The sequence below is a fragment of the Oreochromis niloticus genome, linkage group LG23 (assembly GCF_001858045.2).
Source record: "Oreochromis niloticus isolate F11D_XX linkage group LG23, O_niloticus_UMD_NMBU, whole genome shotgun sequence".
Taxonomy (NCBI): Eukaryota; Metazoa; Chordata; class Actinopteri; order Cichliformes; family Cichlidae; genus Oreochromis; species Oreochromis niloticus.
The window spans coordinates 26,660,464-26,804,642 of record NC_031986.2 but is presented as its reverse complement, the minus strand read 5'-3'; the positions used below and the strand labels follow the sequence as shown (position 1 = coordinate 26,804,642).

The following is a 144,179-nucleotide window of genomic DNA, read 5'->3' as shown; positions in this document are numbered from 1 at the left end:
GGGGGAAATTAGTTTTAGGTGGTTTTGAAGTTGAGATACCTAGTTATTTATTTTTTCTCAGCTTGAGCTTTTCCTCTGTTTGGCCAACTAATGTGCACAGTGAAAGTGCAGAAGGCAGGAATTAAGAAGACAGGACTATCAAACTATTTAAAAACTTTTTCTTTCCATCTCCACTGCTCAGCCATCCCTCACAACCTTTTTTAGTGCAATGTGTTAAATGCTGGTCGCTTATATTTCATTATATAGTGTGTAAATTCTGAAAGAATTGACTTGGGAACTGAACTGTTTTCAAGAAGTTATGCTCAAACTGAAAACATCGTGTATGTTGTACATATTGAAAGTGTCTGTAAAGATTTTATTTTGTGTACTTGTAGTTTGTTACCAACTATAGCTCAGTACAGCTTCCAGTTACCAAGAGCTTTAAATAGTCTCAATAAACCTGTACCACTTCACATCTGCTGCCTGTTTCTTATTTATTTTTAATCAGCAACTCAGATTTAAATGCAATGATCTGAGTGAGTCATACATGGTTACAGTTACTGAGGTATATATAAAAAATACGACATTGGTTTTGTAAGGAAGTATAGAAGCAGCAACTGCTGGTGGTTTTGAATGTGTTGGATAAAATGTATCAAAACACTTGCTTGGCTAAATCTGCCTATCAAGGTTCTGGATGCGAATCAAGACTGGACCAAGACTCTGGTTGGTCACTGCTCATATCTGTCATTTACATGATGCTTAATATTAAATACATTCACATCAGTGATGAACGTTAGCACTGAATGCCAACGTGAATATCGTTCTTGTCAGTGCTGTATGCATGGAGTTGTAGTTACTGAGAGTCACCACTGGATGGCAATAAAATGAAAAAAATAAAAGAAAACGTTTCTGTAATGCGTTAATCTGAATAAAGGTCCAGTAAAAACAACATTTTGCATATCATCTGTGGACTCACCACTTGTACTGGGTGCTTTCCAGTTCTCCCAGTCACCCGAGCTTCTCATTCAACATATAGCAAAATTAAATTATATAAAAAAACGTTCTGTTTATCTGATAGATACAGTTAAGCCCAAAATTATTCATACCCCTGCCAAATTTTGACTTAAAGTTACTTTTATTCAACTAGCAAGTTATTTTTTGACTGGAAATGACACAGGCGTCTCCCAAAAGATAATAAGATGATGTACAAGACGCATCATTGTGGAAAAAAAAAAATTTCTCAGCTTTTATTTACATTTGAGCAAAAAGTATCATGTCCAGAATTATTCATACCCTTCACAAACTGTCACAGTCTCTGGGAAAATCCAAAGTTCCATACCATTCCAAATAGTCAAAGCTGTTCTAAAGCATCCTAATTACCCTGATTAATTGGAAATAGCTGTTTTAATCAACTCAACAGGTGAAAAACAGCAGCTCTCTGCAGGTGGTTTGTGGACAGTCATGGCTAAGACAAAGGAACTCAGTGAGGACCTGCAGCTGTGCATTGTGGCTGCTCACAAGTGAGGAAAGGGCTACAAGGCCATATCCAAATGTTTTCAAGTTCCAGTGGCTACAGTGCAAAGTATTATTAAAAAATACAAGATGTTCCGCACAGTGGAAAATCTCAGAGGACGTTGTCGGAAGCCAAAAGTGACACCTGTGCTGGCCAGGAGGATAGTGAGAGAGGTGAAAAAGAATCCAAGGATCACCACCAAGGCCATTCTGGTGAATCTGGGCTCTGCTGGTGGCAATGTCTCAAGGCAGACAGTCCAACGGACACTGCACACTGCTGGGTTCCACGGATGCAGACCAAGGAAAACGCCACTTCTCCAGATAAGGCACGCAAAAGCTCGTTTGGCCTTTGCAAATGCTCATCTGGACAAAGAAGAAGATTTCTGGTCTTCAGTGTTATGGTCAGATGAAACAAAAATTGAATTATTTGGTCACAATGATGTTGCCTTCATTTGGCATAAAAAAGGAGAAGCCTTCAACCCACAGAACACCATCCCCACTGTCAAACATGGTGGTGGGAACCTAATGCTTTGGGGGTGTTTTTCAGCCAATGGACCAGGGAACCTAATCACAGTAAACAGCATCATGAAAAAAGAGCAATACATGAAGATTCTCAACAACAACATCAGGCAGTCTGCAGAAAAACTTGGCCTTGGGAACCAGTGGACATTTTAGCACGACAATGACCCAAAACATACAGCAAAAGTGGTGAAGAAATGGTTAGCAGACAACAACATTAACGTTTTGCAGTGGCCTAGCCAGAGTCCTGACTTGAATCCAATTGAGAATCTGTGGAGGGAGCTAAAGATCAGGGTGATGGCAAGAAGACCCTCCAACCTGAAAGATTTGGAGCTCATTGCTAAAGATGAATGGGCAAAAATGCCTGTGGAGACATGCAAAAAGCTGGTCTGCAATTATAGGAAGCGTTTGATTGCTGTAATAGCCAATAAAGGCTTTTTTCTATTGATTATTGAGAAGGGTATGAATAATTCTGGACATGATACTTTTTGCTAAAATATAAATAAAACCTGAGAAATATTTTTTTCCACAATGATGCCTCTTGTACATCGTCTTATTATCTTTTGGGAGACACCTGTGTCATTTCTGGTCAAAAAAGAACTTCCTGGTTGAACAAAAGTAACTTTAAGTCAAAATTTGTCAGGGGTATGAATAATTATGGGCTTAACTGTATCTGACTAAATACAGCTGATGTCTCACATTAGACAATTTTTCCAAATGAGTGTTGGGTGTTATTATTAAATGAGTGTTACTGCTGACAACAGTGTTGAAACAGTTTATTATTATCATTGTTCTCATGATCAGAATGACGAAAAATAAACCTCAGGGTCAGTGTGAAAATGATTCTTGTGAACAACGTATGCAGTGTTGTGTACTGTGAGAGTGGTTTTACCCAACATGGCCAGGTCATTTAACATGGTGCACTTCATGACTGCAATAGTATTTATGAATGACAGAATAACTTTATCATCACTTTCATTTTATAGATACATACATTTTTTTTAATTTTTTTTTTTTAAAAGCCCTCTCGCCCCTGTGGGCGAGCTCGGGTCCTCTACCAGAGGCCAGGGAGCTTGAGGGTCCTGTACAGTATCTTTGCTGTTCCTAGGACTGTCCTCTGGACAGAGATCTCAGATGTTGTTCCTGGGATCTGCTGGAGCCACTCGCCTAGTTTGGGAGTCACCGCACCTAGTGCATCTATTACCTCTGGGACCACCGTTACCATCACCCTCCACATTTTCTTGAGCTCTTCTCTGAGCCCTTGGTATTTCTTCTGCTTCTTGTGTTCCTTCTTCCTGATGTTGCTGTCATTTGGAACCGCTACATCGATCACTACGGCCGTCTTCTTCTGTTTGTCTACCACCACTATGTTGGTGGTGGTAGGTTGGTAAGCCATCACCATTTTGTCCGTCTGTATCTGGAAGTCTCAAAGGATCTTAGCTTGGTCATTCTCCATCACCCTAGAGAGTGTCTCCCATTTTGACCTCAGGACTTCAAGTCCATACTCGAAACTGTTATGTGCTGGATTGTCTCATGGGCATCTTTACACAGCCTGCACCTGTGTTTTGGTACACTATATATATATAGATAGATAGATATAGATAGATATGTGTGTATATGTATATATATCTATATATCTATATATCTATATATCTATATATATATATATATATATATATATATATATATATATATATATATATGTATATATATATATATATATATATGTATATATATATATATATATATATATATATATATATATATATATATATATATATATACATATATATAAGATCCGGGCCATCAACACCTACGCCCTGCCCGGGATCAGGTACCCTGCTGGGGTAATAGGCTGGCCAAAGGAGGAGATAGAAGCCACTGACATCAAGACAAGAAAGCTCCTTACCATGCATGGAGGGTTTCACCCCAAGTCCAGCACCCTGAGGCTGTACGCTAAGCGGAAGGAAGGGGGCCGGGGACTGGTAAGTGTCAGCACTACAGTCCAGGATGAGACAACGAACATCCAAGAATACATCACGAAGATGGCCCCAACTGACCGAGTGCTCAGTGAATACCTCAGGCAGCAGAAACCCAAGAAAGAGGACGGAGACGAGAAACCATCATGGAAGGACAGGCCCCTGCACGGTATGTACCACCAGCAGATAGAGGAGGTGGCTGATATCCAGAAATCCTACCAGTGGCTGGACAAAGCTGGACTGAAAGACAGCACAGAGGCACTAATCATGGCAGCACAAGAACAAGCTCTGAGTACAAGATCCATAGAGGCTGGGGTCTATCACACCAGGCAAGACCCCAGGTGCAGGCTGTGTAAAGATGCCCCAGAGACAATCCAGCACATAACAGCAGGGTGCAAGATGCTAGCAGGCAAGGCATACATGGAACGCCATAACCAAGTGGCCGGCATAGTATACAGAAACATCTGTGCCGAGTATAACCTGGAAGTCCCAAGGTCAAAATGGGAGACGCCCCCAAGGGTGATGGAGAATGACCGAGCTAAGTTCCTGTGGGACTTCCAGATACAGACGGACAAAATGGTGTTGGCTAACCAACCGGACATAGTGGTGGTGGACAAACAGAAGAAGACGGCCGTAGTGATCGATGTAGCGGTTCCGAATGACAGCAAGATCAGGAAGAAGGAACACGAGAAGCTGGAGAAATACCAAGGGCTCAGAGAAGAGATGGAGAGCTCCATGTGGCAATCGCCACTGAAGAGCTGAAATCCTGCCAGCTGCAGTTCAGACTCCAGTATCGATCCACACAGCATTGTTTCTCTGAAGTGCAATACAGCAGAAGATCACAGGTCTCTGTTTTTCCCTATCAATAGCAGTCATCTATTTTACTCCCTAATGAGTGTACGTTGGAGAGGGATTTTCCCTGTTGTACAAAGATCCCCACTGGTGGAGATGCACTAGTGCAGCGGCTCAATGATACGTGGCAACTAGAACAACTAAGGCAGATCTTGGCTAATGACCTCAAGCGGGTTAACAATACTGCACTCCCAGGGAAACTGAAGCTCTGGTGCTTCCGGTTCGGGTTATTACCCAGACTACTGTGGCCATTGACAGTGTACGAGGTCTTGCTCAATCATGCCAATCGACTAGAGAGGCTAGTGAGCTCCTACATTAAGTTTCATCATCCGAGCGACATGCGATGTGCTGCTTTCCCCAATAAATCTGCAGCTGTGGTTCAGAAAGGACCCATCCTGGCCCCTGTGTACAGTCCCAGCTACACTTAAGCACATCTTGGTTTGTTGTAGGACTAGCCTTACTCAGGGCAGATGCACATTGAGACACAACCAGGTTCTCAGGTGTCTAGCTGAGAAAGTTGAGCGCAAAAGAAAATCCATCAACGCTCAACCTTTCACGAACCAAGAGGAGCGTCAGTTTTTATCAGCATTTGTGCGGGAAGGAGACAAGCTGATGACGAGCCCGTCAAACCCAGACCTGGGCTCGCTGAAGGTTGCCAGGGATTGGCAGATGCAAGTGGACTTGGATCAGAGGCTAATTTTTCTTGTACAAATGACAATAAACGCTTTGAATCTTGAATTAAGTCTTTAGATGTAAAAGCCTCTAAGTGCCGCCTCCATCAACATTGTATCAAATGAAAGCTTTCTGTGAGTGCTATAAGACAAACGCTTTTGCTTCAAGCCTTGCTAAATCCTACCTGAGCCTCTGAGCACCTGACCTGAGCACCAGTCAGAGAACACAAATCAGATCATGTCAAGTCTCATTTATCCATTTGTTCAGATTATCACAAAGTTGCTTCTTGCTAACTTCATGCAGTTCTGTCTTGATTTACTTGTGATGACACTCATATAGTTCTTATTCTTACTTTTTTATGTTACATTTTATATTGATTTCATGTTTATCCTTGTTTTGAGCAGCGTGTGGTGCAACTTTTGTGGATTGTCTTCTGCTTAAAATTTATTGTTTATATGGTCATTTTATTGCTGATCATTTATTCAGTGTTTTGTTTGTGAACTGTGTTTTCATTATTTGTAATGTTTCATGTTGCATCTTAAATTTGTTTGCCACTGTTTCCTATGAATTGTCTAAACTGGTGACCTTAAAGGTTTCTGCACAAAATAAAAAAAAACAAAAAATAATTTAAATTACATTTTTCAAATAAGACATTTCATTCAGTGTCAGTTTTATTTCTAGTTTTTGCATTTGAACTTTTCAAATTCTGAATTTCATGCCAGAAAAATGTTTCAATTATTTTGGGGCAGGGAAAACTACTAATTTTAATGCAATAGAGGACAAAAACGTAGCTCTATGTCACAGGATGAATAGCAACCTTGATATTCCAAATAGAGCACAGAGTGTGGGTGCTGACACTGTTGGAGATATTGTATCTCTAACATATAGCAGCTGCAGGTTAATTATTGATGGCATTAAAGTCATTTCAGTGTGAAGCTAATCTTTGACCTGTGAGCTGCAGATTAGGATTTTTTAGTGGTTTGAAGTGTTTTATTTGGCAGAAGTCTCCTGATGCAGAGGAGCAATCACAGGGAAGAAGCGGAGGATTTTCTGTTTTTCAATAGAAATCTGGTCCAGGCAGCAGAGAGCTGCAGACTGAAGTTCATGGGAACAAGCTGAGTAAGTGCAACTTTGATTCATTTGAGTCTGAGATTTCTTCTTCATCACAGAGCTGCTGCTCTTTGTTAATGTGTGTTTGTTTGGGGAACAGATTGGGACTCATTGCATCTCTGAATACATCTCTGAATAAATCAATAAAAACAATACACAAAATTCCTTTAACGAAAAAGGTTTTGATATCGAATTTAGAGCTTTTCAAACCAATCCATGTAAGAAGATCTTTTCCCCCTCACATCACGTCAGACTGACAGTTTGTGTTTTTCTTTATCGGGCAACAACAGTTTGTTAACAGCATCATGAAATGTGTCTCAGTGTGCACGTCACATCAGATCCGATCAGAGAAAGTCTGACTGTAATGTGATGTTTAGTAAGATGGACTCTGAACAAGCTCACCATCAAACTGTAAAACTATAAAAATCCTGGATTTCATGTTCATGATCAGATTGTTTTATGAAGGATCATAGTTAATTTCTGTTAAATATTCTCCATAATTCATGGAGAATATTTAACAGGAATCGCTGAGAGCCCCCTGCTGGTTCCCTCTAAGTCAGGGGTGTCAAGTATTAGGCCCAGGGACTGAATCAGCCCGGCAAAGACTAATCCTACCTGCTGGACGAGTTTGGAATATTTTGGACTTCTAACTGTGTTTTTATGCTTTACATCTTTTCCTACTGATCAACATCTCCCCATAGCAATTCATTCATTCAAGCTTTTAAATAATATCTGTTTTAAAAAGTTTAAAAACATCTGCTCGCTGGGCTGGAAGTTAGATTTCCACCACTGTCTGCTTGTGAAATTTCTCTGGTAAAACATCAGTTAAGTTTACCAATTGCAGCTCTGAGTCAGTTTCTTGATGGTGAGTATTACTGTTGTTTAGAGGTCTACATCTACACACAAATCAAATTTACTCTTTTTCTCAGACACTTCAGAATAAATAAGTTGCCCTAAATTATCTATCCTAAGTAAGCATAACTTTGTTTTTTCAAGGCAATGAGTTTGCATACTCATTACTGTACAGCTTTTCATTTTTTTTCTGATTATCCAATTAGGGGTTCAGGTGATGAGGAAGAAATTAAAATATTCAGTCAAAGTAGCTTCATGGCGCCATCTAATGGACTGATAGTAGAAGTAGAGCCGCTGATGGCAGCTTCCTCTGCCTCACACTGCTGTCTGACTGCATTCAGCTGACACTCAGATGTAGCAGAAAAGAATCAGCTGATATTTGGACAGCACAGATGATGGAAAGGAGGATTTCAGTTGATGTGCACATGCATGATTTGTGTTTCCTCTGAAGGTGAAGGTAGAAAGTGTGTGTGAGCTGACGTGAATTCAGCAGCATGGATCAGTGTGAGGACAGAGAGGAGGGAGTCCCTCCCTCTAAAACCAGTCTGTGTGGGGAACATGAGAGCCAGACCACAGCTCAGAGGTGAGATGACCATCTCTAACTGTCCATGACTCTTCTCCACGTCACAGCTCAGCACTCACATCACTGCTCCATCATTATTCACAGGAATCAACCTGGACCTGAACCCAGCTGTGTGTCCTTGAAGAGCAACTTCTCAAAAGGTATTGGTGAAGATTTTATGGGACAACATTCTCCACCAGAAAGGTAACCTGTAAATGTCTTTACTCTTCTTCACACATACATTTTTGTGTTCATGTGTTACACAGTCTGTGTTAAAGTTGGTTTTTTGGGGGGGGGTTTTTGTTGTTTTTTTTTGGGGGGGGGTGTTAATAAGAATAAGAATACCTTAGCCTTTCTTAACAAACATAAGTTGTGTTGTCTGTCCTTTCAACAGTGGCAGGACACACGTCACTCCCAGAAGCTGTAAACAACGAAACAATCAATATATTTTGACACAACACACTCAATTTTTCAAAAAGAAATAAAATCTTCCAGTTATAATGATAGTGAATAATAAATATTATAATGTTATTCAACCTTGTATATTGGAAAACATTTGTTTTCAATGATAGAGTCTTGGAGTGCAGGAGTGCCTCTCACATTGATGAATCACAGTGTAACTGCAGTAGCATTTGTAGTTCTGATGTGTGAGATGACCACCTCTGACTGTCCATAACTCTTCACCATGTCATAGCTCAGCACTCACATCACTGCTCCATCATTATTCACAGAAACCAACTTAAACTTGAGCCTTGGCCTACACCTGAACCCTGCTGTCTGTCTTTAAAAAGCAACTTCTCAAAAGGTATTGGTGAAGATTTTAGACAACAGCATTCTCCAGCAGAGAGGTAATTTTTTTCTGAATAAATGTTGAACTCTTTTTACACACATTTGAGTGAATAATAATAATAATAATAATAATAATAATAATAATAATAATAATAATACCTTAGTCTTTCTGATCAAACATAAGTAGTAATGCCTGTCCTTTCAGCTGCAGCTATGGCACACTGCTCCACTCCGCACAGCTTTAAACACCAAAACAATCACTATGGCAACTCTAATTTCACACAACACACCCACTGTTTGTTTGTTTGTTTTTAAATAATCAATCAAAAAATTATGTTAAATAATGAATTATCAGTAATAAATATTAATAATAATGTTATTGACCTTTAAATATATTTACAAGTACAGAACCTTGGAGTGCAGGAATGCATGGTGGTTTTCTGGGTGATGTGCTGTTCTAGGGGCACACAGTAAATGAACTGGAGTGTATGCAAGTCTGATGTGTCAAAGAGGTCGAGTCCCCTCATTAAACTTGAACTCTCTAAATAATGGCTTTAATATTTAGCCCTATTATAGATGATAAAGTACAGAGTTTAGAAATATACACACATGTGATTTTTTAAATTGTATTTTTTTATTCTGTATTATCATTAACCGATCTAACACAGTAACTGTTAAAACCAGGAAATCAATGTGGAGCAACAAGAGTCAAAAAAAAAAGAGTGATCTCAGTGGGAGTGGAGAGAGAACAGAGTAGATTTTGTAAAAGGAGAAGTAGTCATGGTCAAACAGCTGCCATCTCAAAAGATGATTAAGGATTTATTCTCTGCTCGCTCTGCTGCACTGGATTAAGAACATGAGGGGATCTAGGGAATCATGAATCACTACTTCCTCATCTGCTGTACATCCATCCAACGGTGCAAGAAGTCAAACTCAAAGCTAAACTCAAAGATGAGCCGTTTATTCTTAGTGGGATAAGCAGAAACTATTTCTGTGGGGTTATTACAACCACAGGGAGTCACTTGCTTCAGTGTTTTGTCAAAATATCAGTTACTACATACACTTTGAACTAATCATGATTTCTCCACAGAGTGGACACGAAGCGCTCAGTGGTTCCCAGTGTTCATTCTGCCCAGCAGAATCCAAAACACCTGGACTCCATATTTATGGTCTGTACATGTACAACAACTACTGTACTTTTACATCTATTCTGTTCACAGTCATCTACATGATGCAATTTGTAGACCAGTGCAATGTCACTGTTTCATGGCTCTTATATTGTGGTCCACAATTTCACCCCAACTGGTTCATTAATGCAACTACTGTTGTGTTCCAGCTGCTGGAGGAAAACATTATCACTTTTGTGAAGAATGAGTTGAAGAAGATCCAGGAGGTTCTGAATCCCGGTTACAGGCAAAACCTAGAGAGTCAGAAGGAGGATGAGGAGGTGTTAGACACTGAGAATCAAGAGCAGAGGAACAGCAGCAGAGAGGCATTTGTGAAAATCACACTGCACTTCCTGAGGAGAATGAAGCAGGAGGATCTGGCTGACTGTTTGCAGAGCAGTAAGAAGATTTCTCTCAATATTTAAACTGCTCCATAAATGTGATAAAGAAAGTTTGCAAAGGAATCTATGCAGTCCTGTGAAAAATGATCAAACTTATTGCTGGAGCATTCAGGTGTGTTTTAAGACGTTGCCAGAGTCTTAACAAGAGTGGATGTCCTATAAAATTTATGTTACGTAAGGCCCAAAATGGCCTCCGTGCAAGAAAGTAGTAGCTCTAATATTGACCAGTAAGGAACCACCACATGCACACTGCAATGGGGTACACAAGATATTTTTCCTCAGAGTCAAACTACTGGCTGAACACAACTCTGGCCAGGAATCCAAGGCCCAAAGCCACCACGGTCAGGGTTGTTAGCCTGGTTACCAACAGGGGAAAGGTGGTCACTTGGAAGAACAAGCAGCCAAAAATAATCAATCCTGCGTTTTCCTCAGAAAGGCTTGCCACCCACCTTTTCAGGCCTGGTGTCGTTCGAGGTTGGGTCTCCACATCAAATCCTTTGGCTTCCACTTTGGAGCTGAAACTTCCCTAAAACTTGTCCAGTTTCCTTTTCATGGGCGCAGAGAGTCTCCAATCCAGTGTTTTTTCTCCCAGCAGATCCAAAAAAATCCCAACTAAAATGAGTCCTCCCTCCAACATCCTCAGATTATTTTAAAAGCAAAACCAGGCCAGGTTAAAAATCTTTTAAAATGTGCACACTTCATTCTGGAGTCTCCGAGGCTTCCCTGCTGCAACCTCCCCCCCCCCTTCCTGATTCCTCTCCCCTTTATAGAGAAGGGCTCCAATCCTTAAGTACACTGGCTAATGATGATCATTGGGGACCAGTGAAAACACAGCTGAACATAATGAAACAGAAAGTAGAACTAATGACACTGAGACAGTTCAGGAGGGCGGCCATGGGGAAGGCAGTGGCGGCAACTGAGCAGATCCAGAGGCCGACCACGCCGGCGACAAGGTCCAGTCAGCGACCTGCAAGGTGGCCGCCAACGTTAAATCAGATGTGGGCGAGGAGGTGGCGTGGGACTCGCTGGACTAGATGAAGCATGACCAGATAGCGACAGGGCAGCTGCAGGCGACGGTGTGGGAGCTGGCGGTGCAGGGCCAGCAGGTGTGGAAACCTTTGGCTCAAGAACTGAACAAGGGGATGAATGAGTGACTAGGCCAGAGACTGGATAGGAGAGTGGGCAACGGGCGACTGAGCTACAGGAGAGTGGACTACAGACTGGACTGACTGGAATACAGGGGACTGGGCAACAGACTGAGCCACAGGTGACTGGAGGACAGGAAGAGACTGAGCTACAGGTGACTGTGCTACTCTTGGTGAGGTTAATGGCTGAGCTGATGGTTGGGTTAGAGATGGTGACAGTGCTGCAGCCTGAGATAATAAACCGGGTGCTTGAGCTGGGAATAGCTCTGTTAATTTGACCAGGGATTGAGCTACGGTGTGTAAAGCTGGATGAGGAGGTAGATGAAGTGGTAGACTGGCACGTGGAGAGGCTAGCTCTTCCGAGCCTCTAGGGAGGTCAGCCTGGATTCTGGCTGCCCTCACCCTGGGCGCTGGGACAGGCACAGAAGGTGGCTGGACACCAGTAATCCCCACCCGAGAAACAGGAACGGCTGTGGAGGTAGACTGGGTCACAGCTGCCCTCGTCTTGGGGGCTGGCACAGGATGTTACGATTTAATGTTGTCAGTGTTTTGTTTTATATTATGTTTAAGGATTTGTTCTCGTTTCCTGTTTTATTGTGAAGGTCTGCGTCTCATGTGAGTGTGTTCAGTTTTACCTCTGTCTCGTCTTGTTGATTATTCCCAGCTGTGTTCCCCACCTGTGTGCAATCTCCCTGTGTGTATTTAAGTCGCGTCCTCTGTCTTTGTTTTTTTTTTGGGGCTGGTCCGTCTGTGTATCCACTATGTTCCACTCGGGTGTCTGTTGTTAGTATCGTAGTTTTGTAAATAGTTGTAAATAGTCTTATCAAGTAGCAATCGTGTATATTGTTCACCTTGTACATATTCTTCACTGCAGCAGCCTAGTAGGCGTGAGAAGCCATTTTTGTTTAAGTTTTCTCCTGTTTTTCGGTTAGAAAGTTAGGTAAGTGGATTGTCTTTTGGTTGGTTTTTATTTTGTGTAGGAAAGCACAGGGACCAGGGGCCTGTTCTTCGTACCTCGCTTACTACATCCAAGATCAAATGACACATCCAAGATCAAATCATCGCGCTAACTTTGAGCTCGCTAATCCGGTTCTCCGAACGCACCTGTTGTTGACGATTAGTATAGCTGGATGAAGTAATCTGAGATCACTGGGTGGCTTAAAAGGGGCTACGCATCGATAGTAGAAACATTGATCGGCAACCCTGTGATTGGTCGGCGAAGATGTCGAAGGAGCGCGCGCAGTATCTCACGGCAGCAGAGCAAGAACTCTTGATTGAGGGATAGCAGGAGTTTCAGAGTTTAATTAAAACGCAGGGGAACACTGCAAAGGCTGCAAAAGCAAGGAGAGAGGGCTGGCAGAAAGTTGCTGACAAATTAAACTCGTAAGTGATCCATGATATTACATTATATCATGTGATATTATATTATACTACATTATATTATATTACATCATATCCTCTTTCACATTAGAGCCACAACAGGACCCACTAGAACATGGGAAAAAGTAAAAGTGAAATATAAGAATATTCCACAGAATGGTAATATTTATCACTTATATTGCTTTTAGTCTATGACAAGAGACCCTGGAATAATCTGTTTGTTTATAACAGCAACCAAGAAAAGGGCAGAGCAAATAAAGACAGGTGGTGGTCCTGCACCCCCTCGTCACACCCCTTTTTGTACTGTGACATTTATTGACATTGTGGGTTTTTATGTGTGTAGTTTGAATAACACTCCATCACTTTTACCTGTTCCCATGCAAGGGGTGACTGAAGCATGCACAGTAAGTCGGGAGTAAGTATATACAGTACAGTAAGTCATCCATACATACATACATACATACATACATATATATCTATATCTATATATAGATATAGATATATATCGAGGGAGAGAGAGAGAGAGAGAAAGGGGGAGGAAGAAAGTAAATAATACCCTCACGGGAGAATCGATATCTTTCTATGAGCACACCGTCGCGCTGAGCTAAAGGATCCTGTCTATCCCGCAATATACGCTAAATTCTGTAAACTCTCCTTATCAATCTTGCACCTTCCTTGCTCGCGTACAAACGGACAGGACATGGCTGCGACAGACTTCCCAAATCCACCTTCGCTTTTATAGTCGTGGTCTCTCATCTTGATTACACTAAGTAATTTACTATTAAGACTCTAAAATATGAATTACATCTGACATGATCTACTACATGTAATAGAATGGTTAATAGTACATTTCCCTTTTTTTCGGAAATGATCTGTATGTATCTGTATGCAATCAATAAAAGAATCAAATACTGCATTATCTTTAGTTACATTGATAATATTTATTTATGGTAAAACAGTGGAGAAATATCGCTCTTGCTTTCATATAACTGCAGCAGACATACCTGAGTGGCCGCGATCTAATCCTGTTTACATAAAGTAAACCTGCTCCCGAGCAGGCTTACTCTTACGGATCTGTTGCTATGACAGCAAGTCCCAGATGAGCTTCGGAGAACCGAACGATCCAAGATCACGCGAAATCGTCAACATTCAAATCCGGCTAACTTACTTAGCGAGGTACGAAGAACAGGCCCCAGTAGGGAGTTTTGTTTGTTATTTTTGGCACTGCTCACAGCTGAAGTAAATAAATGGCTGCTTAGCATTTTAGAAGATATTGTTGTTTGTGTATTTACTTGGGTGGTCTGTGTGTGGGCCAATTTCTTGTTGCGTTCATACACGCCTAGACAAAGAACGTAACAGAATTGGGGGCTCGTCCGGGATCCGTCTGTCTTCGCTGGAGGGTCCGAGGGGCCTGTCCAGCCTTCATTCGTCTCCGCTGGAGGGGTCCAAGGGGCCTGTCCAGCCAACATTCGCCTTCGCTGGAGGGTCCGAGGGGCCTGTCCAGCCTTCGTCCGTCTTCGCTGGAGGGTCCGAGGGACCGCTTCAGCCTTCCGTTTCCGCTGGAGGAGTCCAAGGGGCCTGTCCAGCCAACATTCGCCTTCGCTGGAGGGTCCGAGGGCCTGTCCAGCCTTCGTCCGTCTCCGCTGGAGGGTCCGAGGGACCGCTTCAGCCTTCCGTTTCCGCTGGAGGAGTCCAAGGGGCCTGTCCAGCCAACATTCGTCTTCGCTGGAGGGTCCGAGGGGCCTGTCCAGCCTTCGTCCGTCTTCGCTGGAGGGTCGAGGGACCGCTTCAGCCTTCCGTTTCCGCTGGAGGGGTCCAAGGGCCTGTCCAGCCAACATTTGTCTTCGTCTCCGCTGGAGGGGTCCGAGGGGCCTGTCCAGCCAACATTCGTCTTCGTCTCCGCTGGAGGGGTCCGAGGGGCCTGTCCAGCCAACATTCGTCTTCGTCTCCGCTGGAGGGGTCGAGGGCCTGTCCAGCCAACATTCGTCTTCGTCTCCGCTGGAGGGGTCCGAGGGCCTGTCCAGCCAACATTCGTCTTCGTCTCCGCTGGAGGGGTCCGAGGGGCCTGTCCAGCCAACATTCGTCTTCGTCTCCGCTGGAGGGGTCCAAGGGCCTGTCAGCCAACATTCGTCTTCGCTGGAGGTCCGAGGGGCCTGTCCAGCCATCATTCGTCTTCGCTGGAGGGTCCGGAGGACCGCTTCAGCATTCTGTTTCAGCTGGAGGGTCCGAGGGGCCTGTCCAGCCTTTATTCGTCTCCGCTGGAGGGTCCGAGGGGCCTGTCCAGCCAACATTCGTCTTCGTCTCCGCTGGAGGGGTCCAAGGGCCTGTCCAGCCAACATTCGTCTTCGCTGGAGGGTCCGAGGGGCCTGTCCAGCCAACATTCGTCTTCGTCTCCGCTGGAGGGGTCCAAGGGGCCTGTCCAGCCAACATTCGTCTTCGCTGGAGGGTCCGAGGGGCCTGTCCAGCCTTCGTCCGTCTCCGCTGGAGGGTCCGAGGGACCGCTTCAGCCTTCCATTTCCGCTGGAGGGGTCCAAGGGGCCTGTCCAGCCAACATTCGTCTTCGCTGGAGGGTCCGAGGGGCCTGTTCAGCCTTCGTCTGTCTTCGCTGGAGGGTCCGAGGGACCGCTTCAGCATTCCGTCTTCGCTGGAGGGTCCGAGGACCGCTTCAGCCTTCCGTTTCCGCTGGAGGGGTCCAAGGGGCCTGTCCAGCCAACATTCGTCTTCGCTGGAGGGTCCGAGGGCCTGTCCAGCCTTCGTCCGTCTCCGCTGGAGGGTCCGAGGGCCTGTCCAGCCTTCGTCCGTCTTCGCTGGAGGGTCCGGAGGACCGCTTCAGCATTACGTCTGCCTGCAGAATAGCGGCCAGTGCCTTGTGCGCTGGTCCTCCAGGACTACAGCATTCATGGCTCTCTAGGTCATGAATCAAACATTTTCATTTGGGGTTAAATGTTTGATTTTTGGGTGGGGGGAAATGTTACGATTTAATGTTGTCAGTGTTTTGTTTTATGTTATGTTTAAGGATTTGTTCTCGTTTCCTGTTTTATTGTGAAGGTCTGCGTCTCATGTGAGTGTGTTCAGTTTTACCTCTGTCTCGTCTTGTTGATTATTCCCAGCTGTGTTCCCCACCTGTGTGCAATCTCCCTGTGTGTATTTAAGTCGCGTCCTCTGTCTTTGTTTTTTTTTTGGGGCTGGTCCGTCTGTGTATCCACTATGTTCCACTCGGGTGTCTGTTGTTAGTATCGTAGTTTTGTAAATAGTTGTAAATAGTCTTATCAAGTAGCAATCGTGTATATTGTTCACCTTGTACATATTCTTCACTGCAGCAGCCTAGTAGGCGTGAGAAGCCATTTTTGTTTAAGTTTTCTCCTGTTTTTCGGTTAGAAAGTTAGGTAAGTGGATTGTCTTTTGGTTGGTTTTTATTTTGTGTAGGAAAGCACAGGGACCAGTAGGGAGTTTTGTTTGTTATTTTTGGCACTGCTCACAGCTGAAGTAAATAAATGGCTGCTTAGCATTTTAGAAGATATTGTTGTTTGTGTATTTACTTGGGTGGTCTGTGTGTGGGCCAATTTCTTGTTGCGTTCATACACGCCTAGACAAAGAACGTAACAAGGAACAGGCGATGGCTGAACATTAACTGCCCTCACCTGAGCAGAATGAACAGGTGAAGGGAATGGCAGACTTTGAGGTGCCTTGCTAACAGGAAAAGGCTGAACTATGGGTGAGGAGATTTTGATTGAGTGGGAGAAATTATCTGATCTAGTGGTGTGAATGTCATTAGTAACGTCCTGGGATAATGAAACAGTCTCTTTGGGAGAGGGGATCAGACTTCTCAGCATCACTGGGAATGTCTATGCCAGGGCGCTGAAGAGGTTAGTTGAGTCTCAAATACAGGAAGAACAGTGTTGTTTTCAACCTGGTCAGAGAACACTAGACCAGCTCTTTATCCTCCTGAGGATATTTGATGATACGTGGGAGTTTGCCATTCATGTTTTGTGGAATTAAAGAAGGCATTTGAGTGCATCCCTTGGAGTATCCTGTGAGGGGTAGCTCGGGTGTATTGAGTGTCTGGCTTGTTGCTACAAGCCATTCATTCCCTATATAACAGTTACAGGAACCTGTTCTGCATTGCCAGCAATAAGATGAACTTGTTCGCAGAGGGTGTCGGACTCCAGCGGGCCGTACTTTTTTCACTTGAATCCTGTTCAGAATTCTTATGCGTAGAAATTCTAGACATACCCAGATGGCAGAAGGATTCCACTTTGATAGCCTCAGAATTTCATCTCCTCCTCAGGTGGTGGCATCCAGCTCAGCCTGGAGGGTTTAGCGTTGAGTTTGAAGCACACTGTGGATGTTGTCACTTACAGAATAATTTCTTGGCACTGATCCCATGAATACCAGTGAATCTGGATTTTTTTTCATTGCATTAAGTTTCTCATCTGAAGCTGACAGATCAGACCTCCACATGTTTTATTCTTTTTCTTGTAATCTGTTAGTCTTTTTCATATGAACATTGATTCCAGTTTTTTTTTTTTTTTTTTTTTTTTTTTTCACTCAAGTCAGAGTAAGTGTCTTGGGGAAAATTATGTTATTATATGTTATATGTTATTTGAGCCCAAGTATCTTAAATAAAATATTTCCACTTATATTTATATATTTGTTCACTCCTCCACTGCAGCTGAGCCAGGGACAACACCTCTGCCACAAAACTCTAATTATAATTTTTTTTTTTTTTTTTTTTGTAGAATTTTTTTAACAGTCATCACTTCCATGGAAACACTTTGGAAAACAGCTTCTCTTCTGGTGTCCTCATTGGAGCCCGAACAGTACTATTCAGTTCTCCATAGTGAGACTTTCTCTTTATTTTTTGCCTTAGAAGTGCAGGTAGTGATGGCCCGCTTGAAGCTGACGCTCCGGAGCGTGTGTCGAAAAAAACAACACACTGGTTCAGAAGCACTGTGTCGAGGCTTGCTTCGTTTGGCAAAAGTCACGTGACCAGTGACGTCCGAAGCTTCATTACGCACGTAATTGCTTCGGTACCTGATTCAAATGGAACGAAGTGAATCATTTGCGGGATTTGTGGAGTGTTTTGATGGTGGCAGATAGCGAACCACTGATCATTCTACTGAGAGATTTGGTTCTGTTGTGTGGGAGTATTTTGAGTTGATTCTGGTCGGTGGGTTGTCCAGCTTTGTGTTCTGGCTGTTTGCTTTTGTTTTGTGCGTGTTTATTTCATCTGAAAACGGGAAAAACTTAAAATGTCAAAAATCTGCTTTTCATAATATAAATATCATTAAATAACTTTAGAAAAACTTCCATTTGACTCGTAACATTTAATGTTATACAAAGATATATTTTATTTAAAAAAATAATCTTAAAATGTTAGTCTACAAAATGTGCAGCAATTTAATTTATTTATTCTCTTTAGCTGATAGTTTGTGCAGCCATAACTGCATCTCTACCAGTTTTTCTGCACTCCAGCCTCTTCTGTGACATGTGAAGGGATTTTCCTTAAGGCAGGAGAAATTATCTCCACGAAAAGGAACAAGTTCGGCCATCGCACAGTGGAACTAATTCTCTTCTCAAATAAAAATGAAAAAGGGTTACGTTAAATGCATCATGGTTTTAATTTGAAAGTTCATAAGCATTTCCCTTTCCATTTCATAATCAATTCTACCCCCAGGTCAAAAATATGTATAGGAAAATTTCCCTAATATAATATTATTTATAAATATACCCGTCTAGCGATTAATTGCATAAGTACATGGAGGCTGGACCTCACAGCAGAAGCATACTGCATAATGTGCATTATTATATGTATGTTATATGTAACGTGGTATTTTTCAATTATTGCATTTACCAACATCAAGAAGTCACAACCAAAGAAAGACCACACCATGGTGCATGTTCAAACAAGGAAAGTTTACTGGTCAAAATTATTTATTAAACAAATAAACTACATTTTTAACACCAAAAAATACGCGTTCAAAGCAACACAACAGAAGCCCAATATCACACAGAATTCCGCTCTGTAGAGTGAGCAATCATTATGAAGGAGTTGGTTTTATTTTGTGGATTCAAGCTGCTCTTCATACTTGTGGCCACCAGATGTAACCAGAGAGGACTGTGTTGAAAAGCTTCGAGTAATGAACCGTTTATCAATACAAGCTTCAGTGCTTCAGAAAGCTTCATTTGGCCATCACTAAGTGCAGGCTTTTCTCTTAGAAAAATCATCATCAGTTTCTCTGCTTTACCTTAATATGTTTTGTTATATAAGAAATGTGAGTGGGTCAGTATGCAGACAGTGTTTAAATTCTCTGGAGATTGCACAATTGCACAAACATACACAGGTCTTACATACACAATGAGAACAAAATTTATCAACAAAATAGACTAGTATGTGCATTACAGATTATTAGGCAGAGGCTCTGAAACAATAAAGTACAACAGTAGATCGTATTATTGTATGATCTACTGTACAATGTAAAGCGCCTTGAGGCGACTGCTGATGTGATTTGGCGCTATATAAATAAAATTGAATTGAATTGAATTGAATAGATCCCATGGTAATTTTGTGTGAGTACACATTGTTTGCATAGGATAGGAATGTTTGCATGCAAATATTAGTAAATTAAGCCTGATGTCCTTTGGACAGGCAATAATAATGAAGTTTGGTCATAAGGCACAGTTTGTGTTTAGAGAAAACTAAACACAGTACAGGAGCACAAATGCCTCATACCAACTGTGAAGCACGGTAAGGGAGGATGATGATTTGGGGTTGTTTTGCAGCGATGGGACCTGGGCACCTTGCAGTCATTAAATTAGCCATGAACTCCTCTTTATAAAAAGTTATTCTAGAGACAAATTCTCAAAATGATGATAACTGTCCAGAAGCTAAAACTTGGCCACAACTGGGCCATAAACAATGGCAGCAGCAAATCAAATACAGAATAGATGAAAAATAACATTGCATTGCAATGGCTCAGTAAAATTCAACTCTCAAGTGGACTGAAGCACTGAAGCACTTTGCACAGTTTTTCACAGGACTGTATATTCATGACAATAATTCTCTTGAGGAATGGGATGTTGGGATTATTTAAGTACTATAATTCATTTATTTGACTTATTTGTTGTGTATTTTTCAGAAATGTTTGCTCCACTTTATCAACATAACCTAAAATCTAAGCTGAAGAGGAAGTTCCAGTGTGTCTTTGAGGGGATCACTAAAGCAGGAAACCCAACCCTTCTGAATCAGATCTACACAGAGCTCTACATCACAGAGGGAGGGACTGCAGGGGTCAATGATGAACATGAGGTCAGACAGATTGAAAAAAAGTCCAGAAAACCAGACAGACCAGAAGCAACAATCAGACAAGAAGACATCTTTCAAACCTCACCTGGAAGAGAGACACCAATCAGAGCAATGCTGACAACAGGGGTGGCTGGTATTGGGAAAACAATCTTAACTCAGAAGGTAACTGTGGATTGGGCTGAAGAAAAAGCCAACCAGGACATCCAGTTCATGTTTCCATTCACTTTCAGAGAGCTGAATCTGCTAAAAGAGGGAAACTTCAGCTTGATGGAACTTGTTCATTATTTCTTTACTGAAACCAAAGAAGCAAGAATCTGTAGCTTTGAAGATTTCAAGGTTGTCTTTATTTTTGATGGTCTGGATGAGTGTCGACTTCCTCTGGACTTCTACAATACTGAAATCCTAACTGACCCTAGAAAGTCCACCTCAATAGATGTGCTGCTGACAAATCTCATCAGAGGTGATCTTCTCCCCTCTGCTCGCCTCTGGATAACCACACGACCTGCAGCAGCCAATCAGATCCCTGCTAATTGCATTGACATGGTGACAGAGGTCAGGGGGTTCACTGACCCACAGAAGGAGGAGTACTTCAGAAAGAGATCCACAGACGAGCGACTGGCCAGCAGGATCATCTCCCACATCAAGACATCACGAAGCCTCCACATCATGTGCCACATTCCAGTCTTCTGCTGGATCACTGCTACAGTTCTGGAGGATGTGCTGAAAACCACAGAGGGAGAAGAGCTGCCCAAGACCCTGACTGAGATGTACATCCACTTCCTGGTGGTTCAGGCCAAAGTGAAGAAGGTCAAGTATGATGGAGGAGCTGAGACAGATCCACACTGGAGTCCAGAGAGCAGGAAGATGATTGAGTCTCTGGGAAAACTGGCTTTTGAGCAGCTGCAGAAAGGAAACCTGATCTTCTATGAATCAGACCTGACAGAGTGTGGCATCGATATCAGAGCAGCCTCAGTGTACTCAGGAGTGTTCACACAGATCTTTAAAGAGGAGAGAGGACTGTACCAGGACAAGGTGTTCTGCTTTGTTCATCTGAGTGTTCAGGAGTTTTTGGCTGCTCTTCATGTTCACCTGACATTTGTGAAGTCTGGAGTCAATCTGCTGGAAGAAAATCAAAAAGACTCCCAGAAATTTGAAACAAGAAAACCTGGAAAGAAACATTTCTACCAGAGTGCCGTGAAGAAGGCCTTACAGAGCCAAAATGGACAACTGGACTTGTTCCTCCGCTTCCTTCTGGGTCTTTCGCTTCATAATAATCAAAGTCTTCTGCAAGGACTGTTGGCATATACACCAAATAGCTCACAGACAAATCAAATTCTGTCACAATGTTTGTTGACACTGACTGGAAGTAGCTCACAGACCAATAGAAAAGCAGCTCAGTATATAAAAATGAAGCTCAGTGGGAATCTGTCTACAGAGCAAAGCATCAATTTGTTCCATTGTCTGAATGAACTGAATGATCGTTCTCTGGTGAAGAAGATCCAACAATCGTTGAGTTCACAACGTTTTTCCACAGATAAACTGTCTCCTGCTCAGTGGTCAGCTCTGGTCTTCATGTTACTGTCATCAGAAGAAGCTCTTGAAGTGTTCGATCTGAAGAGTTACTCTGCTTCAGAGGAGGTTCTTCTGAGATTGTTGCCAGTGGTCAAAGCCTCCAACAAAGCTATGTATGTACACATATACTACAGTATATTCATTAATGAATATACTAGTTCTTTTATGAAAAGTAAGGCACTGGACATCATTATCATCAAGGTTTGAGTTAAATCATGTTAAGCCCTGGCGTAGGGGAAACCCAAAGCGCAACATGCAGATGGCTCCCCTGCTCCCAGAGGAAAGGCACAGCAGGACTTGTAATTTCAAACACAGGACATTTTATTTCCCTTTAGCCATAGAAATCAGGGTGGGCATAGCAAAAACAATAAACAAAACATTCTGGAAAGGAAACTCAGCAAACTTATGTACCTATCACAAGAAGCAAAAGAAAATACAGGCCTCTGACCTGTCTTCCTAACCTAAACCTAAGGGAGAAAAAGGCTTTAAAAGAAAAAGGCTTTCCACCCCTACAGCTACCAGATCAATCTCTACAAAAACAAAACATTATTTACAATATACATAAAAAAATAACAAATCTAGCTCTTCTAGATAAAGAAAAACTTCATTACACAATACACACACAATACACAACTAAATACACAGCATGGTCTGATTGGATACTGGAAGTAGGCGGTGCTACACTGGTGGGTTCCAATTCATAGTCTTATTCAGTCTAAAGTCTTTTATATAAATTAATAAGTTTATACCACTTGTTTTTTTGCTTTTTTTAAAGAAATATTCTACCACATTTTCAACCAGATATACATGTTTCTTTATATTTCTCTCCATATTTCTGTTTCTTCAGACTGAGCAACTGCAACCTTTCAGAGAGAAGCTGTGAAGCTCTGTCCTCAGTTCTTAGATCCCAGTCCTCCAGTCTGAGAGAGCTGGACCTAAGTAACAACAACCTAATGGATTCAGGAGCGAAGATGCTGTTTGCTGAACTGAAGAGTCAGCACTGTACACTGGAAACATTAAGGTCGGATGTGTATGTTTGTATGTGGATATTAGAGAGAGTGAGAGAGACATTATTTTTACTATTAAATTCATTAGTTTCTAAGACGTAGCTAAAACAAGTGTCTACATATTTATATTATTGTATTTTTTTCAGATTAAGTCTGTGCAACCTCTCAGAGAGAAGCTGTGAGGCACTTTCCTCAATTCTTGGACTACATCCCACATCTTTAAAAGAACTGGACCTGAGCAACAATGACCTGAAGGACTCAGGAGTAAAGATGCTTTCTGCTGGACTGAAGAGTCCACAATGTACATTGGAAATTCTAAGGTAATGTTGAGCTCTATTTTTATTGTTTGAGAAAATTAACCACTAAGAATTGTTACTAATACAATTCAGAGGCTCATACGCGTCCACAAAACCGAGTTGGCAGGCAATTAAACTTTATATATGTTAGATGTCAGTATGACTGAATTTTGAAGCAGCATATAAGCATTGTTTAGTGGCTGTAGAATTTTGCTCAAAGCATCAATGTGTTTTAACTGTAACACAGATGAGCATCTACAAAACATAAATCACAGTCATTTCTAACTCACCAACTCCCTTACTCAGTGACTGTTTAATTATATGTTGGAAACAGTTTTCTCTTATATTATTCACAGCAGAAAACAATTCTTTCAGAGAACCTGTGATATGAATTGGTTTATGTGTCTGCAGGCTTTCAGGTTGTATGATCACAGAAGAAGGAAGTAATGATTTGGCTTCAGCTCTGAGCTCCAACCCCTTCCATCTGAGAGAACTGGATTTGAGCTACAATCATCCAGGATACTCAGCAGTAAAGCTTCTGTCTTCTGGAGTGAAGGATTCACACTGGAGACTTGACACTTTGAGGTATAGAGAGAGCTGCCGCAACAAACTCATGCTGCAAAACTTGCCAAATCCTCAAAGAAGATTTGGCAAGATTTTATCAGTGCAACCTACATACTCAATTCTCCTCCTTAACCCACAAATACCTTTTTCTTATGGCACAAATATGGTACCATTTAAGGGGAAATCAAATGGTTTTCCATACACGATTTACTGCCAAGAAGCATTGTACAACAGGGAAATAATCATTTAAATACAAATTTCCTCACTTTTTGTGCTACATTTAAATTTTCTGTCACCAAAGTGACAGAGAATATATCTGGCATGGGTCAGTACAACAAATAAAAAAAGATGTATGTCAAAACATTTGGTTAATTAGTCTGGATTAGTTCAAATGTTGTGCTCTTCTGTCATCACTGTCTAACAGTATGTGTATGAGAGCGATGTAGTGTTCATGTGTGCATGCTGAAAGAGACTGTGCTGGTCTGACCCCCCTCCTCCTTTCAGGGTGGAGCCTGCTGGAGTCCAATGGTTGAGACCAGGTCTGAGGAAGTGTAAGTGTGTTTTTAATGTGATTCATGAAAACAAAGCAGCACACATTCAACCATCTTCAACAGATGTTTATTATGTTTGTTCCCTCCATCAGATGCCTGTGAACTTACAATTGACATGAACACAATTAGCAGAGAACTTCATCTGTCTGACAACAACAGGAAGGTGACACGTGGACGACCATTTCAGTCATATCCTGATCATCCAGAAAGATTTGAACGGCCTCAGTTTCTGTGTCGTGATCCCCTGAGGGGTCGCTGCTACTGGGAGGTTGAGTGGAGAGGATATTCTGATCTATCTGTAAGTTACAGCAAAATCAAAAGGAAAGGAAGAAATAATACTGGTGCATTTGGATGGAATGATCATTCCTGGAGTTTGTGGTTCTCTGAAAGTAATCCTTACTGTGTCTCTTACAATAACAAAAAAACACATATCTCCTCCTCCTCCTCCGTCTCTAACAGAGTAGCAGTGTATGTGGACTGTCCTGCTGGCACTCTGTCCTTCTACAGAGTCTCCTCTGACACTCTGATCCACCTCCACACCTTCAACACCACATTCACTGAACCTCTTTATCCTGGATTTACACTCTGGGATAGAGCCTCAGTGAGTCTGTGTGTACTTTAGTATAAAGAGTGTCCTCTTGTTAAAAATATTCTCAGTTGAATTTGTATCTGAGTACAGTTAAATCTGTAAATATCTGTCTATTTCATTTAGACACATTTTCAGATTCCTGGATTAAGACAAATTTAAAAACTGCTCAGAGACATTCAGACATTATTACCTAAAGAAGTTTTCGTTCACCCTCTTTTTATTCATACTCACTCTTACAATACTGAAATGATAACTATGCTGTAACCTGTTTGTGATGTATAAATAACCAGGAAATTATTATTATGTTACAAATTATGTTTAAATTTTTGCAGTTGTAGACAATGTTCCTTGTTTTTTACACTGCATCTGTTTTTTATAGCATGTATTTGGTGTTTAAAACAAAATGCTGTGTTATGTTTTTTAGCCAAAATCTGAACAAATTAGAAAACATCTTAAAACTGAGACCTTCGGTTGCCTTTAACAGCCTGTTGACTCGGTTGTTTATAAAGAACCAGGGATCAATTTCATATGAACAAAAACAAAAAGAAAAGAAATGACAGTTAAGGTTACTCACAGTTGCCTTGCCCCAATGTTTAACTTCTAGTCTCTTAATCTAATGTTATCTTTTAAATAAAGTGCACAAATGACTAATATCACCAAATATGTAACTCCACCCGGAGTAACTAGGGACATATCCATACAAGTTCAACCCAAACTTGCCTGAACCTAAGTGGGGGGCTTTTTTCTTTCTTAAACAATCTGTGAATATTTTACACATTTGCATTAGAATGGCCGATATTTATTTTCCTCCAATGGAATAAATTGTTTCTACTCATTCTTTCTGAGGTTTAAGCAATTAATCCAGCCGAACACTTTTCCACTTCTTATTCTGTCTGGTTTCTGTGATTGAAAGAGTAACAGTGAAAATAATATATTAAGATTTTTAATTAATTGATGTTGTAATTGTAATTCCAGATCATTTTTCTCACTCAGTTATTATTGTATTACTTTATATACTGAAGGTGAATTTATATCAGCTTATTACTTGTTTAATTTTTCAATAAAATGGTGTCATACGACAAAGATCAGCTGTTTGGATGTCTCTGTTTCTCTATTTATCTGTGGCTGCAGCTGCAGACTCTTCCTCACTATCAGTCTGCAGACTGTTTACTCAAAATAATGATTTGTCTGGTAAATATCAGCGATCGCTGAAAGGTTCCCACTGTTTGTTTAAGCGGGACAACAATACGAAAGCTTCAAATAATCAGATTACAGCCAGAGATGATAAAATAAAAACTTCAAAACAGTTAAGAGCTTCAACATGGAGATGATTGGAAGATGATTCAACAATTATCAGAACAGATCCAGATTAATTTTCTGGTATAAACGAGAAAACATCACTTCATTGGTTGCTTTAATTCTGGGACAGTATAAACATTGAGACCGAAATCACAGAAGAACCCAGGATCAAGTAACATGCGGTGACCATCAGATTGATCTCTATTCTCTGTCCCAAGTAGAAAAAAATATACCGCATTGCTTTTCACAAAACAAAGGCACCAAACATTCAAGGAACAGCAGAGGCACTAGCGTTACTATTTCGCGGCCTGCCCCACTCCACTTCAGTTTCAGCCTGAACAACAATGACTCAATCACTCAAAGATAACTCATGGTTTACCCCAGCTTCACTAAAAACAGTCAGTCAGATTCATTCAATCCAGAGCCAGCAGCATAGTTTAGATTGGAGAAATCCTCATTCACACAGGTTCACTTCAAGAATTATTTTCATGTTGTTCTTTTTAACCTGCTTCACAACAGGTGAACATGGCTCGAAGGGCTAATTCTGCATCAGAAAATCTAAAGGATTGACATCATGTGGTCAAATACACACATAACTAATGCATAACTCAATACTCAACAAACCATACACAAGCAAAACATCACAACAGCTATGTCTCTCTAACCAGATTCTGATCAGGCTGCCCCTCATCTTTAAGTCCTTCTAATGGTGTTACTTATGTACGACACAATCCTGGTAACAGTGATGGAAACCCTGTGATATGGTCCAATCAGATATGCCCAGACAGCAACTCTGGCGATTTTCATCCATTTTTATGGAAACAACCTGCCAAACAAATTCCGAAGGGCAGCGGCAGTTTTATCACAAATCACGGATATAGTGTTATGATTGACTTTTGAGGTGTCAGGGGTCACAGCCTGGCCCAAACACTGAACAAGACACTGTAAGCAACATGGGGTGGTAACCAAGAAGATAAACTATAAGCAACTCAAAAAGATGTTTACTTATCAGGAAATATCTGATGTGTAAAAACTATATGGAAGCGTGGCAGTGTGCACAAAGAACAAAAGGATGAGCATGCTGTTGCAGAAGTCAGCCTCAGCACAGCATGATGAAGGATGTCTCGGATCCTAAAATGTGTCACAGTGGGAGATGAAGCTATTATGAAGGATGCACAGTTGTACCCTTTAGAACTGTTTTTACCTTCACAATATGGAAGAACAGAGGAAGGAAGTCTTTAAACAACTACTGCATAAACAGATCACCTGATGTCACAGTGCTTCATGTTATGAATTCTGTTTAAAGTGGCTGTAAATATGAAACACGTCGTGTCACACCTGAGCTCGTAACATACAGCAAACAAAACTGTCCATGCTGTATTTTAATTTAATAGACGTTTAAAAACAAGAACATTGAATTTAAACAATCCTCCCTCTTTGCGTCGCTTCCTCCGACTCCTCCACTCAGAGCTCTGGTGGGAGGGACTAAGAGGAAGAGTGGATGAACATACAGGGTGGATTCGCGATCTTTGCTGAGTTTTGTGAGTGGGCCTCTGGGACGAGGCTCGTTGTAATGACTGAATCCTCGCAGCTGGAAGCTTTTTAAAGGCAGGTGAGTGGCTGCCATCAGAGGTGTGATTATAGTGTGAAGTGGGTGTTTTTGTGCGTCCACAATATTATATATTATTACTGTTACTCATTGCGTCATGTTCCGAAGGAGGATAAACATCTTTGTAAGGGTTTCTAGTGTCTCAGTCCGCAGTTTTAGCAGAGTCTCAATTACATTTTCTGGGTGTCACGTGTGTTTTCTGTGACCTGCCCCGCGGTGCGTGGGCTCCGTTTGGCTTGTTTCGTGTTTTCAGTGTCTACAGACGGCTCTCTCTCTCTCTCTCTCTCTCTCTGCTTGTTTCTGGGCAGCTGTTCAGTTTCGGTTGCTCACCGGAAATGATTGTGAACGGACTGGACAGGTGAGTCTGCGCAGCCGCAGTTGAAGGTGTCCGAGTTCTCTGAAACAAAACACCTGTTAAATTCACCGAGTGCCTCATACACACATCCGCTGGTCTGTTTTCACTGAGGTGGGCGGGGAAACCGGCCCGCGGGGAAAACACACCGGGTTTATCCAGGATGATGAAATTCTGAACGTTTGCCTCCTGCTTCCTATAAATAGAATAGAATAGCCCTTTATTGTCATTGTACATCTAGAACGAAAATGTAGATGCGCCACATCAACTGTGCAACAATATAAAACTACTAGTAGACAGTGGGAATAAATGGAAATCAGGAGAGAAATATATTGATTAAATTAAGAGAAATGTATAGAAAAAATAAGAGAAAGGCGAACTTTGGAAAACAAAATAGTTGCAAAGTGCTCTGAGAAAGTGCAAAGAAAAGACACGAAAAGTGCGTGTGTGAGTGGCCTGAGTAATGAAGGTTATAACTCAGTTACATTTACTGACACTAATTCCATTAAAAACATGATTAAAAATATTAAACTGCACACAGAGCAACAAGATAAGCTGAGCAAAGTTAACACACTGATGCTCAGCTGGATCAAATTTTATGGAAACTTTTATAGATGTAAGGATTTAAAATGTTTCCAGAAAGTCTCTCATTAGATGTTTTTGGTTGATTTAAAGTCTGTGATGTTGCTGTAGAGGCCGCTTTTCAAAAATCTAAGTACTGATCAAAAGTCTGTATACACAAATGTCCTACTGATTTTAAAGCTGAGGTGGCCACAGCACAGCCGGATTCTGTCAAACCAGCAACAAAACCTAACATAAAGCCAGTCAGCTTGAAACCAGATTCATTTTGTGTTAAAACAATAATTCTACTATAAAATCAGCTTCATGCTTCCTTTTAATATTCCGTGATTCATGACTGAACCTGAGGGTTTTTTTTAGGAAATTATGAGGGTGAAATAATGTGGAGAACACATGAGCTCTAATACAACATGTGTGTAATAGATATATAACAGCTGGTTATCTGGTTCAGACTAACATCCTGCAGTTTCCTGTTACCATCACCATCAGTGACATCTATGGAAGTAATGAGCTGAATATTTCTGAATGAAAAGCGTTATGAACGCTGCAGCTTATATACGTCTGTGACATGGAGACAGTCGGATTAGTGCGTTCATGACATTTTGTTTTTTGTCACCATCATTTCTCAGAATGATGACCTGCAGGTCCACGAGGAGCCACCATGAGTCCGCCCATCGTATTTGACAGACAACCTTCTGAAAACATGATGTAAGTCAGCATTATGCATTTCTGTATAATGAACGGTAACTTCATCATACAGAAATGTAACCCCACACAGAATCTTGTACAGAAGACTTCACTGTGGTCCTACAGTAGAAACATTGCTTTATTTTGTATGTGTCAGTGTTTATAAAGCAGTTTCCTTTCAGAGCTGTTTTTCCTTGTTTCACTCCAGACTGTAACTGATGATTATTTCATCATGGATTTATAATTGATCTGCTGATTCTTTGTTTGCTTGAATAAAAACTATTGCAAAGTGCTGTCTTCAGATGATAATTAATGCTTTATATAAGGTTAAGAAGTTAAAACTGTGAATAACTTTTCTTTTTTGTAATGTGTGACAGAGAAAGCGAGATAGTAAGCAGTAACTAAAGCTCTAAGATCAAATCCAGTGCAGTAGAAGTAACTCAGAGCTGCAATGAAGCACTACTCACTGAACTAATTACTTAGTTACTTCTATCTTTTATGTATTTTCTTGTCAACTACTTGAGAGACAATCAGACAATGATGGTTGCCGTCTTTCCAGTTATCTTCTGGTCTCTTCCAGGTTTTACCAGAGGTCAGTTTCTCCTGAAGCAGATTCTGGAGTCAGCTGTTTGTCTTTGAAGAGTAATGAGTCAAAGGCTGAACCTCTCCTTTTTAAAGAAGGCTTTTGCTGTGCTGAGCACAGGCAAGCTATTTTTAACATTCACGTTTTAGCTCAAGACATCCTGAGCAACTTTACTGTTTCTTAAGTGTTGATTTCCTGACTAATGATAGTTAATACGATACAGGAAGCTCAGTAAAGCATCACGGGTAATGCTCTTTGGTGGTCTTCTAACAGGATCCATCACAGATCATCTGAGGCTGAGTCTAAACTCAGCTGTTTGTCCTTGAAGAGCAACGAGTCAAAGTCTGACCCTCTGCTGTTTAAACCAGGAGTCTGCTGTCCTGATCCCGGCCTGAGGTGAGGTCTTCAAACTGTTTCAGTTCTGACCTGCAGACACAGTAAAATACGTTTAAAAGAGAAAGGTGTACAAACAGTGTAATTATAAAGTCTACGTTTATCAAATTAAGAAACAATACCTTACTTTTTATATAATGTGTAACAGTTTATAGTAACCTATAAATAATTCTAAATGTATAGTTATTTATAATGAAGTCAAAAGCTGTTTTACCGTTTACAATAAAAACATGAATGTTATACACAAGTTTATTATATTTTACTAATATAAAATAAAAAAATAAAACTAGGCATGAAAAAAATATTTTATTTAACTAAGACAACAATAAAAACTAGACTTTTGAAAAATTGTTTAAAACTAAAATAAAATTAAATATATATAAAGAAATATCCTTAGTTTTAGTGTCTATTAGTGTGGTTGAAAAAAAACATTACTAAAACTTGCCTGATGGCATAGATGGATATGTTTATCAAGACTCTAAATGTCTGTGTGAGTAAACGGCTTTTAAAACGTTTTTATTTTTTTAACACCTGTACTGATTTTTGGTAATTTTCCCTCTGATATGTGTCCTCCTTACAAGACTGATTAAAAAGACTAAAACTGAAACACTGAAATGAATAAGACCTCAAATACAACTAAACATTTACAAGAATAAAAACTTAACTGAAACAAAAACTAGTCTGGAAACTAACTGAAACTATACTTAATTATAAACAAAAAATTAAAAAAAAAAAAAAACTATAAAACTATAATAAATATATTAACTACAAGCGTTAAATTTAATCATTTACATTTCCAACAGGAAAATAAAATATGATGTAATTTTCTCTGTCTTATTAACTCTAAACATAATGACTATGATGGGGAAACACAGAAAACACTAACACTTAGTTGAGACAAAGATCGGGAAGCAGTGATTCAGCTAGAATAATAGTTAAAAACAAGAAAAACAGGAACCAAAACCCCGGCCAGTGGTGTAATGTTAATTTTTATTCGTCATTAGTTGGTATAATAAAGAAATAATAATTTTGTTATCAAATTTTCTGGCAGCTCAGAGACTTGGTGTTCTTTACCTTTAGACCCACGATATGTACAATGCCAATAAATAGAGAGTAAATTGTTGTATTTTACCCAAGTTGTTGTAAGTTGTGGTATTTTTTTCTAAATCCAGTCACACTAGTAAGTAAAAGTGAAAGTAGCCACATTAAAAACTATATTAACCAGTGAGAGAGCTGGGACACAAAGGTTAACAGTGTATTACATCGGGTCACTCCATCTTCTCTCTTATACATGCTTTAAAACACTAAACTTCACAGATGGACACTATGCAAGATAAGATAAGTCGTTATTGTCATTGCACAGTCATACTTAGTACAATAGTACAAGGAAATGTAGAACCCAGGCTGTGGAACTCTCTACCCCCAGATTTAAGAAACACTGGTTCTCTCCCTCAGTTTGAATCTCAACTCAAAATCTATCTGTTCAAGTCTGCATATTCACTGTAAACATATTGTTTATTTTATCTTTTTTTATTGTTCTTCATTTTGTTCTACTATGTGTTTTAGTCTATTGTTAAGTGTCCTTGGGTGTCTTGAGAGGAGCTTTTAAATGAAATTTATTATTATTATTTTTATGCATTATAGTGAACTGTTAACAGTTACTAAACAATATTATTATTCCACTCTCTCTTAGCAGTCTACATTCATTTAAATGTATGAATTGAGTGTATAAATATTGTAAATAAGTGCTTTACATATTTAAGGGTTTTTAATAAGATAATGTAAGTTTGTAACTGAGAATGAATAAAAAATTATTTAAGTGTGAGAAACTAAAAAGGCATTTTAAGGACTAGCTGAAACTACTTGCTAAACTCCCATAAGGTTGAGTCTCTTCATCTGGACGTAGCATTTTCAGCAGCAGAAAAGTTTCATTACTCATCCAAGTGACCTCTTCAGTCGTTGGATGAGTGATGAAACGTCTCTCTCACTGAAAATGCTACGTCCAGACGAACAGACTCAACTTTTTGGGATTTACTTACCAGGAGTGACTGTACATGCATCAAGATTCTTCCTAAACTTCTAAAAACTAAATAAGTTTTTATCACCATTCATTTTTTCATGTATTTTTCTTTTTTACTTTTTTTATGAAAGTAACAAGGGATTATACTTTCACATTAAATGCAATGAGGTCTTTAGTTATTTCACATAAGTTTAAATTAAACGTGAAATTATACATTTCATTTTTGGAACATGCTGGTCTGCATAAATGTAACAATTGTAAGTTGTTTGGGTGCAAACACTTGTAAAAACCCAACTAATAATTGTTCCTTTTAAACAAGGACTTTAGAGTCTAAATTTATAAAGCCCCACTGCACATTTGCTTAAGTGAAGTCAAAGTTTGCGACATGTTTATTTCATGTTCAGTTCATAATTATGACTTCAGGGATCCTTACATTGTGTCTGTCTCTAATTCTTCATGATTTCTTCACAGCGTGGACCAGCAGACCTCAGGAGCTCCTCAAGGCCGGTCTGCCCAGGATCATCAAACACACCTGGACTCCATATTTATGGTCTGTACATGCACAACAGCTATTCTTGCATCTATACGGTTCAGTCATTTCTATGCTGCACTTGTAGACCAGCACATTGTTAGTGTTTACAACGTGAATCTGATTGGCTTGATGATTTCAGTTTGATTGGATATTCACAGAGTATTGTGTTCTAGCTGCTGGAGGACAACATCATCGCTTTTGTGAAGAGTGAGCTGAAAAAGATACAGAAGGTTCTGAATCCAGATTACCCACAATGCTTAGAGAGTCAAAGAGAGGTTGATGAGTTGTTGGAGGGTGAGGATGAAGAGGAGAGGAAGAGAAGTAGAGAAGCATTTCTGAAGATCACACTGCACTTCCTGAGGAGAATGAAGAAGGAGAGGCTCGCTGACTGTTTGCAGTGCAGTAAGAATATTTCTCTAATGGCTTAAACAGAGACTTGTTCAGGATAAATAGTTTATAACTAGTTTATGCTACCTTTGCTAGATTTTCACCAAATGCTGTAAATATTTGATCAGTCACTATGGACCTGTGCTTTGTCTGCTTTTTGTTTCTGACCGTCTCTGGCTTTGAGCTCCCTCCTCCCAGCATCAAGCTTCTCTTTTGGCTGGCTTTAGCCTAAGTAGATTAGATTTTCAAATGTACCTCACCATCCAAGCAAGCTAATAACACCAACAGACTTCTTTAAAGTAGAATTACGTTTTTGTTTTTTGTTTTTTACAAATGGTACAGTGGCACCATTTGTAAAAAAAAAAAAATGGTGCCAGTGTACTTAAATGAAGTCACATGCTTCATTTATGCCAAGTTTTTTTTTTTTTTTTGTAATGAAAGGCTGATTTTATTTGCACTTCAACAAGAATCAAAATGACAATTATTCTGCGTCAGCCAAGAGTAAAAAGTTTTGTGTCAGTATTATGATGTAAGTTCTCTTTAAGTACAGGATGTTCTTTGTTCTTTCAGAATCTCCTTCCATGTGCCAGCAGAATCTCAAATCTACTCTGAAAAAGAAGTTCCAGTGTGTGTTTGAGGGGATCGCTAAAGCAGGAAATCCAACCCTTTTGAATCAGATCTACACAGAGCTCCACATCACAGAGGGAGGGACTGCAGAGGTCAATGATGAACATGAGGTCAGACAGATTGAAAAAAATTCCAGAAAACCAGACAGACCAGAAGCAACAATTAGACAAGAAGATATTTTTAAAGGCTTGCCTGGAAAAGAGGAACCAAAAATAGTGCTGACAAAGGGAGTGGCTGGCATTGGGAAAACAGTCTTAACACAGAAGTTCATTCTGGACTGGGCTGAAGGCAAAGCCAACCAGGACATTCAGTTCATATTTCCATTCACTTTCAGAGAGCTGAATGTGCTGAAAGAGGAAAAGTTCAGCTTGGTGGAACTTGTTCATCACTTCTTTACTGAAACCAAAGATGCAGGAATCTGCAGGTTTGAAGACTTCCAGGTTGCGTTCATCTTTGATGGTCTGGATGAGTGTCGACTTCCTCTGGACTTTAACAATGCAGACATCCTAACTGACCCTAGAAAGTCCACCTCAGTGGAAGTGCTGCTGACAAACCTTATAAGAGGGAAACTGCTTCCTTCTGTTCACCTCTGGATAACCACACGACCTGCAGCAGCCAATCAGATTCCTTCTGACTGTGTTAACATTCTGACAGAGGTCAGAGGGTTCACTGACCCTCAGAAGGAACAGTACTTCAAGAAGAGGTTCCCAGATGACAAGCTAGCAGATAAAGTTCTCTCACATATAAAGACATCACGAAGTATTCACATCATGTGCCACATCCCAGTCTTCTGCTGGATCACTGCTACAGTTCTGGAGGATGTGCTAAAAACCAGAGGGGGAGGAGAGCTGCCCAAGAACTTGACTGAGATGTACATTCACTTCCTGGTGGTTCAGACAAAACTGAGAAACATTAAGTATAATCAATATAGTAAATCTGAACCAGATAAACACTGGAGTCCAGAGAGCAGGAAGATGATTGAGTCTCTGGGAAAACTGGCTTTTAATGAGCTGCAGAAAGGAAACCTGATGTTCTATGAATCAGACCTGACAGAGTGTGGCATCGATATTAAAGAAGCCTCAGTGTACTCAGGAGTGTTCACACAGATCTTTAGAGAGGAGAGAGGACTGTACCAGGACAAGGTGTTCTGCTTCGTCCATCTTAGTGTTCAGGAGTTTCTGGCTGCTCTTCATGTCCATCTGACCTTTATTAAGTCTGGTATCAATCTGATGGAAGAACAACAATCAACTTTCCAAAGAGAAAAAGGGTTTTACCAGTGTGGTGTGGATAAGGCTTTAGAGAGTCCAAATGGGCACCTGGACTTGTTTCTTCGATTCCTTTTCGGTCTGTCACTGCAGAGCAATCAGATTCTCCTTCGAGGTCTGCTGACACAACCAGGAAGTGGCTCACAGACCAAAGAGGAAACTGTCCAGTACATCAAGATGAAGATCGAGGAAATCCCTTGTCCAGAGAAAAGCATCAACCTGTTCCACTGTCTGAATGAACTGAATGATCGTTCTCTAGTGGAAGAGATCCAAAAGTCCCTGAGATCGGGAAGTCTCTCCACAGATAAACTATCTTCTGCTCAGTGGTCAGCTCTGGTCTTCATCTTACTGTCATCAGAAGAAGATCTAGATGTGTTTGACCTGAAAAAATACTCTGCTTCTGAGGTTGCATTTCTGAGGCTGCTACCAGTGGTCAAGGCCTCTAAGAAAGCTCTGTAAGTGGGTACAGATATTGGTTTTGGTATTTTGGTTCATGTGATAGTTGTTAAAACCAGATTTTTTTCTCCTTTTCTTTTAAATATGTGTTTATTTATTCTCATATGTTTTTCCAGACTGAGTGGCTGTAACCTTACAGAGCGAAGTTGTGACGCTCTGTCCACAATTCTCAGCTCTCCATCCTGTAGACTCAGAGAGCTGGACTTGAGTAACAACGACCTGCAGGACGAAGGAGTGAAGGCACTGTCCAGAGGTCTGGAAAGTCCATATTGCGCCCTGGAAACTCTTGGGTCAGTTCAATATCTTCTGTTTTACTGAGTTGCTTTAAAAATGAACATTCATGTTTTTTGTTTTTTTTTATCGTCATTGCACCTCATATTTGTTTTCCAAAATCTCAATTTAAGAAAATGTATTTAGTTTAGTCATATGCATGACGACATTAAAAAAAACAAGAAAAAGAAAAAGAAGCAAAAAAGTGTGTGCGTGTATTTATCTTTATTGTACAGCTGTGTGACGATTGTTTGATCAGAGAAGGTAATTTGGGGTTTAGTGTCTTGCCCAGTAGACTTGCAAAGGTGACTAGGTTGCCCAGTATTTGTCCACAGTGATTCTGGAGCACCTCAAAGTCTGCTAGTGATGAGAAATGCTATTTTCAGTTTGAATACACTGTTTGGGTTTGTCCATCAGCAGATTCAGAGGTAATCCAAATGGGTGTGGATAATATGTAATATAATATAGAATAACCTCTCTCTGCAACAGTTGCTGGACAGACAATGGAACTCTTTCTCTAAGATTCACAGATTGCAGTAATGTTTCAATTTTTTATTATTTAAATTTTATTTTATTTCACTTTGCAACTTGTTCTTTTCACTCTATAAGTTTTTACCTTACTGGGCTATTTTGTTATTCTGCTTCATTTATGGCCTTTTTTAATAGATTTTGTTTAATGCATTGGCTCCCGTGACACCCTTTTCCAACTCCCAGGATAAAAGAAGTATAATACATCTTATCTCATAAAGTGTAATATATCCTAGTTAATGGTAGTTTTGCATTTGCAGGTTGACAGGCTGCATGATCACGCATGAAGGGTGCATTGCTCTGGCCTCAGCTCTGAACTCCAACCCCTCCTCCCATCTGAGAGAGGTGGACCTGTCCTACAATCACCCTGGAGACACAGGAGTGAAACTTCTGGCTGCTGAGTTGAATGATCCACACTGGAGAATAGAAAATCTCAGGTCAGCAATCACCCTGATTAAAAACATGAAAAAGTCCTCATCCGCATCTACATGCAAACTTAACTAGGATTACAATTTTCAGTAGTTCTGTGATATGCAAAGATTTCTTTTGCAGACTATTTGCTCTTAGTTGTGTTTACCAAAGGGATACTTCACAAATATTACAACAATCTTTCCACATTTGGTGTTTTGCTTTATTTAACTTTATTTGCATCTTAGTGTTTAGAAGTATTTGCGGCGTAACAAAGGAAGATAATATTTTCTCCTCCCATATCTTCCAGAGCTGACCCAGTTGGAATCGAGTGGTTAAAATCAAGTCTGAGGAAGTGTAAGTGCTCTTTTTTGTTTTTTCCAATGTACTATGTTTATACTTCCCCTGTTGAGCTCTCTCTCCCACTTTCAGTGATTCATAGTTTTTCTTTTGAATTAGTTTCTCTTATTCATCATGATATTGCATTTTGTGCATTCTTGCATAGTAAATGTTACTCTATATTGTATGATTTGTGCTTCATCAACCACATCAGGGCTGAATATGAAGTCCCTTGCTTTTAATTCATACATGGAGGGGATGGATCGCAAACCTTTTTGGCATGTGATGCCATTTTGATTTAGAGTTTTGATCTTGAACGTCTTGATTCTTTTCAAACCATTCACAGTTTTCGGTACTGCATATATTGAGCTTGTTTCCCTTAAGTATTTTCTCATGTCATATCAAATATGAGTCCACCGACATCTCCTCAAACGTCCCCAGTGGCAGGGTACAACACACTGGAGGAGGTAGTTTTACCCCAGATGGAAACATCACTTAGTAACAAAATAGACTTAGCCAAAAATCAACTTAATGCAGTTTAAATATAGATATCCATGAAAACAGGAAACTTTAGACAATGTTAACCAAAGCTTTTTATGCTCTTTTTGGTAGATTTCTGTGAATTCACGCTGGACCCAAACACAGCTCACAAATTCCTCAAATTATCCGAAAGCAACAAAAAAGTGACAGACCTGAGAAAGGAGCACCCGTATCCTGACCACCCAGAGAGATTTGATTACTGGCCTCAGGTGCTGTGTGAAAATGGTGTGACTGGTCGCTGTTACTGGGAGGTCGAGTGGGTTGGAAAGGTTTATATTGCAGTAAGCTACAGAGGGATCGTAAGGAATGGAGACAGTGATGCCTCAAAATTTGGAGGCAATGAGCAGTCCTGGTGTCTGACCTGCACTGATGGAGGGTATAGCGCCTGGCACAACAACAGCGGGACTCCCATTACAGTAACGTCATTATCTGATGTCTCTAACAGAGTAGCAGTGTATGTGGACTGTCCTGCTGGCACTCTGTCCTTCTACAGAGTCTCCTCTGACACTCTGATCCACCTCCACACCTTCAACACCACTTTCACCGAAACTCTTTATCCTGGGTTTGGTTATGGGGTGAAGTTTAACTCATCAGCCTTTCTGTGCACACTGTAGACCAGAAGCATGGACAGAAATCTTACTGGTTCCATTAATAATAATAATAATGATAATGCATTGGATTTATATAGCGCTTTTCAAGGCACCCAAAGCACTTTACAATGACATTATTCATTCACGCTCACATTCACACACTGGTGGAGACAAGCTACAGTTGTAGCCACAGCTGCCCTGGGGCAGACTGACAGAAGCGAGGCTGCCATATCGCGCCATCGGCCCCTCTGGCCAACACCAGTAGGCGGTAGGGTAAAGTGTCTTGCCCAAGGACACAACGACCAGGACAGAGAAACCGGCGACCTTCCGGTTACAGGTGCCCTTCCCAACCCCCTGAGCCACGGTCGCCTGTTTAACCTTAAAACTGATGAAGATTGTGAAATATGATTTTGGAATGAAAACTGACAGAACCAAGTTTGAACAAAAACCCAGGGTGAGATCAGTGTCACTGAACTTTTTATTTCAATTTTATTTATATAGTACCAAATCACAACAACAGCTGCCTATAATTTATATTTATATTGTAATGTAAAGACCCTATAATAATAAGGGTCTTTTAGACTTTAAAATCTTGGAAAATGTCAACTTTCAAACCAGGTACTGTACACTGCTCTGTTTATGTTTGTTGTGTTCACCTTCATTTTGTATTTATTTTAATTTTATTAGTTTTAATGCTGTAAGAAAATTATTTCACAATTCTGGGCTAAAGACTATTTCGTCGTTATTTTGTCTTTATGAAATTTGTTTATACACTGTTAATACATATAGTTTTATTTTGTCTCTCATCTTGTTTGTTTATTTATTATACTGCCTTTTTTACAGTAGTAATAGTAGCAGTAGTAGATAATAGTAGTAGTATAACAGTGCCTAATGTTTGGGGTAAGTAACAGTAGCATCTGTAATGGAATATAAAGAGATTTAAATCTACAACAAAAGTGTTTTTGTTGATTGTTTTGAAACAGTTTACCAGAACATGTGGTCTTCATGTTTGAAACTCTGTATGTTAATGAACATACTGATGCTGTGTAATGTAGGTAAACAAGGGTTTTGCTCTTTTTTTTCTGTAGGCTGTGTGAGGCTACGGGTTCTTCTTAAAATCTGCCACAGTCGCATTAACAGTTGCATTTCAATACAGTCTGCATAGCTCTGATGGGGGGGGGGGGGGGGGGGTAAACTATATGAAAATCACTCTGTGTGCACTGCTGAGAAAAGAGCCCCTTTTGTGAAGAGCTGCAGGACAGAGACAAAGTTTTAGCACTACACTCACATCTTTGAGTCGTACATCCATCCCATTTATATTTTTCTGACCTTTCCCCATTAATCCAGATAAACACTCAAACCATCACAAATCCTACAACTGAAATCACACATGGTTTTTCAGTGTTAAATTTACTGCATACCACAAATATTATTATTAATGTAAAATGTGAAATACATTATAGATCTGCCATAAAAAGACTTGCTGTGACCATGCCTCTCAGTCACAAAAATGACACTACACCACTTGAAAATCCCAACCGTAGTTTTTTAATGCCTGAACATGTTTGTTTCTCTGGTGCTGACTGTTAGTAAATCGAGCCACTGTCTGTTAAAGTGAGCTGATGGATTTCCAGCGTTAAAAACCTTTTTGCTCAAACCAGAGGAATCATCCCATAATGACCACAAGTACAGTCAGACAGCTCTGCAACACCACAAATGGCGCATTACAGTGAGGCTCTCATGTTTCATCATCAGAGGACTCTCTCTCAATTATGTGTTTAAAATATGATGAAAGTTCACTGAAGCTCTAGTAAAACTAATATCAACTGTGAACGAGTTTGACTCTAAATTGGTGAGTTGTCGCTCTCTGCTGGTAAAACTTTGACCTACATTCTGATATAAATGACTGGCTCTCACTAAATGTGTAGGACGTGCTGCATTTATTTCGCTCCCTGTGAAACTTCGCTGCTCCCCAAAAGTTCAGTTCAGTTCAGAACTTAATCAAGGATGCAGCTCACACAAAACAACAGTACACTGTCAGACTTGAAAAAATAAATGTTTTAAGCATTGAAGAAATTAAGAGCTTAATCCTTCAAGTTAAAAAATAGGCCTGTGTGTTTGACGTTTAAGTGACAAAAAAATTACACCGTAAGACAAACAGTAATATATGCGTCAAAAACATTTCTCTCCCCAAAAAGATTAAAACTATAAAGTGATCAGATGTTGATTTTGTCAATTCTGATTGGCCTTAAACGCATCTCTGAGTGTTTCCTTCCTCATTGAAGTTTCATTTCACTTTCCTGTATTTCGTATCAGATGATTGTTTCCATTTGAAGCTCCGTGTGAAGGTGAGTCAGGCGGTCTGTAATTTTTCCTGGATCACATCAGCTGTGTGCAGTTTAGTTCCAGCACAACTCTGCCGCTCATAGTTCACAGTAACAGACTCAGAGTGAATGAAGGAGGCCAGCAGGTAAATGTGTCAGCCACAATTTTATCTGTGTGCATGTTTCTTTGTATGTGAGCCAAGGAACTTACCTACTTATTAACTATATTTGAATTCCTATTTAAATATTTTCACCATGAGGATTTTTGTCTTTTATTTTGAAACTAGCTTTACAAATTTGATCTTATCCTGGACCTGAAAGTGCTGAAAGTTAACTCAATATTTTTTCTTCACTGCTCTCTTCGAGTAACTTTGAATATTTCTTTTTTTCTGCTTGAGATATTCCCACCGCTACAGTTACTTCAACTCAAAGTACACCTTCCATAATTCAATGATTAAACCATAGACAGGAGCTGTTCCAAATGAACAGTATTTTTACTTTTACTACATTTGTCTGAGAACACTTGTTAAGATGAGAGCAATGCTTTCATTTTGGTGTCTTCCACCACACCTACCTTTAAGGGGTTTTTTTTCCTAATTATTAAGAGCTCAAAATTTCTGTTTATTTTTAGAAATGATATAATCATATATAGCTCTGCAAAAGATGACATTTTATTTATGTATTTCTACTGATTTCTTCCTAGAACAGAGTGAACATGTACACTGCTCAAAAAATGAACACTTTGAAAACACATCAGATGTCAGTGGGGGAAAAGGACACCGTGGATATTTGTACTGATATTGAATAGGTAATGTGGTCGGAATGAAAAGAGGCCACGTCGTTTGATGGGAATGAAAATAACAAACCTAATGAATTCAAAGACACTCAGAAAACCGAAGTGAAAAATTTTCTGAGAGGTGAGTCCATTTTGATGAAATTTAATGGCACCAACTCAAAATGGTATTCAGTAGTCTGTATGGACGTCATGTGCTTGTATGCAAGCCTGACAATGTCTGGGTGTGTTCCTGACAAGAGGGTGGAGGATGTACAGAGGGATCTTATCACAGATCTGGAGAAGGGCATCACTGACCTCCTCAGCAGTCTGAAACTTGGTGGCATCAGATGGACTCAAACATAACGTCCCAGAGTTGTTCTGTTGGATTTGGGTTAGGCAAGCTTGGGGGCCAGTCAGTGCTGTCAGTTCCTTCACCCTCCAGGAACTGCCTGCATACTCTCGCCATATTTTTCATCAGGAGGAACCCAGGACCCTCTCCACCACTGTCAGGTAGGACATGGGTCTGGGGATTTCATCCTGATACCTAATGGCAGTCAGGGTGTAGTTGCCCAGCCTGTAGAAGTCTGTGTATCCCTCCATCGATTTGTGTCCTCAGACCATCACTGACCCAACACTAAACCGGACATGCTGACATGCTACAGGCAGCATGACGTTCTCCACTGCTTTTTAGAGCCTTTCACAGCTGTCACACATGCTCAGGGTAAACCTGCTCTCATCTGTAAAAAACACAGGGTGCCAGTGGTGGACCTGCTAATTCTAGTACTCCACAGCAAATGACAATCAGGCTGGTGCTGTGGTGCTGGGCAGTGAGTACAGGGCCCAGTAGAGGATCTCGACCTTCACCACAGGATCTTCACCTTCGTGAAGTCTGTTTCTAATTGTTCGGTCATTTACACCAGTGCACTGCTGGAGGTTGTTTTGTAAGGCTCTGACAGTGCTCATCCTGTTCCTCTTAGCACAAAAGAACAGATACTGCTGATGGCTCAGGACCTTTTATGGCCCTGTCCAGCTCTACCAGAGTGACTGTCTCTTGGTATCTCCTTGATGCTGTTGAGACTTTACAGCAAACGTTCTGGTATCACCTCTTGGTGCCAGTAGGGACAATGACCTTAGCCAAAGCAAAACTAATGACAAGACAGACAGAAAAGATGAAGAGGGAAAAATGTTAGTGCCCTGCACCTGTAAAACCATTCCCGCTCCTGCTCTATTAACAGAAAGCTTTAATTATTTCTTTGAGTAGTACACATTTATAATGGACTTTATTTGATCCTGCTCCAACATTATAAAGCTTAATAATAATAATAATTTGATAATAACTGATAATAATTTGTATGTTTTACCATTAAAGGTTCTAGTTTTCTGACTGTCACTGTGTACTCATTGCCCAGCCTGTTGGGTTGTTACTGAGGATTTACACCTGCTACATCTGGCAGTAAAGACTTTTGTTCCATAGGTCAAAAAGAAGTTATTGAATTTTTCATTACATTGAAGCAAAAATATTAAACATATTTAATCTTAAGAATATAATGTATATATGTATGTATGTAAGCATATATCACAGAAGAAACAGCTAGAGACTAGGATGAATGCACAAAGCTGACACTGATTTCTCCCGTGTCAGCCTGTTTTACTAAAACTCATCCTAGACATGTGACATCACATGGTAAAAATGCAAACCACGGTTGCATGTGTTTCCTGTCTTCTCTTTTTTCTGACAGATACAAATGCAACCAAAGGAAGTGAAACACGTTGCCATGGTAACATGGAAACTTGTCAGTCACCTCCATATATTTCTGCAAATACTGATGTCATTGGTCTAATGTGTAACAACAAAATATTTGACTTCCTGTCCAATTAGTTCAGGCAAAAGATAAAAGAATTGTTACTTAATATAAAAACACAATTTAGAGAAACACGTGTGAACCTTAGTTTACTATGATTTATAAAACGTTAAACCAAAACTCGTACATTGGGTAGATAATGTTGTAATCTTCACTCTATACTGCTGGCCCTTTTATCACCCAGCTAAAAAACCACTCTGAAGTTACAAACACCCTAATGCTTTGATCTACCTCTGTTCAGAGGGAGATCATGCAACCTACAAGCAGATCTGAGTGGCAGTCCATCAGGTCCTTACATTTAGACTTGGTGTTTTTGTTTCTAATGGTCATCTACAGCATTCAAAACAACTTTCCTAAATGATGATATATGAATATACATAGCACTATGTGTGTGTGAGTGTGCGTGTCTGTGTGTGACACCAATGCTCAGGCCCCTATAAAACAGGATGTGTGTGGGTATGCCGTACCCTCTGCACCTCAGGCTGAAGGGTAACGAACTACTTCTCTCTTTCCTAGCTGTTCCACACATTCCTAGCACCCTCCAGCTGTGGCTTTCTATTTCCTTTTATGACAGGCAGACCCCCACTGTCAATAAATTCCACTCTCTCTACAATTACACACACCCAGGCTTATAGCTAAACCAACCTAAAACACACACATTAACAAATCCTGTCCTATTCTTGTGATCTACAGCTGCACCCTATCATCTAAACAAACTTGAGCCTATTTTATTCTAATCATTGTTTTCTTGTACTCACAATAATTATAATCATCACATATTCAAACAGTAATATCCAGTTCTTCACTTTACCTTAAATACTACTGATCCTCTTTGATTTATGGATCATCCAAACTGTTTTAAAATCCTGTTTAAGTGTGTTAAACTGAGTGATTATTAATGAACTGAAGCTTCCAGTTACAGTGACTCAGTGTATTTCAGTGTGTGATTCATGGCGCCATCTAGTGGACTGATAGTAGAAGTAGATGGCAGCTTCCTCTGCCTCACACTGCTGTCTGACTGCATTCAGCTGACACTGAGATGAAGCAGGAAAGAAGCAGCTGGTATTTGGACAGCACAGATGATGGAAAGGAGGATTTCAGTTGATGTGCACATGAATGATTTGTGTTTCCTCTGCAGGTGAAGGTAGAAAGTGTGTGTGAGCTGATGTGGATGTGAATTCAGCAGCATGGATCAGTGTGAGGACAGAGAGGAGGGAGTCCCTCCATGTGAAACAACTCTGTGTGAGAGCCAGACCAAAGCTCAGAGGTGAGATGACCATCTCTAACTGTCCATGACTCTTCTCCATGTCACAGCTCAGCTCTCACATCACTGCTCCATCATTATTCACAGGAACCAACCTGGACCTGAACCCAGCTGTGTGTCCTTAAAAAGCAGTGATTCAAAGGAAGCTGTGATTAATTTCAGACAAAAAAGTTCCTTTGGTAAAATGTAAGTTGATATTGGTATTAACTGATTTGGACGTCAAATACACATTTTAAGGTTTTATGTGCAAGGAAACATTTGCGGAATTTAACAACATTTCTTCTGTCAGGATTCATCAAAGACCAGACGCACCTGGACATGAATATAAAGATGAACCCAGCGATGTCTCCTTTAAGAGCAATAATTCAAGGAAACTGCCTACTGATTTTAAAGATGGACAGGCTAATTCTGTAAAGTAAGCAGAAGCATGTTGACTTTGTTAAGATATAGAAAACAAATACATTTTGTTAATTTTTGTTTTGCTGCTGTTTTGATTTTCAGGCCTTTAGATGAATGTATGACCACAAGAGGAAAGATTTCCTCAATTCATGTCCATATTAGTTTTGTTTATGAGACAGTCCTGCTTTTGGTCTTGAAATAATTGTATTAACCTCTTTTTTTTTTAAGTATCCATCAGACTCTGAATTCTCCTGAACCTAAACCCAGCTGTGTGTCCTTAAAGAGTGATCAATCAAAGGATATGAGCATTGATTTTAAAGGACAACATTTTGCTCCAGATAGGTAATCTCTATTTAAATGTAACTGACTCAGCATGGAGAGTTTCTCTGCTTTCCACAAGTTTAGGCCTGTTTGTGCTGATTTTTGTGTCTGATATCCGATATTTATTCTAATCTACTGGACCGATAGGTCTTCTCGTGACCTCTGTTCCCTTCACCTTTCTGCCCACTGACCTGCTGCAATTACCACTCTGTAATCCCTGCCCAGGAACACTCTTTACCATTTCACCTAGCTTACTTCATAATTTGTCTTTCTCTTCCGAATGACATTTCGGAACAACCTGTGGGGCATGCCCACTAAAAACACTCAACATCACCCGTTGGATTACTGGTGTTAAACTCATGACCTTTTTCTTTCCAAGCTCCTTAGATCCTGTCTGACATTCTTTTGACCTGCACAGCACTATTCACATACTTTTCCTTCCTCCTACTTCATTATGTTTCATAACTACACCTTTGAACAATAGTTTGAATCCACCTCCAACGGCCCTGGCCTTGCTGTCCTTCCACACACAACATTTCTACATCCCTTCTTTCGCTCAACCAATTTGCTTTGTTTACCAATTGTGGCCCACCATTTGAAGCCCATATTGTTACCTTCCTTCTCTCTCACTGCATTTGAATATGCCGTTCCCTTCTCCTCCTCTTTTGCCTTTAGCCAATACTGGCAGTTTTAACTGTCACCCTGTTAATCAGCAGAGTTGTTTGTTAACCCAGGTCCTGACTGGCTTGGGAGTGCTAATTATACTCCTACCTCTTCTTGACTTTGTTAGATTCAGTTTTGTTGTTTTTTTCTTTTGATAATGCTAAAGTGGTGATTGAATTCATTCTCTTTAAAAATATATATCAGATTATTGATTTGGAAACTCCTAGAATTTATGCTACCTATGTGATAGGTTTATTTTGATTCCTCCATAGCTTGGACCAGGAGAGCTCAGAGGTACCCAGTGGGCAATCTGCACATTCGTGTCAAACACACTTGGAGTCAATATTTATGGTCTGTACATGTATAACCAGTTTTACATATATTTTGTTCACAGTCATCTCTATGCTGCAGTTTGCAGACCAGTGGATTGTTAGTGTGTACAACATGGATCTGATGTTTGGCTCAATTATTTCAATTTATTGTATCATTTGTGTGGTATTTTGTTCCAGCTCGTGGAGGACAACATCATCTCTTTTGTGAAGAAACAACTGAAGGAACTACAGGAGGTTTTACATGCAGATTTTCCAGAATACTTAGAAAGTCAGAGCAAGGATGAAGAGATGCTGGAGGGTGAGGTTAAAGAGCAGTGGGAAAACAGCAGAGAGGCTTTTGTGAAGATTACACTGCACTTCCTGAGGAAAATTAAACAAGAGGAACTTGCTGATAGTCTGCAAAACAGTAAGAGGATTTTTCTCAAGATTGCAGATGTTGGATAAATGCAACTAATATAAGAATAAGAATAAGAATGACTTTATTTATCCCGAGGGAAATTCTTTTGTCATGTACATGCTCAAAGCAGCAGGAGAGACAGAGGAACAGATGAATAAGATTGTCGGTCATACATTTCAATACAGGGAGTGCAGAATTATTAGGCAAATGAGTATTTTGTCCACATCATCCTCTTCATGCATGTTGTCTTACTTCAAGCTGCATAGGCTCGAAAGCCCACTACCAATTAAGCATATTAGGTGATGTGCATCTCTGTAATGAGAAGGGGTGTGGTCTAATGACATCAACACCCTATATCAGGTGTGCATAATTATTAGGCAACTTCCTTTCCTTTGGCAAAATGGGTCAAAAGAAGGACTTGACAGGCTCAGAAAAGTCAAAAATAGTGAGATATCTTGCAGAGGGATGCAGCAGTCTTAAAATTGCAAAGCTTCTGAAGCGTGATCATCGAACAATCAAGCGTTTCATTCAAAATAGTCAACAGGGTCGCAAGAAGCGTGTGGAAAAACCAAGGCGCAAAATAACTGCCCATGAACTGAGAAAAGTCAAGCGTGCAGCTGCCAAGATGCCACTTGCCACCAGTTTGGCCATATTTCAGAGCTGCAACATCACTGGAGTGCCCAAAAGCACAAGGTATGCAATACTCAGAGACATGGCCAAGGTAAGAAAGGCTGAAAGACGACCACCACTGAACAAGACACACAAGCTGAAACGTCAAGACTGGGCCAAGAAATATCTCAAGACTGATTTTTCTAAGGTTTTATGGACTGATGAAATGAGAGTGAGTCTTGATGGGCCAGATGGATGGGCCCGTGGCTGGATTGGTAAAGGGCAGAGAGCTCCAGTCCGACTCAGACGCCAGCAAGGTGGAGGTGGAGTACTGGTTTGGGCTGGTATCATCAAAGATGAGCTTGTGGGGCCTTTTCGGGTTGAGGATGGAGTCAAGCTCAACTCCCAGTCCTACTGCCAGTTTCTGGAAGACACCTTCTTCAAGCAGTGGTACAGGAAGAATTCTGCATCCTTCAAGAAAAACATGATTTTCATGCAGGACAATGCTCCATCACACGCGTCCAAGTACTCCACAGCGTGGCTGGCAAGAAAGGGTATAAAAGAAGAAAAACTAATGACATGGCCTCCTTGTTCACCTGATCTGAACCCCATTGAGAACCTGTGGTCCATCATCAAATGTGAGATTTACAAGGAGGGAAAACAGTACACCTCTCTGAACAGTGTCTGGGAGGCTGTGGTTGCTGCTGCACGCAATGTTAATGGTGAACAGATCAAAACACTGACAGAATCCATGGATGGCAGGCTTTTGAGTGTCCTTGCAAAGAAAGGTGGCTATATTGGTCGCTGATTTGTTTTTGTTTGGTTTTTGAATGTCAGAAATGTATATTTGTGAATGTGGAGATGTTATATTGGTTTCACTGGTAAAAATAAATAATTGAAATGGGTATATATTTGTTTTTTGTTAAGTTGCCTAATAATTATGCACAGTAATAGTCACCTGCACACACAGATATCCCCCTAAAATAGCTAAAACTAAAAACAAACTAAAAACTACTTCCAAAAACATTCAGCTTTGATATTAATGAGTTTTTTGGGTTCATTGAGAACATGGTTGTTGTTCAATAATAAAATTATTCCTCAAAAATACAACTTGCCTAATAATTCTGCACTCCCTGTAGTAGAAGCCTGTATAAAAATGTTTCTAAAATTACAGAATGTTTAAGTAAGTTAAAAAAGTTTAATATAATTGCAATATCAGAAACCTGGCTCGATAATGAGAAAGTTAGTGAAATGGGACTGGAAGGATACGAATTATTTACAATGAACTGGGTGAATAAAACAGGAGGCGGTGTTGCTTTATATGTAGATAAAGTTTTGAAATGTAGTCTGATTGAATGTATGTCAAGCATCATAGATGACGTAATGGAATGTGTTACTATCGAAATCCATGTTGAAAAAGCTAGCAATATAATTATAAGTTGCATCTATAGGACACCAGGATCATGCCTTGAGACATTCAATGAAAAACTTGCTGCTATGTTTAGCAACCTAAATGATAAAAAAGTGCAAATAATTTGTGGTGATTTTAATATAGATTTGCTAAACCCAAATGGACATCAGAAAACAACAGATTTCATCAGTACAATGTATAGTAACTGCCTTTTCCCTGTAATTATAAAACCAAGTAGAATAACAATTGATACAGCTACATTGATAGATAATATATTCACAAATAAAATTGACCATGAAATAGTAGGTGGACTTCTTATAACTGATATAAGTGATCATCTTCCTGTTTTTGCAATTTTTCAAAATTATTTTGGGATTAAAACTAAAAAAAAGAATCAAACATTTGATATGATACGACATAGAACATCAAAAGCCATTGCTGCCCTCCAGGTGGACTTAAAGGAACACAATTGGAATGAGGTTTTTGCAAATGAAGATTCAAGTAGTGCATATGATGCATTCCTATCAACGGTATTTTCACTATATGAAAAACATTGTCCTTTAATGAAAATCACTGGAAAGCATCACAGATCAAATAAGCCATGGATCACAAAGGGGATAGAAGATGCATGTAAAAAGAAAAATAATCTATATAAGAGATTCATAAAACAGAGGACGAAAGATGCTGAAATAAAGTAAAAGTTATATAAAAATAGATTAGTAAATATTATAAGAACAAGTAAGAAAGAATATTACCACACATTATTGGAGCAAAACAGAAGTAACATACAAGAAACATGGAGGATATTAAATAGTATAATCAAAAAGGGCTCAAAAAATAAGAATTATCCAGACTATTTTAAAAAAGATAAAGATAGTGTGCTTGATAAAACTAAAGACATTGTAAATGAATTTAATGATTTCTTTGTAAATGTTGGCTTTAATTTAGCAAAAGAAATTCCAGAGTCAAGAAATAATAACGACCTAAATAAACATATTACTCAGAATGTGTCCACCATGTTTATTGGTGCTGTAACTCATAGAGAAATAATTAACATTGTGAAGACATTTAAAAATAAAAAGTCCACCAACTGTTTTGGTATTGACATGATATTAATTAAAAGTATTATAGAATATATAGTGCAACCTTTCGCATACATTTGTAATCTGTCCTTTCGAACTGGTGTGTTTCCCTCACAAATGAAAATAGCAAACGTTATTCCAATCCATAAAAACGGAGAGAGATGTCAGTTTACCAACTACAGGCCAATATCACTACTCCCACAGTTCTCAAAAATTTTAGAAAAGTTATTTGTTAATAGACTTGATAAATATATGGAGAAGCATAATTTCCTAAGTGATAACCAATATGGCTTTAGAGCGAAAAGGTCCACTTGGATGGCAGTGATGGAACTTGTAGAAGGGATATCTAATGCAATAGATAATAAGGAATATACTGTTGGTGTTTTTATAGACTTACAAAAGGCGTTTGATACAATTGATCATTCTATATTAATGAATAAACTAGAGAGATATGGCATAAGAGGGATAGCATATAAGTGGATGAAAAGTTACCTGGATGACAGATATCAATATGTTGAAATCAATAATGTAAAATCTAAGCAGTTGAAGGTAACTTGTGGTGTTCCTCAGGGCTCTGTGCTGGGCCCTAAATTATTCATATTATATACAAATGACATATGTAGTGTTTCCAAACTGTTAAAATGTGTATTGTTCGCTGATGATACTACTCCGTATTGCTCAGGTGAAGACCTAGAACAGCTTCTGACTACAGTGGAAAAGGAGTTAAATATATTAAAAAAACTGGTTTGATGTAAATAAGTTATCACTAAATATAAAGAAAACAAAATTGATTATTTTTGGCACTAGACAAATGAAAAATGTATCTAAAATCAGGGTTAATGGAATTGAAATTGAAAGAGTGTTCGAAAATAAATTTCTTGGAGTGCTAATTGATGATAAGCTGAGCTGGAAGTCTCATATAAACCATGTGAAAACAAAAATGTCAAAAACCATTGCTATTCTCTACAAAACAAAGCAAGTCCTGAACAAGAAATCATTATACACACTTTATTGTACTCTGTTGCTTCCATATATGACTTATTGTCTGGAGATATGGGGTAATGCATATAAAACAAATACTCTTCCTATTTTCAAGTTACAAAAAAGAGCTATAAGAATTATAAATCAATCAAACTATATAGAACCAACTAACATTTTGTTTATTAATCTGAATACCCTAAAATTTTATGATTTAGTTGAATATAAAATGGCACAGATAATGTATAAAGCAGAAAATAACTTGCTTTGCCGCAGTACTCAGAAGCTGTTTGAAGTCAGAGAGAGTCAATATGACTTAAGGGGAACAGATGTCTTTAAAAAAACAAGATAAGGACAAATATAAAGCAGAGATGTGTTTCTGTTAGAGGAGTTAACCTGTGGAATAGTTATGACAGTGATTTAAAAAGGTGTAGTTCAATTTCCTTGTTTAAAAACATGTTTAAAAATAGAGTATTAGAAAAATATATAAATCAAGAATGAAAAGAGCAAAAATAATAATACTGAAACTCTTGATTGTTTTGCTTTGATGTAGTTACTTATCTAAGGTGGAAAGTTTTTTTGTTTGTTTGTTTGTTTGTTTGTTTGTTTTTGCTTTGTTTTATTCTTTGCTTCGAGCCCTGTAGGAGCTGCATGCAAAAGATTTTTTGTTAAAAGGGTTGGCGTAATAAGCAAATGCTTCAGCCAATACCTTTGATTGGCCTTGTCTCATGATTTTTTGCTTTGTGGTAATCTTTATTCTGTATTCACTGAGATATTTGAATGCTAATCAATAAAATCAAATCAAATCAAAAAATAAGATATAAGATATACAATATATACAATAAGAATAGTAGTGTACAGTAATCTCAAGAGGTAGACAAATATATGTTCACTCTTTAGGGAAATGAGATGTTGACTATATAATAATTCATGTATTTGGGTTATTTATTTTATGTTTTCAGAAATCTTTGCTCGACGTTATCAATATGAACTTAAATCTCACCTAAAGAAGAAATTTGGGTTTGTGTTTGAGGGGATCGCTAAAACAGGAAATCCAACCCTTCTGAATCAGATCTACACAGAGCTCTACATCACAGAGGGAGGGACTGGAAACGTGAATGCCAAACATGAGATAAGACAGATTGAAACAGCATCGAGGAAACTACACAAAAAAGAAACAACAATCACACAAGAAGACATCTTTAAACCCCCACCTGGAAGAGATAAACAAATCAGAACAGTCCTGACAAAGGGAGTGGCTGGCATCGGGAAAACAGTCTTAACACAGAAGTTCACGCTAGACTGGGCTGAAAAAAAGGCTAACCAGAATTTTCAGTTCATATTTCCATTTGCATTCAGAGAACTGAATGTCCTTAAAGAGAAAAAGTTGAGTTTGGTGGAACTTGTTAATCTCTTCTTTAGTGAAATCAGAGAAGTAAGAATCTGCAGCTTTGAGGACTTCCAGGTTTTGTTTATCTTTGATGGTCTGGATGAGTGTCGACTTCCTCTGGACTTTAACAATACAGACATCCTAACTGACCCTAGAAAGTCCACCTCAGTGGAAGTGCTGCTGACAAACCTTATAAGAGGGAAACTGCTTCCTTCTGTTCACCTCTGGATAACCACACGACCTGCAGCAGCCAATCAGATCCCTGCTGAGTGTGTCGACATGGTGACAGAGGTCAGGGGGTTCACTGACCCACAGAAGGAGGAGTATTTCAGGAAGAGATCTAGAGATGATCAGCAGGCCAGCAAGATCATTTCCCACATCAAGACATCACGAAGCCTCCACATCATGTGTCACATCCCAGTCTTCTGCTGGATCACCGCTACAGTTGTGGAGGATGTGCTGAAAACCAGAGACGGAGGACAGCTGCCAAAGACCTTGACTGATATGTACATCCACTTCCTGGTTGTTCAGACTAAAGTGAAGAAGGTCAAGTATGATGGAGGAGCTGAGACAGATCCACACTGGAGTCCAGAGAGCAGGAAGATGATTGAGTCTCTGGGAAAACTGGCTTTTGAGCAGCTGCAGAAAGACAACCTGATCTTCTATGAATCAGACCTGACAGAGTGTGGCATCGATATCAGAGCAGCCTCAGTGTACTCAGGAGTGTTCACACAGATCTTTAAAGAGGAGAGAGGACTGTACCAGGACAAGGTGTTCTGCTTCATCCATCTGAGTGTTCAGGAGTTTCTGGCTGCTCTTCATGTTCATCTGACCTTCATCAACTCTGGAGTCAATCTGCTGGAAGAAAAACAAAACACCTGCAGGAACTTTGAAACAAGACAACATACAGGGTCTCAATTCTATCAGACTGCTGTCAAAAAGGCCTTACAGAGTCCAAATGGATTACTGGACTTGTTTCTTCGCTTCCTCCTGGGTCTTTCACTGCAGTCCAATCAGACCCTCCTACAAGGTCTTCTGACACAGACAGGAAATGGCTCACAGATCAATCAGGAAACTGTCCAGTACATAAAGAAGAAGCTCAATGAGAATCTGTCTGTAGAGAAAAGCATCAACCTGTTCCACTGTTTAAATGAGCTGAATGATCGTGCCATAGTGGAGAAGATCCAACAGTCTTTGAGTTCAGAACATTTCTCCACAGATGAGCTGTCTCCTGCTCAGTGGTCAGCTCTGGTTTTCATCTTACTGTCGTCAGAAGAAGACCTTGAGGTTTTTGACTTGAAGAAATATTCTACTTCAGAGGATGCTCTTCTGAAACTGCTGCCAGTGGTCAAAGCTTCTCAAAAAGCTCTGTAAGTTATAAAGATTTAAAGATTTAAAAATCCATCTCTCCCTTTAACAGGAATGACAAACACATCCATCACTGCTTAATTTCATATTACTGTATCTTCAGGCTAAATAGCTGTAACCTGTCAGAGAGAAGCTGTGAAGCTCTGTCCTCTGTGCTTACAATGGAGGACTGTGAGTTGACAGCTATAGATCTGAGTAACAACAACCTGCGGGACTCAGGAGTGAAGTTGATATCTGCTGGACTGAAGCATCCACACATTACACTGAAAACTATCAGGTCAGATAATGTATTTTGCAATTTGATGTGAGAAGGTAATTAGTAGCTATTTAAAAATAAAACTTCCCAGACTTTGAATTTGATGTTTGATGTTTTACAGATGTATATTCATGTTTTTGATTATTAAAATCTATAAAGTCTGGTGATGAGACTAACAAACTCATATATACATTTATTGGAAAGAGTTAAGCATTTCATTTTAAGCACTTTATTTACTCACTCAGAGTAGGCCAGTAAAGACTTTGCATGTACAAGAATTATCTTTTTTTTTTTGGTGTTTTGTTGTCTTTCCAGACTGAGTGGCTGTGACCTATCACAGAGAAGCTGTGAAATTATATCTTCCATTCTCAGTTCCCAGTTCTGTAGTCTAACTGAGCTGGACTTGAGTAACAATGACCTGGCAAAATCAGGAGTGAAAGTGTTGTCTTCTGGATTAGGAAGTCTTCACTGTAAACTAGAAACACTCAGGTCAGGATTCTACATTTTTTTATTACTAATAACCACTTTCGTTAGCTTCATTTTTATGATTGTTAGACAGACGGTTTTTAGGATTTTTCATAAATTTTCTCCTTCTTTCCACCATAATGTATTGTCACAAATTATTCAGATTTTTACTTGAATTTGGTTAAAGACTGAAAATAGGTTCCAACTTAGTTTAAGTTTAGCATAGATTTATATTTTTTACTTTCATTTTAACTATTCTACTTTTATTTGAACTATTATATTTCATTGTTTATCATATCATTGACTATGATAAAACATTTAGATTTTAATGTTTTCTCTCAGTGATTTATAGTAACCTAAATGATCATCTGTGTTTGAAATTTAGTGCCATCTTCTGGTCAACATTGTAGTTTGCCCACTACACACTAAACCACTACATTTATTTATATATATCTACAGTCTTTCTGAGTAAGTTTCTTTTTAACTGCACTGCTATTCTGGAAGATTAGCTGTCATGCTTGGTGTCTGCAGGTTGTCAGGTTGTTTGATCACAGACGAAGCTTGTGGTTCTCTCGTCTCAGCTCTGAGCTCCAACCCTTCTTATCTGAGGGAGCTGGACCTGAGCTACAATCATCCAGGACAGGAACAAGTAAAGCAGCTGTCTGCTATACTGAAGGATCCATCCTGGGGACTCAACACTCTTAGGTATAGAGAAGCCTTTTGCAGCCACAGCCAGTCTCTAATATAACAGTAATAGATGGCAGTTCTTTCTGTCCTTTATTCCCTCTGGTACACTTGCCTCATTGCTCGATGTCTATGATATTTGGACATCAAACATGTATGAGCTCCATCAAAAGAGTAAACTAACATATTAGTCACATGAAATAATTAAGCATCAGCATTTGACTTCATCTAATTAAAATGTATTGCACTGCTATGCTGCTGTTTCTGACCGTTACTGTTGAAACTGTGCTCCCTTAAAAGAATAAGGGAGCACTTATCTTTCACTCATAGTTACTGGTTGGGTGAAGCCATTTATTAAACAACTGTGTTTGCCTGTTTTAAAAATCTTACTGAAAACAGTAAATACCAACATGACCCTAATTCAAAGTTTACATACACTAGTTTTTAATAAATAAATAAAAACATGTGAATGTGTGACCCTCCAAGAAGATGCTTCACACAACCATCACAGACACGCTGGCTCCTGCAGTGTAATGTTGGCCAAATTTGTTTGCTCTTAAGGTGGAGTGCTTCTTTCTAAAAATGCTCATGAAGGATTGTGTGATTGTTTTTTATTTAGCAACTAAAGTGCCTACAGGCAGCTGTTGTCATGACTGGCACTCTAAAAATATCATTCAGTTGAACTGATATTAATTTAATCACTGGTTAAATCACTTGTTTAGTCTATTTGTTTGTTTTATAAATTATGGACTCATTTATTAAACAAACTATTTTATGAAACAAACAAAAATGTATCAGTACTTTGATATAAATAAATTATAATAATTTTGAATCTATAAGGCCGTGCTGAATCTATATGGTGAAGCAGTGCTGCCCATAATATGTACCTTTCAGACCACATCACCGTGAGTTAAGTTTGGGGATTTTTTATTTTTTTTAATACGTTTCACACAAACTGAAGAGTAAAGTAAATAGTATGCTTACAACAAAAAAGTCAAATTGTCTGCTCAGCCTGCAATTTTTATAAATATGTTGGACTGCTCCTTTATCAGTGTCTAACAGTATGTGTATGAGAGCGATGTAATGTCCATGTGTGCATGCTGAAAGAGACTGTGCTGGTCTGACCCCCTCCTCCTTTCAGGGTGGAGCCTGCTGGAGTCCGATGGTTGAGACCAGGTCTGAGGAAGTGTAAGTGTGTTTTTAATGTGATTCATGAAAACAAAGCAGCCCATTCAACCATCTTCAAACTGTCACATCACTCATTCACATCTCTGATGTCAGGAGTCATCATCAAAGTGTCAATCAATGAACACATGACGGATCAATAACTGCAGCTGGATTGTGTTTGTTCTCTCCATCAGATTCCTGTCAACTCACAATCGACATAAACACAGTAAACAGAAACCTCAAACTGTCTGAAAACAACAGGAAGGTGATGTTTGTGTGGGAGAGTCTTCCATATCCTGATCATCCTGACAGATTTGATTGCATCTGTCCTCAACTGCTGTATAGAAATGGTCTGACTGGTCGTTGTTACTGGGAGGTCGAGTGGAGAGGAGGAGTTTATATATCAGTGAGTTACAGAACAATCAGAAGGAAGGGGAGGACAGGCTGTGTGTTCGGAAAAAATGATCAGTCCTGGAGTCTGAGCTGCTCTGATTATTGTGGTTACTCTGTGTGGCACAATAACCAAAAAACATCCATCTCCTCCTCCTCTGTCTCTAAGAGAGTAGCAGTGTATGTGGACTGTCCTGCTGGCACTCTGTCCTTCTACAGAGTCTCTAACACTCTGATCCACCTCCACACCTTCAACACTACATTCACTGAACCTCTTTATCCTGGGTTTACGGTCTCATTTGGTTCTTCAGTGTGTCTGTGTGTAGTTTAGTATGAATAGTCTTCTTGAGCATTTCAGTCTGTACATGTCTGCCTTTCTCAGTCAAAAACATGTTTTCAGATTCATGGATGTTTTAAATGATGATGGAAACTTCAGTTATTGAAAAATGGAATCTATGATTATCCCAGGATTCTTTTTTTGTATGTTGTGTTTCTCTGAAGTTTAGTTCAGCTCATAATCTTTATATAATACCTCTTCATTAAATAACTGTAATAATAGCATGTAAATTTGGAGACAAAGCTTCTGAAGTATAACATTGTTATTCAGATTTATAAAGAAGTAAATTTCATGATACTACATCAGTGACCCAGTATTTGTGTTTTTCTGATTTCATTTATAATGTGGGATTTAGTATTATTCATGGTTCAGTTTCCTTGTTTGTCCCGGAATCTCCCGGAGCCAGAATTTCTCCCGATTTCCACCCGGACAACAAAATTGTTAAACCATCCTTAACTGGGCTGCCATTTCTGGCCGGACAATAATAACAGTGACACCTTGAAATCAAGTGCTACTGGCTGCGAAGCATTGCACCTTCAAATATGTAGAGGAGTGTTGTTGTTATGGATATTGTTATAGTTAGGGAAGAGTATCCCCAGTTCTCTGTTTATGTAAATACCTGTATCTGTTGTTGTATAGGATGGTTCTATTGAACCATCACTACCATGCACAGGTACTGGACAGCTATTTCATTTATTTATTTTTTGTCCGATAAATAAACACTGTAAAATGTAGGGTTTTTTGTGTGTATATGTATATGACGATCCCCCCCAACTTCCCTTTTGAATGCTGTACTTTATCTGTGAGGCTTTGCACCCCTGATGATCCAAAAGGACAAACTCAGCCTCCTCTTCCTGTGTGAGGAAGAGGAGGAGGAAGAGCCAGCACCAGCTGAGAAATGGAGAGAATAGACAGACTGTTCCCTCTGTGTGAAGGACTGCTTGAAAAGTTTAAAATAACAGATTATCTATCCTGAGTCAGTCTTATTAGGTAATTTTAAAATAATTTTATCATTCAAGTGTTTTCAGTGTGGAGGAAAGAACTCAGGGCCTTAAAATCAAAAACTATGAAAGGCAGCAAAAAGTTTTATAGTTCAGAAACTGAAAGTATGTAAGTATCTGTAGCACAATGCACCTGAAAATAAATGGCCATATTTTTTTTCTGTTATATGAAGCATGGAGTATTTTGGATTAGTAGCACTGCTGTGTTTGTTGCATCATATTGCTGTAAATGTTTATATGCTTTATATATTCTGAGGTAAGTTGCTCTATAGCAGGGGTCGGCAACCTTTCTGATGATGAGTGCCATCTAAAATGTCCTCAGAAGTCAATGTGCCATATGACTGCATTAGCAATAAATTTAATAACACTCTATAAAAACTGTTACACACTATATAGAACAAATTTATAGAATTATATTTGTTTGCAGATGTTGGCAGCTATCAGCGAATAGTTATCAGCTATTTTGAAACAAAAAAAAGACACTTTTTATCCATAGCAAGAACAACATAACAGCAAATGAACTGTACAACAGAAAATGCAAATGCTATTTATGGTCTCCTCACAACAATGATAAGAAAAATAAACTGTGCCAATATGGCATGTTTGTTAATACAGAGATACACATGTTAATGTGATCTCTGGTCTCCCACTCAGAGACACAGGTCTCCGAGTGTCCAGCATTCAGACGGCTACCTGAGGACACTCATGTGAGAGAAAATCTGTTCACACAGATATGTAGAGCCAAATACTGTCAATAAGGCCTCTGCAATGTTCTGAAGACAGTGAAACTTGTCAGGTAGTAATGTCCAGCAGGTGAAAATGCAAGCTCCATGAACACGCACAGCTGTGGATTCCAGCTGCGTTCGTAGTTCTGCAAACTTTGACCCCCACAGAGTCGAGCTTTTCAGTTCAATCAGCTACATTTCGATGTCCTCTGTGTCCAGCTAGTTATTGCGAGACAAATCCAGCTGCTCATTAAAGCTTTCTGGTTTGATCAGAAGAGAAAACATTGGTCCATACACCTGAAAGTCCCCTAAATGCATTGTGAATTCTGTCTCGAGTCTACAGATGTATCCGTGTATTTCCGTGGTGCTGATGCTGCGCTGAGTGGAAAGCTCCTGAAGCTTTTGAAGTGTCGGAATGTGGAAATTTCAACATCACTTGAAAAAACTGCCAGCTAGCAACGTCCCAATCACAGCTAGGCTATGTTATTTTTAGCCAATTACAAGGTGAATCTGGTAGTTGGGGTTGTTAGCTAAGATACCGTCATTAAGAAGCGGCATGTGTCTATGCGAGCTAATTTGCGATGTGCACCGCTGGCCCAGCCATTTATTTTTTAATGTACCTTCTCAGATTAATTCACTGCATGTCGTGCCCAGGCCTAGACTGGGACAAAAATCACCAGAATAACTCCAGCTTTGTGTCTTTTTCCATCCTAGCTGAAGTAGGGGACAAACTGTGTTCCCTTTCAGCTCAATACGAAACGCGTAGTACTTTCTCTGAATACAGGACGATTCCGTTTTTTACGGGAAGGTTGGCAACTCTACTAACTAACCTTATGAATAAAACAAAGTTCACTATCAGTAACCTCATAGCACCCACCCAGTTGTATAGAAACTCCATCATGCTAGCTAGTACGCAGTACGAGTTATTGTAACTGACTGTAAAAAGTCAGCATAATGCAAATAAACTCCACCTAAACTTGGTTTATATCTGACCCAGATAGACTGCAGGTCATAACTTCTTACCTGAAGTTCAGTTCACCTGACACTCGGACCGGCGGCTGCCTCGGGTCTCTCCTCCTCCTGCCTCCCCTTTCCCTCATCCACCTGCTAGCCTCTGTGGATGCTCCGCCATAGAAACCACCACCAAACAACTGAGTTATTTTTACACATCTGCCAGCATCTTGCCAATCCAACACCTTTCATTGTTTATACCGTTACACCCCCCCCCCAAAATAAAAATAAATAAATAAATAAATAACAAATATTGGCCCATAAAAACGAAAAATCACCATCGGCCCACCCTATGCCCGATGGCCAGTCCAGCTACGCTCGTACCATCAGTTATCCCAGTGGATCCCAAACACAACCTCCAACCACACACATCCATATTTTGTTTTCAAACCCCATTGTTGTTTATTTTACTCAAACCTCAAGCATTTAGTAAACAATTAAGCAAATACAAGTAATCTGGAATAAATTACAGGTAGTAATAAAATAAACTACTAACTCTTTTACGCTATGCCCACACCTACGCGGGTATTTTTTGAAAACGCAGCTGTTTCGTCCACACGTAAACGGTGTTTCAAATCACCGAAAACTGAGATTTTTTAAAACTCCGTTTTGCGTTTATGTGTGGACGAGGAATACAGACTTCGTCATGCAACATCAAAGGTATGTGCCTCTTTTCACGTCACGCTGTGCGCCACGTTATTGTTTACATGAGATGAATTGCAGAATGGCAGATAGATACAAAATACTACTGTTACTGTTAATCTGACTATCTTCAGATTTTACACGCTTACATGTACACACGCAGTTACTGTCCCTCCATTTAGAAAGGCAGAGGCGTCACGGTGTAATTATTTTACGTGTAGTTGTTTTTTTTCCTGTGTAATAATATTCAACATTGCTATCAATACATTTTTCAAAAATGCCTCTCTGTGCAAAATGGGTTCAAAACATAAACAACTGTGGGATACTGTTTGTCCGTGATTTGGACAGGGGGAACAAATTAAGGCAGGATCAGCCTGATATTATTTTTATCCCACTGTAACTGTACTGTGTAAAGAGCTAACATCTCCAAAATGTCAGTAGTTAGACACTATGAGAAGTGTTTATGAAGTAAAAATCAAATATGTGGGATACTGTTTGTGCGTGATTTGGAGAGCCCAGCGCGTGTTCCCGACACAGGGAAAACCAATTCTGTCGCAGAGACCTACCTCGGCACTTGTGTACGTGAAGCCAAAGGGAAGATATGCTTCACCACATTTTCTAGTCTTTGGCTTGGAAGGAAGTTGGTTTGGAAACATATTTGGTGATGCTTCATCTCCTGCTTTACGTTTGTGTGGGAGCCCCGTCAAAAACCTGTCCTATGCTAGCAGTGTTTAAGCATTCTTTTTTTTTCTCTTTTTTTCCTTTTCATCCCCCCCACCCCGCAGGGCGCAGAGCCCACACTTTGGGAACCTCTGAGTAAACCCGCGAAGGGTTACTGACCCCTACTCTAGCACAGGGGTGGGCAACGGCTCTTTTGTCCTTATACTGCAGCTCCGGGTGGTTTGGGAAAATAAATTAGAAGTATTTAGCTGAAGTGTATTTTATTTGTGTTTAGTTCTTTTTTTAACTTGTAGTTCTAAATTGGAATATTATTGTGATATTGAAATATAAAAATAAATTTATATTTTATTATTTTTCATTGCTCAAAATAAGCGTCACACTCGCGGAAGCCGGTGTACCCGCCGAAACGCCGTGCATTTATCGAGACTTTCAACCCCAGGTAGGCCAATTATGGATCTTCGGATCCACATTATGTCAGCAGCTGTTCTCAACCGTGAACTATGTTAAAAACAAACACCGCTCCCGCCTCACAGACAACAGCTTACAGTCCTGCGTGAAGATGAATGCCCCGATTTGCAGATGCTGTGCGCAGAGGTTCAGGAGCAGAAGTCCCACTGTAAACATACCACGGCAGACCCGACGATGTTTCCATGAACATGCTTTTCAGCGTCTCTTTATTGACCACTTTTCACACACAGTTTCTGTACGCATACAGGCGGCTGTAGCTTTTCAGCTCACAGTCCGACAACACAACAGCAGAGAGAGCACAGGCTTTAAGGCGGCGAGGCGCGATTGCGGGTGCCGCTCAGGTGCGTCCGCCTCCCCTGCAGCGGCGCTGCAGACCACGCCCCGCCACACACATTAACCAGGTGAAATAGATATTTAGGCAGAATTTTGCAAATATCTATTTTTCATTTTTTAGCAGCATAGTGCTTTTTTTCAATTATTTTTTAAAAGTCAGGTCAAGGCTCCAAAAGCTCAAAGACAATATAAGGGTGGCGGCTCACAACAGTTTTTGTTTGCTACATGGATCATTTTAGTTCAGCTGGGTGTCTTTCCTTTGGTTATATTTCTTTAAGAGTTAAAAATGTGTTAATTACATAAATAAAATGTAATTTTCATTGTAGCACTTCATGGATTTAAGCAACACACCTTAGTTGTTCACACAAAGCATAAAAGTAAAAAAAAACCAATATATACAGTGTTATCTTCATTTTAGATGTCAACAAGTATTTGCGGCTTCCAGTGTTTTCTTTTGCGTGGAAGCTGGGTCCAAGTGGCTCTTTGGGTGTTAAAGGTTGCCGACCCCTGGTCTATCAGAATCAGGCTGAGGTTAAGGTTGAGGTGAGGCAGACAGGAAAACTACTTTTACATAACCTGGGAAGTACAGTCTAAGAGCAAAATGCTCTTTTGTGGTAATATGGTACCTTGAGGTCTTTATGATATGATGGGGCCTGATTTTTGAAGATCTTGTATGTGAATGATTTTAAATTTGATTGTCTCAATGCAAACTCAATGATCCAGGTAAGGAAATCCCTGATTGTTGTTTCTGTTCATGTGGATGTAGCATTTTCAGAGGGAGCAGTGCAGTTTTAGTTCCCTTTGATGAACAGAACATGGTTAAAAGGTCTGCTATAATCCTTTACACTGAGGAAAGACACTGCCCTCTACAGACTGAGCCAGTGGATAAATTAAGCATAACAAATAAGAAAACTACAGCAGTTACAGCAGTTGCTGAAGGCCACTGGACATAAATATTAACATGAATTTAATAAAATCAGCATGGTTGATCATCCATATCACTGATATAATAAAATAGAAACTGATGCAATGACACAAGTTTATTCAGGTTGCAGGAATCCATCAACAGTTTCCTGCTTCAATATGTACAACAATATCTATCATAAATGCAGTCATATAAAACTGTGTCATAAAAAATAGCTTTTCAGTTGTTTTTCAGGGTTACAGCTTAGCTTTAGAGTGATGCAGTGTTAGTCGTTAGTGTTTATTTTCCTTTTGGAAATTCTTTTTGTGCCTGGATGAAATGTCAAATAAATATGATCGCATCACAGACAACATCACAGTTATTGGCATTATACATATATTAACACTAAACTATGCCATTACAAGAATCAAGATTCAGTCCACCACAGAATGAGAGATATAACAGTGATACAGTGTTTGTGTTCTTTTAACTCTGTGATTTAATACATTCAGCTACATAGATGCTACATTACAGTGTTGAGTATCTGATGAGTAGGTTTATGTCTATATAGAAAAAACAGTGTGGCAGATAAATCCTATTCAACCCATAGTGCCAGCTGTTTAAGTCTTCTCGTGCTGCTCGTGTTCTCACTAGAACCAAGAAAATAGAGCACATTACCCCAGTTCTAAAGTCATTACACTGGCTCCCTGTAGCTCAGAGAATAGACTTTAAAGTGCTTTTATTAGTTTATAAATCCTTGAATGGGTTAGCACAAGAGTACATTAGAGATCTGCTATCATGGTACAAACTAGGGCTGCCACGACTAGTCGACTAGTCACGATTACGTCGACTATCAAAATCGTCGACGACTAATTTAATAGTCGACGCGTCGTTTGAAGCTTTGTAAGATCCAAAAAGATGCAGGAATAAGTAGTAGGATTTAAGAGTGTAATAACGGACTGAAACAGAAGATGGCAGCACTGCATGCACAAGGATGCCAGCTGCCGTTGAACCCCGAAGAAGAAGAAACTGTGTCCCAGAATTCATAGCGCGGCAGCTAGTTAGTTTTAATATTACTCTTATTATTCTTTCTGGGCCACAAAATAAACGTTTAACATATTTTCCGGCGAGAATGTAGCTGTGTAAACCTCAAATATCTGCTCAGTTTATCAAGACACCACATATTTTCAAAAGCGCTCCGTTTCGGAGACATCTTTTACCCACTAGCTCGATAGCTAAGCGGGGATCAAGGCTCACTAGAGCCCGTGAGAACACCGGACACCCGGCAAATCGTTTTCAAACCTACCGCGGTCTTTCGCTACTCAGGTTAAACATGATATATAAGTCACTTCGATAACTTAAAAATGTTATTGTTTGGCCTTTTTCAGTGTTTTATTTGTTCCTGAGTAAATCGGTTTGGCTGAGATTAAAGTTATAGTTTTTACACAGCTGAATAAACGTCAAGCAGACAACTGATTATCAGAAGTGTGAGATGCTCGAGAATTTACTCTGGTGTCCTGTTATATTTTAGATAGCAAGGAACAGACGGATGAGTTTATTAAGCTTCACTGAAACAATCTGCAAATTTCATTAAAATGTAATAAACTATCATCTTGAATTTATTTTTAGTTAGCACATACCTTAAACACTTCAAGCTGTAAGCTAATGATAGTTATACAAGAGCAGATGCATGCTGGTGCAATAAGCTGTACATTTTACGTCCAATGGGTGGATGATCTGATTAGTCGACTAATCGCAAAAATAATCGGTGACTAGTCGACTATCAAAATAATCGTTTGTGGCAGCCCTAGTACAAACCAGGATCAGTTAGGTCCTCCAGCTCTAGTTTACTGACTGTCCCTAGAACCAGAACTAAACACGGAGAAGCAGCTTTTAGTTTCTATGCTTCTCACATCTGGAACACACTATCGGGAGAATACAAAGCTGCAGAGACACTATATTAAGTTAGACTTAACTCTTTTAAGTCTAAAATTAAAACTTACTTATTTAGACTTGCTTATAAGTAACTGATCCTATTATGGCTTTCTACTTGCTTGTTTTTCCATTCCATTTTCATACAAATTATTGTCTTGATTATTGTTTTATTGTAAATGCTTTTTTGTAAATGCTTTCTTGTATTTTAACCTTTAAAGCACTGAAGAGACAAAGTTAAAAGGAAAGAGACAGAAATGTACAGACTGAATTATCTGTTCAACAGTTTGCCTGGAAAATCTGTGACTCTAAAGATTTCTTATGTTTAAACAGAACACAAACACAATGAAGAAACAGGCCTGAACGCAAACCCAGCATAAAGAGGTTCAGCGAATGTGGTATTGAAGGTGTGGAGGTGGATCAGAGTGTCAGAGGAGACTCTGTAGAAGGACAGAGTGCCAGCAGGACAGTCCACATACACTGCTACTCTGTTAGAGACAGAGGAGGAGGAGGAGGATGAAGAAAAACATGTCTTTTGGTTATTGTGCCAGACAAAATAACGATTTTCAGAGCAGCTCAGACTCCAGGACTGATCATTTCCACCAAACAAACACCTAACACTGTCTCCTTTCCTTCTGATTCCTCTGTAACTCACTGAAATGTCAACCCTGCCTCTCCACTCGACCTCCCAGTAACAGCGACCACTCAGACCATCTCTGCACAGCAGCTGAGGACGGTCATCAAATCTGTCTGGATGATCAGGATACGACTGAACCTCCTCCACATGTGTCACCTTCCTGTTGTTGTCAGACAGCTTAAGGTTCTTGTGTACTGTGTTTGTGTCGATTGTGAGTTGACAGGAATCTGATGGAGAGAACAAACACAATCCAGCTGCAGTTATTGATCCATCATCTGCTCATTGATTGAAACTTTGATAATGACTCCTGACATCAGAGATGTGAATGAGTGATGTGACAGTTTGAAGATGGTTGAATGTGTGCTGCTTTGTTTTCATGAATCACATTAAAAACACACTTACACTTCCTCAGACCTGGTCTCAACCACCGGACTCCAGCAGGCTCCACCCTGAAAGGAGGAGGGGGGTCAGACCAGCACAGTCTCTTTCACCATAAATAATATGTAAATCAATATGTTGTGTGTGTTAAATCATTTATTAACAGGGACTTAGAAGAGACACCTAATGGTGCCAGTCAGATAAAACGTACGAGAAATCATATAAAGACAAATGTCCCAGGTGTTCTTCTGGGAAATCCTCTGCATGTAAGACAGGTCCTATGTGTGTGATTGTTCATATAAATGTCAAAATCCGGCTTTAAAAAACAAAAACAAAAAAAAAAAAACTACCCGCACTTGAAGGACAAAGAAAAAATTTCCACCCCTTTTTCCTCTATCAACATTGTACATGGCTGCAGCCAGTCACTCCATACCTGAGAGTCTCAAGTGTCAGCTGCTTCAGGAGATTCACTCCTGTCTCTCCAGGATGATTGTAGCTCAGGTCCAGCGCTCTCAGATGGGTAGTGTTGGTGGTTAGAGCTGACGTAAGTGAATCACAGCCTTTCTCTGTGACCAAACAGCCTGACAGACTGTGAGACACACAAAACACCACAAGTGGGGAAGAATTTATGGAAACTGGTACTTGGTCCACATTTTAGTTAATGACTCAAACTTAAGTAACTAAAAATGTTTTAACAAGAGAGGGGACAGTATGGGTGCCTCAGATTTTGGCAGTGGAAACTGAATTTTGATACTTGGAACTTTAATGCAAAGTAAAAACACTGAGTTTTAGACACAAACATTGTTAATGCCACCTCTACATTCAGTTTGGAACCAAACGTCTCAGTAAGTGATGCAAAGATATGTTTAATGCTTATTTTCCCAGTCAAATGGACAGGTTGAACAGATAGATATGTAAATGGAATTTAACTCTATAATAAATGTTGATTCTTCGGTCACGTTCTTACTTCTGATTAACAGATCTCAAATCTGTTTGTATTTAAAATCCTTTCAAATGTTCATAAGGACTGGTTTTCATTAGTAAGTCTAAGCTACATTTTCTGAAGTGGCGCTAACAATGCCCATGAGCAGCATAATAATGTTATTGTGTACTGGATACTAATTGCAGCATATGGCCTTCAGGGTACTCATTCAGTTTCGCAAGAGGATCATTGCCACATAAACACTGAAGGGTGAATAAAGCGAAAACGAAATCCAAACAATTTTTAAAAAAAGTAATAATTGTGAGATCATTTTACAACGTTCATGAGTTTAACAGTGTGATGAACCCTGACCTTAGAGCTTCCAGTTTGCAGTGTGGACTCTGCAGTCCAGCTGACAAAAGCGTCACTCCTGAATCCTGCAGGTCGTTGTTACTCAAATCCAGGTCTCTCACACTGGAGAACTGGAAGCTAAGAACCAAGGACAGACTTTCACAGCTTCTTTCTGAGAGGTTACAGCCGTTCATCCTGAAGAGATATAGTTGCATAGTTATTTATTCAAAGCACATTTAAAACAACAAATGTTGACCAAGGTCCTGTACAATTAAGATAATCAAAAGAAATAAAAACATAGGGAGGAATGATAAAAATTAAGAAAAAGAATCATAAAATTAGAAGTTGAGTAAGACATAAGATAAATAAAAGAAATACAAACTCATTCTGATTTGAAAGCTAAGGAATAAAAATGGGTTTTCAGACGGGTTTTAATAGTCTCCAATGTTGGGGAGGTCCTGATGTGAAGGGGCAGTTTGTTCCACAATTTAGGAGCAGTCACAGCAAAGGCCCGATCTCCTCTGCTTTAGTCGAGGCGAGATGAAATGAAGACATGGATAGCTCTCTCAAAGTCTCTAAAACAGGGAAATGGCTTCACTTTAGCAAGTAGTCGAAAATGAAAGAAACTGGACTTGATTACAGCATTGATGTTTATCAAATGTTAGATTAGACTCAAAAATCACACCTAGGTTCCTCGCAAAGATTTTTTTTCCCATGAATTTCTAAGGGGCCAAAGTTGCAGTGGTCACAGGGACCAAACACAATCACCTCTGTTTTCTGTTCATTTAGGTTACGAAAGTTTAAAGCCATCCATGCCTTAACATCCTCCAAACAATCTAGCAAAACCTTCAGTGGACTCACAGGTCAACGTTTCAGTGGCAGGTAAATCTGTGAGTCGTCTGCATTACAATGGAATGGGATGCCATGTTTTTTAAAAATGTAATGTCAGGCAATATTTTCACGGACCGGCCTTTAAGGTGTTGCGGATAAATGCAACAAAATAAAATAATACAAGCAAGACAAAAACTGGTATTTTGCGAATATAATAATAAACGGGAATTCACTGTGATATTGTGTAACTTTATTGGCAGCGTCCTCCTGAAATGCACCAACAACATTGAGAGCAACATCCTCCTCTCTGCCCCTCAATGCTCTCTAGTCGCCATGGTAATGTGTAAATATTTCTTTCAAAATAAGACACACAACTACAACACTGGAAAAGACCCAGGGAAACAGAGTTAGCGATAAAAACCCTGAAAACCATAGATTTCACACCCGAGCCTCAACTCTCGCGGCCCAGTACCAAACTGAGGTTTAATAGTATTAAAATGGCAGAATCTCCCAAGTTAGTAAAAGTTAGAAGGTCATTAAAAACTTTTAAAAGAGCGGTTTCAGTGCTGTGGAGTGCTTTAAAACCAGACTGAAATACTTCACTAATGCTTCACTAATAAAGGTCTGGAGCTGAAGAAGGACAACTTTCTCCAGGACTTTAGAAAGAAAAGGCAATTTAGAAATTGGTCTGTAGTTGGATAAAACTGCTGGATCCAGGTTTTGTTTTTCAAGAATAGGTTCCACCACAGCATGTTTGAAGTCAGCAGGGACACACCCAAACCGAAGACTGCTACTGACAATAGAAAGCAAACTCATATCCACAGTGCCAAAAACTTCTTTTAGTAAACGAGATGGAACAATATCCAAAGTACATCTTATGGGTTTCAAGTTGTTGACTACTTCATTCAGTAATGAAAAGGGCACGGGCTCAAAATGGTCAAAAGCAACCGAAGCTGGTGTATGAACAGATGAGTCAGTAGCAGCAAAGATAATATGAGACCCAATATCTGCAATCCTATTAATGAAGAATCTGAAGAAAGTTTTCACATGCTGCTTTTGATGCTACCTGGGGTGCAGCAACAGGCGGATTGAGAACTGAATTAATAATGCCAAATAAAATATGAGGCTTGTGACAGTTATTAGACACAATGTTAAAGAAATATTTTGTTTTTGCTGCTCTTAAGCCTTTCTGATAATTTAACAAAAATTCTCTAAGACTACGTTCACACTGCAGGCGAAAGCGCATCAAATCCGACTTTTTTGACCCTGTGCGATGTGTGATGTTTTTATCCATTCGTCCTGTGATGGTGGGTCTATCTTGTTCCATTTTCTTGTAATTGCCTTTTTACAGGCAGCAAGCATAATTTTCAATATGTATCCATCTTCTTTCATCCCATTTCCCGTAATGACACCAAAATATAATAATGTACAAGTCTTAGATACAGCATAACCCAGAATTTTACCTATAACTAAATGAACATCTGCCCAAAATTTTGTAATCTTGGGACAGAACCAGAACACATGGGAATGATTCACATCTACCTCTCCACAGCCCCTCCAACACGGTTGTGGTAATGAAGTATGTTTGTTCTTAATTTTGGGTGTTATAAAAAATCTAATTACATTTTTCCAGCAGTGCAGTCTCCAGGCACGTGATGATGTTGTTGACTGCTGTATTTTCCAGGTTTGTGACCATTCATCATCATTCATCACCCAACTCTCTCTGTTTTACATATGTTGTCGTACACCCTCTTGCCTCCATTATATGCTTGTAAATTGTAGAAATTATTCTAATTTTTTTTGCTTTGTAAACTTCAGTTATGGTTTTAATTATCGAATTTTTATCCAGATCTACACTATGTTTTACTTCTTTATTTAAAAAGTCCCTAATCTGTAAATATCTGTAGTGATCTTGATTACTTAGGTCATATTTTTGTTTAATCTCCTGGAAACTCATAAAATTCCCATCTTTGATTAGTGTACACATCGCTGTTAATCCAGTAGGAATCCACTGTTTAAATCTTTGGTCCATAGAACCGGGTGTAAAACCCTTATCATAGGCTATCCATCGGATTAATCCAAGCTCTTTTTCTAGTTTGTATTTTCGTATCAGGTTAAACCATATTTTAAGCGTAAACTGAGTGACTGAATTCAGCTGTTTAATTACTCTCATTGTTTATTTTCTGTCTCCTATAAGGCTTTGAATTTCTCTTCCTTGTACTGATTTTTCTAAATTCTTCCATTTGGCTTCATAATCATTGTCACACCAACAAATGAAGCGGGCCGCTTTGAGGGCCATGAACAGTTCACACTAGAGCACGTTTGCTGTCACATTTTATTTGTAGTTTGAACAACCAGACAAAAAGAAAGATTGGATTTGGTCAAAAAATCGGAATTGAGCATTAAGACCTGCAGTGTGAACGTAGCCTTAGTAAGTCAAACGATACCTGAAGTCTGTCCTTTTTCCATTTTCGCTCAGCTTTTCTACACACCTGTCTGATTTCTCTGGTATCCTTATTCAACCAAGGCCGGGTTTTAGGTTTTAGACACCTGCTTGTGAGTGGAGCAATGGAATCAAGTATTTCCAAGCAGGTTGAATTAAACAGAGAAAGTAGGCTGTCAGTGCTCAAGTGAGAGGACTTATTAGAAAGTAAGGCAGGATTAGAGTTTTTATAAGAACAACCAAAACAATCAGCTGTATCTGAGGTAATCATGCGAGATTGGTATTTGGGTATATCAGGTCTGACAGGCTGACATGAAAGAGGGAACTCAAATACTACAGGCATGTGGTCAGAGCAGGGCTCTAGACTAACTTTTTGCCACGGTTGCACTGGTGCGCCTAACTTTTTTTCTTAGGTGCACATTTCTACAAGAAAGATAAGCTGCCGTATTTTTTGGACCATAAGGCGCACCTGATTTTAAGGTACATTAAGTGAAACCAAACAGTCAGATAAGTCACACTTTATTCAACTCATTCTTCTTGCTTCCTCCACTTCCGTACCACTGATTCATTAATGCTGAATTCTCTCCCAGCTGCTCTATTCCCATGTTCTACTGCGTGACTGCTAGAGTTTATGGCAGTTGTAATGCTCTGGACTATAAAGCTCTATGGAAGGTGATCAGATCAGCCCAACATATCACCCGATCTGAACTGCCAGCCATCCAGGACCTCTACAGATAGGGTTGTAAGAAGAAGGCCCACTGGATCCTCTCTGATTCCAGCCACCCCAACCATATACTCTTTATCGTCCTTAAGTTTAAGAAAGTTGTGAGTGAACCAAACCTTGATTTCACTTAAACATTTAGAAAAAGATGTGGGTGTGAGAGTAGCTGTGAGTTTGGAAGATAAGTAGAGGTGGGTGGCATCTGCATAGCAGTGAAACTGGCTATTATGTTTCCTGAAAATATTACCTGGGGGTAGGAGATAGATAATAAAAAAGTAAAGGACCCAGGACAGAGCCTTGGGGTACACAGGAATTAACTGGAGTAGACAGTGATCTCTGAGTGAGTAATTGAACAAACTGTGAACGGCCAGAGAGATATACCAGGCAAGTGCTGTACCACTGACGCTAACAGATGCTAATCTATGAAGAAGGATGTGGTGGGAGATGGTATCGAAAGCTGCTTGAATCCAAAATATAAGAATGGTTTTAAGCTACTTTTATCTTCAGAGATAAGTAAAATCAAAACAATAAATTCTTACTTTTTTTCATTATATTTTATTTGTTTGTTTTTTGCTTGTTTTCCACTAGGCTCTATGTTGCTGTACCTGTGCTTCTTGTCTTTAATTACCTTGTAACTGATTTGTACTTGTTGTAACTTAAAGAAATTTATGAATCTGAAACCTGATAAATATCTAAAAACCATAAAAAAAACAAAGTGTGAGTTGCTCTGACCTGAGAGTTTCAAGTGTGCAGTGTTGACTCTTCAATCCAATTGATAACAGCTGTACTCCTGAATGTTGCAGGTCATTGTTGCCTAGTTCCAGCTGTTTCAGCCTAGAGGACTGAGAGCTGAGAACTGTAGACAGAGCTTCACAGCTTCTTTCTGAAAGGAAACACTCACTCAATCTGAAAAGACATAAACATGAAGGCAAGTTTTTTTTCCCCCCCCTATCACTGAACCAGAGCAATGTATTAAAATAATGTTAACTTGACAATAACTTACAGAGCTTTCTTGGAGGCTTTGACCACTGGCAGCAGTCTCAGTAGAGCCTCTTCTGAAACAGAGTATTTCTTCAGGTCAAACACATCCAGATCTTCTTCTGCTGACAGCAAGATGAAGACCAGAGCTGACCACTGAGCAGGAGACAGTTTATCTGTGAAGAGACGTCCTGATCTCAAGTACTGTTGGATCTCTTTTACTAGAGAACGATCATTCAGTTCATTCAGACAGTGGAACAGGTTGATGCTTTTCTCTGCAGACAGATTCTCATTGATCTTCTTTTTGATGTACTGGACGGTTTCCTGATTGGTCTTTGAGCTACTTCCTGTTTGGTTTAACAGACCTCGTAAGAGAGTCTGATTGGTCTCCAGTGACAGACCAAGAAGGAAACGAAGGAACAAGTCCAGGTGTCCATTTGGACTCTGTAAGGCCTTGTCCACAGCAGTCTGGTAGAAGTGTTTATCTGTTTCAGACTGATGGGATGTTTTTTGTTGCTCCTTAAACAAGTTGACTTCAGAGTTGATGAAAGTCAGATGGACATGAAGAGCAGCCAGAAACTCCTGAACACTCAGATGGACAAAGCAGAACACCTTGTCCTGGTACAGTCCTCTCTCCTCTCTAAAGATCTGTGTGAACACTCCTGAGTACACTGAGGCTGCTCTGATATCGATGCCACACTCTGTCAGGTCTGATTCATAGAAGATCAGGTTTCCTTTCTGCAGCTGCTCAAAAGCCAGTTTTCCCAGAGACTCAATCATCTTTGTATTTTCCAAACTCCAGTGTGGATCTGTCTCAACTCCATCATCATACTTGACCTTCTTCACTTTGACCTGAACAACCAAGAAGTGGATGTACATCTCAGTCAGGGTCTTGGGCAGCTCTCCTCCCTCTCTAGTTTTCAACACATCCTCAAAAACTGTAGCAGTGATCCAGCAAAAGACTGGGATGTTGCACATGATGTGGAGGCTTCGTGATGTCTTGATGTGGGAGATGAGCCTGCTGGCCTGGTCCTTGTCTGGGAATCTCTTCTTAAAATACACCTCCTTCTGTGGTCTAGTGAAACCTCTGACCTCTGTCACCATATCTACAAATTTAGGAGGGATCTGACTGGCTGCTGCAGGTCGTGTGGTTATCCAAAGATGTGCAGAGGGAAGCAGTTTCCCCCTGATGAGATTTGTCAACAGCACATTCACTGAGGTCGACTTTCTGGTGTCAGTTAGGACTTCAGTTTTGTGAAAGTCCAGAGGAAGTCGACACTCATCCAGACCATCAAAGATGAACACAACCTGGAAGTCTTCAAAGCTGCAGATTCCTGCTTCTTTGGTTTCAGTAAAAAACAGATGAACAAGTTCCACCAAGCTGAACTTTTCCTCTTTTAGTACATTCAGCTCTCTGAAAGTGAATGGAAATATGAACTGGATGTCTTGGTTGGTTTTGCCTTCAGCCCAGTCCAGAATGAACTTCTGTGTTAAGACAGTTTTCCCAATGCCAGCCACTCCTTTTGTCAGCACTGTTCTGATTGGTTCATCTCTTCCAGTGGCGCCTTTAAAGATGTCTTCTTGTCTGATTGGTATTTCTGGTCTGTCTGGTTTCCTGGATGCTGTTTCAATCTGTCTGACCTCATGTTCACCATTGACCTCTGCAGTCCCTCCCTCTGTGATGTAGAGCTCTGTGTAGATCTCATTCAGAAAGGTTGGGTTTCCTGCTTTAGCGATCCCCTCAAACACACACTGGAACTTCTGCTTCAGCTTAGATTTAAGATTGAAGCTAGCTCCACCATGTGTTCCTAGAAAATGATTATCAAATAAGATTAATAAAGTAATTCTGCAATAAATCTAGTTCACATTGATGGTGCATCTGAAAAGTATTCACAGCATTTTAATTGTTCCACATTTTTCATATTACAACCTTTTCCCAAAATGGATTAAATTAATTTTATACCTCAAGATTCTACAAACAATACCCCTTAATGACAAAGTGAAAAAAGTTTGCTTCAAATTTTTGCAAATTCATTAAAAAGAAATGTGCATAAGTATTCATAGCCTTTGCAATGAAACTCAAACTTGAGCTCAGGTGCTTCCTGATTCCACTGATCATACGTTTGGTCGGAGTCCACCTGTGGCAAATTCAGTTGATTGGACATTATTTGAAAAGGCCCACACGTGTCTATGTAAGGTTCCATAGTGGACAGTTAATCTCAGAGCACAAACGAAACCATGAAGTACAAGGAATTGCCTGTAGACCTCTGAGACAGGATTGTATTGAGGCACTGATCTAGGAAAGAGTAAAGAAAAATTTCTGCAGCATTAAAGGTCCCAGTGATCATAGTGACCTCCATAATCAATAATGGTCACCAACAACCCGATGGTCACTCTAAAAGAGCTCCAGTATTGCTCCTTGGGGACAGGAGGACTTTCCAGAAGAACAACCATTTCTGCAGCACTGCATCAGTCAGACCTGTATGATAGAGAGGCCAGATGGAAGCCACTCCTCAGTAAAAGTCATGTGAGAGCCTTCCTGGAGTTTGCCAAATGGCACCTGAAGGACTCAGACCGTGAGAAACAAAACTCTCTGGTCTAATAATATAGAGATTGAACTCTTTGACTTAAATGCCAAGTATCATGTCTGGAGGAAACCAGGCAATACTCATGATCTGGCCAACACCATCTCTACAGTGAGGTATGCTGGTGACATCATACTGTGGGGATGATTATTGGCAACAGGAACTGGGAGGCTAATAAGGGTCAAAGGAAAGATGAATGCAATTATGTACAGAGATATCCTTGATGATAACCAGCTCCAAAAAATCCTGAACTGGAGCGAAGGTTCATCTTCTAACAGGACAACGAACCTAAGCAAATAAACAAGATATTAAATGAGTGGCTTTTGGGACCACTCTGTAAATGTACTTGACTGCCCAGCCAGAGCCCAAACCTAAACTAGAAAGATCTGAAAATGGCTGCGCAACGATGTTCCCCATCCAACCTGAAGTAGCCTGAGAGGTTCTGCAGATCCCCCCAAAAAGCTTGTAGCATAATATTCAAAAAGACTTGACTATGACACCAGAGGTGCATGAACAAAGTATTGAGCAAAGGGTTTGAATCAGTATGTGGGTTTTTTAATTAATTAATTAATTAATTTAATAAATTTGCAAGAATTTCAGGCAAAGTTATGTCACTTAGTTCTAATGAGAATTTCTGGTGAAATAGACAGTGCAGAATGGAGATTACTGTAAACATGTAAAAGCAGTTATATATGCACAGACTGTAAATAGGGAGTCCAGGTTTGCTTGATCCTGCTGGGCAAAGTCACCACTGGGGACATCTGAGCTCCTCCAGTTAACTCTGTGAGTAAATCATAAACAAGTGGTTCACATTATGTTCGTCCAATCATGTTTATGACTTTTTCCCCTTAAATATTCTGTCACTGTCAGTGCAGGTTGGGGTTTTCTCTTTCTCTACTTTCTCTTGTGATCTCTTTCTTGGAAATGTAGGCTGGTGTGTCCTTGTAGGATCTGCCTGTGGTTGGAGTTGCTTACCTTTCTCTCACACCTGTGCTTCATTTTATATTCACCACTGAGTATTTAAAAGGGACGGGCAGCTTGAAAGAGATGTTTCAACCCTGTATTGAGCTTCAGAAGCACAGATGATTCGAGACACTGCTCCAAAGTATGGTTACAAAGAAAAGGGGCACGTGACCACAACTACACTCTGAACACTGAAATCAAAAGTGCAATAAATAAATATTATATAGATGTATAAATAATATATAAATCTCTTTTTTGAATAATTACTGGCATATAGGTGACAAAAAAAAAACAGACTGATCTCCATTCACTCATATCAGCAGTCAAAGAGCCACACTGTGCTGTATATTTGTTAAAATATCAGTTTTCAGCTCTGACTCAGTCTGTTCTCTAGTTTTTTCAACTTTCAACCGAAAATTTATTGTTATTATTATTTTACATTTTAAAATTGATTTAAACATTTTTAATATTTCAACACATTTTAATCAATGGCAATTTTAACCTGGTTACAAATAAAAAAACTGATTAACTCAAATAAATAAAACCAGTTAAAGAAAAACAGGAAAATGTCAAATAAAAACAATTAATACATATACTGAATAAATCAGTCAGCTACCACATAATATATCACGTTTGTTTATAAACCACATGTATTCATATGTATTATGTTGATAACAACAACGTTAATATTTGTACACAAAAAATGTTTAAATGTATTAATCATGTAAATTTCCTGCACCTGTCATAAATGTCCACAAGACGGACAAAAAATTTACTCAGTCCAAAGTTAAATTTTTCAACTTCATGTTAAATTCCACATTTTCGTTTGTGAATAACAAAGTTACAGTGATGTGAGTGCTGAGCTGTGACATGGAGAGGATTCATAGGCAGTTAGAGATGGTCTTCTCACCTCTGAGCTTCGATCTGCTCCTCTTTATTAAAATAAATGACACGTTCAACTGAGGCGTCGCTGGTTCCAGGTTGAGTTTCAGATCCTGTTTCTAGTCCAGGTTCAAAGCTTTAAAACAACATAGACAGAGCAGAATAATGATGGAGCAGTGATGTGAGTGCTGAGCTGTGACAGGGAGAAGAGTCGTGAACAGTTAGAAATCGTCATCTCACCTCTGAGCTTTGGTCTGGCTCATTCGGGCTCTTTTAGGGGGAGGGACTCCCTCCTCTCTGTCCTCACACTGGTCCATAACTCCTGACATGGGGAATAAAAAGGGAAAATTTGATCATTTTTCCTGATTTGCTCTTTTGTCTTACCATTTCTTAATAAAACATCATTTTAAAATAATCATCTACACTGTAATGGGGAAATACAGCGAGTAAATTATTAATGAACGTGTCACTAATTCTCTAAATATATTTCTAAATGGGCTATAGACATGAACTTCTGATCAGCTGCTGGTAACAATCTAGTATCTAGTAAACACATGCAGAGAAATCAAAAGATGTCCGTCAATGATGTGCAATAATGAGAAATGACACGGAGAAAATTTTGAACACATGAAGAAAGGGAGGTGCAAAAAGGAATGGAAAGTCATGACACCAGCTGAAATCTATCAGTCATTAGTTATTTGCCACTTAGTGCAAATTAATATCAGCTGGTTTAGTCCCAACTGATGGCCTATAAACAGGTGTCTCATTAGCTCGCAAGACCTTTGCAACCTAATTCTTGCAAAACATGCTGATGGTACAGGTTAGAGAAGAATCTGAAGGTTCCAGTGAGCACTGTTGGCCTATTAGCCACAAGTGGAAAGAGCATCATTTCACCATAAACTGACCACAACCAGGTGCTCCCCACAAGATTCCAGACAGAGGAATGAAAAGAATTCAAAGGGCTTTCTCAAGAGCCAAGGACCTGGAATCAGCACGTATAGTTTTTAAAGAAAACAATAAGTAATGCAATCAACCACGATGGCCTGAATGCATACCGACCATGCAAGACTCCATTACCAAGCAAAAGCATGTTGAAGGGTGTTTAAAAAAATTTCCGAACAACATTTAGACAAGTCTGTGATAATCTGTAACTCCAAAAGGACCCAACACGATTCCGTGGGTGTGCTTTTGCTTTCTTATTATTCTGACACAATCACTTCTTTTCATTCGTTGCACTTTCCAGTGCACGCTGCTCTGGCTCTGGTGCTCTGCTCCAGCAGCTCTCCTCTCTCCGGCCCGGCCGCTACAGAAACAGGGAAGGCACGATTAGAAGGCTTGTCGACAAACCAGGCTCCCAGACACCACACCCTGAACCCGCTGCTCCACTCCTCCCCTGCAACCGAGCCACCAACCACACCCCGCCACAATATTCTGTTAGGATAAGACTATGATGAACTCTTTGGGTACCATAATACAGACGATGTTTGGAGGTCAAAAGGCACTGCATATCACCCCCAAAGCACCACACCAACAGTGAGGTTTGGCACTGGGAACATCATGGTGTGGGGTTAGTGATATTTATTTGGACTGTTTCTTCCTAATGATCAGTCTGCACTAACAATAATTACTTCATCCAAACCATCAGTCTACCCATCAAACCCCACGCCTACAATACGGTTCAAAGGAGTCTTGGTGTTAAACAGTCTCCCAATTTCAAATGTGATTCATTTAGTTGTATTAGCAGGCTGTATCCCACAAACTTTAAAGCTTACTCTTATTGAACCAGCAAAAATACCTTAGTTAATCCAGCTGCCTTAAGTAACAAGAAGCACTCTGAGAGTGTAAATGTCCAGAGTGGTGGCTTTGTATTTAATTTCATGCAATTTTATTTTTATAGCACTAAAAAAAGTCATCCCAAGTGACTTTAGATTTGTAAGTTAAAGTCCCGACAACATTAAACAAAGACATATCACCCTGGGTGAGTTTATTACCAGGCCTCTGGAGAAATTTAAGACATGTTGAGGAGGTCATTTAGTCATTTAAATAAGCTGTGTTGGATCAAGCACACATCTAAAACCTGCATCACACCAGCCCTTGAGCCTGGAGTTTGACACCCCGATCTACTCTGTTGAATCAAATTCTCCTCTTTTTAATGTGCTGTAGTGTTTAAGTTATTTCTGTCTATATATTTTAATTAATTTCACTCTAGCTCTGTCGTGTAGACACCAGTTTCCACATAATATATGAAGGGGAACTCAAAAAAGTACAAACTTCCTCCCATGTCTGTTTGTTTACTGAGGTACGGTAATACCCAGAATAGAGGAGCAAAAAAAATTCAAGCAGGCCTTTTAGCCACTTCACGAAATACGGCTCATTTAATCACATCTAACAGCAAAGTCACCTCCAGCTGATCGTTCGAACATTAAAGCCCCGCTCTAACAGTATTTACTCCACCCAGATCTGTGGCGTGAATATATCAACACAGTCGCTCCAGAAAATAGCGACATAATCTAGCGGCTCGTCTCCGCCTCCTCCACAGACTGATGGAGGCAGGAAAAGCTGCCTTCAGTTACCGTGAACTATGCAGCGGCAGATTTGTACTTGTACTAAGCTCCACACAGCTGATGTTAACTTAAAAAAACATTACAGAGACTGCGTCCCTTACTTCACACGGAGACGATCAACTGCGTTTACTTCGTCGTCTTCTTCTAAGTTTTATTGGCAGTTGACAAACAACCGAGTGGTGCATTACCGCCACCAACTGGTATGGGGTGTGGACCGGAACGTTGCCCATAATAAATAAATGCATAAACTCAAATCCTCCCAAACAATTTACCCTCTTTAAAAAACTGGAACAAGGCCTGATAACGTTCACTTCTTGAGTCCTTTTGCAGTAAATCAATAAGATCCTGTTTCATTTTTATGTTACTGAGGTTTTGGGTCAGTTGTCTTCTTTTTCTTAACTATTGCTGTCAGACTCTACAACATGGTCCCTTAAGATGACCACACAGTGCAGACAGACACACACACACACATCCCATACACAACTGTAATTGTCTCCCTGATGTGCAATATTGCCAAGTGCAATTTTTCCCTACAGACAGAGCATTTTATTCTATTTTGTACAGTATTTTATTTTGTATAGTAATTTATTCTATTGTATGTAGTATTTTATTCTTGTTGTATAGTGTGCTATTCTATTCTATTTCTCTTATTCTATTCTGTTGTGTTTTTCTTAACTTTTACTGCTCTCACCATCTGATTAAGACCATTAAGAAGGACATTAAAATATACATGAATGAAAGAATAATAACTATTCACTTGCACATTTAAAACGGGTCCCTGTTTCACCTGTACTTTTATTTTCTATACTTTAACTTCCCTTTGATGCTAAATCATCTTTGCTGTTACTTCATGAATGGACGAATGGTTGAGGTCAGTGGTGCAAACAAACAAACACATAAGCTCTGATCTACAGATGTGAGGAAAAAAGTTAGTCTATATGTTCTTCACAAATGTGACAGTGTGTGGCATATTAAAGGTTTGATGAGCAGGTAAAGTCAGAAATGAATCAAATATATAATTTAGCCATTAAAACAATCTTTGTTTCTGTTCAGGAATGTAAGCATCTGTGATCTGACATCTTAATCTAAATAATAATAATAAAGTCTTTTACTAATGCTTTCATATATTTGTTAAAACAATTTGAAAATTCATACATAACAATAATTATATGTTAGCATTGAAAATAATATTTAGATTAAGAGTTTGTGCATACTGGTGGATTAACCATTACAGAAAATTATCAGGGCTTTAATTTAGAGCATCTATGGCATAAACTGTACACTCAGTGGTGGTCTGATAAATTTGAATGCAAATTTTACTCACAATGCTGCTGAATGTAAATAAGCATTACCATGCTTCAGCATAGTCTGCATTACCACTCTTTGTTTTTTCTTTGAATTTGTTACCCAACTATTCTTGAGTCCATATCCAACTTTCAGCCACATAAAACAATATCTATTTCTATCTGCGGTGTCATGTCTCATGTGTGTTCTGTGTGTTGGAATTTTTATGTGATTACATGAGAAGTCCAAGGCAGGGTTAAACAACAAAAGAGAAGAGAAGAAGCTCTTCATATAAACTAATTGTTTTCAATGTCACTTGGTGGGCGTTCCCCAAAACGAGTTTTCTCTTACTTTAAATGTCTTTTGATGCCACTACAGCTTAAAGTTTTGTTCACTTTTTAGCACACACCTATTTCATACATGTTATTGTACACTAAGAGATTTAGTAACATAGATTGCTATAAAAACTGAGAAAAGTAAATGCTGCATTCTTCAGACCCTCTGATGCTGTTTAGTGCAATAAAAGCTGCTCATCAGAGGCAACATACAGCAGAAGCAGTCATGTGAAACCTTTTCTCCAAATATATTTTTATATACTGGTATATTTAACCCTTTCATGCATAGTGGTCACTACAGTGGACAGCTATTCAAAGGCTGTTTTCTTGTATTTGTGTCAGTGTTGATTGTATACTTGCACATAAACCACTACATTGGACACTGATGTGTCACTCCATACCCTTCCACCCACTGGTCAGCCAGTGTTGTCCACCTAAGTGGACATATAAAAAACGCTTTGAAAAGTTCAAAAATCTTTTTTTCATGCCTAAAAACAAATAAAATTACTTAAGAAAAAAATCTGGATAGAGGTTGTCATAATTCATGAAATGCATGAAAAGATTGAAGTGTCAGTGCTAATCAAATCCCTCAGCTTTTAGTTGATTTTCCTCTTTCTAACTCACCCTCATCGTAGTTTTTATTTTTCATCTACTGTCAGTGAAACTCCCCCCTCTGTGGTTAAAAATCTTATCATTTTTATACAAGTTTAACATTGCTCTCAGACTCCTCTCCAGGTAATAATAAAGTTTAAATTTGGTCAGTCTCCTGTTTAAGGCCATGCTGTTGTGTATCTTTGTAATACACAGCCTGTTTTTTGCACACACAAGCTAAATCTTTGATCCCCACCTGATCTACTTCTTGGTTTTTCTTCGCTGTGACTTTCTCCACCTCCTGAAAGGGAAAATAAGCTGAAACAATGGAGGAGATCCACCACAGTTAGGTTTCTGAGGTTTCGAGGACCATAACTGGAAGTTCTTGATCACACCTTGGACATTTTGATCACTGCAGTTTGCACTGGAGTCAGACCTCCAGACCTACTCATTTAACTGTAAAACAACTCCAACCCAGTGAGCTGTGTCTGTGTGTTTCAGGTGACAGTGAGGGAGAAGGAGCAGAAGCTGAAACAGCACCAGGAGCTGGACCTGAGCTACAATCATCCAGGACAGGAACAAGTAAAGCAGCTGTCTGCTATACTGAAGGATCCATACTGGGGACTCCACACTCTTAGCTATAGAGAAGTCCTTTGCAGCCACAGCCAGTCTCTGATATAACCGTAATAAACAACATTTCTTTCTGTCCTTTATTCCCTCTGGTACACTTGCCTCATTACTGGATGATATTTGGACATCAAACATGTATGAGCTCCATCAAAAGAGTTAAACTAAAGCATTAGTCACATGTAATAATTAAGCATCGGCATTTGACTTCATCTAATTAAAATGTGTTGCACTGCTATGCTGCTGCTTCTGACAGTTTGAACTACCAGAGGACAACACTGCAGACATAGAGGACAGCTACAAGTACCTGTGGATCCCACAGGCAAATGGAAACCATGAAGAGGCCGCTAGGAAAGCTGTAACCACCAAGTACCTGCAGAGGGTCAGGCAAGTCCTGAGGAGTCAGCTGAACGGTAAGAACAAGATCCGGGGTATCAACGCCTACGCGCTGCCTGTGATCAGGTACCCTGCTGGGGTAATAAGCTGAAGGAGGAGATAGAAGCCACTGACATAAAGACTAGAAAGCTCCTGACCATACATGGAGGTTTTCACCCCAAGTCCAGCACCCTGAGGCTGTACGCTAAGCGGAAGGAAGGGGGCCGGGGACTGGTGAGTGTCAGCACCACAGTCCAGGATGAGACAAGGAACATCCACGAATACATCACGAAGATGGCCCCAACTGACAGCGTGCTCAGTGAATACCTCAGGCAGCAGAAACCCAAGAAAGAGGAGGAAGACGAGGAACCATCATGGAAGGACAGGCCCCTGCACGGTATGTACCACCGGCAGATGAGGTGGATATCCAGAAATCCTACCAGTGTCTGGACAAAGCTGGACTGAAAGACAGCACAGAGGCACTAATCATGGCAGCACAGGAACAAGCTCTGAGCACAAGATCCATAGAGGCTGGGGTCTATCACACCAGGCAAGACCCCAGGTGCAGGCTGTGTAAAGATGCCCCAGAGACAATCCAGCACATAAATGCAGGGTGTAAGATGCTAGCAGGCAAGGCATACATGGAACGCCATAACCAAGCGGCCGGTATAGTGTACAGGAACATCTGTGTTGAATACGGCCTGGAAGTCCCGAGGTTAAAATGGGAGACACCCCGTAGGGTGATGGAAAATGACCGAGCTAAGATCCTGTGGGACTCCCAGATACAGATGGACAAAATGGTGGTGGCTAACCAACCGGACATAGTGGTGGTGGACAAACAGAAGAAGACGGCCGTAGTGATTGATGTAGCGGTTCCGAATGACAGCAATATCAGGAAGAAGGAACACGAGAAGCTGGAGAAATACCAAGGGCTCAGAGAAGAGCTCGAGAGGATGTGGAGGGTGAAGGTAACGGTGGTCCCAGTGGTAATCAGAGCACTTGGTGCAGTGACCCCCAAGCTAGGCGAGTGGCTCCAGCAGATCCCGGGAACAACATCGGAGATCTCTGTCCAGAAGAGCGCAGTCCTGGGAACAGCTAAGATACTGCGCAGGACCCTCAAGCTCCCAGGCCTCTGGTAGAGGACCCGAGCTTGAAGGATAAACCGCCCACAGGGGCGAGCTGGGTGGTTTTTTTGGTTTTTTTTATATATATATATGAGTATCTGAAAGTATCTGAAAAGTCCACTTAAGTATAGTAACAAAACACATACTTCCCACCTCTGTTTTTGTTACAGTTGCTAGAAGACAGCATTTTGACATTTGTGGAGAATGAGCTGAATAAGATCCTAAGGGTTCTTGGTGCACATGACCTTGAATGTTTAGAGGGTCAGAGGGACATTGTGGACATGTTGGAGGGTGATGATGAAGAGCAGAAGAAGAGTGTCACAGAGGCATTTGTAAAGATCACGCTGCACTTCTTGAAGAGAATGAAGCAGGATGAGCTGGTTGAGCATCTTCAAAGCAGTAAGACAATTTCTCAAAATTGCAGGATAATTAAATTATTTATTATCTCAGTGTATGGGACAGTATATATTCAAACGTGTATTGTTTAAGGGGAATGAAATGAACGAAACTGACCAACAAATATCCCAAATTTCACCATTTTGAGAGATGGGATTTTGATTGAATTAAATTCAGTCCAGTTTTATTTACACAGCCCCAAATCACAACTAAAGTCACCTGAAGGCACTTTATATAGAGCAAGCACTTGGTAACAAGGGAAGGAGAAAGATCAGTTCTAACAGGAAGAAACCTTTGGTAGAACTAGACTCAGAGAGGGAAAGCCATTTTCCACGACTGCTTAGGGGTGAGGGGAAGAAGACAGGACAAAAGACAAGCTGTGCAATGGCGCTAGGCATTAATAAAAACTAATGATTAAATGCAAAGGGAGGTATAACAACATAGTGAAAGGTGAGTGAAGAAAAAACACCAGGGGGTTTATCGCAGCATAACTAAGGGAGGATTCAGGGTCACCTGATCCAGCCCTAACTATATGCTTTATAAACCTAATCTTAAAAGTAAAGAATTCAGTAGTGTCTGTCTCCCAAATCCAAACTGGGAGTTTGTTCCACAGAAGAGGGGTCTGAAAGCCCAAGGCTCTGCCTCCTAAAAGATAAAGTTATAAGATGTTTTATCTAACATTTCAAATTAAATAATATTGATTTATGTAACTTATTTTCTGTGTCTTTTCAGACATGTTTGCTCCAGTTTGTCAACATAATCTTAAATCTCAACTGAAGAAGAAGTTCCAGTGTGTATTTGAGGGGATCGCTAAAGCAGGAAACCCAACCTTTCTAAATCAGATCTACACAGAGCTCCACCTCACAGAGGGAGGGACTGCAGAGGTCAATGATGAACATGAAGTCAGGCAGATTGAAACAGCATCCAGGAAACCAGACAGACCAGAAACAACAATCAGACAAGAAGACATCTTTAATGCCTCATCTGGAAGAGATGAACCAATCAGAACAGTGTTGACAAAGGGAGTGGCTGGCATTGGGAAAACAGTCCTAACACAGAAGTTTATTCTGGACTGGGCTGAAGACAAAGCCAACCAGAACATCCAGTTCATTTTTCCATTCACTTTCAGGGAGCTGAATGTGTTGAAAGAGGAAAAGATGAGCTTGGTGGAACTCGTTCATCACTTCTTTACTGAAACTAAAGAAGCAGGAATCTGCAGCTTTGAAGACTTCCAGGTTATGTTCATCTTTGATGGTCTGGATGAATGTCGACCTTCTCTGGACTTCCACAAAACTAAAATCCTTACTGACCCTACAGAGTCCACCTCTGTGGATGTGTTACTGACGAATCTGATCAGAGATCTAAATTCAAACAAAAAACATAAAATCTGAGTAGAAATAGTTATATTTTTTACTGTAACAACCACAAACATGTTTATTGAAACATATTTCATAACTTTGAATGCAAATATAATTGTCAATTTTAAAATCATATACAGTTTTGCAAACAACAAATGTGTGTGCATAGACTGAACTACAGATGATGATTTGAGGCGTGCTCAAATCTTAATGTTAACAGACAGCCCACTCTGTATCCTGAGTGCTAGACAATATTAATCTCACTAAACCTGCTCAGTGCTGTGTGATGACATACTCTCTCTTAATATGTATATGATAATAAAACCACTCTGTGTTGTTATATAATTATGATTTCCATATCAAAAAATGTAAGAGTTGTGTGAAATTTTAGTGCACTATTTTTAAAGAAAGACTTTAAGTTTTACATTTTTATAAACTCTTTTCAGACAAGATCAGATTTTGTATATTTACATGATTAAAAATGATGTCTGTAAACTGATTTGATTTTCACATGTATTTTATACAATCAAAATATGCATCATTTTTTGCACCACACCTTTATTTCTTGCATTAGTTCATTTAAATAAAGAAATGACACTCACTGGTATCTTTATTGTCATGCCACCTGACTGTAATATTATTACATGACTACTGTGAAAATCATTACGACATCTTTATGTTTAGACTGACACATGAAGTACAAAATCAGTGCAGTTATTGCAAAAATTAACAAAGCAGACTCACAACTTTAATGTAACTATTACAGCATCACTTTATTTTTCACTATTTGAAAATAATTTAATCATGATAAAACAATCTGATGTGTAAACATTAGGATGACTGTTGCATAGCTTCAGTCAGAGCTCCATAAAACAAAAATCTGCAGAACTTTCAGAAATAGTCTGAGATGCGCTCGTCTCTATAGAAATACTATTTTTAATAATGACATAATAAAGAAATACAATAAAGCAAAATAAAACATTCTAAAGTAGCTATTAAAGCTTACTGAACCATTATTGCTGTTGTACATTACAGATTAGCAAGAAACAATTATGAGACCATAAAACCACGGGTCCCTGATGATGATGATGATGATGATGATGGTGATGAGTTCTTCACCAGACCTCAAACTGCTTGTGTTCCTTGAAGGCTGCTCTGTGCACGATGTTGTTGCTGTAGAGTCTAGAAAGAGACCAAAGCAGAGAGAGCAGACGTCACTCATTCACTCAGAACAACATGAATCCATGTGAGCTCAGACTGTGAATGATTCCTCTGAGAGTCTGAGGAGAAACTCCTTCACTGATGGGGACTGATTCATGTTGGCTCACCGCACACAGTCGATGGAGGGGTTGATGGAGAGCAGCTGCAGTAACACATCAGTCGAAGCATCAGTGATCTGATTGTGACTCAGACTGTAACACAAACACAACAAGTGGCTCTAATTGTTTGCTGCACGTTATATTATTGTAGTGTGTGTGAACAGGTTGATGGTTATTGGTGCCTCCCAGAGAAGGATCAGTGTGTGACACTCACTCCAGGACTTGGACTTTGTGCAGATGTGTGATGAGAGGGAGCAGCAGCTGGTCAGTGAGCTGACAGTGACTGAGGTCCAGCTCTGTCAGCCCTTCACACGAGTCCAGCATCTGGACCAAAGCCCCACAGGCCCTCTGATCCAGCGTGCTGTGACTGAGATCCAGCTCTCCACCCAGGGCTCCACACAGGGACACCGCCCGCCTCACTGTGTCCCTCTCACTGTTCACAGGAACCAGAGACAGCAGCTGGAGGAGGACAGTTTTACTGACTCTAAACAGGACAAACAGAGCAAAGAGAAACTGTCAGGATGCATCAACACCAGTGTGAACGAGCTTCTCTCTGGTTTAGACTCTTCTGTGGTTTTTCCCACCTGAGGCGGACCCTGTGGAGGACAGGAAACAGCAGGTCCAGCACGCTGTCCTCCACCTCACAGTCTCGCAGGTCGAGCTGTGTGTCCCGGCTGCTGTGTGTCAGGATGGTGGAGACGGCCCTGCAGTCATCAGCAGTCAGACTCAGAGGCTCAGGCTGATCCTCCTCTGGTAGCTCCACACAGGAGGAGCAGGACAGATCCAAGCTGTGCTGCAGAGTCCTCAGCAGGCCTGACGCTGCCTCCTGCTGGACGTCACAGGCAGCACAGCAGTGGATGAACCTCAGCAGCTGGTTCCTGTCAACACTGCAAGGAAAACACATGGAGACAGAAAAACTAAAATTATAGATGCTGAGAACAAACTGCTAGCTTCAATAAAATGTGTTAAAATCTTTGAAACTAAAGGATTTTGAGAACAGCATCTATGAACTAGCACCAAATACATTATTGTAATTAGATGCTGGATTTATGCACTCTCATGTTATTAAATTAGTGACAAAGTCACACTGAGCCCAGTTTTACTGTTTAAGCTGATTGTGCATGTGGATGTTAACAGATAACAGCTTTAAATGAAAAGGACTCAGTTTAACTGTGTTGTCCATAATTTACTGCAATATAATCAGATTAAAGGCATCATTTGTCAGCAGTGATGAAGAGTAAAAATCTCCTTTGTGTCCAGGAAACCACAGAAACAGAGCGTGTTGCAGATTATTTTAATGGGTCCAATTAAAATGTGTCTGGAGACGGACTTATGAATTCCAGCCTTCAGCTTATTGTTTGAGCAACTGATAAAAGTAGCCAACAACACATTCATGTAATAGTTTTAATTATAAAATTACTAATGATTAGTAAATATCATTCATTATTATTTGAAGGCAAAGTTAATTAATGATCAATTTGCCACTTGTGGATACAGTAAAGTTTTACTGTGTAACTTTTATTATCTGTAGTTAACATGTTTTTTTTTATTTTAAAGACTTTAAAAGTTTCCTTCTAGTTTCTTGATCAGCTGTTCAGAAAATCTTTTCCACGCAGTAAAAGTCAAATGTTAGTTTATGAAGCAGTGCACTGTAAGTATGTTATAATGATAAAATTTATTTAAAAAAATTGGTAAAGAAATGGAGTCCTCAATGACAGTGACTGAATAAAGTCCAGTGTGTTGTTCAGCACTCACACAGGTGCATCACAGAGAAACGAGCTCTAATATCTGACCTGAGATGAGAAACTTTGTCCAGCATGAAGAGGATGGACTCTACTCCCTCTGCTGGTATGGAGGTCCACAGGAGGTTCAGTTTAACTCCGTCTCCGTGTTTGAGGATGAAGATCAGAGCAGCACAGTCCACTGAGTCCAGCTCTCTGCTGCTCAGGTTGATCACATGACCAAATGACCTCAGTAAACTGGGTACAGCGTGACTGTCATGAGCTCTGTAGAGCTCTCTGATGGAGCTCATCACAAAGCTGGGACTGGGCCTGAAAACAAACAGTTTATTTCCAACTTTGTTTAAAGGATCCATAAACTGCTGATTTAAGATGAGACAGCATTTCAAATCCTCCTGATTAAACAGCAGAAACTGTGTTTGGTAAAAGATCAAACTACATTCAGCACCTTTTAAACACAATCCTGTCCAGAAAGGGAAGCAGACGTGTGGTTTCCTCCTGTAAGAAGAAGTTCTTCCTCAGGTCCACAGTGATGGTCTGAGCTGACGACTGCTGCAGCAGATAGTGAAGAAGCTCCCAGTTCAGACAGCAGGAGGTCAGGTCTCCACCAACCTTACTCAGGAAGGACAACGTCAAGTCCTTGTCCTGGATTTCATGGAGGAGACACAGAAGCTGCTGGAAGCTCTCTTCACTCAGTCTGCAGAGATCATAAATATAAAATAAGCTTTAAAGTAAAAATCTACATGTTATTTGGCCTGTGATGTTCAGGAAAGACATTTACTTGACTGTTAGAGGACCATCATGGAGCAGCAGTGTAATGAGACCCTGAGCAGGGATGCAGGTCTCAGTCAGGTCTAACCGTGCGACTGTCCAGTATCTCAGCAGGGAAGCCAAACTACTGACAGCCCTCAACATTACTCTGTGTGATGGTCGGGCTTTCTTAGGCACAAGAGAAAGCTCTTCAACAGCCAGCGGACAGACCACTCTGCCTCTTCTTACCCACTGAAACAGGAGCAAGGACATGTCGATGGAAAGCCTGAAGATCAAAGAGACAAAAGAGCAGAAATGATGAACACCAAGAACTAAAGATTCAAAGTGGACAGCAGATAAATGGTTTATAGGAACAAGAGAGTCATGATTTCACTTCCTGCCTCAGACTGTGTAGTTGTGTTGTGTGTCTAAAGAGGAGAGCGGCTCCTCTGGCAGACATCTTGCTGGGTGTGAGGATGAGATCCACTTTAGAGCTGCACAGTTTGAGAACTCTCCCCACAGACCAGCAGCTTTTCCTGTGTAACTCTCCTGTTAACAGCAGCTGGAACCCCAGGAGCTGCAGCAGAGACTTCAGCTGCTGGGCCTCCTCTCTGGATCTTACAGACATGGATGTACACACACTCTGGAAGAAGTCTGGATCACAGCTGAAACACAGTGAAGATGAAATCAGAGAACATGCTGAAAATATTCTGTAAATGAAAACATTAATTAAAATCTGCCTTATTTACCTGAGCTGTGAGATATAAGGCAGACACTGCAGGAAACTCCTCAGTACACTGTCTTCTTCTTCTTCTTCTTCTGGCCATTCTCTCAGCTCCACTTGTTTCTTCTCTGATTGGAGTTTCAGTACTTCTAGGAGGATGGAGAAGTTGGTGTATATGAAGTTTATGGACCAGACTGCAGGAGCTGACTGGAAAACTGACTGTATTGATGGGAGGACACTCAAGCCTGTTTTAGTCTCATAGTCCTTCACGTGGCAGTACAGATCCAACAGGAAATCAGACCGATAACAATCATTAATGAAAATGTCATTAACAGGGAATGTTTGATATGTGCACACTGATGATAACAGCTCCAGTATCGTCTCTCCTGTCTGCTGTTCTCTCTCTGCTGCTGCACAGAACAGATTCACAAAGAACCTGGCGCCCTCAAATGGATCTGTCCAATCAGGATAAACACTGTAACTATAAGAAGGAAACATTTAGTGATGATTTGATGTGAGCTGCATAAAAACAACCACACACTACTGATGGACTCCATCTTGTCCTTCCTGTACATAATGAAGCTCCATGTTAAACACATCTTCCATCAGAGCAGCTGAACACTGTTTTACACTCGTACAACACAAACACTCATCCTGCTCTAACACATCTGCTACATCTGCAGGTGGACACACAAAGTGATGAAGACTCTCTGCTGTCTGAAATCTTCATCTGCTGCTCACTATAGAGCTGCTACCATCATCATCATCACGCTCAGTAAAGTTCAACAAAGTCAGGAGATAAAGTGCAGCTTCATGTAACTCATTCATTTACTGAGTTACTCACTGAAGGACTCATTGAGTTTGCTTTCATGTTGTTTCCATGGCGATGATGGATTCAGGTGTAAAGGATGTTTCTGGCTGTATCACTGCAGCATAGAGATGGTTCACAGCTGCTTTGATTTTGAAGCTGCTCTCATTTTCCAAAAGCCACAAACAGTTTGAACTTTGACTTTAAACATTTGATGTCACGTTGTTGTTGTTTTAAGAGCAGCTTTAAACAGGACTGACTTGTCAGCACTGAGCTACGTTCTTCTTCTTCTTCACATCATTTCATGATTCTGCTGCAGGTCAAACATGCAAGTTTCCATCAAACACATGTGTGCACTCCAACACTCTCCTCTCTGCTGCATGAAATCAGTCACACAACTTACATCAGCTTATTGAATTTAACATGAAATCAATTCATTTCTAAATCTATCAAATCTAAATCAAATCTAACCTTTCTGATGAGAACTTCTTTATTTTAGATCCTGTTTCATCTGAGATTTATAGAAAATATGAAACTTCACAGCAACAAACAGCTGAACAAGTCAGTGAAACACAGTGGTGTACTGAGCACGTTTCCCTCTGAAATATGACAGAGTCTGAATACATTTACAATATGATCCATGTAGATAAAGTCACAAATATGATGCTGATGACAAACAAATAGCACAAGACAAAATCATCAGTTTACAATTATGGAGCCTCAAATATTTCCATCACTTCTTTTCACAGCACATCTTTTCTTACAGATATTTGACTCATGTGAAGAAGATTTCATTTACCTGAGCTGTGAGATATAAGGCAGACACTGCAGGAAACTCCTAATTTTACTCTTTTTATGAGTGTACTGTGTCAGCTCCACTTGTTTCTTCTCTGGTTGGAGTTTCAGCACTTCCAGGAGGATGGAGGTCTTTCTCTCTGAGAGGTTTATGAACCAGACTGCAGGAGCTGACTGGAAAACTGACTGTAATGATGGAAGGACACTCAAGCCTGTTTTAGTCTCACAGTCCTTCACATCAGAGCACATATCCAGGAGGAGATCACACCGATATTTGTCCAAATCATCATCATAGCCATCAAAAGGGAACATGTTAAATGTGCACACTGATGATAACAGCTCCAGTATCGTCTCTCCTGTCTGCTGTTCTCTCTCTGCTGCTGCACAGAACAGATTCACAAAGAACCTGATTTCTTCATCTGGATCCTCAAAATAAACACTGGAACAATAAGAAGGAAACATTTAGTGATGATTTGATGTGAGCTGCATAGAAACAACCACACACTACTGATGGACTCCATCTTGTCCTTCCTGTACATAATGAAGCTCCATGTTAAACACATCTTCCATCACAGCAGCTGAGCACTGTTTTACACTCTTACAACACAAACACTCATCCTGCTCTAACACATCTGCTACATCTGCAGGTGGACACACAAAGTGATGAAGACTCTCTGCTGTCTGAAATCTTCATCTGCTGCTCACTATAGAGCTGCTACCATCATCATCATCATGCTCAGTAAAGTTCGACAAAGTCAGGAGATAAAGTGCAGCTTCATGTAACTCATTCATTTACTGAGTTACTCACTGAAAGACTCATTGAGTTTGTAAAGGATGTTTCTGGCTGTATCACTGCAGCATAGAGATGGTTCACAGCTGCTTTGATTTTGAAGCTGCTCTCATTTTCAAAAAGCCACAAACAGTTTGAACTTTGACTTTAAACATTTGATGTCACGTTGTTGTTGTTTTAAGAGCAGCTTTAAACAGGACTGACTTGTCAGCACTGAGCTACGTTCTTCTTCTTCTTCACATCATTTCATGATTCTGCTGCAGGTCAAACATGCAAGTTTCCATCAAACACATGTGTGCACTCCAACACTCTCCTCTCTGCTGCATGAGCTCAGTCACATGCTCACCTTCATTCACACAACTTACATCAGTTTATTGAATTTAACATGAAATCAATTCATTCCTACATCTATCAGATCTAAATATAATTCAACCTTTCTGATGAGAACTTCTTATTTTAGATCCTGTTGTCCTGTTTCATCTGAGATTTATAGAAAACATGAAACTTCATAGCAACAAACAGCTGAACAAGTCAGTGAAACACAGTGGTGTACTGAGCACGTTTCCCTCTGAAATATGACAGAGTCTGAATATATTTACAATATGATCCATGTAGATAAGGTCACAAATATGATGCTGATGACAAACAAATAGCACAAGACAAAATCATTACTTTACAATTTATGGAGCTCAAATATTTCCATCACTTCTTTTCACAGCACATCTTTTCTTACAGATATTTGACTCATGTGAAGAAGATTTCATTTACCTGAGCTGTGAGATATAAGGCAGACACTGCAGGAAACTCCTAATTTTACTCTTTTTATGAGTGTACTGTGTCAGCTCCACTTGTTTCTTCTCTGGTTGGAGTTTCAGCACTTCCAGGAGGATGGAGGTCTTTCTCTCTGAGAGGTTTATGAACCAGACTGCAGGAGCTGACTGGAAAACTGACTGTAATGATGGAAGGACACTCAAGCCAGTTTTAGCCTCACAGTCCTTCACTTTGGAGTACAGATCCAGGAGGTGATCACACTGACGTTTCTTCATATCATCATCATCATCCTTGCATCTCTCATTAAAAGGGAATGTTTGATATGTGCACACTGATGATAACAGCTCCAGTATCTTCTCTCCTGTCTGCTGTTCTCTCTCTGCTGCTGCACAGAACAGATTCACAAAGAACTTTGTTCTGTCTTCATCTGATGTCTTTGTATCAACACTGGAACAATAAGAAGGAAACATTTAGTGATGATTTCATCTCAGCTGCATAAAAACAACCAAACACTACTGATGGATCAAATACTTGTTTCACTGAGTGACACACAAATCACTTTGTAATGTTTGTGTGTTTAATAGTGTTGCAATGGATCACGGTTTATCCGTAATCCGAACCGATCCCACTCCACGGTTCGGCACGCACGTGATCCGAAGATTCGAAAAAGAAGGAAAAAAAAAGTATGTGTATAGTGCGCGTGGTAAGCCATAGTTATGGCCAGCGGTAGCGGTCCAAGTGGAGGAGCAGAGGAGTTTGCGGTATTGGGGTGTTTAGCTGCAGACGGGAGGCCGTATTCCATTGTGCAAAACAAGGGGTTTAAACTGTCTGTGACTGTGAAGGTTCTCAGTCATCCAGGTAATCGTAGTCTAAGGAGCTTGGAAAGAAAAGCGTCTGGACTTCTTTGAGTTGCTTGAAGACGTTTCACCTCTCATCCGAGAAGCTTCTTCAGTTCTAAGGGTCAAATGGTGGGAAGTCCCAGATATAAAACCCAGTGTGAGTTTCCCCCGAAAGAGGGTCAAAGGATCCCCTGATGATCCTCTACCTAATCACATTAGCCAAGGTGTGAAAGTGGGTGTGGGTCACAATCAGCCAGGGTTTCAGGTGTGCTCATTGTGAAACCTGGCCCCACCCTATCATGTGATTTCCTGAGGTCAGATGGCCCAGGATGTGATTGGGCATTAAGGCGTCTGGGAAGGTATCCCAAAACTGGATTATAGATGGCAACCTCAACATTGAAGTTTACCGGAAGCCCACACACATGGACCAGTACCTCCTCTTTGACTCCCATCACCCTCTGGAACACAAACTTGGGGTAATTAGGACCCTACACCACCGGGCAGAACATGTTCCCTCTAAGCCTGAAGGGAAAAAGAAGGAACGCACACATGTAAAAGAGGCACTTAAAACATGCGGTTATCCTAATTGGGCGTTTATAAAGTCAGCAAAGATGCACAGAAAAGAAGATCAGACACCAGCGAGGGAGGATAAGAAAGACAAACTCAACAACATTGCCATTCCCTATGTAGCCGGTGTATCAGAGAAACTCAGGAGAGTTTTCTCCAAGCACGACATCCCAGTGTACTTCAGACCCAGCAACACACTCAGACAGAAACTGGTTCACCCGAAAGACAAAACTCCTAAACACAAACTTAACAATGTGGTGTATGCTGTATAGTGCAGCGAGGAATGCCCAGACCTCTACATTGGAGAGACCAAACAGCCACTTCACAAGCGCATGGCACAACATAGAAGAGCCACCTCCACAGGACAAGACTCAGCAGTTCATCTGCATCTAAAGGACAAAGTCACTCTTTCGAGGATGCCAACGTTCACATTTTGGACAGAGAGGACAGATGGTTTGAAAGAGGAGTGAAAGAAGCCATTTACGTCTACTGTGAGCGACCATCTTTGAACAGAGGCGGTGGTTTACGACACCAACTGTCTGCCATCTATAATCCAGTTTTGAGACCCTCCCCAGACGCCTTAACGCCCACTCACATCCTGGCCCATCTGACCTCAGGAAATCACATGATAGGGTGGGGCCAGGTTTCACAATGAGCTCACCCGAAACCCTGGCTGATGAGGACCCCCACCTGCTTTCACACCTTGGCTAATGTGATTAGGTAGAGGATCATCAGGGGGTCCTTTTGTCCCTCTTTGAAGGGAAACTCCCACTGGGTTTTATATCTGGGACTCTCCACCATTTGACCCTAGAACTGAAGAAGCTTCTCGGATGAGAGGTGAAACGTCTTCAAGCAACTCAAAGAAGTCCAGACGCTTTTCTTTCCAAGCTCTTTAGACAAGGGGTTTAAACTATGATGAACGTGCTTGAGCCATGCTATGATATCCCATTGTGCGTCCACTTTAGTGGCAAGATCGTTCCAAGCATTAATGAGCAGGAAAAGTTTAAAGTTATGGCTGAACTGTCCCAGGCATCTTCTGTTGCCCTAACTACTAATGGGTGGACCTCCAGGGCAACGGAGAGCTACATGACCGTGACAGCTCATTATATCACAGCGGAGTGCGATATAATGAGCGGTATGTATTACTGTAGGGTCTACCTTACAATATAAAGCTGTTGTTGTGATTTGGCGCTTTATAAATAAAATTGAATTGAATTGCATTGAGTGGTAGATAGAAAGCCCTATACTGCCCTATATTGTACCATAATTTGTTTTTATATAATTGCATGGAATGAGTCTTGAGTTGAATGTTTTTAACAGGCAAAAAATACTTTAATAAGTAAATGTTAATTTTTTAGTTTTTTTTTTCGCTGATCCGAAAATTGATCCGATCCGTGACTTAAAACCGTGATCCGATCCAAACCGTGAGATTTTTGATCCGTTGCACCACTAGTGTTTAATCTGGATCTTTGGTTGATTTTCTATCTTCAGTAAAATGAAACTGTGATAAAAATCAGAGACTGTTTATTTCTTTGTAAGTCAGCAAACTTATAAATTGAGAAGAGGATCAAATAATTATTTCCTGCGCTGTAAAAAGGTAGAATACTCTGTGTGAGAACAGCTGTGATACAGTGTTGTACTAATTCATGTATTTCTGAGTATGTTGAGAGTTATATTGGTTATGGTCACTGAATCCTGGTATTTATTGATTGAATGCAGTAACATCTCTGTGTTATACAGGCTAATGTTTGATGTTACAGGAAATGCTGTTTGCTTTGGATTCTCCATGATGAAGGAGATGGCGAGCCACCTCTGAACCTGATCACCTCCTTAGCCTGAGCAGCTGCTCTAAGTTTTCACTGTGACACACAAGGAGGCCACGCCCTTTTCTTTCATCATCCACCTGAGTTCACCTGTGTGAAAGCACAGCACCAAACAGCTTAACTGATGTGTTTCATTCAGGAGCTCTTTGGAAGTGAACCTGACTGGACGCTGACCTGTTTACTAAAACTAACTGACTACAAACCAGAGGAAAGTTGAACCTGAGGAACCAACTAAAGAACTTCCAAACTCTTCAACATCCCAGAGACACTTTCCTGCATTATCAGGTGACTCCTTGTGATGAGGGAGCAGCCTAACTGCCTGAATTAACCAGGAATATCTGTGATACATGTAAAACTTTAGATTCTTAATCCATCATTGAAAAAGTATCAAACTGCTGTCATTAAACATGTTTTATATGAGCTTATTAAGCAATACTTTTATATCCATGTTTATGAATGACATACTAAGGAGGAGTAATGCTTTGTAAATGATGAAATCAGTATTAACTAATACCTCATCAATGCTTAAGTGTGTGTAGCTATTATAAAGTGTTAGCAGTAAAACACTAAATATCAACAATATAGAAACACACAGAGTGGAACAACAACATCTACACTTCATATCTTGTAGAACAGCAGCTTCACCTGCTGTTCACATCACACATGTGGAAATCACACTTATTCTACATCTGCAGGTGGAGACACAAAGTGATGAAGACTCTCTGCTGTCTGAAGTCTTCACTTGTTGCTCACTGTAGAGCTGCTAACATGATCATCATGCTCAGTAAAGTTCACTGCAGTCAAACACAGCTAACTGTGAAAATCTGTCTCCTTTCATTTAAAATGATTTTCAGTTTAATGACAACAAGAAACTGAAAGAGTCGATCAAATATAACAGCAGCAAAAACAAAACTGAAACATGATTCATTCTTGTTGAATCCTCACAATTCAAATACAAAACTGATGAAAAAGGAAGATCATCAGAATATTTAACATTTCAAATTTTAAATATAAAATAAAATTTGTCAAAATGCTTTTATTTAAATTCCAATATTTCCTGATACAATCATGTGAAGAAGATTTCATTTACCTGAGCTGTGAGATATAAGGCAGACACTGCAGGAAACTCCTAATTTTACTCTTTTTATGAGTGTACTGTGTCAGCTCCACTTGTTTCTTCTCTGGTTGGAGTTTCAGCACTTCCAGGAGGATGGAGGTCTTTCTCTCTGAGAGGTTTATGGACCAGACTGCAGGAGCTGACTGGAAAACTGACTGTAATGATGGAAGGACACTCAAGCCTGTTTTAGACTCACAGTCCTTCACTTTGGAGTACAGATCCAGCAGGAAATCAGACTGACATTTCTTTCCATAATCAGTCAAGTTTGTGTTAACATAGGGGAAATTGTGACATCGGCACACTGATGATAACAGCTCCAGTATCTTCTCTCCTGTCTGCTGTTCTCTCTCTGCTGCTGCACAGAACAGATTCACAAAGAACCTGACTGCTTCATGAAGACGTGGCCCCAAACTATCAACACTGGAACAATAAGAAGGAAACATTTAGTGATGATTTTTAACTGAGCTGCATAAAAACAATCACACACTACTGATGTTTTAAATATGTTGATCGCACACGTGGAAATCACACTTATTCTGCACATCTTCATGTGTTATTACAGTAAACTGAAAAGGATGCTAGTTCAGCTCTATCGGAACAGATTTGTTTTTTTGCTTTTTTATTGTGAAAGGGTGAGATATTCTAAAAAGCGACGCCAGTTTTAACTTGTGGTTTTCAAAACTTTAAAAAACTATTTTTTACAGCATTACAACATGACAGTGTTGTTGTTACTGAGCTAGACTGTTCTTACTAATCAGTTAAATAACTCAAATAATAAATTATGTGTACTCCACACTTTTATCTTCGAAAATGGAAACATTTTCTATTGTTGATTTCAGGGAGCATCTTGTCTTATGCAGATTTAATCATGTGAAGAACATTTCATTTACCTGAGCTGTGAGATATAAGGCAGACACTGCAGGAAACTCCTAATTTTACTCTTTTTATGAGTGTACTGTGTCAGCTCCACTTGTTTCTTCTCTGGTTGGAGTTTCAGCACTTCCAGGAGGATGGAGGTCGTTCTCTCTGAGAGGTTTATGGACCAGACTGCAGGAGCTGACTGGAAAACTGACTGTAATGATGGAAGGACACTCAAGCCTGTTTTAGTCTCACAGTCCTTCACTTTGGAGTACAGATCAAGGAGGTGATCACACTGACGTTTCTTCATATCATCGTCGTCATCGTCATTGTCATCATCCATGTCTTTCTCATTAACAGGGAATGTTTGATATGTGCACACTGATGATAACAGCTCCAGTATCGTCTCTCCTGTCTGCTGTTCTCTCTCTGCTGCTGCACAGAACAGATTCACAAAGAACCTGATTTCTTCATCTGGATCCTCAAAATAAACACTGGAACAATAAGAAGGAAACATTTAGTGATGATTTGATGTGAGCTGCATAAAAACAACCACACACTACTGATGGACTCCATCTTGTCCTTCCTGTACATAATGAAGCTCCATGTTAAACACATCTTCCATCACAGCAGCTGAACACTGTTTTACACTCTTACAACACAAACACTCATCCTGCTCTAACACATCTGCTACATCTGCAGGTGGACACACAAAGTGATGAAGACTCTCTGCTGTCTGAAATCTTCATCTGCTGCTCACTATAGAGCTGCTACCATCATCATCATCATCATCATGCTCAGTAAAGTTCGACAAAGTCAGGAGATAAAGTGCAGCTTCATGTAACTCATTCATTTACTGAGTTACTCACTGAAGGACTCATTGAGTTTGCTTTCATGTTGTTTCCATGGCGATGATGGATTCAGGTGTAAAGGATGTTTCTGGCTGTATCACTGCAGCATAGAGATGGTTCACAGCTGCTTTGATTTTCAAAAAGCCACAAACAGTTTGAACTTTGACTTTAAACATTTGATGTCACGTTGTTGTTGTTTTAAGAGCAGCTTTAAACAGGACTGACTTGTCAGCACTGAGCTACGTTCTTCTTCTTCTTCACATCATTTCATGATTCTGCTGCAGGTCAAACAAGTTTCCATCAAACACGTGTGTGCACTCCAACACTCTCCTCTCTGCTGCATGAGCTCAGTCACATGCTCACCTTCATTCACACAACTTACATCAACTTATTGAATTTAACATGAAATCAATTCATTTGTACATCTATCACATCTAAATCAAATCTAACCTTTCTGATGAGAACTTCTTATTTTAGATCCTGTTTCATCTGAGATTTATAGAAAATATGAAACTTCATAGCAACAAACAGCTGAACAAGTCAGTGAAACACAGTGGTGTACTGAGCACGTTTCCCTCTGAAATATGACAGAGTCTGAATACATTTACAATATGATCCATGTAGATAAAGTCACAAATATGATGCTGATGACAAACAAATAGCACAACACAAAATCATCACTTTACCATTTATAGAGCTTCAAATATTTCCATCACTTCTTTTCACAGCACATCTTTTCTTACAGATATTTGACTCATGTGAAGAACATTTCATTTACCTGAGCTGTGAGATATAAGGCAGACACTGCAGGAAACTCCTCACTTCACTCTCTTCATGTGAGCAGTCTGTCAGCTCCACTTGTTTCTTCTCTGGTTGGATTTTCAGCACTTCCAGGAGGATGGAGGTCTTTCTCTCTGAGAGGTTTATGGACCAGACTGCAGGAGCTGACTGGAAAACTGACTGTAATGATGGAAGGACACTCAAGCCTGTTTTAGTCTCACAGTCCTTCACTTTGGAGTACAGATCCAGGAGGAGATCACACCGATATTTGTCCAAATCATCATCATAGCCATTAAAAGGGAACATGTTAAATATGCACACTGATGATAACAGCTCCAGTATCGTCTCTCCTGTCTGCTGTTCTCTCTCTGCTGCTGCACAGAACAGATTCACAAAGAACCTGATTTCTTCATCTGGATCCTCAAAATAAACACTGGAACAATAAGAAGGAAACATTTAGTGATGATTTGATGTGAGCTGCATAAAAACAACCACACACTACTGATGGACTCCATCTTGTCCTTCCTGTACATAATGAAGCTCCATGTTAAACACATCTTCCATCAGAGCAGCTGAGCACTGTTTTACACTCGTACAACACAAACACTCATCCTGCTCTAACACATCTGCTACATCTGCAGGTGGACACACAAAGTGATGAAGACTCTCTGCTGTCTGAAATCTTCATCTGCTGCTCACTATAGAGCTGCTACCATCATCATCATCATCATGCTCAGTAAAGTTCAACAAAGTCAGGAGATAAAGTGCAGCTTCATGTAACTCATTCATTTACTGAGTTACTCACTGAAGGACTCATTGAGTTTGCTTTCATGTTGTTTCCATGGCGATGATGGATTCAGGTGTAAAGGATGTTTCTGGCTGTATCACTGCAGCATAGAGATGGTTCACAGCTGCTTTGATTTTGAAGCTGCTCTCATTTTCCAAAAGCCACAAACAGTTTGAACTTTGACTTTAAACATTTGATGTCACGTTGTTGTTGTTTTAAGAGCAGCTTTAAACAGGACTGACTTGTCAGCACTGAGCTACGTTCTTCTTCTTCTTCACATCATTTCATGATTCTGCTGCAGGTCAAACAAGTTTCCATCAAACACATGTGTGCACTCCAACACTCTCCTCTCTGCTGCATGAGCTCAGTCACATGCTCACCTTCATTCACACAACTTACATCAACTTATTGAATTTAACATGAAATCAATTCATTTCTACATCTATCAGATCTAAATAAAATTCAACCTTTCTGATGAGAACTTCTTATTTTAGATCCTGTTTCATCTGAGATTTATAGAAAATATGAAACTTCATAGCAACAAACAGCTGAACAAGTCAGTGAAACACAGTGGTGTACTGAGCACGTTTCCCTCTGAAATATGACAGAGTCTGAATACATTTACAATATGATCCATGTAGATAAAGTCACAAATATGATGCTGATGACAAACAAATAGCACAAGACAAAATCATCAGTTTACAATTATGGAGCCTCAAATATTTCCATCACTTCTTTTCACAGCACATCTTTTCTTACAGATATTTGACTCATGTGAAGAAGATTTCATTTACCTGAGCTGTGAGATATAAGGCAGACACTGCAGGAAACTCCTAATTTTACTCTTTTTATGAGTGTACTGTGTCAGCTCCACTTGTTTCTTCTCTGGTTGGAGTTTCAGCACTTCCAGGAGGATGGAGGTCGTTCTCTCTGAGAGGTTTATGAACCAGACTGCAGGAGCTGACTGGAAAACTGACTGTAATGATGGAAGGACACTCAAGCCTGTTTTAGCCTCACAGTCCTTCACTTTGGAGTACAGATCCAGCAGGAAGTCACTTTGACACTTTTTTCCATAATCACTCAAGTTTATGTTCCCATAGGGGAATGTTTGATATGTGCACACTGATGATAACAGCTCCAGTATCTTCTCTCCTGTCTGCTGTTCTCTCTCTGCTGCTGCACAGAACAGATTCACAAAGAACCTGACTGCTTCATGAAGACGTGGCCCCAAACTATCAACACTGGAACAATAAGAAGGAAACATTTAGTGATGATTTTTAACTGAGCTGCATAAAAACAATCACACACTACTGATGTTTTAAATATGTTGATCGCACACGTGGAAATCACACTTATTCTGCACATCTTCATGTGTTATTACAGTAAACTGAAAAGGATGCTAGTTCAGCTCTATCGGAACAGATTTGTTTTTTTGCTTTTTTATTGTGAAAGGGTGAGATATTCTAAAAAGCAACATCGGTTTTAACTTGTGGTTTTCAAAACTTTAAAAAACTATTTTTTACAGCATTACAACATGACAGTGTTGTTGTTACTGAGCTAGACTGTTCTTACTAATCAGTTAAATAACTCAAATAATAAATTATGTGTACTCCACACTTTTATCTTCGAAAATGGAAACATTTTCTATTGTTGATTTCAGGGAGCATCTTGTCTTATGCAGATTTAATCATGTGAAGAACATTTCATTTACCTGAGCTGTGAGATATAAGGCAGACACTGCAGGAAACTCCTAATTTTACTCTTTTTATGAGTGTACTGTGTCAGCTCCACTTGTTTCTTCTCTGGTTGGAGTTTCAGCACTTCCAGGAGGATGGAGGTCGTTCTCTCTGAGAGGTTTATGGACCAGACTGCAGGAGCTGACTGGAAAACTGACTGTAATGATGGAAGGACACTCAAGCCTGTTTTAGTCTCACAGTCTTTCACTTTGGAGTACAGATCAAGGAGGTGATCACACTGACGTTTCTTCATATCATCGTCGTCATCGTCATTGTCATCATCCATGTCTTTCTCATTAACAGGGAATGTTTGATATGTGCACACTGATGATAACAGCTCCAGTATCGTCTCTCCTGTCTGCTGTTCTCTCTCTGCTGCTGCACAGAACAGATTCACAAAGAACCTGATTTCTTCATCTGGATCCTCAAAATAAACACTGGAACAATAAGAAGGAAACATTTAGTGATGATTTGATGTGAGCTGCATAAAAACAACCACACACTACTGATGGACTCCATCTTGTCCTTCCTGTACATAATGAAGCTCCATGTTAAACACATCTTCCATCACAGCAGCTGAACACTGTTTTACATTCTTACAACACAAACACTCATCCTGCTCTAACACATCTGCTACATCTGCAGGTGGACACACAAAGTGATGACGACTCTCTGCTGTCTGAAATCTTCATCTGCTGCTCACTATAGAGCTGCTACCATCATCATCATCATCATCATGCTCAGTAAAGTTCAACAAAGTCAGGAAATAAAGTGCAGCTTCATGTAACTCATTCATTTACTGAGTTACTCACTGAAGGACTCATTGAGTTTGCTTTCATGTTGTTTCCATGGCGATGATGGATTCAGGTGTAAAGGATGTTTCTGGCTGTATCACTGCAGCATAGAGATGGTTCACAGCTGCTTTGATTTTGAAGCTGCTCTCATTTTCCAAAAGCCACAAACAGTTTGAACTTTGACTTTAAACATTTGATGTCACGTTGTTGTTGTTTTAAGAGCAGCTTTAAACAGGACTGACTTGTCAGCACTGAGCTACGTTCTTCTTCTTCTTCACATCATTTCATGATTCTGCTGCAGGTCAAACAAGTTTCCATCAAACACATGTGTGCACTCCAACACTCTCCTCTCTGCTGCATGAGCTCAGTCACATGCTCACCTTCATTCACACAACTTACATCAACTTATTGAATTTAACATGAAATCAATTCATTTCTACATCTATCAGATCTAAATCAAATTCAACCTTTCTGATGAGAACTTCTTATTTTAGATCCTGTTTCATCTGAGATTTATAGAAAATATGAAACTTCATAGCAACAAACAGCTGAACAAGTCAGTGAAACACAGTGGTGTACTGAGCACGTTTCCCTCTGAAATATGACAGAGTCTGAATACATTTACAATATGATCCATGTAGATAAAGTCACAAATATGATGCTGATGACAAACAAATAGCACAACACAAAATCATCACTTTACCATTTAAGGAGCTTCAAATATTTCCATCACTTCTTTTCACAGCACATCTTTTCTTACAGATATTTGACTCATGTGAAGAAGATTTCATTTACCTGAGCTGTGAGATATAAGGCAGACACTGCAGGAAACTCCTAATTTTACTCTTTTTATGAGTGTACTGTGTCAGCTCCACTTGTTTCTTCTCTGGTTGGAGTTTCAGCACTTCCAGAAGGATGGAGGTCTTTCTCTCTGAGAGGTTTATGAACCAGACTGCAGGAGCTGACTGGAAAACTGACTGTAATGATGGAAGGACACTCAAGCCTGTTTTAGCCTCACAGTCCTTCACTTTGGAGTACAGATCCAGGAGGAGATCACACTGACGTTTCTTCATATCATGGTCATCGTCATCATCCTTGCATCTCTCATTAAAAGGGAATGTTTGATATGTGCACACTGATGATAACAGCTCCAGTATCTTCTCTCCTGTCTGCTGTTCTCTCTCTGCTGCTGCACAGAACAGATTCACAAAGAACTTTGTTCTGTCTTCATCTGATGTCTTTGTATCAACACTGGAACAATAAGAAGGAAACATTTAGTGATGATTTCATCTCAGCTGCATAAAAACAACCAAACACTACTGATGGATCAAATACTTATTTCACTCAGTGACACACAAATCACTTTGTAATGTTTGTGTGTTTAATAGTGTTGCAACAGATCATGGTTTATCCGTAATCCGAACCGATCCCACTCCACGGTTCGGCACGCACGTGATCCGAAGATTCGAAAAAGAAGGGAAAAAAAAGTACGTGTATAGTGCGCGTGGTAAGCCATAGTTATGGCCAGCGGTAGCGGTCCAAGTGGAGGAGCAGAGGAGTTTGCGGTATTTAAGCCGGACTTTGCTGCCCAATCCGACCGGGCTAAAGTTATTACAAAAGCTATTGGGGTATTTAGCTGCAGACGGGAGGCCGTATTCTGTTGTGCAAAACGAGGGGTTTAAACTGTGATGAACGTGCTTGAGCCATGCTATGATATCCCATTGTGCGTCCACTTTAGTGGCAAGATCGTTCCAAGCATTAATGAGCAGGAAAAGTTTAAAGTTATGGCTGAACTGTCCCAGGCATCTTCTGTTGCCCTAACTACTAATGGGTGGACCTCCAGGGCAACGGAAAGCTACATGACCGTGACAGCTCATTATATCACAGCGGAGTGCGATATAATGAGCGGTATGTATTACTGTAGGGTCTACCTTACAATATAAAGCTGTTGTTGTGATTTGGCGCTTTATAAATAAAATTGAATTGAATTGCATTGAGTGGTAGATAGAAAGCCCTATACTGCCCTATATTGTACCATAATTTGTTTTTATATAATTGCATGGAATGAGTCTTGAGTTGAATGTTTTTAACAGGCAAAAAATACTTTAATAAGTAAATGTTAATTTTTTAGTTTTTTTTTTCGCTGATCCGAAAATTGATCCGATCCGTGACTTAAAACCGTGATCCGATCCAAACCGTGAGATTTTTGATCCGTTGCACCACTAGTGTTTAATCTGGATCTTTGGTTGATTTTCTATCTTCAGTAAAATGAAACTGTGATAAAAATCAGAGACTGTTTATTTCTTTGTAAGTCAGCAAACTTATAAATTGAGAAGAGGATCAAATAATTATTTCCTGCGCTGTAAAAAGGTAGAATACTCTGTGTGAGAACAGCTGTGATACAGTGTTGTACTAATTCATGTATTTCTGAGTATGTTGAGAGTTATATTGGTTATGGTCACTGAATCCTGGTATTTATTGATTGAATGCAGTAACATCTCTGTGTTATACAGGCTAATGTTTGATGTTACAGGAAATGCTGTTTGCTTTGGATTCTCCATGATGAAGGAGATGGCGAGCCACCTCTGAACCTGATCACCTCCTTAGCCTGAGCAGCTGCTCTAAGTTTTCACTGTGACACACGAGGAGGCCACGCCCTTTTCTTTCATCATCCACCTGAGTTCACCTGTGTGAAAGCACAGCACCAAACAGCTTAACTGATGTGTTTCATTCAGGAGCTCTTTGGAAGTGAACCTGACTGGACGCTGACCTGTTTACTAAAACTAACTGACTACAAACCAGAGGAAAGTTGAACCTGAGGAACCAACTAAAGAACTTCCAAACTCTTCAACATCCCAGAGACATTTTCCTGCATCATCAGGTGACTCCTTGTGATGAGGGAGCAGCCTAAAGTAGCTTTGATCACTTCAACATCAACACTGTGTTTGTGCTGTTTACACTTGTCTGTGACGCTCTGTGAAATATTCACTAGTGTTTTCTGATCACTTCATTCATATTTGATTTTAAAGAAGAAGTTTCGATACATTGAAGTTAAAGTTCTCTGTGGCTGCAGCTGCTCAGTGAGTCTCTTTCTCTCTTAAACCCTCAAACAAACTCAGACTCTGGTCCTGCTCACATTTAATATTCTGCAAACCTTCAGTGAGTTATGTTTGCATCTTGTGATCAATATTTGTATGTTCTGTATCACTTTGTGCTTTTTCCTTTTTCTGTCATGAAGACAGCTGAGACTGGTTGGAGTCTCCAGGTCCTGCTGACCTTTCACTTTATTTGATAAATGCTTTGTGAGGCATGGATGGGCCTCACTTTAGACCAGCTCACACAAGATACTTCACTAACAACCAGTAACTGCCTGAATTAACCAGGAATATCTGTGATACATGTAAAACTTTAGATTCTTAATCCATCATTGAAAAAGTATCAAACTGCTGTCATTAAACTAGAGCTGGGCGATAGAACGATAACGATATGTATTGCGAAATAACTTTTTCTCGATAGAAAAATTAAACTATTGTGATAGGCCTCATCTCTCTTGTCCTCTTAAAAAAAAAAAGAAGATCAGCCAATCCAAATTAAGTAGCGCAGAGCCGAAATAATCACAGCTGCAGCGTCACGTCACGTGACTTGTTACGTACAGCACAAGTGCCAAGGCGCACATGTGTATTTGTTTGGGAAGCAGCCAGCCGTGCCGCCCGGGTAATGGAGGAAATGAGTGTGCCAACTAGAGAAAAATCAACCGAGAGCGTGAGCGAAGGTTGCTGAAGAGAAAACAGATGATGGTTCCAATGCCGGAGAGACTGTCGAACGGAAGGGCCATAGAAGTTCCGTAGTGTGAAGGTATTTCGGCTATTTCAAGTCTGACAAAAAACAGAGTAGCGCGCACTGTAAATTGTGCCGAAAGCAAGTCTGGAAATACAATAAACCGGTGCATGCTCAATCTCTGACTGAATTCAATTCAATTCAATTCAATTTTATTTATATAGCGGCAAATCACAACAAAAGTCACCTCAAGGCGCTTCATAGGTACAGAGAAAAACCCAACAATCATATGACCCCCTATGAGCAAGCACTTTGGTGACAGTGGGGAGGAAAAGTTCCCTTTTAACAGGAAGAAACCTCCGGCAGAACCAGGCTCAGGGAGGGGCGGGGCCATCTGCTGCGACCGGTTGGGGTGAAAGAAGGAAAACAGGATAAAGACATGCTGTGGAAGAGAGACAGAGGTTAATAACAGATATGATTCAATGCAGAGAGGTCTATTAACACATACTGAGTGAGAAAGGTGACTGGAAAGGAAAAACTCAATGCATCATGGGAATCCCCGGCAGCCTACGTCTATTGCAGCATAACTAAGGGAGGATTCAGGGTCACCTGGTCCAGCCCTAACTATATGCTTTAGCAAAAAGGAAAGTTTTAAGCCTAATCTTGAAAGTAGAGATAGTGTCTGTCTCCCGAATCCAAACTGGAAGTTGGTTCCACAGAAGAGGGGCCTGAAAACTGAAGGCTCTGCCTCCCATTCTACTTTTAAATACTCTAGGAACAGCAAGTAGGCCTGCAGTGCGAGAGCGAAGTCCTCTAATAGGGTGATATGGTACTACAAGGTCATTAAGATAAGATGGGGCCTGATTATTTAAGACCTTGTATGTGAGGAGCAGGATTTTGAATTCAATTCTGGATTTAACAGGAAGCCAATGAAGGGAAGCCAAAACAGGAGAAATATGCTCTCTCTTTCTAGTCCCTGTCAGGACTCTTGCTGCAGCATTTTGGATTAGCTGAAGACTTTTCAGCGAGTTTTTAGGACATCCTGATAATAAAGAATTACAGTAGTCCAGCCTGGAAGTAATGAATGCATGAACTAGTTTTTAGGCGTCACTCTGAGACAGGATATTTCTAATTTTAGAGATGTTGCGCAAATGGAAGAAAGCAGTCTTACATATTTGTTTAATATGTGCATTGAAGGACATGTCCTGGTCAAAAATGACTCCAAGGTTCCTCACAGCATTACTGGAGGCCAAGGTAATGCCATCCAGAGTCAGAATCTGGTTAGATACCATATTTCTAAGGTTTTCAGGGCCGAGTACAATAACCTCAGTTTTATCTGAATTAAGAAGCAGAAAGTTAGCGGCCATCCAGCTCTTTATGTCTTTAAGACATTCCTGCAGTTTAACTAATTGGTGTGTGTTACCTGGCTTCATGGATAGATAGAGCTGCGTGTCATCTGCATAGCAGTGAAAATTTATGCTATGTCTTCTAATGATGCTGCCTAAGGGAAGCATGTATAATGTAAATAGAATTGGTCCTAGCACTGAACCCTGTGCAACACCATAATTGACCTTAGTGTGTGAAGAGGACTCTCCATTTACATGCACAAATTGGAGTCTATTAGATAGATATGATACAAACCACTGCAGTACAGTACCTTTAATACCTACAGCATGTTCTAATCGCTCTAATAGGATATTATGGTCAACAGTATCAAACGCAGCACTAAGGTCTAGCAGGACAAGCACAGAGATGAGTCCACTGTCATAGGCCATAAGAAGATCATTTGTAACCTTCACTAAAGCTGTTTCTGTGCTGTGATGAGCTCTGAAACCTGACTGAAACTCTTCAAATAAGCCATTCCTCTGCAGATGATCTGTTAGCTGTTTGACAACTACTCTTTCAAGGATTTTTGATATGAAAGGAAGGTTGGAGATTGGCCTGTACTTAGCTAAGACAGCTGGGTCTAGAGATGGCTTTTTGAGTAAAGGTTTAACTACAGCCACCTTGAAGGCCTGTGGTACATAGCCGATTATTAGAGATAGGTTGATCATATTTAAGATCGAAGAATTAATTAATGGCAGGACTTCTTTGAGCAGTTTTGTAGGAATGGGGTCTAAAAGACACGTTGATGGTTTGGAGGAAGTAATTATTGAAGTTAACTCAGAAAGATCAATTGGAGAAAAAGAGTCTAACTTAACATCGATGGTACTAAGAGTAGCTGTAGATAATATTACATCTGTGGGATGATTATTGGTAATTTTTTCTCTAATGATAAGAATTTTATTTGTGAAGAAGTTCATGAAATCATTACTAGTTAGCGTTAAAGGGATTGTTGGCTCAGTAGAGCTCTGACTTTTTGTCAGCCTGGCTACAGTGCTGAAGAGAAACCTGGGGTTCTTATTTTCTTCAATCAGTGATGAATAGTAAGATGTTCTGGCTTTGCGGAGGGCTTTCTTATAAAGCAGCAAACTATTTCTCCAGGCTAAATGATGATCCTCTAAATTTGTGACACGCCATTTCCTCTCCAGCTTACGAGTTATCTGCTTTAGGCTACGTGTTTGAGAATTATACCACGGAGTCAGGTACTTCGGATTTGAGACCTTAGTTTTCACAGGAGCTACAGTATCCAGAGTCGTACGTAGTGAGAAGGTAAAATTATTAACAAGATAATCGACCTCTGTTGGAGTAGCGTTCAGGTAGCTGCTCTGCTCTATGTTGGTACAGGGCATTGAAGATGATAACAGTGGGTGGATTATATTCTTAAACTTAGTTACAGCTCTTTCAGAAAGACATCTACTGTGATAAAGTCTACTCTCCACTGCTGTGTAATCAATTATTGTAAATGTAAATGTTATCAGGAAATGATCAGACAGCAGAGGGTTTTCAGGAAACACTGTTAAATGTTCAGTTTCTATGCCATATGTTAAAACAAGATCTAGAGTGTGATTAAAGTGGTGGGTGGGTTCTTTTACATTTTGAGAGAAGCCAATTGAGTCTAATAACAGATTAAATGCCATGTTGAGGCTGTCATTTTTAGCATCTACATGGATGTTAAAATCACCCACAATAATTATTTTATCTGAGCTGAGCACTAAATCAGATAAAAAGTCTGAGAAATCAGAGAGAAACTCTGTGTAAGGCCCAGGTGGACAATATATGATAACAAGTAAGACTGGTTTCTGAGTTTTACAGCTGGGGTGGACGAGGCTAAGCATCAGGCTTTCAAATGAATTAAAAGTCTGTCTTGGTCTTTCGTTAATTAATAGGCTGGTGTGAAAAATTGCTGCCACACCGCCCCCTCAGCCTGTGCTTCGAGGTTTCTGGTAGTTAGAATGACTCGGGGGTGCTGATTCATTTAAACTAACATAATCATCCTGCTGCAACCAGGTTTCTGTAAGGCAGAGTAAATCGATTTGTTGATCAATTTGAACTGAAAGCGCTAATTCGTCATTCGGCTTTTGTCAGACTAAAGTAACTGTTAAAACTGTTTGAAAAGCTAAGCTATACAACAAGGAGAGATTGAGAATTTCCTTTTAGTTCTCAGTTTATTTGATATTGACAAAAGTTAGTCAATTTTGTCTGTTCTTCTGCAAAACAAACTAAGATGTATTTTTAGAATTAATATTTTGTTTCTAAGTGGAATTGACAATTTAGTAGTCTGTTTTGTTTGTTCTATTTTGAAACTTAAACGCTTTAGCGGCTGCGTTTTGTGTAGTTTGCAATATTTGCCTTTATTTATCTGAAAAAGTCTCATGTTCCTTAAGTACATCTGCCCTGTTGAACTTATTATGGGAAATAAATATTTAAATCAAAACAAGCTGCTGATTATTTCACATTTTACTTGTGAGCAACGGCACATTTAAATCTTACAAATATAGTTATTTGGCTTATATCGTGATATATATCGTTATCGCCTGAAATGAAAAAAACATATCGTGATATGAAAAAATCTTATATCGCCCAGCTCTACATTAAACATGTTTTATATGAGCTTATTAAGCAATACTTTTATATCCATGTTTATGAATGACATACTAAGGAGGAGTAATGCTTTGTAAATGATGAAATCAGTATTAACTAATACCTCATCAATGCTTAAGTGTGTGTAGCTATTATAAAGTGTTAGCAGTAAAACACTAAATATCAACAATATAGAAACACACAGAGTGGAACAACAACATCTACACTTCATATCTTGTACAACAGCAGCTTCACCTGCTGCTCACATCACACACGTGGAAATCACACTTGTTCTACATCTGCAGGTGGAGACACAAAGTGATGAAGACTCTCTGCTGTCTGAAGTCTTCACTTGTTGCTCACTGTAGAGCTGCTAACATGATCATCATGCTCAGTAAAGTTCACTGCAGTCAAACACAGCTAACTGTGAAAATCTGTTTCCTGTCATTTAAAATGATTTTCAGTTTAATGACAACAAGAAACTGAAAGAGTCGATCAAATATAACAGCAGCAAAAACAAAACTGAAACATGATTCATTCTTGTTGAATCCTCACAATTCAAATATAAAACTGATGAAAAAGGAAGATCACCAGAATATTTAACATTTCAAATTGTAAATATAAAATAAAATTTGTCAAAATGTTTTTTATTTAAATTCCAATACTTCCTGATACAATCATGTGAAGAAGATTTCATTTACCTGAGCTGTGAGATATAAGGCAGACACTGCAGGAAACTCCTCACTTCACTCTCTTCATGTGAGCAGCCTGTCAGCTCCACTTGTTTCTTCTCTGGTTGGAGTCTCAGCACTTCCAGGAGGATGGAGGTCTTTCTCTCTGAGAGGTTTATGGACCAGACTGCAGGAGCTGACTGGAAAACTGACTGTAATGATGGAAGGACACTCAAGCCTGTTTTGGTCTCATAAGAGTACAAGTCCATGAGGAAGTCACACCATTTCTCTGTCAGAGGACTGTTTTTGTATCTGCACACTGATGATAACAGCTGCAGTATCTTCTCTCCTGTCTGCTGTTCTCTCTCTGCTGCTCCGATGATGAGATTCATCAAGAATTTATTTTGATCTGAGAGATTTTTTGATGACTGAAAGAAACTGTAGATTCCAAGATGTTATTTATAAATATTTAAAGTCAGTATTTTAATTCAGTGGCATAATTTCTGTAAGCATGACACATTTGAAGGTAAAGTCAGATGAAACATGTATGAGGTTATAAATAGATTAATATGCATACAAGCAGTATACCTGAGTGAGTGGATGTTGGGTAAACACAGTAAGAGAAACTTGCTGACAGATTGGTAAACAGAACTTCTGTGATCCCAGTGGAGGCAGACTTTAACCTTCTCAGCACTTTTCTGCAGAACTTTTCCAGCTCGGTCATAGAGTTGTGTTTGACTGTTTACTGAAAGGTGCAGCTGGTTTTCAGCAAAGCAAAGTAAGCTGATGTAATCCACCTCCACCTCACTGAGAAGACAAATGGTCCACAGCTGCCATGATAAGAAGTCAGTCCTACAATTGGAAATTCATTGAAGAGCTTCATATTAATTGACAAGTAATCAGATCGCAACAACTGCAAGAGTCTACATAGACAACTCTGCAACCGGTTCATCAAGTGTGCTGTTAACATGTACAGCCTAATGACTAATGCACAGAACTTTAGTTTACATTTTGCCCTTTTTGGTTACCCTTAGTTTGGCCACTGAATTAAAAGTCAGCAGAAAGCATTTTATCAGCTAAAGCTAGAAGAGCTTCAAGACAGTTTAAAGTATAAATTGCAGTGAATTCCCAATTTATATGTTGTACATAAGGTGTTGGGATTCTTGCTCCATCTCTTCTTTAGTTACATTAACATGTGTAAATGACCACGGCAGACCCAGGTGTACATTCATGGTTTGTTGCATCTTTATTCAACTACTTTTTCCACACACAGTTGCTGTACACTTACAATGGGCTGCAACTCTGCTGCTGCCAGCCACACACATCAACAACAACACCATGACAGGACCCTACACCACTCTTAAGCTGGCGAGGCGTAATTGCGATGGTGTTACAGATGCATCCACCTTCCCTGCTGCGGCACTGCTGCCACAACATTTTTCATCTATCAACAGATAGTTAGTGTTCCACTGAATTTGAAAAAGTATTCTTACTTCTGTAATCATTTCAAAGTTTTCCCATTTTTTTCTGCTCAGCTTAGGTTTTATTAGATCCAAATTGTTTGCCTGTTTTAGTTTAGTGTTTGTTATTAAGTGTTGTTTTTTTTCATTTAATAATTGAATACAATGATAATTCTGGGATATTCATCTTGTTAATTAGGTTGCCCGGCCTCATGTGACATCCAACAGAATACCTCTGACCTATCATGTTTTGGTCCATCCAAAATCACAACAACAATTTGACCAAAGCTTTGTTTTGATAGCATCAGTGAAGCATGGTGGTGCCACCATAATGGTTGCTACAAGTGAGAATGCTGTAATTAAAAAAATCATGAATGTGTGAGTTTATCAAGAGAAAAGGGAAAGGCTCAGATACACATGTATCTTTTAAATGGAGAGTAAGTGTACTTTGATTTACAAACATGTAAATTACAAACATGTAAACTATATGTTCTTACTTACCTTTGTAGTTTGCTCAGACATCCTAGTAATGGTCTCACTCCTTGTTTTGATACTGTTGTATCCTCCAGGTTCAGCTGTATTTTCCTCTCCTTACTCTGGCTGATTATATAGGACACGGCATAGCATTGCTGAGGATTGAGAGTCTCCCCACTCAGATCAAGAGAGTAGTCCAGTTTATCCAGAAGATAAACACAGGCTTCAGCAGACTGAGACTCATAGAGACACTGACATAAGAACAGCAAGTCTATTTCACAGTCCTCAGTGTCACTACAATCTACAAAGGTGGTCACCAAGTGTTTGAAGAACCAGCCAGATGTTTCTCTGAGATGCTGAGAAGTAAACAGAAATTGTAACAAGTCCATGTTCTTCTCATTTAACAGTCCACACAAAAAAGGAACCAAATGTTTCATGTGTTTGATGTCGTCAGTGAGACACTGTTGAACAACACTCCTGATCCTTTCTGGATCCTTCAGGAGCCACAGAGCTGCAAAAACCTCCTGAATTGTGTAGTGGAGAAAAGCACACAAGGGTTTCTTTTGAACGGGACCGGCTTGAATTAGAAGTTTGTTCATAAAGCCCAAATTAGCACACCTGTCAATCTGGGTTAGTGATGTCAGGTTCACATTTTTTCCTTTTGTTGCATAAAAAGCAGCTTCAGCTAAAGATAGTATTGCATTGCACTGGACGGCTTCATTTTCAGATGTCTTTCCAACATTTCTCTGATTGCAGAAATGGAGGATATTGAGGTATATTTCGGTAACTGTGCAGGGATGCGGACAGAAAACTGTGCCTTCAAAACTAAAGCAGGCAACCACCATCAGGGCGTACATGGGGACATGGCACAGAGAGAACAACTCCAAGTTACACAAAACTTTGCTGAAGTGTTCCTCACTCAGATTCTTGGATAAGTACTCTCTGATGCCCTGTTCACTGAAGCCTTTCACTTCCACTCTGAGACAGTCCCAATCTAACAGGAAGTCTGCTGACTCCACCTCTGGTCTGCAGGTGATGATGATCTTTGCTTCAGGTAGAAGAGTCTTCTGTATGAGCTCCAGCACTACAGACTGGGTTGATGAAGAGGGGACATCTGCCACTCCATCAAAAATTATAGTAACACTGTCAGCATTATTCTTTAAATCCTCTAAGACTTTGTCTTTGCCTTCATCTGGTTCACTGAACTTACAGAAGAGAAGATCCTTCAGTTTATGGACCTCTGTGATGTTGGGTGTTTCTCTCATATCAAAGTAGAACATGTAATCTATATCCTTGTTGTCTTTCTCTGACCACAGTTTCAACATCTGATGGACCACAGCCGTTTTCCCAATTCCAGGTTTTCCTACCAAAAGGATTTTTCTTTCATACGTTTTCAGCAGTTCACTGGGGGAAGTTTCCTGTTTGTCCTCAGGTATGTGGGCCTTTAGTTTTTTAGTACGAACCTTCCTGCTTTTCTTGATCTTTGATTTTTTTATTTTGGATGCTGAAGCCTGTCCTTGTGTGTCTAACACAAGTGACGAGTACGACAAAGATGTCTCCTTGTTGAACAGGACTGCTTTACTTTGGGTCCATGATCTTTCTGAAATCTTCTGAGCTTTGGATTTCAGCTTTTGCTGGTATCTGTGGCACGGGCTGGGCCCTGAAAGAAAGGAGAAATGAATTAAAAAGTAATTTAGTGATTTAACTCATGTGTCACTGAGCAATACTGCATTATAAATGAGTGTGATCACATGAAATCATGCAACAGACTTCAGTTTGTTTAAAAATACCTTGTAAATACGTTACATCCATGTTGGTGTCCTCCTTGAAGGAAAAGCAGCTGATCCAGTAGCTCAGGTCAAATTTGTCTCGTGAAGAGGAATTTGAATCTGTATTTTCCAGAAAAGATGGTGGCCTTTCTGTGGATCTCTTTCTTGTTATGTCAATAATCCTAAGAAACTCATAGCAAGCTGCTTCCCCCCCTTTTATTACAGTGTCCACAATTCCTCTATTTTTGTCAAAGTCGTCCCTCTCTGTGTTTATTTTACTGACTTCTTCCTCTGAGAAAACTCCTCTCTGGTACAGATTCTCCACAATCACAGTAGTGAGCCCCTTTAATGTTCTCACCAGGTTGGTTCTGGCCCTCCTGACGTACTCCACTGCTGACTGAGAAGAACAAGCCATCTTTCCTTTATTTCCTGGATTTCAGTAGTTTCTGTTCAAGCAAAATATGAATTTAAACAAAATGTATTTCATTTCAAAGATTCTGACTATGGAATATAAAGTATGCTAAAAGAAACAGACTTGATCACATTGTCTCCACCCAACACTTATTTATCTTACATTGATGTTGCCACTGATCACATCCTGTGTCAAACAAGCTGGTTAAAAGGGGAGGGACTAAAACTGTATTTAAAACAAAGAGACACACACCTGGTTTATTTTAAATTATTTTTTTAAATTAAGGACAAAAGTTGAATTTTCTTTTCCACACTTTTATTTCTTGCTTATGCCACTGTGTTTTATTTTTGATCTTGCTCTTAATCCTAGCATTGCTAGGCTTTGTTTTAAACTGATGTGTCAAGTGTAGTGATAATTTATCCTCAGTCTTTGACTTTTAGTTTTTTTTAACCTTCTCCCCTTTTTCTGTCTATTGATTTCATTTTCTTGTCCTCTTGTTTTTGTTTTCAAAGAAACTTGTAACTCTGGTTTTGATTAGTGCTATGCATTTTCTCGTTTCCTCACTACTTACTCAACACACAGCAAGTCTTAGTGATTTGTGTATTAATCTCTTTAAATGTACATGTGTCATATGCTCTTGTCAATGCGTATTTATTAGTTAATTCATTTATTTATTATACCAGTAGTCCCCAACCTTTTTTGCGCCATGGTGCGGTTTAATGTCAGACAATATTTCAACGGACCGGCAGGTAAATACAACAAAATAAAATGATTTGACCAAGACAAAAACTCTGGTATTTTGTAAATATAATATTAAACGCGAATTCAATGTGTAATTGTGTAACTTTATTAACAGCGTCCTCCAGAAATGCTCCAACAACATTGAGAGTAACATCCTCCTCTCTGCCTCTTAGTGCTCTCTGGTTGCTATGGTAACACGTAAATATTTCTTTCAAAATAAGACACACAACAACAAAACAAATATATATTTTCTTGTACTTTTATAACTTACCACAACACTCAATGAGAGCCCTGTTCTTGTTTCTCTGCAGCGAGTTGGTCCCACCTGGGCGAAGTGTGTTGCTTATGCTCAGTCTGCTCCTCAATTTTGTTTTCATAGCTTCTTCACACAGATATGATTTTTGACATGGCAAGAGGGTTTTTAGTGCTGTTGTGGCAATCTCGGGGTGTTCTGCCATTATTTTTATCCAGAATATCCAGATTATTATCCAGAATGTCTTGAACATACTTTAAGGCCGCCGTCATTTGTGATTTCCAACAGTTGATCCTCTCCCTTTAACAGCGGGGGCGTTGCGTCCTCCACAGACAGCTAGTGTGTGGGGGTATGTATATGCGTGTTCCAAAGAAATACCCGCGGTGAAACACAGCCCCAGGTGAGAAGAGACGATAAGAGTGGAGATTGGTGGTACTAAGTATGTTGGGTTTGGGTGAGGGGGCACACAGTCGTAACAATATTGTTTGGGGTTTTTTCATTGTTTTTTTTTTCATTTGTTATTTACAAGTACAAGAAAGGCATAGTAGAACAAAGAAGGCAATGTCACGCACTACACCGTGGGAGTAGAAAAATAAGGCTCACAGAGGTGCAACGCCAAGACGTACAGCAACACCCTCGTGGACCTCGTCACGTTTGGCTCCGCTACTGTGACCGGACACGTTTCGCCATCGAGGGATAGCGGTCCGCCGAGAAGAAGAGGACTCAATAGCCCGTATCCTTGCCCGGGAAGAGCACTACTACGAGCATGAGGATGCGGAGAGATACGACAAGGCGGACCTTGCCGGGCAAAGTGGCCTTGTGCGTGTGCAGGCCCCGCAAGGCGAGGACTACGAAACGCCATCGCAACATTGCCAGGGTGAAGGCTCGAAAGGCCAGTTGAAAGAGGAACCCGAGCGTGAGGTCGCGGAGCTCTAGGTGTTGTTGACGGTGATTGCCCTGAAGACGGCAGCCGGTTTGATCGTGACTGTAATTGCGGCCAACATGGCGCGGACAATTACGACGAAGCTGTAGGCATTCGACATGAAAGCTACGCCGAGGACTATCGCGAACACGACGGCAGCGGAGAGCACGAGGGTACCGACGACTACAAAGAGGGGGACGAGGATGACTATGACGAAGAGGAGGACACCAACAGCGAGGACAACGACCACCACCACCACGATGACGAGCACCACGACCAACCTCGTTCGGAGCTGCGAGGAGGGAAACACTGAAAAGGTTGTGGCTGCGGCGCGAGACGAAGCGTCCTCGTTCATGGCATACTTTCCACCATAGTTAGAGGACTTGGTGATCGCAATGACCAACCTGGAAGCATTCAGGTTGTTTTGGGGTTTTTTGTTTTTTTAACAACTCTGTCTCCTCCATTTCTGAAAGGTCTCGGCTTTCCCTTCTTACTCCCTCTGTCGTTACCAGGGAGATGTCCGTTCAGACAGTACATCCCCCAGCAAACCGGCGAGGTACGGAATCAAGATATGGGTGGCTTGCAGTGCCCGTTCCAGCTACACGTGGTAAATGCAAGTGTACACCGGCAAACCCGACAAGCGAGGTCCTCCCGAAAAGAACCTGGCCGCTCGAGTGGTCCTGCACATTACAGAGGGACTGACGCCCCCGCGCAACGTTACCTGCAACAACTTCTTCACGTCTCGCAGACTCGCCGACAGGCTCTTTTGAGAAAGAAGCCACACATACAAACAGATCCGAGATCCCCGGAGAGCTGCTCTCCTTCAAGGACAAAGCCGTGGGCTCCACCAAGATCGTGTTGTTAGACCCCGGCTCTGCCGCTCCCTCCATGTCCTTCTCCCCCTCCTTGCCCGACTCGTGCTGTCCTACGTGGCCAAGAAAAACAAGAACGTACTGCTCCTCACCACCTGCTCTCGCTACACCAACAACATCAACACCACCACCACCGTCACTGTCCTCGCGCAGGAAGGCGCAAAAAGAAAACCTCCCATGGTGCTACATTATAATCGCACCAAGGGAGGCGTCGACAACCTGGACAAAGTGGCAGGCACGTACAGCTGCAGGAGAAAGACTCGCCGGTGGCCCGTGGCTCTTTTCCACAACATGGTGGACGTGGCAGCCTTCGTGATCTGGAGGGAAATTCGCCCCGAGTGGATGGCGGGAAAGCTCAACAAACGAAGGCTCTTTCTCGAGCGACTGGGCACAGGAGTCGTTCGGGTCATTGCCTCACTGGAGAGGCGGTCGCTGCATATTATGCAGAGTGGGCTTGGTGCGTGGGAATCACCTGTCACGATAAATCCATATTTCAAGTAGATCTTTTGGTATTGTCTTTTAAATGAAGCTTTATTTTTCTTAGTGGCTGTCATAGACTCTTCTTTTGTCTCCTCACTGGGACTTTTTCCCTTTGCAAAGAAACCTTCCAAAGACGTCTGTTTTTTACTCATTTTGCTAGCTTGTAAGTTTTATATTAGCGTTAATTAATGTATCTTGACATGGGTCAAGAGTGAGTCATAGACGGAAGTAACTGAGAGAATTCAGTCATTTTCAAAATAAAACACTGTTGAGAGTTGGATAACAAATAAAACGGAAATAATGTAAGTTATTATTTTTTTCTTTGTGGCCGGATACGAGCCTCAGCTCTCGCGGCCCGGTAGCAAACGACTCACGGACCGGTACCAGTTTACGGCCCGGGGGTTGGGGACCACTGTGTTATACAATAGCTCAGACATCGTTTAGGAAGACCTCCGCACATGTTGGAAATTTACTCCAAATTCATGTTATATTTTTTTATAAACCACATTCATCTCACCTCTAATTTTTAAACCTTTCATGCTTTAAGCTGAGTTTATATCAACTCCAAACCTTGGAACGCACAACTGGGAGATTTTGAGACAAAACAGTGGAGCTGCTCTTCCTTCTTTTTTGTTTTGCTTCTTTATGGTTATTAACCTGCCAGCATGTGCATGTTTCCAGAGGAGAGGGCATGCATGTTCTCTAACTACAGACTACTGATCCAAAAACAGGCTTTACTGAATTGGATATACTTTTTAAAGTAGTGTTGTTTCATTGAGCTGCATTAAATACAATAATCTATGTGTATTCTTTTTCATGTAGGTCTACTCTAGTAAAAACAAGATTCTTGTCTGTATATGTAATATATACAACCACATTCATGGTATTGGACATCTAGGCTGGAATTTTAAATTCTGACATTTTGATCTAAAATGCAGAAATTAAAAAAAATAGATTTTAAAAATCTAAAAATCCTTTGAAATCCTGTATTCAAAGCTTTTTCAGCTTACCATTGACCAAGTAAAAGTGAAGATGGTTGTGTCCAACCAGAAGGCTCCCAGGTCCTCATATTTGCACATCACATTTTTTTTCTGAAAACAAATGATAAACAAATTTAACAAAAATGAAGGACAAACATCATAATGCATAGCTTCCACTGTGTGACCAAAAACCAAACAGCAGATAAGCTTTAGTGCAAAGGTTATAAATGACTAGATTTGTTGTGTCACCTGCAAAATTATAAAATTAAGCATTTGCAGAAATGGTTACCATGTAGCACCATGGTATACCACGAGGCCTGCTTCTAACAGCTTGGATGAGTTTACGGACACTGTCACCTCCTATATCCACTTCTGCATTGTGCCAGGGTGAGTTATAATAATGGCAAACCTTAGTTTACTCCTAAACTCAAACAGCTGTGGTTAGAAATGAGAAAGGCGTTTAGAAGCGGAGACAGGGACTGCTACAGAGAAGCCAAGTACAGTAGAAGTAAAGAAGTGGACATTGCTAAACATCAGCACTCTGAGAAGATGCAGCAGCAGATCTCAGAGAATGACTCAAATTTTAGGAGGATTACTAACTACAAGCCCCCACTCCACTGACGACTTGCTCTTGGCCAACACCCTCAATGACTTTTACTGCCGTTTTATGAGCCATCAAGCAGCCTTTGCACCTCCACCAGCCCCAACAATACAGAAACCTTGGACACTCATCCGCCCACCTCCCTTTCTCCCCAACCACAGAGCCATCACCAACATCAAAGAGTTCACCCACAACACCCCCTCCTCACCCCACACCTATGAGGATTTCACACCACCTTCTCCCACTACAACCCTTCATTTTCATGAAGCAGATGTGAGGAAGCATTTTAAGGCTACGTCCACACTAATTAGTTTTCGTTTGGAAACGCATCTTTCTCTCTCCGTTTTGGCCTTTCATCCACATTGAGACTGCGTTTTCGGTCAAGGAAAACGCAGTTTTTTCAAAACACTCTCCAAAGCGGATACATTAGAATTTCGTATCGCGGTGTGGACAGCGAACCCAGAGCCTTTTTGAAAATGATGACACATTTTAGTCATGTGATGCAGTTATGTGACCAATTAAACTAAGATAGCGGAGAGCATTACACTGAAGTTGTTTTGTTTGCTCTTAATTTTGACAGCCCTATTAAAGATTAATATCAGTTTGTACATGCTCCAGAATTCTCAGTCGCTTTTACAACTTTGCACTTTTGTGGTACTCGCAGCAACAACTCCACATTATTGTTAGTCCATTTAAAAAACTCAGTGCTTTTCCAAAACATTTTGCCGCAACCTTTCAAAGAGCCGGAAAGTAAATAAACGATAGACAGAAATGAGGCAGGTCGAATCGTCTTGCGTTTCACGCATGCACAGTACTGGAACGTAAGCGTTTTCAGCCATTTCAATGTGAATGAACAACTCTGAAAACAAATAAAAATGATAGCGTGGACGCGGAGCGTTTTCAGATGTATACGCCATTTTCAAATTTATCCAGGCCCGGATAAATTTGAAAACGGCATTTGACCTGCATCATTTCTGCCATTTATTTACTTTCCGGCACGTTGAAATGTCACAAAATGTCACAAAATGTCGAGGAAAAGCATCAAGTCTTTTAAATGGACTAACAATGAGGTGGAGTTGTTGTTGTGAGTAACACAAAAGTACAAAGTTGCAAAAGCAAGTGAGAATTAAAGAATTTGAAGAAAAGATAACTAGCCCAGCCTTCTGGCTACAGCCACAACCACGCACACACACACACACACACACACACCTTCCTATACATAGACACATGGAACAAAACCCCAGATGGCGGAACAGTGCACACACATACACCAAATAATAATAATAATAATGATAATGATGATGATGATGATAATAATAATAACAACAACAACAACAACAACAGTCCACACTGCTCACGGACCCCGACACTCGGAGACCTGTGTCTCTGAGTGGGAGACCAGAGATCGCATTAACATTTGTATCTCTGCAATATCAAACATGCCATTTTATTTTTCTTTTCATTGTTGTGAAGAGACCATAAATAGCATTTGTATTTTCTGTTGTACAGTTCATTTGCTGTTATGGAGTTCTTGTTATGGATAAAAAGTGTCTTTTTTTTTGTTTCAAAATAGCTGATCTGCACTATGCCAACATCTGCGAACAAATATAATTCTATAAAGTTGCTCTATATAGTGTGTAACTGTTAATATAGAGCGTTATTAAATTTATTGCTAATGCAATCATATGGCACACTGACTTCTGAGGAAATTTTAGATGGCACTCGTCATCAGAAAGGTTGCCAACCCCTGCACTACTGTATGTACTGTTTGGCTAAAACAGGGGTCGGCAACCCGCGGCTCCGGAGTCGCATGCGGCTCTTTAGTCTTCATTTTGCAGCTCCGGGTGGTTTGGGAAAATAAATTAGAAGTATTTAGCTGAAGTGAATTTTATTTGTGTTTAGTTCTCTTTTTAACTTGTAGTTCTAAATTGGAAGATTATTGTGATATTGAAATATAAAAATAAAATTATATCTTATTATTTTTTTCATTGCTCAAAATAAGCGTCACACTCGCGGAAGCCGGTGTACCCACCGAAATGCCGTGCATTTATCGAGACTTTCAACCCCAGGTAGGCCAATTATGGATCTTCGGATCCACATTATGTCGGCAGCTGTTCTCCACCGTGAACTATGTTAAAAACAAACACCGCTCACGCTTCACAGATGACAGCTTACAGTCCTGCGTAAAGATGAAAGCCCCGATTTGCAGACGCTGTTGACAGAGGTTTGGGACCAGAAGTCTCATTGTAAACATATCACGGCGGACCCGACGATGTTTGCATGGACATGCTTTTCAGCATCTCTTTATTGACCACTTTTCACACACCATTGCTGTACGCATACAGCTGGTTGTAGCTTTGCAGCTCACAGCCTGACACATACCAACAACAGCAGAGAGAGCACAGACTTTAAGGCGGCGAGGCGTGATTGCGGGTGCAGCTCAGGTGCGTCCGACTGCCATGCAGCGGCACTGCAGACCACGCCCCGCCACATACATTAACCAGGTAAAATACATATTTAGGCAGAATTTTGCAAATATCTATTTCATTTTTTTTTTAGCAGCATAGTGCTTTTTCTCCAATTATTTTTTAAAAGTCAGGTCAAGGCTCCAAAAGCCCAAAGGCGATATAAGGGTGGCGGCTGACAACAGTTTTTGTTTGCTACATGGATCATTTTAGTTCAGCTGGTTGTCTTTCCTTTTGTTATATGTCTTTAAGAGTTCAAAATGTGTTAATTACATAAATAAAATGTAATTTTCTCTGTAGCACTTCATGGATTTCATAAGCAACACACCTTAGTTGCTCTGTGGATTCTTTTAAAAAGCAGTTAAAAACTTTTCTGTTCAAACAAGCCTTTTGTTGATCTACGTATTTTATATTCTTTACATTATTTACATTTGATCTTTTACATTGTGTATAATGTCTATTGATTGTATTGTTTATTTTAATATTTGTGTACAGCGCTTTGTGACTGCCTGTCTGTGAAAAGCGCTTAATAAATAAACTTTACTTACTTACTTTAGTTGTTCACACAAAGCACAAAGGTAAAAAAAAAACGGCTCCCAGTGTTTTCTTTTGCGTGGAAACCGGGTCCAAGTGGCTCTTTGGGTGTTAAAGGTTGCAGACCCCTGTGCTAAAATCATGTTCCATGTTTTTTAAGGTTTGCACTATTACACAACCACAGTTTGCAAAACATGAACACATGGACTACTTTTGTAACCTTGTTCCAGCTTCTGCTCTGCAAGACTTTGAAACACACTCCAAACCATAAACTCTCAGTTTTTAATTACATGTCAAAACACATTTGTTCAGACTTGCATACACTTTATTATTACCATGGTCATAGTGTATTTGTTACCTTGATAAGATCTTTATAGTTTTGTGGTTTTATTCAGTTATTTTATTCCTTTTTAACTATGTATATGTTTTTAAGTTGTTGTAGTAATGTAATATCTCAGTGTGGGCTTTGAGAGGCACCTATAAATAAAATGCGTTATTATTATTATTATCAAAAATATTTTTATGTATCTAAAGTGACACAGTATTTAAATGTGTCTTTGGTTTAACCCACGAATAATTAAGTCACGAGGACATTTACTTTTCATGTAGCACATGCAGAGAAATCATTCAGGGGTCACGACTGTGCAACAGGCTCCTTTTCAAAGATTTCACATCACAAATGTCTCTGTATACAAAAACATCAACAACACAAGAAAGAAAAAGATGAAATTACAGATGAAAATACTCTCAGCTGAGCTCCAGGTTTCATCATTTCCTCTTTTCTTAGTGGATTCTCTTTTTGTTTTTTACTAAATGTTTATTGCTTAGTGCAGGGGTGTCAAACTCAATTGCACAGGGGGCCAAAACTCAAGGCACACTTTAGGTCACGGGCCAAACAAGATAAACATTTGTTGAACACACTAAAACAATGTTTTTTAAACATAAATATGAATAAAACAGACAGGAATAGTGTTCCAGATTAAATAAACTAAAAAAAAATAAACTTTAACTTTAAATATTTTGCTCTTCATAAAAATATATCCTGTCAAAATTATGCAAGTTAGAAATATGAACATGCTGCCAAAAACCCCAGAAAAAATAAATGAAAGCATACACAAGGTTGGAGCCGCATGTAGACGGAGCTGGGGAATTGCTTCAGGAAAGGAACTAATAAACTGTGCGGGCCATTCAGTGTCGTACTTTGCCTTGAGTGTATCATTACACTGCAGCTCCATCTGAATCTGCACAGGTGCATTTCAGCAAAGTCCGCTGACTTGGTTCAACATTACTTGGCAACAGGGAAAGTGAGGCAGGTTGCACTGGTGCATTTGTGACAGCTTCACTTGAAATGCCTTCACCGCATCATACATGCCATGTCCGTGAACTGACAGATTTCTTTGCTGAGCTCAAAAACTCTATTGAGAACTTTTCCCCAACTCAGCCAACAACAGTGGCGTGTCCAGCGGGGTGGCCTGGGGGGGCACAGGCCACCCCCCCAACCAGACTGGTCACCCCGAAGCTAAAACAATAAAATTCAATGAAATATCAAATGTACGATTATGTTTTCACAGTGAAGCTCAGATATCCAAGTGTAAGTGAATGCAGCATCGGCTTCTGCACTATGAGCATCACGTTAGCAAAGGAAGGAAAGCCAAGCTCAAAACACGGCACCGCAGAAAACAATTTTTGGGCGAAAGATAATGAGGAGAGAATAAATGTCCCGGTAAGTAATATTAAGTTTGTTGAGTTTAGTAAACTTCGGTGAAATTAGAATACCAGGGAAAAAATAACACTTAAAGAATTATTGCAACCGCCGAATATTTCAGACAGTAGGCTACTGGGGGGAGCTAGCATAAGAGTTATGAGTTATACGATATAATCCAAGTCATAGCATTGCTGTATGGAGATGCAGATTTGGTTGCAGGTTAATACTGGCAGTGTCACCATGCCAGCTGACTGTATTTCATCATCAGCCAGTGTTGTTCTTTATACATCAATATTACCAAAGTTTACCATAAGGCAGCACTTACACTACACTGTGCGGTCTAGCTAATTTCTCTCATTACTTATCCTATCTGCCAGCTCCATGTTATGAAGTGTAAATCAGTGTAAGAGTGTAAATCACCCCATGAAATGGCTGTGCCATGTTCAATGCAGGGATGTGCAGTTCTGGTTCTCAAGGCTCCTGTCCTCACAGTTTATTTAGTAATTTAGATTATTATCAAAATCTAAATTACTAATGAAAAACATTGACCAGGCAGCTGTGATAGAGCAGCAATGTCCATCCAACTCTTTTCATGGTTGTTGTAGTTGTGATCATTTTGTGAGGCCACATTGAAAAACCTTGGATACGGAAGCGTAGAGCTGCCACCCAGGCAAAAGAAAAATAGAGCTATATCATGTTATAACGTGAAAAGTATATTATTATAGTATACTATTGTTCTAACAAAAGTATATTGTTCTAACAGTATACTTTTCATGTTTGTACAATATACTATCATGTAGGTACAATATACCTTTCAACTTTGAACTATATAATATCATGTTATTGCAATATACATAATAATATTGTACAAACATACAATTGAGATTAGAGGCTACATTGCAGCTCCAGTCACGGCTTCATCACTGTCTTTCTCGTCTTTTCCCAGAGTAACAGCCAAACAGGAGGATCTATTGGCTAGCACTGCTTAGCCTTGCACGCGTTCTTATTTTAAACTTAATCTGGAATTCATTGCAAACTATTTGTGCGGGATATGAATGACAAGATTTTGTTTTTCAACAGGAGTTAGTAAAAAACATCTCCAGTGTGATCAAATCTTCTTGCCAAACATCCGCAGCTTGGCAGTGTATACAGCACTATAATGACCAGACCTAATTCTTTTGAAAACCATACATCTTTCCACAGGTCTCAACTTCATCAGACATCACCTAGACCCAGAGCTGGATGAGACCAGCACAAACAGCAGCCTAACCGACTAAGATGATGGATCCATGGGGTCAGGAAAGCCAGAAGCAGGGGAGCTGGAGAGGTACCTTTCACGTCCATTTACTGGAGGTGTGGATCTATTGCATAGCTTTCCTCACATCAAGAAGCTGTCGATCAAAATCAGTACAGCTCTTCCTGCATCTGGAGCTTGTGAAGGATTTCTTAGTCATGCAGGACTCCTGTTCACTGCTAAACAGTTACAGCTTCACAGAAAGAATCTTGAGAGCAAACTGCTGCTGAAGCTTAACCATCACTTCACTGAGTGAACAAATGACACATTTTTGCTAAATATGCAGAAATAAATGCACACCCATACAATTTATGGTAAACTGAGCTGCCTTGTATGTGCATATGTTGAAGTTGCCTTGTTCTAATGTTTTCTCTGAGGCTGCTGTGCCATTTGGAGCAAAAATGAATATAAAGTTTACAGCATATCTTGTCACTGGAAATTGTTTGCACTGTTTATATATTTATATTATTTACTGTAGGTATTGGTGAAAAAAAGCTTTATGTTGTGAAAAACTGAAATCTGTAAATTAGAATAGTTTTGCCTTATTTTGTTGATCTTTTTACATATATTCCTTTTGAAAATACTAAAATTTGTATATTTATTTATTTTTGTCTGATAGCATTTATTTAAAAAATAAATCGGACATTTCAAACAGTTACTCGCTACTTGACTAGTCTTTTCACCAAGTACTTTTTTACTCTTACTTGAGTAACCTTTTTAACGACTACTTTTCACTTTTACTTGAATAAAATTATTTTAAAGTAATGCTACTCTTACTTGAGTACAGTTTTTGGATACTCGACCCACCTCTGTTTCATCCACAGCAAGAGAGTATGCGATAAAGTTTTTGCTTCTTTCACACAACTGTGTTCTTAAATCAGTGGCCATCTCACAAACCCGATCAGCAATCGTATTTCTCCTCAGGCTCACATTTGCCAAAATCTGCGTTTTGTCTGGACACAAGACGTCGCACAGCTTCATCATGCAGCTCTTCAGAGTGCTGGGCTGATTTGGCTATCTCCTACAATAAAACTTGCTTTCACAACAGCTTCACTTTGTGATTTTGCTCTGGTGAAAAAAGTCTGCTGAAATGTCAGATTCTTCTTTAGACTTCTACTTTCTGTAGTTTCTGCTCTGCATTTAGGTTTTTCAGCTTATCCTGACGTTTTGTCTCGTAGTGCCGTCTTAAATTAAATTCCTTAATTACAGCCACATTAGCTCCACGAATAAGACACACGGGTTTGCCAGCAATGCCTGTAAACATATATTCAGTCACCCACCGGTGCTGAAAGGCTCTGCTTTCAGAATCAACTTTTCTCTCCACCATTGTGAGCGGCTAGGCAGGAATGTTCCCAGTTAGCCCAGCGTTCAGCAAGGAGGCTGCAGCGCTGCATTATGGGATCTGTAGTTTGTATATTATTAGCACTTAGTGGTTTTCAGTCCATCGTATCAGTGAGGGACATAGACCAGAGACAGAGGAGAGCGGGTAATCATTATATCTGTGAGCTGAAACATGACTACTTTAAATATTCATAAGATACTTTGAATAGGAAGAAGAAATCATCTGTGGTTCTCATGTCATTACATAATTTAATGTTTAAAGAAAAAATTAAGATTACATTTGTGTATCAAGCAGGTATTGTGATTTTTTTTAATGTATTTTACAGTCAAATGAGAGTTGGTTATACAGCACAGTGCAAAAGTCTTTAGCCATCCACCAGATCGTTTTTCTTTACAGATTTTCTTTAAGGATTCCGATGTTTTTCTAATTTTTAATGCAATAATTCTCCAGGTTTCTTTGACTGGTGACTTAAATGTTAGTATTAAAAATGTATTTTCTTGTTAAAGGCTCCTTCCCTGTTCACTTTCAGGTAGTTTCTATAAAACTATCCTTCCATGTCATTTATAAAACAGTGATGAGGACTCTGGCTGCTGTGCTGTTAGTGATGAAGACTAAGTGAACAGATCTGTTTTATTTTTGCATTTATTAGAAATATTCTAATATTCTATTTATTAGAAATATTCAATTGTCATCCCAGAATAATTACTGGTTGATCTCCAGGAATTTACAAACAATATAAAACATGAACTCTCTCTTTATTGTTGACATTTTTTCATATCTTATTCTGTAGTTTTTATTTATTGATCTTAAATCATATTACTTAAATCTTTCTGTAGTTTGAACTAGGAAGTCAAAAACATCCGTGTTTGGCCTTAAAGGATTCGCTCACTTCCTGTAATCTTGGTGGAAAAAATACAACAAACTCGAACAGCTGTGTCTGTTAGAGAACCTGCACTACTTTTATAATGGTTTTATAAATGTATTGTATAGTTCTCAAGAACCAGACGTTTTGGTCTCAGTTTGTCCGTTTATTCAGTGACACAGGCAAACGGGCCGTTAACTCCGGGGAGAGTGCTCTCATGCAACACCTCACTTCAGCCCCGCACAGTCACACACACAACAAGGACCCCCTCCCCTTCCTGCACACATTAACTCCCTTTTTCCTGCAGCACAACCAAACATGTATCTTAAAGAAATAACAGCGTGCAGAGATAACCAGCCTGTCACTGTAACATAACATTTAACCATCGTTACAGTATTAATTTATTGTTATTATTATAAACTCATCGGTGTGTTACACTGTCTGTTGTAATTTTAAAATAATCTTTCGGCTGAGTAATATGGCTGACACATCGTGGGACAAAGGGCGGCAGCCATATAGATATGACTTATAGGGGAAAAAAAGACGTAAATCACATACGTTACAGTTACATAAATTACATAAGTTACAGTCGGAACATTTGTGTCTCTCTTTAAACGTTTACATCAGTTCATGGTTTCTATGTCTGCACGAACAAGTGCATTTAAGCAAATACCGTGTAACGTTAGAGTCACATATCTTGCACATATACGGAGAGTTTACTGTGTGGATCAAGTTTAAAGCGAAAATAACTGAACGTGAAGTTATAACACGACGATGTTCTGTTAGGAAACACAAACTCGATGTAACGGCATGAGTCTGACCTCAAAACATCTTTAAAAACAAGTCATAACATACCTGAGCAGCAAAGCAGAGCATCCCAGCTGAAGCTACTTTAATTTTTAACACTTCCTGTAGTTTCTCCTCAGGTCTGTTTGTAGGTGCTGCAGGTGTCCACACGATGGCGCCATTGAAGTGGCAGAAAGTTGACACAAACCACTTCTGTGGACTTGTTTTTATTGTTTTTATTGTTTATGTTTTTATTGAGAAAGAGAAAATATTAAACGATTTAAATAAAAATAGAAATAGAAAAATAGAAAGTAATAATAATTCTTTAAATACACTAACAACAATAAATACCATGATACGGTATTTATATACTGACACAATGGCTCAAATGTGAAGAATGAAAATCTGTAGTCAGTTTACTTTTCACTGCAAGGTTTAACCAATACAAAGATCGAGCAGATGGAACATAAGTTCCAACAAAATATCATAGCTCACTTTGAAAACACACTCAGTTAAAAAACATCTGAAACTTTTATTTCGTATTTCACACTTGAGGACATTTTCTCAATAACTCCAGTGATTTTGTATTACATGTTGATCTGACCTTTTCCTCAATAATAATTACAACAAACCGGACACTAGTCCAAACAAAGAAGGATCAATAGATTTAGGACAGAATGTGGAAGGACTAACCACAGTTTGTGTAGGCCATCACAGTTCATGTTTGCAACTCATAGGAAACAGCTGCTCATCGTCAGTCACGTAGAGCCCAGTTTAGAGATCTAGAGGTCAGGTCAGGTTCACATACCAATTTACTGCAAGTCAGCACATTTTAATCTGCAGAACCTTGTTTTTAAAACACTGACATGTCAGTTAGATGTAAGTTCATTTTCCATTTCTGGTATTTGACACGAATAATCAGTCTTGTATGGTCAGTTTCTCATCATTGTCATGACACAGCTATCACTGGACATCACTGACTCATTAACAGCTCAAAATAAAATTTAGAGGCTTCATCCACTTAAACCTGGGGTTTTCAGAGTACTGAAATGCAGGTAAGGCCATAATTTCTAAAATGTGTTTAACACAAACATACACATTGAGTAGTTGGAGACACAGGATAGGTTTACTTAAATATCCTGAAGTTTCTCCCTTTAAAATAAAAATAAGGTTATTACAAAAAACAGCGAATATTTCACAGAGCTTTTGAAATAAGTGCATTCATATAAGTGTACATATATTTTAAGATATATTATTAGAATTATAATAAGGCATCATAAGAATTATAAGAACATATTTTTTCATGACTGTCTCAGAGCAGTAAATTAATTGTTGGAGCTCAGTGATTCCTCTGATGTCAAAGTTTGTCTCATCTGCAGCAAAATAACTGCAGCTGACAAGTGAATCAACTCAGCTGAACTGAGCTTCAGAAAAACACAACATACTGAGATTCACTGTGAAGGTTTGAGTGGGAAAAGACAGAAAAACAACACGTGGATCCTGGAATAATCATAGCTTCCATCTTTAAAGGATAGAAGAGGAAGAAATTTACAAGGAATCATTAAGAACAGTTTAAACCATCAACTGAGTGAATCCATGAATCTGAAAACGTGTTTCTGAGTGAAAGAGACAGACATGTACAGACTGAACTCTCTGTTCAACAGTCAGTGTTTCTCTAACAGGAGGACACTCTTTACACTCAACTCAGCACAGACACACTGAGGAAGAACAACCAACTCTAAATCCAAGATAAAGAGTTTCAGTGTCCCTTGTGACCACCATGCCTCCTCTTCACTGACTTCAGCTCGGCTTTTAATACCATCTTTCCTTACAGACTCGTTTGCAACCGCGCAGACCTGGGACTCCCCTTTTCCAGCTGGTTCTGGATTCAGGACTTCCTGACGGGTTGTACACAGGCCCTCACACCTCCTCAGCCATCAGCATCAACACCGGCTCTCCCCAGGGCTGTCTGCTGAGCCTCCTGCTGACACAACTATGAGGTGAGGCTCATCTCTGGGGGGGATGAGTCTGCCGACAGGAACAGTGGAGCAACTGACAGCGTGGTGCAGGACAACAACCTGATCCTAAACACAACTGTGGCCAAAGATTCATCGTGGATTTCAGGAAAAGAAAAATTGACATTCAACCACTTTACATCAATGGGGACCATGTAGAGCAGGTGCCAGACTTCCGTTTCCTGGGTGTCCACATCATGGAGAACTTGGCCTGGATTGTGAACATGAAATAGCTGACAAAGAAGGCCCAGCAGAGACATTTCCTAAGAGTCCTCTGGAAAAACAGTGCCTCTTAAAAACTGTTGGTGTGCTTCTGCTCTGTTGAGAGCATCCTGTGCTACTGCCTCTTTGTGTGGTTCTCCAGCTGCACAGCAACACAGAGGAAAACATTTTAGAGAATCATTAAAACTACTCCAGAGAACATCGGCTGTTCTTTACCCTCTCTTGAAGATTTTCATAGGTCTCGCTGGCTTAGGAAAGCCAAGACGATTTTAAAAGACTCTTCACACCCTGGTGACAATTTGTTCCAACTGTTGCAATCTGACAGCAGATACAGGAGCATTAAAGCAAAGACAAACAGACTGAAGAACAGTTTCTATCTGGTAGCCATCAGGCCATTAAATGGCACCTTGCACCATATGTAAATTATGTTCAGTGATGACATGTGCACACATGTGATGGTGTTCTTATGTAGTAGTTTTACAGGCTCTGTGCAATGGTGTTTTGTGTGAATGACTGTCATTGTAAGGAATGCACCTAATCTCGTTATAGTTGATGTATTTTTTTCATGTAACCTTAATGACAATAAAGATAAAGAAAGAAGGAAAGCTCTATCCACAGCAGACCATGCAGAATAGCTGAGAATCTCCTTCATCGTGGATTCCCGCCCCTGGCTTCCGCACCTGCAAATAATCATCTGTGAGCAGCACTCTCTCAAGCTCACTACTTAAGGCAGCTCATGGGAATGCCTCGTCGCTGGATTGTGTAACCCTCGTCAGTGTTTCCTTAATTCTTCAGCTTTCTTCGAGTTACCTTCGTGCATCATTTTAATACTAATCCCCTCTCTCCATGCCAGACTCTGCATGCCCAGCCTGAGGACCTGTTGCTACTGATCTGTTGTGAGTGTGGTGAGTCGGTGTGGTGTGAGCGTGAAGAGGAATCCCTGGGAGGGGAAGGCCTGTGTGTGAATAACCCATTTGTGTTTTGCCCTCACTGCCTTTGTGACCCCTGGAGACCCCAACCCCCTTTCCAATCACCTGTACATAGTTGCACTAGGTGTGAGAAAATAAACTAACTGATCTCTGTGATTCCAGTCTGTGTCTGAGTCCCTCCTGAGCTTGTGACATCTACATACCCAAGGAGGTACAGTCTGAGAGCAAAAAGCTCTTTTGTTGTAATATGGTACTATGAGGTCTTTAACATAAGATGGGGCCTGATTATTCAAGATATTGTATGTGAGGAGGACTTTAAATTTCATATTCTCAATGCAACCTCAATGATCCACCTCAAGGAAATCCCCGATTGTTGATTCTGTTCATCTGGACATAGCGTTTTCAGTGGGAGAAGTGTAGTTTTGGTTCCCTTTGTAGAACAGAACATTTTTATAAGGTTTGCATTAATGTTTTTAATGTTTCACACTCAGGAGAGACACTGCCCTCTACAGACTGACTGGACAAAGGAAGCATAACAAACAAGAAAACTAGCAGTTACAGCGGCTGCTGAAGGTCACTGGACATTAATATTAACATGCATTTAATAAAATCAGCATGGTTGATCATCCATATCATTGATTGATATTAAACAAACTGTTGCAATGACACAAGTTTATTCAGGTTGTAGGAACCCAACATTTTTCTGCTTCAACATGTACGACAACGTCGATCATAAATACAGTCATAAAACTGTGTCGTAAAAATAGCTTTCAGTCACTTTTCAGGGTTAAATCTTAGCTTTAGAGTGATGCAGCGTTAGTCATTAATGTTCATTTTGCTTTTGGAAATTCTTTTTGTGCCTGTATGAAATGTCAGATAAATATGATCACCTCACAGACAACATCACAGTTATAGGTATTATATATACACACACACACACACACACACACACACACACACACACACACATACACATATACATATATATATATATAACAGTAAACTATGCCATTACAAGAATCAACATTCAGCCACCACAGAATATAAGGGAGACATATAACAGTAATACAGTGTTTGTGTTCTTTTAAGTCTGTGATTTAATATTTCGGCTACATAGATGCTACATTACAGTGTTGAGTATCTGATGAGTAGGTTTATGTCTATATAGAAAAAACAGTATGGCAGATAAATCCTATTCAACCCATAGTGCCAGCTGTTTAAGTCTTCTAATCTAATATGTATGTACGTATGTTTTTTATATGAAAATATTGCCCATAAAGATTATTAAAAGAATATTTACAAAAATATGTGAACAGGTTAAAGTTTTCACTTAAGTCATTAATTATGAATAAAATCTGGATAAACCCCAGCTGGTCTCTAAACTTTTGTTCACTGAAAAATAATGTGTGAATGTCTCTGAAGAGTTTGTAAATTCATCTTCTGGGTTTGTGTAGCTCAGTGATTCCTCCCTGATATCACAGTTTGTCTCATGTACAACAAACTAACTGCAGCCGACATGAAGTAAAACGTCTCAGGTGAGTTCAGCTTTAGAGAAACACAACATACAGGTCCTTCTCAAAAAATTAGCATATTGTGATAAAGTTCATTATTTCCTGTAATGTACTGATAAACATTAGACTTTCATATATTTTAGATTCATTACACACAACTGAAGTAGTTCAAGCCTTTCATTGTTTTAATATTGATGATTTTGGCATACATAACTCATGAAAACCCAAAATTCCTGTCTCAAAAAATTAGCATATCTTGAAAAGGTTCTCTAAACGAGCTATTAACCTAACCATCTGAATCAACGAATTAACTCTAAACACCTGCAAAAGATTCCTGAGGCTTTTAAAAACTCCCAGCCTGGTTCATTACTCAAAACCGCAATCATGGGTAAGACTGCCGACCTGACTGCTGTCCAGAAGGCCATCATTGACACCCTCAAGCAAGAGGGTAAGACACAGAAAGAAATTTCTGAACGAATAGGCTGTTCCCAGAGTGCTGTATCAAGGCACCTCAGTGGGGAGTCAGTGGGAAGGAAAAAGTGTGGCAGAAAACGCTGCACAACGAGAAGAGGTGACCGGACCCTGAGGAAGATTGTGGAGAAGGACCGATTCCAGACCTTGGGGGACCTGCGGAAGAAGTGGACTGAGTCTGGAGTAGAAACATCCAGAGCCACCGTGTACAGGCGTGTGCAGGAAGTGGGCTACAGGTGCCGCATTCCCCAGGTCAAGCCACTTTTGAACCAGAAACAGCGGCAGAAGCGCCTGACCTGGGCTACAGAGAAGCAGCACTGGACTGTTGCACAGTGGTCCAAAGTACTTTTTTCGGATGAAAGCAACTTTTGCATGTCATTCGGAAATCAAGGTGCCAGAGTCTGGAGGAAGACTGGGGAGAGGGAAATGCCAAAATGCCTGAAGTCCAGTGTCAAGTACCCACAGTCAGTGATGGTCTGGGGTGCCATGTCAGCTGCCGGTGTTGGTCCACTGTGTTTTATCAAGGGCAGGGTCAATGCAGCTAGCTATCAGGAGATTTTGGAGCACTTCATGCTTCCATCTGCTGAAAAGCTTTATGGAGATGAAGATTTCATTTTTCAGCACGACCTGGCACCTGCTCACAGTGCCAAAACCACTGGTAAATGGTTTACTGACCATGGTATTACTGTGCTCAATTGGCCTGCCAACTCTCCTGACTTGAACCCCATAGAGAATCTGTGGAATATTGTGAAGAGAAAGTTGAGAGACGCAAGACCCAACACTCTGGATGAGCTTAAGGCCGCTATCGAAGCATCCTGGGCCTCCATAACACCTCAGCAGTGCCACAGGCTGATTGCCTCCATGCCACGCCGCATTGAAGCAGTCATTTCTGCAAAAGGATTCCCGACCAAGTGGTAAGTGCATAACTGCACATAATTATTTGAAGGTTGACTTTTTTTGTATTAAAAACACTTTTCTTTTATTGGTCGGATGAAATATGCTAATTTTTTGAGACAGGAATTTTGGGTTTTCATGAGTAATTTCCCGTAATGACACCAAAATATAATAATGTACAAGTCTTAGATACAGCATAACCCAGAATTTTACCTATAACTAAATGAACATCTGCCCAAAATTTTGTAATCTTGGGACAGAACCAGAACACATGGGAATGATTCACATCTACCTCTCCACAGCCCCTCCAACACGGTTGTGGTAATGAAGTATGTTTGTTCTTAATTTTGGGTGTTATAAAAAATCTAATTACATTTTTCCAGCAGTGCAGTCTCCAGGCACGTGATGATGTTGTTGACTGCTGTATTTTCCAGGTTTGTGACCATTCATCATCATTCATCACCCAACTCTCTCTGTTTTACATATGTTGTCGTACACCCTCTTGCCTCCATTATATGCTTGTAAATTGTAGAAATTATTCTAATTTTTTTTGCTTTGTAAACTTCAGTTATGGTTTTAATTATTGAATTTTTATCCAGATCTACACTATGTTTTACTTCTTTATTTAAAAAGTCCCTAATCTGTAAATATCTGTAGTGATCTTGATTACTTAGGTCATATTTTTGTTTAATCTCCTGGAAACTCATAAAATTCCCATCTTTGATTAGTGTACACATCGCTGTTAATCCAGTAGGAATCCACTGTTTAAATCTTTGGTCCATAGAACCGGGTGTAAAACCCTTATCATAGGCTATCCATCGGATTAATCCAAGCTCTTTTTCTAGTTTGTATTTTCGTATCAGGTTAAACCATATTTTAAGCGTAAACTGAGTGACTGAATTCAGCTGTTTAATTACTCTCATTGTTTATTTTCTGTCTCCTATAAGGCTTTGAATTTCTCTTCCTTGTACTGATTTTTCTAAATTCTTCCATTTGGCTTCATAATCATTGTCACACCAACAAATGAAGTGGGCCGCTTTGAGGGCCATGAACAGTTCACACTAGAGCGCGTTTGCTGTCACATTTTATTTGTAGTTTGAACAACCAGACAAAAAAAAATAACTGGATTTGGTCAAAAAATCGGAATTGAGCATTAAGACCTGCAGTGTGAACGTAGCCTTAGTAAGTCAAACGATACCTGAAGTCTGTCCTTTTTCCATTTTCGCTCAGCTTTTCTACACACCTGTCTGATTTCTCTGGTATCCTTATTCAACCAAGGTCGGGTTTTAGGTTTTAGACACCTGCTTGTGAGTGGAGCAATGGAATCAAGTATTTCCAAGCAGGTTGAATTAAACAGAGAAAGTAGGCTGTCAGTGCTCAAGTGAGAGGACCTATTAGAAAGTGAGGCAGGATTAGAGTTTTTATAAGAACAACCAAAACAATCAGCTGTATCTGAGGTAATCATGCGAGATTGGTATTTGGGTATATCAGGTCTGACAGGCTGACATGAAAGAGGGAACTCAAATACTACAGGCATGTGGTCAGAGCAGGGCTCTAGACTAACTTTTTGCCACGGTTGCACTGGTGCGCCTAACTTTTTTTCTTAGGTGCACATTTCTACAAGAAAGATAAGCTGCCGTATTTTTTGGACCATAAGGCGCACCTGATTTTAAGGTACATTAAGTGAAACCAAACAGTCAGATAAGTCACACTTTATTCAACTCATTCTTCTTGCTTCCTCCACTTCCGTACCACTGATTCATTAATGCTGAATTCTCTCCCAGCTGCTCTATTCCCATGTTCTACTGCGTGACTGCTAGAGTTTATGGCAGTTGTAATGCTCTGGACTATAAAGCTCTATGGAAGGTGATCAGATCAGCCCAACATATCACCCGATCTGAACTGCCAGCCATCCAGGACCTCTACAGATAGGGTTGTAAGAAGAAGGCCCACTGGATCCTCTCTGATTCCAGCCACCCCAACCATATACTCTTTATCGTCCTTAAGTTTAAGAAAGTTGTGAGTGAACCAAACCTTGATTTCACTTAAACATTTAGAAAAAGATGTGGGTGTGAGAGTAGCTGTGAGTTTGGAAGATAAGTAGAGGTGGGTGTCATCTGCATAGCAGTGAAACTGGCTATTATGTTTCTTGAAAATATTACCTGGGGGTAGGAGATAGATAATAAAAAAGTAAAGGACCCAGGACAGAGCCTTGGGGTACACAGGAATTAACTGGAGTAGACAGTGATCTCTGAGTGAGTAATTGAAAAAACTGTGAACGGCCAGAGAGATATACCAGGCAAGTGCTGTACCACTGATGCTAACAGATGCTAATCTATGAAGAAGGATGTGGTGGGAGATGGTATTGAAAGCTGCTTGAATCCAAAATATAAGAATGGTTTTAAGCTACTTTTATTTTCAGAGATAAGTAAAATCGAAACAATAAATTCTTACTTTTTTTCATTATATTTTATTTGTTTGTTTTTTGCTTGTTTTCCACTAGGCTCTATGTTGCTGTACCTGTGCTTCTTGTCTTTAATTACCTTGTAACTGATTTGTACTTGTTGTAACTTAAAGAAATTTATGAATCTGAAACCTGATAAATATCTAAAAACCATAAAAAAAACAAAGTGTGAGTTGCTCTGACCTGAGAGTTTCAAGTGTGCAGTGTTGACTCTTCAATCCTACTGATAACAGCTGTACTCCTGAATGTTGCAGGTCATTGTTGCCTAGTTCCAGCTGTTTCAGTCTAGAGGACTGAGAGCTGAGAACTGTAGACAGAGCTTCACAGCTTCTTTCTGAAAGGAAACACTCACTCAATCTGAAAAGACATAAACATGAAGGCAAGTTTTTTTTCCCCCCCCTATCACTGAACCAGAGCAATGTATTAAAATAATGTTAACTTGACAATAACTTACAGAGCTTTCTTGGAGGCTTTGACCACTGGCAGCAGTCTCAGTAGAGCCTCTTCTGAAACAGAGTACTTCTTCAGGTCAAACACATCCAGATCTTCTTCTGCTGACAGCAAGATGAAGACCAGAGCTGACCACTGAGCAGGAGACAGTTTATCTGTGAAGAGACGTCCTGATCTCAAGTACTGCTGGATCTCTTTTACTAGAGAACGATCATTCAGTTCATTCAGACAGTGGAACAGGTTTATGTTTTTCTCTGCAGACAGATTCTCATTGATCTTCTTTTTGATGTACTGGACGGTTTCCTGATTGGTCTTTGAGCTACTTCCTGTTTGGTTTAACAGACCTCGTAAGAGAGTCTGATTGGTCTCCAGTGACAGACCAAGAAGGAAACGAAGGAACAAGTCCAGGTGTCCATTTGGACTCTCTAAGGCCTTGTCCACAGCACTCTGGTAGAAGTGTTTATCTGTTTCAGACTGATGGGATGTTTTTTGTTCCTCCTTAAACAAGTTGACTTCAGAATTGATGAAAGTCAGATGGACATGAAGAGCAGCCAGAAACTCCTGAACACTCAGATGAACAAAGCAGAACACCTTGTCCTGGTACAGTCCTCTCTCCTCTCTAAAGATCTGTGTGAACACTCCTGAGTACACTGAGGCTGCTCTGATATCAATACCACATTCTGTCAGGTCTGATTCATAGAAGATCAGGTTTCCCTTCTGCAGCTGCTCAAAAGCCAGTTTTCCCAGAGACTCAATCATCTTTGTATTTTCCAAACTCCAGTGTGGATCTGTCTCAACTCCATCATCATACTTGACCTTCTTCACTTTGACCTGAACAACCAAGAAGTGGATGTACATCTCAGTTAGGGTCTTGGGCAGCTCTCCTCCCTCTCTAGTTTTCAACACATCCTCAAAAACTGTAGCAGTGATCCAGCAAAAGACTGGGATGTTGCACATGATGTGGAGGCTTCGTGATGTCTTGATGTGGGAGATGAGCCTGCTGGCCTGGTCCTTGTCTGGGAATCTCTTCTTAAAATACACCTCCTTCTGTGGTCTAGTGAAACCTCTGACCTCTGTCACCATATCTACAAATTTAGGAGGGATCTGACTGGCTGCTGCAGGTCGTGTGGTTATCCAAAGATGTGCAGAGGGAAGCAGTTTCCCCCTGATGAGATTTGTCAACAGCACATTCACTGAGGTCGACTTTCTGGTGTCAGTTAGGACTTCAGTTTTGTGAAAGTCCAGAGGAAGTCGACACTCATCCAGACCATCAAAGATGAACACAACCTGGAAGTCTTCAAAGCTGCAGATTCCTGCTTCTTTGGTTTCAGTAAAAAACAGATGAACAAGTTCCACCAAGCTGAACTTTTCTTCTTTTACTACATTCAGCTGTCTGAAAGTGAATGGAAATATGAACTGGATGTCTTGGTTGGTTTTGTCTTCAGCCCAGTCCAGAATGAACTTCTGTGTTAGGACAGTTTTCCCAATGCCAGCCACTCCTTTTGTCAGCACTGTTCTGATTGGTTCATCTCTTCCAGTGGCGCCTTTAAAGATATCTTCTTGTCTGATTGGTATTTCTGGTCTGTCTGGTTTCCTGGATGCTGTTTCAATCTGTCTGACCTCATGTTCACCATTGACCTCTGCAGTCCCTCCCTCTGTGATGTAGAGCTCTGTGTAGATCTGATTCAGAAAGGTTGGGTTTCCTGCTTTAGCGATCCCCTCAAACACACACTGGAACTTCTGCTTCAGCTTAGATTTAAGATTGAAGCTAGCTCCACCATGTGTTCCTAGAAAATGATTATCAAATAAGATTAATAAAGTAATTCTGCAATAAATCTAGTTCACATTGATGGTGCATCTGAAAAGTATTCACAGCATTTTAATTGTTCCACATTTTTCATATTACAACCTTTTCCCAAAATGGATTAAATTAATTTTATACCTCAAGATTCTACAAACAATACCCCTTAATGACAAAGTGAAAAAAGTTTGCTTCAAATTTTTGCAAATTCATTAAAAAGAAATGTGCATAAGTATTCATAGCCTTTGCAATGAAACTCAAACTTGAGCTCAGGTGCTTCCTGATTCCACTGATCATACGTTTGGTCGGAGTCCACCTGTGGCAAATTCAGTTGATTGGACATTATTTGAAAAGGCCCACACGTGTCTATGTAAGGTTCCATAGTGGACAGTTAATCTCAGAGCACAAACAAAGCCATGAAGTACAAGGAATGGCCTGTAGACCTCTGAGACAGGATTGTATTGAGGCACTGATCTAGGAAAGAGTAAAAAAAAATTTCTGCAGCATTAAAGGTCCCAGTGATCATAGTGACCTCCATAATCAATAACGGTCACCAACAACCCGATGGTCACTCTAAAAGAGCTCCAGTATTGCTCCTTGGGGACAGGAGGACTTTCCAGAAGAACAACCATTTCTGCAGCACTGCGTCAGTCAGACCTGTATGATAGAGAGGCCAGATGGAAGCCACTCCTCAGTAAAAGTCATATGAGAGCCTTCCTGGAGTTTGCCAAATGGCACCTGAAGGACTCAGACCGTGAGAAACAAAACTCTCTGGTCTAATAATATAGAGATTGAACTCTTTGACTTAAATGCCAAGTATCATGTCTGGAGGAAACCAGGCAATACTCATGATCTGGCCAACACCATCTCTACAGTGAGGTATGAAGGTGACATCATACCGTGGGGATGATTATTGGCAACAGGAACTAGGAGGCTAATAAGGGTCAAAGGAAAGATGAATGCAATTATGTACAGAGATATCCTTGATGATAACCAGCTCCAAAAAATCCTGGACTGGAGTGAAGGTTCATCTTCTAACAGGACAACGAACCTAAGCAAATAAACAAGATATTAAATGAGTGGCTTTTGGGACCACTCTGTAAATGTACTTGACTGCCCAGCCAGAGCCCAAACTAGAAAGATCTGAAAATGGCTGCGCAACGATGTTCCCCATCCAACCTGAAGTAGCTTGAGAGGTTCTGCAGATAAAATAGAAAAAAAACTGCCCCCAAAAAGCTTGTAGCATAATATTCAAAAAGACTTCACTATGACACCAGAGGTGCATGAACAAAGTATTGAGCAAAGGGTTTGAATCAGTATGTGGGTTTTTTAATTAATTAATTAATTAATTTAATAAATTTGCAAGAATTTCAGGCAAAGTTATGTCACTTAGTTCTAATGAGAATTTCTGGTGAAAAATGAATTTAATAAATTTAAGAATAAGCCTGTAAGATAAATAAGACAAAATATGAAGCAAGTGAACTGCTGTGAACACTTTCCGGACGCACTGGTGCTTAGTAGTTAGCAATGTCATTTAACCGACAACTTTAATTCTTTAGAAAAATCGTATTACTGTTTTGCAGATGGTTTGCCAGCTCCTCCTGCTTCATTCTTCTCAGGAAGTCCAGGCTGATTTTCAGAAATGCCTCTCTGCTGCACCTCCTCTGGTCATCCTCATCCTCCAACATGCTCTTATCCTCGCTCGGCTTCTCTAAGCTTTCTGGGTAGTCTGGTCTCAGAATCTTCTGGATCTTCCTCAGCTCATTCTTCACAAAAGCAATGATGCTCTCCTCCAGCAGCTGAAACACAATGACCTAATTAGACTGAAATCGTGAAACCAACCATCAGATTCATGTCAGGCACTGAGATAATCTACTGGTATAGACAGTGCAGAATGGAGATTACTGTAAACATGTAAAAGCAGTTATATATGCACAGACTGTAAATATGGAGTCCAGGTTTGCTTGATCCTGCTGGGCAAAGTCACCACTGGGGACATCTGAGCTCCTCCAGTTAACTCTGTGAGTAAATCATAAACAAGTGGTTCACATTATGTTCGTCCAATCATGTTTATGACTTTTTCCCCTTAAATATTCTGTCACTGTCAGTGCAGGCTGGGGTTTTCTCTTTCTCTACTTTCTCTTGTGATCTCTTTCTTGGAAAAGTAGGCTGGTGTGTCCTTGTAGGATCTGCCTGTGGTTGGAGTTGCTTACCTTTCTCTCACACCTGTGCTTCATTTTATATTCACCACTGAGTATTTAAAAGGCATGGAGAGCTTGAAAGAGATGTTTCAGCCCTGTATTGAGCTTCCGAAGCACAGATGATTCGAAACACTGCTCCAAAGTATCGTTACAAAGAAAAGGGGCACGTGACCACAACTACACTCTGAACACTGAAATCAAAAGTGCAATAAATAAATATTATATAGATAAATAATATATAAATCTCTTTTTTGAATAATTACTGGCATATAGGTGACAAAAAAAAAAAACAGACTGATCTCCATTCACTCATATCAGCAGTCAAAGAGCCACACTGTGCTGTATATTTGTTAAAATATCAGTTTTCAGCTCTGACTCAGTCTGTTCTCTAGTTTTTTCAACTTTCAACCGAAAATTTATTGTTATTATTATTTTACATTTTAAAATTGATTTAAACATTTTTAATATTTCAACACATTTTAATCAATGACAATTTTAACCTGGTTACAAATAAAAAAACTGATTAACTCAAATAAATAAACCAGTTAAAGAAAAACAGGAAAATGTCAAATAAAAACAATTAATACATATACTGAATAAATCAGTCAGCTACCACATAATATATCACGTTTGTTTATAAACCACATGTATTCATATGTATTATGTTGATAACAACAACGTTAATATTTGTACACAAAAAATGTTTAAATGTATTAATCATGTAAATTTCCTGCACCTGTCATAAATGTCCACAAGACGGACAAAAAATTTACTCAGTCCAAAGTTAAATTTTTCAACTTCATGTTAAATTCCACATTTTCGTTTGTGAATAACAAAGTTACAGTGATGTGAGTGCTGAGCTGTGACATGGAGAGGATTCATAGGCAGTTAGAGATGGTCTTCTCACCTCTGAGCTTCGATCTGCTCCTCTTTATTAAAATAAATGACACGTTCAACTGAGGCGTCGCTCTTCAAGGACACACAGCTGGGTTCAGGTTGAGTTTCAGATCCTGTTTCTAGTCCAGGTTCAAAGCTTTAAAATAACATAGACAGAGCAGAATAATGATGGAGCAGTGATGTGAGTGCTGAGCTGTGACAGGGAGAAGAGTCATGAACAGTTAGAAATCGTCATCTCACCTCTGAGCTTTGGTCTGGCTCATTCGGGCTCTTTTAGGGGGAGGGACTCCCTCCTCTCTGTCCTCACACTGGTCCATAACTCCTGACATGGGGAATAAAAAGGGAAAAATTTATCATTTTTCCTGATATCCTCTTTTGTCTTACCATTTCTTAATAAAACATCATTTTAAAATAAAAAAAAATGGGGAAATACAGCGAGTAAATTATTAATGAACATGTCACTAATTCTCTAAATATATTTCTAAATGGGCTATAGACATGAACTTCTGATCAGCTGCTGGTAACAATCTAGTATCTAGTAAACACATGCAGAGAAATCAAACCACAGATGTCTGTAAATTATGTGCAATAATGAGAAATGACATGGAGAAAGTATTGAACACATGAAGAAACGGAGGTGCAAAAAGGAATGGAAAGTCATGACACCAGCCGAAATCTATCAGTCATTAGTTATTTGCCACTTAGTGCAAATTAATATCAGCTGGTTTAGTCCCAACTGATGGCCTATAAACAGGTGTCTCATTAGCTCCCAAGACCTTTGCAACCTAATTCTTGCAAAACATGCTGATGGTACAGGTTAGAGAAGAATCTGAAGGTTCCAGTGAGCACTGTTGGCCTATTAGCCGCAAGTGGAAAGAGCATCATTTCACCAAAAACTGACCACAACCAGGTGTTGTGGTCAGGTTTCATTCCAGACAGAGGAATGAAAAGAATTCAAAGGGCTTTCCCAAGAGCCAAGGACCTGGAATCAGCACGTATAGTTTTTAAAGAAAACAATAAGTAATGCAATCAACCACGATGGCCTGAATGCATGCCGACCATGCAAGACTCCATTACCAACCCTTTGACTGCCTGCTCAACCATTTGGTTAAGCATATTTTGAGAGACTATATATAATGAACTGGAGTACTTAGCTTAACTCAACCTTATTGAGCCATCTCTACCACTTGGTTGAGTTATGTTATCCTAAAAAAAAAAAACACTAGATGGCACTGTGTCAGGATATGGCAGGCCTCATCTGCCACCCTCCAACCAGGAAATCAGAAAGCAAAAAATCACTCTGGACACATGGGCCGTTTCTCAATTCTCA

General features: G+C 39.9%; 6 protein-coding genes and 1 long non-coding RNA gene across 32 annotated transcripts in view; 5 read left to right on the top strand and 2 right to left on the bottom strand.

The window, feature by feature from the left end:
• LOC102081256 (protein NLRC3-like) overlaps positions 1 to 436 on the top strand; it is a 14,116-nt gene extending 13,680 nt beyond the window's left edge. For both annotated transcript variants that reach the window (XM_019365352.1, XM_019365351.1), the window contains one exon: positions 1 to 436. This exon is cut by the window's left edge and continues 2,088 nt beyond it. The gene's annotated coding sequence lies outside the window, so the exon portion shown is untranslated.
• A 21,360-nt stretch (positions 437 to 21,796) lies between these two features.
• On the top strand, positions 21,797 to 25,675 carry LOC100709380 (ribonuclease inhibitor). Its single transcript, XM_025903268.1, has 6 exons — positions 21,797 to 21,909; positions 22,644 to 22,817; positions 22,950 to 23,123; positions 23,511 to 23,684; positions 24,168 to 24,214; positions 24,307 to 25,675. Exons 1-6 carry the CDS (start codon positions 21,797 to 21,799, stop codon positions 24,834 to 24,836), a joined length of 1,212 nt encoding a protein of 403 aa, XP_025759053.1. The 3' UTR covers positions 24,837 to 25,675.
• A 1,908-nt stretch (positions 25,676 to 27,583) lies between these two features.
• Positions 27,584 to 38,435, top strand: LOC100709649 (protein NLRC3). Of its 5 annotated transcripts, XM_019365346.2 has the most exons (12): positions 27,584 to 27,714; positions 28,020 to 28,069; positions 29,272 to 29,350; positions 29,910 to 30,032; positions 30,186 to 30,308; positions 32,797 to 32,875; positions 33,031 to 33,259; positions 33,815 to 35,591; positions 35,709 to 35,882; positions 36,651 to 36,827; positions 37,109 to 37,155; positions 37,750 to 38,435. In XM_019365346.2, exons 3-12 carry the CDS (start codon positions 29,304 to 29,306, stop codon positions 38,289 to 38,291), a joined length of 3,318 nt encoding a protein of 1,105 aa, XP_019220891.1. In that variant the 5' UTR covers positions 27,584 to 27,714; positions 28,020 to 28,069; positions 29,272 to 29,303; the 3' UTR covers positions 38,292 to 38,435. The 5 variants fall into 5 exon arrangements, with proteins under 5 accessions (XP_019220891.1, XP_019220893.1, XP_019220890.1 ...); XM_019365348.2 differs by lacking the exon at positions 28,020 to 28,069 and having other exon boundaries at positions 27,590 to 27,710; XM_019365345.2 differs by lacking the exon at positions 28,020 to 28,069 and having other exon boundaries at positions 27,590 to 27,714.
• Positions 38,436 to 44,448: 6,013 nt separating this feature from the next.
• LOC106096908 (protein NLRC3) lies at positions 44,449 to 53,448 on the top strand. The gene is made up of 8 exons (XM_025903352.1): positions 44,449 to 44,495; positions 44,580 to 44,678; positions 44,782 to 44,907; positions 44,994 to 45,023; positions 45,183 to 45,233; positions 46,148 to 46,226; positions 46,385 to 46,613; positions 51,647 to 53,448. Coding segments are annotated over exons 2-8 (2,319 nt in total). The 5' UTR covers positions 44,449 to 44,495; positions 44,580 to 44,676.
• Positions 53,449 to 55,733: 2,285 nt separating this feature from the next.
• On the top strand, positions 55,734 to 57,050 carry LOC112843937 (uncharacterized). The gene is made up of 2 exons (XR_003216485.1): positions 55,734 to 56,035; positions 56,209 to 57,050. It is a non-coding gene; the product is annotated as an uncharacterized LOC112843937 (long non-coding RNA).
• Positions 57,051 to 64,361: 7,311 nt separating this feature from the next.
• Positions 64,362 to 143,149, bottom strand: LOC100701774 (NLR family CARD domain-containing protein 3). 2 transcript variants are annotated; one of them, XM_019365344.2, is made up of 10 exons: positions 143,090 to 143,144; positions 142,860 to 142,985; positions 141,692 to 141,770; positions 141,325 to 141,550; positions 137,955 to 139,737; positions 137,684 to 137,857; positions 66,748 to 66,921; positions 65,887 to 66,042; positions 65,478 to 65,524; positions 64,362 to 65,302 (listed from the first exon to the last, which is right to left on the bottom strand). In XM_019365344.2, the coding sequence occupies exons 1-10, from the start codon at positions 143,110 to 143,112 to the stop codon at positions 64,764 to 64,766; spliced, it is 3,327 nt and encodes a 1,108-aa protein (XP_019220889.1). In that variant the 5' UTR covers positions 143,113 to 143,144; the 3' UTR covers positions 64,362 to 64,763. The 2 variants fall into 2 exon arrangements, with proteins under 2 accessions (XP_019220889.1, XP_025759129.1); XM_025903344.1 differs by lacking the exons at positions 141,692 to 141,770; positions 142,860 to 142,985 and having other exon boundaries at positions 143,090 to 143,149.
• Positions 85,169 to 129,124, bottom strand: LOC102081515 (uncharacterized). 20 transcript variants are annotated; one of them, XM_025903320.1, is made up of 20 exons: positions 129,064 to 129,124; positions 119,436 to 119,516; positions 114,767 to 115,142; positions 113,004 to 114,636; positions 111,631 to 111,894; positions 103,427 to 103,882; positions 102,046 to 102,274; positions 100,896 to 101,128; positions 96,799 to 97,245; positions 92,477 to 92,926; positions 90,923 to 91,357; positions 89,341 to 89,796; positions 88,993 to 89,256; positions 88,623 to 88,877; positions 88,290 to 88,538; positions 87,896 to 88,153; positions 86,687 to 86,989; positions 86,317 to 86,586; positions 86,112 to 86,195; positions 85,169 to 85,965 (listed from the first exon to the last, which is right to left on the bottom strand). In XM_025903320.1, exons 1-20 carry the CDS (start codon positions 129,082 to 129,084, stop codon positions 85,899 to 85,901), a joined length of 6,831 nt encoding a protein of 2,276 aa, XP_025759105.1. In that variant the 5' UTR covers positions 129,085 to 129,124; the 3' UTR covers positions 85,169 to 85,898. The 20 variants fall into 20 exon arrangements, with proteins under 20 accessions (XP_025759105.1, XP_025759104.1, XP_025759109.1 ...); XM_025903319.1 differs by lacking the exons at positions 100,896 to 101,128; positions 102,046 to 102,274 and adding exons at positions 97,716 to 98,057; positions 101,217 to 101,342; XM_025903324.1 differs by lacking the exons at positions 100,896 to 101,128; positions 102,046 to 102,274 and adding exons at positions 97,716 to 98,057; positions 101,217 to 101,342 and having other exon boundaries at positions 90,923 to 91,140; positions 92,695 to 92,926.
• Positions 143,150 to 144,179: the final 1,030 nt, after the last annotated feature.

What these genes read in the sequence shown, in the direction of transcription:
- LOC100709649 (XM_019365346.2), top strand. Translation starts at nt 29,304, where the DNA reads ATGAGTCCGCCCATCGTATTTGACAGACAACCTTCTGAAAACATGAT. An exon ending in TTTTGCTGTGCTGAGCACAG is followed by an intron (nt 30,033 to 30,185) that starts GCAAGCTATTTT and finishes GTCTTCTAACAG; the next exon opens with GATCCATCACAGATCATCTG. An exon ending in CGCTGACTGTTTGCAGTGCA is followed by an intron (nt 33,260 to 33,814) that starts GTAAGAATATTT and finishes TTGTTCTTTCAG; the next exon opens with AATCTCCTTCCATGTGCCAG.
- LOC100701774 (XM_019365344.2), bottom strand. Translation starts at nt 143,112, where the DNA reads ATGAGCCAGACCAAAGCTCAGAG. An exon ending in AGCCAGACCAAAGCTCAGAG is followed by an intron (nt 142,986 to 143,089) that starts GTGAGATGACGA and finishes GTTATTTTAAAG; the next exon opens with CTTTGAACCTGGACTAGAAA. An exon ending in GGCAAACCATCTGCAAAACA is followed by an intron (nt 139,738 to 141,324) that starts GTAATACGATTT and finishes ATCATTTTCTAG; the next exon opens with GAACACATGGTGGAGCTAGC.
- LOC100709380 (XM_025903268.1), top strand. Translation starts at nt 21,797, where the DNA reads ATGTTACTGTCATCAGAAGAAGCTCTTGAAGTGTTCGATCTGAAGAGT. An exon ending in TGTACACTGGAAACATTAAG is followed by an intron (nt 22,818 to 22,949) that starts GTCGGATGTGTA and finishes TATTTTTTTCAG; the next exon opens with ATTAAGTCTGTGCAACCTCT. An exon ending in TGTACATTGGAAATTCTAAG is followed by an intron (nt 23,124 to 23,510) that starts GTAATGTTGAGC and finishes ATGTGTCTGCAG; the next exon opens with GCTTTCAGGTTGTATGATCA.
- LOC106096908 (XM_025903352.1), top strand. An exon ending in CAACATTTTGCTCCAGATAG is followed by an intron (nt 45,234 to 46,147) that starts GTAATCTCTATT and finishes ATTCCTCCATAG; the next exon opens with CTTGGACCAGGAGAGCTCAG. An exon ending in TGCTGATAGTCTGCAAAACA is followed by an intron (nt 46,614 to 51,646) that starts GTAAGAGGATTT and finishes TTATGTTTTCAG; the next exon opens with AAATCTTTGCTCGACGTTAT.
- LOC102081515 (XM_025903319.1), bottom strand. Translation starts at nt 129,084, where the DNA reads ATGCTCTGCTTTGCTGCTCAG. An exon ending in TGCTCTGCTTTGCTGCTCAG is followed by an intron (nt 119,517 to 129,063) that starts GTATGTTATGAC and finishes ATTTGTTTTCAG; the next exon opens with AAAAAAAATGTGATGTGCAA. An exon ending in TGTCTGAGCAAACTACAAAG is followed by an intron (nt 111,895 to 113,003) that starts GTAAGTAAGAAC and finishes TTCCAATTGTAG; the next exon opens with GACTGACTTCTTATCATGGC.